The 143544-nt window shown below is 40.6% G+C and overlaps 8 protein-coding genes across 13 annotated transcripts; 6 read left to right on the top strand and 2 right to left on the bottom strand.

Annotated features, from left to right (window-relative positions):
- The first annotated feature begins 37650 nt into the window (after window positions 1-37650).
- LOC311263463 (zona pellucida sperm-binding protein 3-like) lies at window positions 37651-42639 on the top strand. The gene is made up of 9 exons (XM_084363538.1): window positions 37651-37840; window positions 39241-39548; window positions 39797-39915; window positions 40064-40167; window positions 40406-40583; window positions 41246-41363; window positions 41451-41533; window positions 42016-42104; window positions 42518-42639. Exons 1-9 carry the CDS (start codon window positions 37699-37701, stop codon window positions 42577-42579), a joined length of 1203 nt encoding a protein of 400 aa, XP_084219664.1. The 5' UTR covers window positions 37651-37698; the 3' UTR covers window positions 42580-42639.
- A 7469-nt stretch (window positions 42640-50108) lies between these two features.
- Window positions 50109-66802, top strand: LOC311264111 (ceramide kinase-like). 2 transcript variants are annotated; one of them, XM_084364702.1, is made up of 14 exons: window positions 50109-50444; window positions 53447-53485; window positions 55078-55218; window positions 56892-57014; window positions 57105-57230; window positions 57324-57390; window positions 57559-57704; window positions 58925-58999; window positions 59589-59741; window positions 60099-60204; window positions 60540-60619; window positions 61117-61322; window positions 61500-61720; window positions 61804-66802. In XM_084364702.1, the coding sequence occupies exons 1-14, from the start codon at window positions 50309-50311 to the stop codon at window positions 61889-61891; spliced, it is 1707 nt and encodes a 568-aa protein (XP_084220828.1). In that variant the 5' UTR covers window positions 50109-50308; the 3' UTR covers window positions 61892-66802. The 2 variants fall into 2 exon arrangements, with proteins under 2 accessions (XP_084220828.1, XP_084220829.1); XM_084364703.1 differs by lacking the exon at window positions 53447-53485.
- Window positions 66803-68355: 1553 nt separating this feature from the next.
- On the top strand, window positions 68356-71035 carry LOC311264139 (uncharacterized protein). Its single transcript, XM_084364752.1, has 5 exons — window positions 68356-68439; window positions 69258-69364; window positions 69530-69637; window positions 69830-69973; window positions 70915-71035. Exons 2-5 carry the CDS (start codon window positions 69288-69290, stop codon window positions 71003-71005), a joined length of 420 nt encoding a protein of 139 aa, XP_084220878.1. The 5' UTR covers window positions 68356-68439; window positions 69258-69287; the 3' UTR covers window positions 71006-71035.
- Window positions 71036-73201: 2166 nt separating this feature from the next.
- Window positions 73202-86119, top strand: LOC311263227 (cadherin-related family member 5-like; the record flags this gene model as incomplete). Its single annotated transcript, XM_084363150.1, has 14 exons — window positions 73202-73289; window positions 74512-74687; window positions 74806-74859; window positions 75473-75562; window positions 76043-76129; window positions 76229-76339; window positions 77121-77300; window positions 77839-77929; window positions 78050-78147; window positions 79018-79221; window positions 80633-80743; window positions 80832-80898; window positions 84145-84314; window positions 85542-86119. 14 exons carry the CDS (start codon window positions 73202-73204, stop codon window positions 86103-86105), a joined length of 2091 nt encoding a protein of 696 aa, XP_084219276.1. The 3' UTR covers window positions 86106-86119.
- Window positions 86120-88471: 2352 nt separating this feature from the next.
- Window positions 88472-106410, bottom strand: LOC311263691 (GRAM domain-containing protein 4-like). Its single transcript, XM_084363956.1, has 19 exons — window positions 106188-106410; window positions 102837-103083; window positions 101994-102099; window positions 99681-99801; window positions 99501-99574; window positions 99106-99238; window positions 98906-98931; window positions 98529-98620; window positions 98124-98215; window positions 97688-97736; window positions 97425-97496; window positions 97281-97324; window positions 97074-97183; window positions 96729-96883; window positions 94147-94294; window positions 93597-93690; window positions 93216-93306; window positions 92286-92354; window positions 88472-92012 (listed from the first exon to the last, which is right to left on the bottom strand). The coding sequence occupies exons 2-19, from the start codon at window positions 103020-103022 to the stop codon at window positions 91905-91907; spliced, it is 1770 nt and encodes a 589-aa protein (XP_084220082.1). The 5' UTR covers window positions 103023-103083; window positions 106188-106410; the 3' UTR covers window positions 88472-91904.
- A 71-nt stretch (window positions 106411-106481) lies between these two features.
- On the top strand, window positions 106482-110996 carry LOC311263728 (cytosolic 5'-nucleotidase 1A). Of its 2 annotated transcripts, XM_084364000.1 has the most exons (7): window positions 106482-106545; window positions 106628-106698; window positions 107670-107783; window positions 107912-108047; window positions 108195-108317; window positions 108929-109059; window positions 109174-110996. In XM_084364000.1, exons 2-7 carry the CDS (start codon window positions 106663-106665, stop codon window positions 109417-109419), a joined length of 786 nt encoding a protein of 261 aa, XP_084220126.1. In that variant the 5' UTR covers window positions 106482-106545; window positions 106628-106662; the 3' UTR covers window positions 109420-110996. The 2 variants fall into 2 exon arrangements, with proteins under 2 accessions (XP_084220126.1, XP_084220125.1); XM_084363999.1 differs by having other exon boundaries at window positions 106493-106698.
- A 5129-nt stretch (window positions 110997-116125) lies between these two features.
- LOC311263628 (D(4) dopamine receptor-like) lies at window positions 116126-129125 on the top strand. The gene is given in 5 exon segments (XM_084363822.1): window positions 116126-116228; window positions 116231-116490; window positions 123178-123290; window positions 125440-126029; window positions 128674-129125. Coding segments are annotated over 5 exon segments (1227 nt in total). The 5' UTR covers window positions 116126-116182; the 3' UTR covers window positions 128892-129125.
- A 3792-nt stretch (window positions 129126-132917) lies between these two features.
- On the bottom strand, window positions 132918-143231 carry deaf1 (DEAF1 transcription factor). 4 transcript variants are annotated; one of them, XM_084363926.1, is made up of 13 exons: window positions 142781-143231; window positions 141313-141410; window positions 141079-141205; window positions 140067-140216; window positions 139504-139643; window positions 139311-139376; window positions 138547-138591; window positions 138246-138432; window positions 137766-137906; window positions 135733-136022; window positions 135485-135583; window positions 135306-135392; window positions 132918-134314 (listed from the first exon to the last, which is right to left on the bottom strand). In XM_084363926.1, exons 1-13 carry the CDS (start codon window positions 142971-142973, stop codon window positions 134213-134215), a joined length of 1725 nt encoding a protein of 574 aa, XP_084220052.1. In that variant the 5' UTR covers window positions 142974-143231; the 3' UTR covers window positions 132918-134212. The 4 variants fall into 4 exon arrangements, with proteins under 4 accessions (XP_084220052.1, XP_084220051.1, XP_084220053.1 ...); XM_084363925.1 differs by having other exon boundaries at window positions 135306-135395; window positions 142781-143230; XM_084363927.1 differs by having other exon boundaries at window positions 135306-135395; window positions 138309-138432; window positions 142781-143229.
- Window positions 143232-143544: the final 313 nt, after the last annotated feature.

Raw genomic sequence — 143544 nt, 5'->3', positions numbered from 1 at the left:
AGAAATGTGATATTCATATTAAATCACAGCTTGCGACATGACTGTATTACCTGTCTTTTGATTTAAATTTCTTATTTTTGGTCTGCGAGTTATAATTTGTCCTTGAGCTTCTGATATTTTTTTGCTTGATTAATGTGCTAAATGGATGATAATGGTATTACATCATATTCAAAGTCTAGTTCTTCCTCCTCTTCTCTGAACCTGTGAGACTTCACTCAGGGAACATCAATCCAATGATCATCTGACATTGATATTGTGATAAATGTTTTCTTGTATTTTTTAGACATTTCCAGTGTGCTTGAGATCACAAGATCGCTTAAAGCTGAAACTGGACGACCTGCAACAACCTACCTCCTACCTCCGACAGACAAACAAGCTGTCATTGATGTCACGTTTAGCACGAACAGAACCAGATCGGATCTTTATGAGCTCCATCACAGAAAAACAAAGCTATTGACCTGCTGTCACTGACTAATTCCTACATTGCAATACTCACTTCACTGCTGAGAAGTCAACTTTAAGAGCTGAACCTCTACCTCTTCACTGTATTATCTATATGTCTATATATAGCTATCTTCACACATAACACACTCATCAACATTAACACTAAATTTCATTTGCAGTTTGAAAGAGGCTCTGAGTGTCACTTGAATCCATAAGTATGTATATCAGCTGCATTCATTATTTTACAGTAAATCCTCTTGTTCTCCGTCTTCTCTGGAGTGAGATCAGTTTCATCTCTGTGCATCCAGTACAGTGATACGTCCGGGACATATTTAGCCTAGCTTAGCACAAAGACTGGAAGCAGGGGGAAACTGCTAGCCTAGCTCATCGAACGAGAGAAAATACACCTTCCGACAACTATGAAGCTTGTCGTAATCCATCCTGTAGTCAGCTCTTTCAAAGTTTTATGTTTATTGTATAAACTACTAACTAGTATCTACATGTATATGTAAATAATACTTCAGTAAATGTCCAACACAGCAGGAACGTCTTATTCTCTTTCTGTGCAGATGGTGATATTCCTACTGAGACCACAGTCAGTCTGTGAGCCCAGACTGTGAAACAGAACTAAATAATGTTATTTCCTGCTATTTAATGACATTAAATGCCTCCTGGAGCTCAGTTCTGTGTGAATCTGATTTACAGAGCTGTGTGTGCTGAACTGTGCTCTGTCTGAAGGGAAGTGGATTAACTGAATATTAAAGAAAAAGTTTCCTGCAAACTTTCACCCTGAACTCAAAGTGTTCAGATTCCTGCTGTAATAAGATATCAGGATAAATGTCAGTGTGGATTAACTTGTCTCAGTTTGAAACAGAAGGCAAAGTTGACAGTTTATCTTTGTTCTCCGCTCTGTCGAGGTGTTTAATCCCAGGAAGCCTCAGAGCAGAGTGCCTTCGAGCAAGATGCTGACCCCAAAAACTGCTCTGCTCCTGCAGCAGGTGGAGCTGTACTGGTCATCTTCCACTGTGAGCTTAATCCAACAGATTAATAATGAAAATGATGGTTTGTAATAGACCTTTATGTGACGATGCAGCCATTAAATGAACTCTCGTACGTCAACGTTTAAGTGTAATGTTCACATGGAAGCTCAGAGGGTCTCTGTAAAGTCCTGGTTCAATCTGCCTCTCAGGGGCGTCACAAGTAAAAGTTATATCGTCTATGTGACGGCGAGATTTTATTCTGAAAGGATGTTGACATGATCAATATGGGGGCTTGAAGTTTTCAGTAATAAATGAATAAAAAACAAATTATTGCAGATATTTATTGTATTATTTCTCATAGACAATATAAATAAACACTTGAAACTACTTAATACAACCACAAACTTTTTAAATAATCCAATAATTGTTTTAAACCAGATCATTTTCTTAATTACTTCATCCTCTTTCATGTCCCTTTATTCCCTGAAGTCTGTTTCTTTTTCACACCATTTTTCTTGTAATTCAAAATCGCGCCTTTCATCACAAAGTTGTTTTTTTATATATATATATTGCTGGGCAAATCAAACAAAGTTATGTCAAATCAAAAAATAGTTGGACGTGATGTAAAGGAAGGCAGAGAAGTAGAAAAGTAAAATAATTGTAAAGAAGAGAGACGGATGATCAGGAACAAAAAGACTTTCTGACTGAATCAGATTACAGACGAAATATTAAAAGAGTGAAAAATGTTTTGTTTCAAAAATAGAGTGAAGTGACTGTAATGAGTAGATATGAGGATCAGTGCACATCTGCTGCAGACGACTTAAATAGCTCCAGTCTTTAATAAATCTACCATTACATAAAACTGCTGTACATGAAGGAGGCTCTGGATCCAGAAGCATGCAGGTCTATTAAGAGACATAACATCTTTTTTTTTTTAAGTTTCTATCTGACAACATTTTTTAAAAAGTGATATATTTCTCAAAGCAATCGATTAGTTTATAATGTTTTTTAATTTTATGTTGACAATATCAGATATGTTGTATCATTCTTATAAGTCTCAGTAAGAAGAAAAGATTGTTAGTAGGTGATAATCATGTGAACGTTCTGCTTTAATTGTCATAAACAACTTATTCATGTCTGTCGATTATTGTTGGTCCTGTTTAGAACAACTGGAGCGGTGTGGATCAGTACACATCAGTACAATGGTTTGATACTCTTTATTACTAAAAGTCTGCATCAAGTGGAGGGTCAAGTGTACCGTGTGTCAACATTTTTTAAACATGGGACTGAAAAAGTCAGGCAGGAATTTAGTGGATCGACTAATCTTTTATCAATAAAAGATAAAGAAATAGATAGAAATATAGATATAGAAAGAGAATGTATTTCTTTTCAGACCACTTAAGAACTTGTAACATGATTTCTTAGTACCACTGTGTTCAATCAACCTTTAAACCTCCCACATTCATTGCTTGAGAGTCGAAACTCTCCTGAGACTCTTTTTTTAAGAGTTTGAAGAAAAACTGTATACGTGATGGAAACCTGCTGTGTGTCTTTAATGAGCTTCATTTTGAGATCAGTCATGTTTTTTTTTTACTTTCACAATAATGAAAACATTTATAACCATGATAAAGGTGAGTACTGACTTCAGTCTTTACCCGCTCACGCCTTGACTCTGTAAAAACTAAACTTCAGGGTGATCTCATGTTGGCACAGTATCATTGCTAGGCTGTATAACTAGAGTAGAAATGGCTTCAACTACTGTATGCTGGGACAGCTGTCATTGTGTCCACTTCCTGTCTGTATAGATGATCACAGAATACAGGAGATGTCAGTAGTTTATACGCACTTTCTACTGCAAGGTCAGAGAGATGGTAAGTTACACATTATCTTTAACAACAACAACAACAGAAAAACAATGGATTGGATTGGATTGAATGGGAACATTTGGAACTGTAGTGTTTTTCCGCACTCGCACTTAAAGTAACTATAAAACCCTGGAGGCTCAAACTTCTTATAGCACAGCTGTAGTGGATGCAGATTTTTCCTCAAGTATGGAGAATGGACCAAAGACAAATTCTTCTTGTAAGTCAGTTATTTCTGTTCATCAGAGAGAAATCTGAGTGTTTTGTTAACTCAGTGTCTGCACAGCTGTTTTAACATTACTCTGTTGCTTCCTGCAGAGACGTTAAAGGTCTTTTACTTTCACATCTGACTGCTTCACTCTCTCTGGAGTCATTGAGCTAAATATCCAAATTTGTTTAAACATGAGACATGACTCAGGCAATTGACTCGAGGCCATTCAGTTTTTATAGACCAGTTTCATCTGATTACATCACAGAGTGAGAGCTGAGCGTGGTCAATGACATGAAGCTGATGACTGTCGGACGATCTGCATGAAGAGGAGACGACTGTAAGAACAGTCATAAAGAAGTTTTACCCTAGATTAAATTGATTTATCCTTTAAACAGCTTGCTGCTATCAGTAAATCGCTTAATGGCCATGTAACCATTCTATAGTCAACCTATTAAATGTAGCTCAAGTGAGTATGTTTTCTCACTTGTGTTGGCACAATGTTCAGCTCCATTTCAGTTCGCCTACTTGTTGTGCTGAATGAGGCTCTGTTGTATTTTTGGTTTACCGCTCAGTGAACTACATCATCTTGCTCAACACACTTAACCAACACCAATATGGCCTCCAACTCGGCACATAAAGGTCCTAAAAAAAACTGAAAATCACCGTAAATCTGGCCATATTGACAAGTATGTGAATGGAGAGTTTGTCAATTCTGCGAGGAAGCTAATATACAGGAGCACGTAGTTTGTTCCAGTGAGCCAACGAGCAGTGGTTGTAGCCAACCTGCTTTTGTTGTTCATGTCCAACTGATAATATATTTCTCTGAAAACAGTCAGTTTTGCGCCAATCTTCTCAGTTATGATAACATAACCTTTCTACTTACTCTCTGAAAATATCTACATGGTTAGTAAATGAAATATCAGGTTTTTCACTGAAGAACACAGAGAAATATATTATAATAAATGGCTGTAACTTGCTTAGGAAAGGTCAGATGAAGACAAAAATTAATATGGAAGTCTAAAATATCCAGGTACAACTTTTTAAATGATAAAAAAAAACTTCCTAAGATCCTTTCTGAGTTTAGAGTTAAAAAACACAATTTTCCTTCTTTAATTCTAGTAAAGTTATCCATTCTCAGACGAAGCAAATGTAAAATTGGGACTTGAAATGAGCCACCAAGTGTTCAACATCTTTGAGAGTTAAATCACAGTCCAATATGCAAACTCCAACACAAGTTCTGGTTTAATCATGACAAAAAAAACCCAAACAATTAAGAAGTCTGACTGAACCAATCTGAAACAATCTATCAAAAAGTGATCCAGCGATCCTACAGGAGCTTTTTTGCAGGGATATGAATACAGGTGTGCCTTGAGATTTTAGCTCAAGGCACACCTGTATTCATATCCCTGCAAAATATCCCAAGCTAACTATTCAAACTAAATTAGCTCAAATATTTAAGGCAGCAATTGAACTTAGACTTTCAAGTTGAAACAGCCCAAAATGATGCAGTGTATTGTAATATATATTTTTTGGAAAACCCGAGCGTCTATTGTGCAGTGTGTGCATTTGTTGCCATGCTTGTGCCGTACATTTTGGGATATGGTGCATACAAACTGAGGTCTAATGTTAACCAGCAGCACAAATGCCCACTTAAATAATGTTTGATGGTGATCATCCTCAAAATATACTTTCTATGCCAAGTTTCAGGCATATTGATGATGATGAAACATTTTAATACAAATGTGGGATTGTCATCCATCTTAGAAATAATTTTCCTTCATAAATTCAAACTTAAACTGGTATCCAATAGCAATCACAGGATCAAAGCCAGTTCTAGAATGTTGAAATGTTAAAGGGTAGAGGATCTGTCCTTTTCCTTTCAAAATTCAAACATAAGCTGGTATCCAATAGCAACCACAGGATCAAAGCCAGTTTTAGAGTGTTGAAGTGTTATAAGTAGAGGATCTGTCCATTTCCTGCCATTTGTGCTCAAACCCAAGTTTAGTTCAGACACAAAGTTCATTGTTACCATGGAAAGTACACAGAGAAAACAAAGGAGACAGAGGACAAAATACACTGAGTTCCAGGCGAAGACAACTCTGGAAGTCATGGAGAACAAGTCCACCAAGGGTAAACCTTCAACCTTCGCTGTCCGCCTCAGTTCCCTTGAGGAACGCGTAAGGTGTCAGCTGATGGACAGAATGGCGATGCTCAGACCAACTAGAACGGCGGGCAGAGTCAACATTGAAATCCGAGAGGACTCCCTGACTGCTATACTCGATCAGCTCCAAGAAAAGGAGACATCCGACATGTGGAGCGGTGAGAGAGAGCAGATGCAAGGGAAGATATGTTCCCTGAAAGCCCAGCTGGATAAGGCTCAGGCCAATGTCTCGTCATGGAAAGAGATAGAGGATCTGAAATCACAGCTCAAAACCACCTCCGAGACGCTGTGGAAGACTCAGACTAGCCTTCAGCAGCAGACCTCCAGTAGCAAGGACCTTCAACTCCAACTGGAGAAGGCGTATGCAGAGAAGGAGGACCTTCAAAAGGAAGTGGAAGCAATGAGATCAGAAGTCCGTGTGGAAAAGCAGCTGCAGGCTGTGGCTGACGGCAACACTGAGACGTTTGAGGCTCGCAGAAAAGCCGAAGAGCTGGAGCAGGATCTTGTATTTGAGAAGAATCAAGTTTACAGGCTGCAGGACAAACTGAGCAAGATCAACAACGCTCTTGTCAGACAAAAGGAGGACGCTGAGAAGATTCTGGAAAGAACCCAGGCTTCCCATCGTGCTGAGCTGGAGGAACGCAACGCAGAGACCAGGAAGATTTCATCTGCCCTGAAAAATGCAGAGGATCTGCTGGAAACTGAGCGCCTCCGCTGGCAGCAGGAGAGAACCTCCCTGCTGGAAGAAACGGAGAAATCCAGAGCTCTTCACGTGGCTCAGCTTGGCAAGCGAGATCAGGAGAACAACACCCTCCTGGCTGCTCTGAAAAACACACAGCAGCAGTTGGAGAGCCATCGTATCGAGTGGCAGGAGGACAAGTCATCCCTCCTTCAGGCCACTGACGGCCACAAAAAGACTCTCCAGGAAAAGGAGCAGGAGTGGGAGGAGAAAGAGAGCTCCATGAAGTCCAAGCTGGAAGATCTCGAGAGCCAGGTCAACAAGAAGAAAAAGAAGAAGTGGTATAGAAAACTCTTCTAGTGCCCAGATCCAGACTCAGGAACAGAGACTGACTCAAAAACATGCATTTGTTTTTGTATACTTGAGGATTAGTCACACTGGTTTTCTCCGGGTGCTCCGGTTAGCCAACTTTAATTGAAGAAGAAATTCTTCAGTTAAAAAAAAAAAAAAAAAATGACCCTGCTCCTCACAAATATACAAGAACAAATGTGCGTACACACCCAGCCGTCCGTGGAGAGGGGATCTCTCTCTGAATTGCCTTTCCCGAGGTTTCTTCCCGTGCACCTTCATGGGGAGTTTTTCCTCGTCTTCTTAGAGAGCTTGGGCTGGGTGTCTGTTCCTGATCTGAGTCTGCAAGGCCCACCGTAATACCATCAGCCAAAAAAACTGAACAAACAAAATGCATTAAAAATAAAAAACAAAATGCAATGAAAATAAAAGTTGAGAATTTAAACTTTGTTGTAAAGCTTTAATCACACAAAGGCCATTTGACCGCAGAACCTGTGCATTTGCTTTTGATACTTCAAGTACTTTCAGCAGATTGTAAGGTCATGAGATCGTAAGGTTTCACATGCAGGACTTTTGCTTGTCATTAAGTGATACATTGTTGTGTGTGTACCTAAATGAAGGCGCGTGCAGTAGCTCCTTCAAATTTTGATTTGAATCTGTAATTTATTGGAGCAATCAATATATGTTCTGATTTTAATACATGTACATTTGTGTTTAGTGATTTGATAGTGATCTTTTTCTTTCAAGACATTAAAGAGGTCATATTATGCTTTTTGGGTTTTTGCCTTTCCTTTATTGTGTTATGTAACATTTTTGTGCTTATAAAAGGTCCTGCTCCCGCACTGCCTGAAACAGCTGGTTTGGAGTCGAGCCTTTACTTCTGTAACGTATATGTGTCACTATGTAACAGTTGTTCTATAAATATACATTTTTAAACATTTATTATAAAATATATACACTCCAGTCAACAGATATACAGTTTCTACTGCTTTAGTGGTGTTATTTCAGATCACACTACCTTCCTCGGCATGATTGCCCTACCCTGCCTCTGATTGGCTACATCCTGCCTGTTAAGTAACGTGCACGTGCAACTCTCGCCAAAGATCGAACATAGGCGAGATGTCTCACTCCGTAACTAAAACGGAGCGTTCAAGACACAGTGTGAAAAGGGGTGCTGCAGCGAAGCTCCTTATGAAGAAAATAATGTGTTTTTTGAAAATGAAAGGGTGTAAACCTATTCTACTAGGACCCCCAAATAAAAGTACAGTATGAACAAGAAAATTAGCTTTATATGATATATATGAATATATTTAATTGTTGCTAAGAGTGTCACCAAATGAACTATAAATTAGCAGTCAATGGTAAACTAATTAAAGAGCTAAAAAAAATACCCAGTTTATTGTAACAGCCAAAGATTCAGGTGATTATTATCATTAACACTGATGAAACAAAGACTAAGAGTCTGCAGCCACGCAAGCAGCTCTGTTAGGCTGTACTTAGCACTTAGCATCAGCATGCTGACAATGACAATACCGGCATGTTAAGCACGATGTAACTCAGGTTAGAAACAAAGAAATGATTAACCAATAACAACAAAAAAATAAATAGAAATACATAATTAATGTAAACAAACAATTTATGTTAAACGGGGAAGCATATCGCTAGCGTAACAGACAGCTGCTGCTCTTTTCTAGCTATCTTTGGTTGAAGCTAGCTACCGCTAAATAGCTCATGGCTCAGTTAGCTGTGGAGCCAGCAGCACTTGAGTTTGTCTGGATCTGGACCTCAGGTCACAACAGGCGATGGGACCCAGCTCAACTTGATTTAGCTGCCTGACATGGGACTGAACTCAGCTGGGGACCCACTGAGGAAGGAGGAAGTTTGACGACAGGGGAAACAGTACAGAGGTGATTTACAGCAGCTCTGACCAAGACTATGACTTCAAGAATGAGAAGACATGGCAGGTGGGGGCGGGAGAGAAGGGACAAGGTGTTGGGCATCCGCAGCAGAGGAGAACGGCGTGTAGAGCTGGAAAACTTTCACCAACAACACTGCGTTGGTGAGTTTTATTTAGTTCATGTGGAGTTTGTTTTACAATTCGTTATCCAGGTAATTAAGCTCGTCTTAGTTCGGTAGAAGAGAGACATTTGAATTCAGAAGGTGTAGGGTTGTATTTTTCTGTTTAGTAATGCAAAAAAGAAGAAGTAAGAGTATTTTATCTTTTTATATTTTGTGAGTTAATTTTGTTCATTCATTACACTAACAGCTGGCAGATATACTGTTTGCCTATGGGGGCAATCAGACTATCTAATCAGATGCCTCTTGCTGGTGCGAAGTGGTTTTAAGAGACAGAATGGGATGAGGCTAGCTGGTCAGCATGCTAACTTAAGTAGGCATCTCTGCAACACAGTAAATTTCTTCACACTCTGTTTATAATGTCAGCAATTTTTTTCAAGTTTTGAATCAAAGTTATGGCCATATCTTACAAATTGCTTCTTTAAGGATAAAATAAAATTCAGGCATGTGTGTGTGTGTGTGTGTGTGTGTGTGTGTGTGTGTGTGTGTGTGTGTGTGTGTGTGTGTGTTTGATCCATTATTTATCCTTTGAGATTTTGGATTAAAGTGTCCTGCAGCTACATTGATCTCTGGATTCAGAAAAACAGAGAGAAATCCTGGCCACAAGAAAACTTCAAAATAGTAAAAGATCAAGATAACTTTTGAAATTCAGATGAGCCACATGAGGAGATACTTCCAATACTGATAAGCTGTTTTCACCTTAAGTTATTGAATGTACAAGTCTACAGTACATCTGTGATTTCCTGTGTTTTGACACTAAAACACTAAACTTAAACTGGCAGAAATCCCTGAGTAGCAACAGTCTGATGGTCTGACTGCAGCTACACCGACGCTAATGTTAACCAGCAGGAGCTCCACAAATCCATCACTGATACTGACTGATCGGTCTGCCATGTCGCCTCCCGGAGCTCTAAACAGCAGCTTCCAGCAGTCAGATAACAACCGTCATCGTCTCAGCAGCAGCAGAAATAGCAGAGCCATTATCCTGCTGTGTGTTATCAGGATGAGGAGGCAGGATATCAGCTCCTAATCTCCCCCCGCCGCTGTCGCTCACACCGCTGCTGCCACCGCAGCCACAGCACCAGCAGCAAGCCGGGGAAAATGGATTCTTCATGCTCACCGTCAAAACATTCCTCCTCCTTCTCTTCCTCCATCCTCCTCCCGGCCAACAGTTTGGTGAAAAATTAAACCTGGCAGGAGAGAAAGAAGGAGGGGAGCTCTCTGACCACAAACAAAACAATCAGTCTGACTTTTAATTAAAGTTAAGAGAGACAAACTTGCTTCAAGAAGGCGAGGGAAAGTGGGAAATGATGTACAGGACTGTCAAACACACACACACACACACACACACACACACACACACACAAAGAATCAACTACACACGCAGAGGTGTGGAGGTGAGTTTAATATAACCGCTATCTTCCTCTATAGAAGCCAATTTCTGACTTCAGAAATGACTTTAAAATCATGACTTTGTAAAGAGTTTTATGAGAGAACTTGAATCATGAGATACAAGTCTAAATTTACAAAACAAACAATGTGTCTTAAGTCAAATTTATGAGATAAACAGTCAGAATATTCAGTTTTTTTAAAAACAGAGAAACTATATTTCTTTTGTAATTTATTTCCATAAAGCTACTTCAAGGAGTTTTTAACTGGTTATGAAACAGTCTCAGTTTAATACTGAGTCTCTACATGACCTACATAAGCAAACGAGCCCATCAGCAGGAAGATTTACTATTTCTCTTTAGTGTTTACATTGGCACTGGCAAAGTTACAGTGAGTAGTGTGTTAACCCGTTAAAAAGAAGCAGGAGGAGTTTTTTCTTGAAATAATTTTATGGTTTTCATTATATTTAGTGGTTTCAATGGTGGAAACACCACCGCTTGTGTCCAAAGGGGCCTCCAGAATCAATAAAATATCAGAGTTTCTTGTCGTAGCTTTACAAGGATTGCCGATAAAAACTATCTTTTCTATCTGGTCGTTCATGCAGATCAGGATTGAAAGTGGTGCTGGCTAATATCAGTGTGAGTTTCCTCACTCTCAGAGTTGACTGAGCTCCACACTAACTGAACTGAAATACTGAACATGAACTGAAACTGAAAGAAATATCCTGCTTCTAAAAAGTAAGTCTCTTTATAGTATAATATTAATGTGTAGGTCATCATCTTGAGATTTTATATCCTGGCACAAGATGGGCTTCCATGGATATCAAGTATGAATGAAAAAATCATCGGCCCGTGAAATGTTTTGTTATCCTTTAGGTGCACCTTAGCATCATAAATGCTGAAAACTGGAGAAAAGAACTAAATAAAAAGGAGAATGAACACACACAACAGAGACTCTGTGAAGCCGAGGTGAAAAATCCTCCTGAGAGGTTTATAAAAATGTCAAAGAAGTGGAGACGCAGGAGGTGAAGATAACATATAATGACACAGATGGCGGCAGGTTTCTGACCTTTGAACGCCTCACAGAACTTAACAGTGAAGACATGTGAAACTGTGACATGTGAAAGTGTAAGAAGGACGACATCTCCCCTGATACTCGCACTGATGGTTTTTAAAGGCAGAGAGCCTGTGGAGAGCCGGAGCTGTTTCTGTCCCAGTTAGTCAAAAACACCTGCAGGAATTGGACATTGTTCCTCAGTCCAAATCGAACGATGCTGTGGTTGAATCCACTTTAATCAATATATTTTTATTTTTATAAAATATATAAAAAATATTTTTCCAGCTCGTTGTTTGGCTGTTTTTTATTTTCACAGGGTTGATTCTCGGCCGCAGCAGGCAGCTGGTTTCAGAGAAAACAACCTTTCATCTTCCAAGCAGCTGGAGACCGGCTGCCTGCAGCTTCAGCTCAGGATGGGGGACATATCCAAGGCTTTCCACACAGTACAGTTCCTGGAGTGGCCTTACATCTACTGCCAAACAACATCCATAAAACTAGTTTGTTCAGAAAACCACAGCTCTACCTCTGTCTTCTTATATCAGTGACACAGTTAATGGTAGCACTCTCCCGTACCTGACAACATGGAAGCACATCAGGATTAATTGAGAAAGACCGACCCATCTAACGGTTACAAATGCTGCATTCAAGTGCGCATCGAATGGTCCGTGGGAAGTCGATATTCTGACTTCGATGTGTTCATCTGCGTCATGTTTAAATATGTAAGCAACACAGACACCAAAAAGAAGTTGTTTTGCGTTTTATCGCTCTGAGCATTTAAACAACATGTTGATGGCTGTTTCCAGTATTGGAGTGACAAGGAAGAGCAAAGGAAATGATACAATGACCACACAATACATGCCTTTGGTTAAAGTTTCTTACCATCAACCCAGTGTTTAATTTCATCCGCCATGTTTCAGCATCATATTACGTCAACAACTACAGGCGTTATTAAAGTTAACACAGCCGCAGTTTGGGCCGAACAGAGACACCTGTCCACCAGACGCCCTCAGACTCTCACCAATCCTTTTCATCTGTTGACATTCTAAAGTCATCCTCATCTGCTGACAGACCGTCTCTCGTTATCTCACCTGTCCTTCAGTGTATATAATCACCTCGCCAGCACCTAGTCCTAGGGCCCAGACATATCACACCAACATCTAGAACTATGTAAGAACTATTGGTGAAGATGGCTGACTGTTGCGTCGCCTCACGATATCTGTGTCTCCAACTGACCAGTGCAATTGAGAGGAAATACCCCTCCTTACCACCAGGTGACGGTAGTCTGTATTCGTCTTCAAAAGGGGAAGCTGAAAGACTCAGGACTGCAGATATATAAATCAAATCAACCCAACAGCCTGAATAAATGTTAGCCAAGCATGTTTCTTCAAAACCACAGATAAGTTCAAGCTGGACGTTTCTTTCAACTTTCGTCATGGTTTGGCTTAAATACCCCATTTGTAACCACGATCATGAACGGAGATGGTCCGACTTCTGGTTTCGGTCACCACAAAAACACCTAGAAATGTCTCCTGTGGTGTTACTTGAACTCCAGTCCTCCATTTGACAGTTTTGTTGGCTTGTAATGAACCCACCATCTTCCCCTCCACCACCAGTTATGACAGGTGGCTAGTATGCTTATGTGAACCTGATATGCACCTTTGGTACAAATGTCAACCTTGGACATATTTGCGGTTTGCAGAAATGATGAGTGCCAACATTATATCCGGGCAACTGGGCTACAAAAATTAAAAAGAAACTGCGCTAAATTGATTAAATTATGTCTGTTGCACTGATATAAATATTTTAGTAAAAGTAGTAGAAACAGTAATAAAAACAACAAGAAAAAAGTTCAGGGTTCAGTCACAAGTGACGCACTAACAACTCTAAACTATGCAGAAGCCTCCTGTGATAAACTCTGCTGCAGTAACTTCATGTTGTTCCTCTGACTACACTGCTGTTCAATCAACTGTCTGTCACTCACAATCGTTTCTGTCTGCTATTATGAATCATTTGTAACCCGACTGTCAACAGCTGATGTATGAATAAAGATTTAAACCACAGTCGAGTCTTACAGCAATGATTGTGATTCTGTTTACAAAATGAATGAGGGAAATATTAACATAATGCTGCCAAACACATCCAGACAACAGTTTATTTATGAAGCTGGACGCCGCTCTGAATGATTTATTTATGTTTTGAATTTCATTCTCAGTTAATAAATGTTAATCAGTCACAGAGCTCAGATCAGAGTTGCAGGTTCACAAAGGTTATTTATCACAGAGGAGACACACTTCAATTGTATTCACACTTATTAGTGATTGAAGTCATGAAGGATTAAATGTGGAGCATTTTTACAGTAATAATGTTATTGTCAGATCACAATATGCAGTAATTAAACTGTGTCATTATCTTTAAGAGCCGTTGATGAAGGGGATATGACACTATGTCTCACAACTCCACATGAAGACTGCATTTCTCATCAGTCCCATGGCTCTTCATGCAGAGCACCAACTATCACTCACTTTGGTGAAAACTTCTTGTTTTCCAGCCGATACTACTTGCTGGAACCAGCTTTATATAGCGGGAACAGATGACTTTCCAACTTCCCTCATCATGGCATTTCCCTGTGGTATTACTGTTTGAGTCACAGTCACAAAGACAGCATTAGCAACATGGCTACCGCTAGTAGAATGGCAGCTGGCCAAAACAAAAAAAACGACCTTAGAATCCAGATTTTACAGAGAAACCCTGATCTCAGTGCTATGAAAAAGCTAGAGTGCTCAGCCACCCCTATCATGGTAGTCTTGGACTGCCGGGAGGCAGGTGTTTGATCAGAATGGGCACCAGAACCGGAGCTGGTGAGCGGGCGAATGAACTGGGCTCAACATCTTCTACAGACATCATGACAGAGGAGAATCTCAGACTGGCTTGTAATGATTGGCGACAGCTTTGCTGAATAAAAGGCTGCAAACAGACTCCGAGCTGGACTTGTTGCTGTTGAAGGGTGAGTATTAGTTGGCTTGCCAAATTATATGTCCTGCGTAAGCTAAGTTTTTGATCATAAGCCAAGTCAGCCCATTTTGTCAGAGTTTTAGTGGCATGTTACAGCCGGGTGTTATTGTCTCTGATTCATGTTACATTAGCTTAGTGAGCTGTTACTGTTCTCAGTTATGTGCAATGTTTGTGCAAACGTACTTTAACTTTAACGTTTTTAACTTGACGTTGTGATTCGGATTTGTTGTTGTGATTTGCACGCGTCGGCCACCGTAGTGCTGCCAAATTGCACAAAATACCAATTGCTCTAAATAAGACAAAATCTGTGAGACCTGTCTGAAGCAAAAAACTGAAATTTCAATCCATCAGTGTTTCTGAAAACCTGTCAGCGCAAATTTATTTTAGCTTTCCTTCATTCACATCACCTGCATGTGTGTGTGCGTGTGTGTGTGTGTGTGTGTGTGTGTGTGTCTGAGGCCTCTGACTGTTTCCAGCTTTGATGGTTTTATTTATGATATTTTTAGTCAAGAAGAGAAAATGTAGATAAATAGGTCAAAGGTGAGAAAGAGTTCTCCTCCTTCCAGTTTATTGACCTCAGTGTGGTGAACTGATCACAAATTCATCAATACCACACACCTACTCTTCCCCCTCCTACTCCTCCTCTTCCTTCTCCTCCTTCTTCTTCTACTTCTTCGTCTTCTTCTTCTTCTTCTTTTTCTGACCAATACAGTCCAAATAATCTGCAGCCTCAGTCTCTGTTCTCCTCTTCACTCTGTTGATTATAAGCTAAACAGCCTGATACGAAGACGAGTGGTCATGTCTGTCTAACACATGAAGACCGAATCCTCCATCTTTCCTTGTGCCTTGTATCAGTTGATATTTTATTAATCATTTTTTAAATTTAAAATAAAATAATATTTTCAAAGGGGACAAGAGGGAGTTGAAGGTGAGGGGGAGGCAAAGGGAGAAAGTGAGGAGAGGTAGTGCATTCATGTGGAGCTGGAGTAATCAAAAAATGAGTTCCCGACCTGAACAACAACTCAAGTCAGTGAACAACAACAAGTCAGTGAAAATTTTGGTACACGACTTGCCAACTTTGTCATGTCATATCAGCAGAAACAAGGAGGATAAAGGTTTTTGGTTGATGGTTAGAAACTTTTATTAATCGCATGATGGAAGTAAACCCAGAAACGATCAGAAAACAGGAAGGCTTCTTAGAGTATTCTAGTATTACGTATGTATAAGAGAAAACAAAATGTCTCTAACATAAGCCTGTTTCTATTTGCAAAGAGACATTTTTAAACTGAACAGTTCTCACAAGCTGCCAGTACTCTTTTCTGCCCTCTCCATATCACACCAGTGAGGCAGAAGTACCGCGAGGTGCTGCCCACTTCCTTTTGGTGCCCATGTTAAGCAGTTGGGTTGCGCTGCACCCCAGAAGGAGCGTGCCACAAGTGAATCACTTCAGTTCAAGCACCGCTTCATTTAACTAATTGGAGTTTGGTTGCCAACTGCTCAGAGGCAAGTAATAGTCTGCTGCATAAAAGTCATATTGTTATTTTAAGACTTAAGTTTATTAAAGAAACAAGATAAAATGTGTTAATTGAGTGCGCTTTGGAGGTTTTGGTAGGTGAATTTTGTTACCATTAGACAGAGCCAGACCAGCTGTTTACCCCGGTTGTCAATCTTTATGTTAGCCGTCTGTTGGTGGAAGCTTACTGTACTGATATGATTGTGGTATCAATCTTCTCATTTAACCATTTCTTGAACGGTCAAAGTATTCCTTTGAAAACATTTGTGTTTAGGGAGAAGGTGATGCTGACGGTTCAGTTTCGGTGTTACCATCAGATGTTAGTGAAGACTCATTTTTGTGATGGCAGCTTTGAACTGAGCATGTTGTCAGGATCAGTGTGAGCAGCAGTAACAGAGACTGTACAATCAGCAGAGCTTCAAACACACACACACGCACACACACACACACACACACACACACACACACACACACACACACACACACACAGGGAGAGAGTTCAGCTCCTATATTTTTGATGAGTGTTTAATTTTTAACGCTGTGAGTTCTGAGGAAACAGGATCATCCAGCAGCTGCAGCGCTTCACTTCGCTAAACAAAACTTCGCTTATTTCATGGAATCACTGAGAATGAAATCCTCTTCAGGTCGGATCGAGGAGGAGGGACGCTCAACAGTGCCTCGCTGGTTTAAAGACACAGTTCACCAGTAGGTTAAAATCATATCGGTAATACATATAGGTAAACTGTGAAAGGAGGTTATGACTACTCATACTGACATTTGCTGTTAGGCAGTGACCTCGGGCTAGTAGCCATAGGAATTATTACAGTAGCAAAGGAGGAAGTCAGGTAAGGTAGTAGACTTTCAAAATAAATGTTCTGCAGTCAAGATACCTAATGAACAATGTCCGGTTAGACTTTCAAAATAAAGCTTCAGTCTATACGGAGTGTGGACTGGTAGCTGGAGAGGTGCCAGTTCATCTTTTGAGCATTGCCAAGGAGCCTGTGAGCAAGGCACAAACCCCTAACTGCTCCTGGCACCTCATATGAGGCATACTCTGACACCTCGCCATACATCAGTGCATGTATAGGTCCTGTTTGTGCATGTGAGTGTATTTTTGGGCCTGTCTATGTAAAAAAACAACAACTACAGAATGAAAACATGAATTTCTCTGAAAATGGAGTTATGAAGTATGTCCTCTTCTTCTTGTTGACAGTACAAAAAGATCATGACACAAAAAATTTCTGACTGCAGTCAAAACATTTTTTAAATCGCTGAAAACACCCCTGTAAAAGTATTCTCAGTTTTATTTTAGTATACGATGACCTGAGCCTTTAAACTGCGGTCCAGCTCGCTGTGTGCAGACACAACTCGTCCTGTAAGTGAGGAGCCGAGTGTGTTCGGAGCTGAGTGAGAAGTCATCTCTGTGAATAATGACTCGCTGAAGGCGCTCGTGGCCTTCGCCTTATTAGAGCGCTGATGATGACACCTCCAGCAGAGAGAACAGAGAGGAGCTGCGGGGGGGCAGAGGAAGACCAGGATCCAATTACCACCAGCACTGAACGCTCTCTGTGGGCAAGCGGCGGCCTTCTCTCCAGGCGGCAGTAGTAGTGGAAGGTTTTTGTCCTCAAGGTCAGGCGATGGTAAAGAGCTCTGAGACAGTTTTTCAGGTCAGAGACGGAAAAAAAAGTCAGTGTGTTTCATCTCTGTTGGAGGTCAGAACTGACATCCTTGTACTGGATACATACATGTAATCCTTTTAAAAGCACTCCAGCTGCTTGGACCTTTGACCTTGTCTGTCTGTGAGAGATAGACTACAAGAAGAAGAGAGACCACATGCAGAGGTTATCCTGGAGAAATATGACATATTACACCCCTTTTATTAAACTATCATCCTTCAATTAAAGCAGCACAGTCTCTTAAAGCCGCACTTTTTCAAACATACGCTGAATGAATTGTAAATATCTAACCCTACGCCAAACCTGCGTTGCGAGTTCCCACTTTTGATCTCAGAGTTAATTTGTTTTGCTCCTCTACAGTCTCATCAGTGACGTCCCCGGCGTCAGAAACACAGATTACTTTCGAATCTAGCTGCAGTTGGTTTCTGTGTGCGATCTTCTGAGCAGCTGATATGAATCTGATGATTCGGTGTCCTCAGAAAACCAAACACATGTTTTATTCATGAGTCCATTAGTTTCTCCCTCTGAAGACGCAGATTTCTTCAGTAAAGGGACAAAACACAGCTCACTAGCAGAGAAAAACAGACAGAAAATCCAATTCTGCCTCATTCAAGCAGCTCAATTCAGAGTCTACCTCTGTTCCATCTGTTCAAGGAAAGCGACAGTTTCTAATTTCGTTAATAAAACCGCAGGGAGATGAAGTCACTGGGTTAAAACGATGTTTGACCTGACGGAAGATTAAAAAGATGATAATCTAAGATGGATTTTATTCGGTTTAATTGACTGTTATATCGTCCTTCACTGAATGATGATTAAAACCCCTTTTTTAAATTACAGTCAAAGTTTAAAAAGCCCTTATACTGTAGGGTTTGTTTTGTCCTGTATGTTTTATTGTCTCCAATCTGCTCTGAATTACACTGGTGATTAACGCTGCGCTCACATCACGTTGCTCAGACTGTAATTATGAGCTGCTTAGCATAAAAACCTGTTCAAGGCAAACAGAGAAAATAACACTTTTTTTCTTGTTTTCAACTTGAAATGGATAATCTAATGAACAAAAACCAAAAGATAAGTCTTATTTTTGTTTTTATGTTACTTTGCTTTCTACTGTTTTGCTGCTGTGCATCGTGCACTTACCTTACAGGAGGACGCAGATTCATAATACAGTTTGTAAAGCATTTTGAAAAATGTAATTGAAAGTACATTTTAAGTTAAGTCATTTTTGTTTATAGAAAACAGTCAATTCTAATTGAAATAGCCTATTTTGTCAGAAAAGTCATATATTTTCCTCAAATCATTCAGCCTTAGTTTTGTTGTCGAGGTGATTAGGATTCATTCTTGTGTCCTGTTCAGGCCGAATTTTAAAAGTCAAAGCTTAATATCAACACTCAAATGTGACATCTTGCATATAATGAATAGTATACTGCTGATTTATTAGGCTTGTTTATTGTTTGTGGGCCTAGATCTAAGTCGAAATTTCAACTGCATTATTTTTATCTTCCTTTTTGTACAAATTGAATCGTCGTTATTTTATACAAAAACTGTTTTGTTAATATATGTAGACCGTCATTTTTATTTATAAAAAACAGTAAAGATTTTAATCTCAATAGCCTATTTGTCTCATTTTCTTCAAACCATTCAGCCCTACTTGTGTTGTTGGGGTTGAATTAGGTTCATTCTTGTGTCCTGTTAAGCTTCACTGTAGGAAAAAAAAGAAAGTATTCCATGATTAAATGTTGACAAAATAGCAAGAAAACTGTGGGTGCTTTCTCATGCTTTTATCTGTAAAACAACTCTTCATTTCACAGCAAACGCCATTATCCTTCTACACCAGTGATCCTGAGATGACGGCTGTTTGATTGACAGCTCAGTTGAGCAAACTTAACCTTCTATGCCCGCCCTAAAGCCTACAGCAGCAAATGAGCGATCTCGTAGACAAATGACCCAATCTCTCTTCCTCCTCCTCTCTCCTGAGCCACTTACTTCATGCATCATGTAGCCAATGAGATTTCAAATCCAGCGATATATGGTTTATATCAGTTTTTAAAGCCATGAACTCACGAACAAGTTTATGCGTTTTGCTCTTTGAATAGGCTGTTTTTCCACCTAAGCACTTGTTTCTGACTATAATATATGCACAAAGTTAATGTTAATCAGGAAATGAAGAACTATAATGAGGTTTTTCCTCTCAAGCAGGGGTTTTTGAGGTCACAAATGGCTTTTTTTTTTTTGCCAGGCACCTGAAAATTTTCTGAGAAAAACAAGTGTTAAGTGTCTATTTTCAGTGATATTGGACCATGTATGATGTGAACCTATTGTGTTTCCCAGCTAATAGGGGCAGTTACAGATCATCTGCAGGCATTAAAAACTTTAGGCAAGAGAAATAAATAATTCAGTGTGTTCCAACTCCTATAGATTAATGCCAGAAGCACTTACAGAGCTTCTGACTCTTATGGAGGAAAAAAAAAATCTTACAACCTTTCAAAAGAGCCCCAAACCATGCTCCAATGGTTCAATAACAGCTTTGAATTTTCTTTGGGGTAGACTAGGATAGGCGTTTAGGATAATTTAAAATACATTTCCAAGAATGGTAACAGGTTAACATCCTCACACTATGTTTATTTTATGTCCTCAGCGTATCAACTGATTCTGGGTCTGATGTTGTGAACCAGAATCTGTCAGCCTCCCGTCGCCTCGTTCAAACAGCATCAGGCAGACTGTCGTTGAATCGCTGCTGTTAGAAACAAGCTGCTCTCTTCTGTGTTCACTGAAGTCTTGCTTCCACACACGAACGCAGCTCAGCTTGAATATGAAGTAGAGAAGAAGACTCACTGATGTCTTAAAGAGCAGTTTTCTGCCAAAGAGGAAGACGCAGCGGTTTAAGAGAGATGCTCAGTGGGAGGCAGACGACTCTCCGGAGACAGAAAATACCTTCACTTCAGAAACAAAGAGAGGAACTCAGCATATTAAACTCTGGTGTTTAACGCAACGCTGTGAAGTCTGAGCTCATCTGAACAGTTTGAAAAGGCTTCACTGGATGTTTAAGTTACAACAACCAGCACTGGATTTGTCTGATATTCTTTCTTTTGAGTCCTGGTTTTGTCCAATATTTCTTAGTTTTTTAGCCCTGGTTTTGTCTAATAGTCTCTCATGTCTTAGCCTTGGATTTGTTCAATATTCTCTAGTGATTTAGTCCTGGTTTTATTTGATACTGTGTTCCAACCCAGGATTTGTTCAATATTCATTGTTTTGTGGCAGTGATATTGTCTGATATCTTCTGGTGTTTTAGCCCTGAATTTGTCCATTACTCTGTAGAGTTTTATGCCTTGGTTTTGTCCAATATTTGCTAGTGTTCTGGTCCTGGTTTTTTTTCCAATATTCTCTGGTGTTTAAGCCCCGGATTAGTCTGATATTCTCTTATTTTATTAGCCCTGGTTTTTTCTGATAGTGTGGTGTTTTAGCCCTGTATTTGTTATGTATTTTCTTGTGTTTTATCCCTGGTCTTGTCTAATATTCTCTCTTGTTTTATCCTTAGTTTTGTCCAATATTCTCTGATGTTTTAACCCTGGTTTTATATGATACTCTCTGGTGATTTCCCTCTGATTCTGTCCGTTATTTTCCGGTGTTCTAGCCCTGGTTTGTCTGATATTCTCTGTCATTAATTCCTGGTTTTGTCTGACACTCTCTCGTGTTTCAGCCCTGGATGTGTTTGATATTCTCAGTCTTTTATCCCCGGTTGTGTCCAATGTTCTTTTCTCTTTTTTCCCCAACACACACAAAAACACACTCCTCTCCTTCATCTGTCCACAGATCAATATCTCTCTCATGCTCTTCTCTGTGACCCTTCTTCATTTGCAGCACTTGACCTTTGACCTCTGTATGGATCCAGGCCTCCTCGGTTAATTGTATCTACACTGAGAGCCTGTATTGTTCTCTGGCACCAGCAAACATTACAGGTCCAATTCAGACACTCACAGGTCAGAGGTTAATGGGATCAGGAACTGATCAGTAGTATTAGTTTGTCAGATTAACGTGGAGATATTGACTACCGTAGATGTGGTCAGCTTTAAAAATACAGATGGAGAAAAGACAGACACACAGCTGACTGCCTCTGGAGACAAATTCATCTAAAAATGTCAATAACTGCTCTTTTTGTTGTGGATTATCTCTCCCAGTCACTGGGAATAGAAAAACACTTTGTAATTTGTCTCTCATTCACCCATTTACACACACACACACACACACACACACACACAGTTGCCATGCAAGACAACTTAATGTACGACCCGCTGTGCCGCTTGAGCCACAGCCATAAATACACTGTTTATTACGTTATGTTTATAAACTTATGTCCTTATAATATTTTTAATGGAGACGGACGTCCTCACATACTATAAATGTTCAGTCAGTTGCCGTGGTGTCGATGCTGAAGTGTTTCTGTCACTGTGTCTGCTCATCTCTCTCTGCTCGCCTCAGACCGAGCAGCTCTTTCTTTATTTCTCCCAAACTCATCCTCATTAGTGCTTCTTATAGGAGTCCCGTTGGCAAGGTCACCGTTACCCCGGTAACGCTTTGCTAGCAGGACGATGCAGAGAATAATGATGAGGCCTATCAGAGCAACATCAGCAGCATCAGGAGATAAAATCCACTGAGAGAAAGAAAACAACTTTATCAGGAAGATTACAGCCTGAAGGGGAGAGGACGAGCGTCGGTGAGGAGGAGCGGGGTCGGTGTGTTCAGGTCCGGTCTTCTGTCAGGATCAGCAGTTTGTGTCTGAACTTTGTTACATGTCACACAGTGGAGGCAGTGTGATGATATTATAGAGCCTCAGAACCTCTGATGGAGGTGATCAGGGTCAATCAGTGTCGCTTCCTTTCTTCTTCAACAGTCAACAGCGGTTTGTTTCAGTCAAGAGGACGGAGATGATAGTAGATGTGTCTCTTTTATTATGATGTGCTTGGAAACGCAGTCTGTGCTTGTAATACATTTTTTGTGAGTACTTTGTATGAATTCCTTTTTGTATGGTTCATCTCTGCAGCTCCTCTCTCTCTGTCAGACTGTGTGTGTATCTATTGATTAATTATTGATCAGTAAGATTTTGGCAGGTTGCTCTCTGTAAAGTGCTTTGAAACCTAAACCTTAAGACTGCAAAGAGCAAAAAGAAGCTAAAATCCATACTACTTTTTCATTACGCAGTTGTCTGTAAACGTTTTGTGTTTCATTGTGATTAGGGGTTCTGTTTTGTGTCTCTGTAGTCATTTTGTGTCTCTTTGTAGTCATGTTATGTCTCTTTGTAGTCTATTTGTGTCTCCTTGTAGTGATTTTGTGTCTCTTTGTAGTTGTTGTGTGTCTCTGTGGCTGTTTGGCTTCCTTTGTAGTCATTTTGTGTCTCTTTGTTGTTGTTTTCTGTCTCTTCATAGTCATTGTGTCTCTTTATAGTCATTGTCTGTCTCTTTGTGGTTGTTTTGTATCTCCTTGTAGTCATTTTGTGTCTTTTTATGGTTGTTTTGTGTCTCTCTCTAGTCATTTGCATCACTGTAGTCATTTTGCCTCTTTGTGATCAATATGCATGTCAGTGTAGTACGTTTGTGCGTCCTTGTGGACATTTTGTCTCCCTTTGTAGTGCATCTCTTTGCGGTTGATTCCTTCTTTCATTGATATTTTGCAGGTGAAACTCAGAGACCTCTTGAGCTCTTTAGCCCCTTGGCCTGTTTTCCCATTCAGCGATTCATCGATAGCTTTATGGAACAAGTCTGTACATGTTTAAAAGTCTTGAAAGTGAGAACGTTTAGCCTGCAGAAGTCCCTGAATAATATCTGTACATAAACTTTCATGATTACAGAAAATATTCTCCTCACACAGGATCATCTCTTCACTCTGCAAGGTTTTCTGTGTGTAATTAACCATGCCGTCATTCATCATTTATCACACACTGACGATACAGCAGCGCCTGTTTGATGCATAAATTCAGACTCCTCCACTGTAATCTGCCGATCTGCCTGAGTCAATCTGTTAACAGCCTGAACAAGCTCCAACAAACCTCTGAATTATTGATCAGGACCCAGTGTTTCCCCCCCGTCAGCTGTGGTTTCCTCTGATATCAGATCAATACGTTTCAGACCACACAGCAGCAGCAAGAGTGTTCAAACTCAGCAGCTCTGTCTTTTATCACAGGTCTCACCTGTGAAGGTTAAGCAGTTCAGTGAACGTAGCTGTAGTGTGGCAGCCTTCTTCTTCCACAGAATGACCTTCTATCATCCCGTATCAATTTAACATCGTCTATCAGGGAGCAGCTTTTTATAGGAGATCATTTGACAAATTGCATTTTTCCCTCCATCAGTTTTTAATGCTTTTTTCAATATCTGGAAACTCTGAGTTTGAAAAACACTGAAGTTGAAATATCACAAAAAAAGTTTTAATGTTTGGCTAAGGCGCACAAGTTAGTGTAGTCATGAAAATAAATGCAAAATTCTGTTCAAATATGCATATGCAATATTGTGTTAGTAATGTGCGCTTCATATTTCTCCAGAACTTAATTTTATATAAGCAATAAATCGGTAAATGCAGAGATCTCCACACAAAAGTTTATGAACAGCTGGTTTTAAGATTCACGTTACGATATCGAGACTGAACACAAACACTGTATCCCCTCAAATATCAGCTTCTTTTGTTGCGGCTCGTCAGTGTGTCTGACTCAATATTTCATCATCTGCTGTTTGATTCATGCTCTGCAGACAGACAGGAAGTGAAGTGTGTGGCTGGTGGCGGCGGCTCACATCCATTTGCTCGCTGGGGAAGCCCGACGCCCTCGGGGAGACAATGTGTTTGATGTGTGAGGCTGGTTTGTCATGTTGGCGTCTGTGTTTACGCCTGTTAATGTCACGTTAAACATTGATGAGACACAAAGGATGATAGGAGGGGAAACGTCGGGGAAACTGAGCATTCAGAGCTCTGTGGGAAGTGATGAGGCAGCGACGGTGTCTTCACCTGTCACCAGTCAGTCAGGTGATGTTTGACGACAGGTGGATTTAAAAGCATTTACATCTGACACCGACATGACATCACATCCTGTGTCACGTTGTAGACATGTAAACGTCATCAGAAGCTGTGAGCCGCCGTCTGCCACTAACTCAGAGCGTCTCCTGCTGAAAGGTTAACGCCTGCAGGAGCTGCACTCTCCACGCCTCAGCCAATCACAGACATCCCGCTGACAGGTCATCAGCTGTCGTCATGCTGTCAGGCAGCAGGAAGTGCCACCTGCCACAGTGTGTGACATCAGCATGACAGACAGACGTGGAGTCACCTCGGGCAAAGTCACAACCAGAGGACGACATCAGGAGGGGAGGACATGATGATGACATCAGAGCTGAGACAGCTGCAGTGGCTTGATTGGCTGAAACAAAAGCAGCTGTGAGAGAAACAGAGCTGTTGCTCCTTGAATGGATTAAAAAGGTCATTCATACTTATTGATTGATGACCTATGAAGATGAGCTAATACGAAACAATTTGTCCGAGTTAACATTTATTGATTTATTTGTCAAACCTGCAGCGGCTGTTTGTCCCAGCAGGTACTAAAACGCACTACAGCAATGACTGTTTTAAGATGTTCAACAACAGACTGTAAAATCCCACTGTACGAGGGGGGCTGAGATATTCCAGTGACACTTGCTGACGTGATCTCCTCAGTGAGAGCCCTGAGAAGTCTTTTAAGTGGAGGCAGACCACAGTGTTAAAACAACAAAGACTACATTATAAGAGGCTGTATACAAAAACGTTTGCTCTTTTGGAGTCGGATCTATTTCTCTGCATCGCGACCTCACTGGATCCCAGATATAAGGACAACTACTTTGATGAGGATGTGAAACAACAAGCACGAGCAGCACTTGATGTGCAACTGATGGATAGGCCTGCTGGCAGAGATGAGACAGAGATGGGATGCATGTAACAGGACATCTGCTCTGAAGCTTTGTATTTAATATGATGCATTAGTTTATTATTTACAAAAAAAACACAACTTTGTACCAGACTATTTTTTGGCTCTTGGTTGGTGCAAAGTAACCAGAAGAGACTTCAGAAAAGTTCTGCTCCTGTGCAAGAAATAGTTCAACACATAAAACAAAAACTGTTGTGTGGTTGAGGAACTTTTTGACTTGGCTGATGGATTCAAACAGACATCCCAAAAGCAAAGAATTAAAGATGTTCAATATGTTCACATTCTTTTTATAAGCTCTTACAACACAGACAGTGGGTCATTTGTTTGAAATATTTCTCCTCTGACATTAAAGATCAGAGAATCCTGTTTTTTTCAGATGTGTTTGCTGTGACTCAGGTAAAAATCTGTTATTCACAGACTGAGGGAGGTGACTTGGATCAGGTTGGTGGTGGCCCTCTGAGGATGCGATGTAGAGCCTCTCATGAACCCTCCTGAGCTCAATTACATTACAGCCACAGATGTCTGCAGGGTCCGACTGCAGCTGATCGATAAATCATAGTGTGATGGAAGAAGCTCAGTGATGGGTCTGCGTATTGATTCACTGGAGCAACTTTTCTCATCACCTCTCTGTTTTCATGACTTCTCCCAGCATGTCTGAATATAAACCTGTAAGAATGATCAACACCAGAACCGAGGCAGGACTGAAGACCCTGCAGGAGATGATTAAGTCTGCAGCCACGGAGCAGCTCTGTGAGGCTGAACTGAGGCACAGCGCAGCTTTGGGCTGAATAGCTGATTAGACTGGGTTTGTAAAAGATTACACTTGGTTTAGACCTGGATAGACTAGGTTTATGTCAGGGTTGCCCATCTTTTCTATCCAGGTCAGAATGGGTTGAAACTAGGTTAGACTGTCTTTAGACCAGATTAGAATGGATTAAGCCTGGATCAGACTCAATTCAAACCAGGTTAGACTGGGATTAGACCTGGTTAGATTAGGTTAAGGCATTGTTACACTCTTTTAAAGCACAATTAAACTGGAATTAGGCCACATTAGACTGAGTTCAAACCAGGTTACACTCGCAATGGACCAGATTATGCTAGGTTTATGACAGATTACATTGGGTTTAGCCAGATTAGACTCTATTCAAACCAGGTCAGAAGGGGTTGAGATTAGATTAGATTTAGTTCAAACCAGATGAAACTGGGTTTGGATCAGGTTAGACTGTGTGTAGACCTGGTTAGACTATGTTTCGGCCAGTTTGCAGTGGATTAAGAGCAGGTTAAATTGGGTTTAAACTAGGTTAGATTTAGGTTAGGCCAGAGTAGAATGTCTTGAGGCCCAATTAAAGTGGATTTCAGCAAGATTAGATTAGTTCAAACCAGGTTAGACTGCCAATGGACCAGGTTATGCTAGGTTTAAAATAGACTACAATAGGTTAGGCCATTATTAGACTCAGTTCAGTCCCGGTTAGAGTGGGTTTAAACTATGTTATGACTGTCTTCAGACCAGATTGGTCTGAATTAAAACGGGATTAGACTCAATTCACACAATGGCTTCACATCAGTTAATGTTAGACTTGGTTTACACTAGATAACACTGGGTTTAGACCCCTGTGGATATTTTGTTGCTGGAAAACTGATCTTTAAATGATCTGATCAAAATTCTCCACATTCAGTAAAGGGTATAAAAACTGCAGTTTGTCTCTGTGTAGCTGAGGGTCTCAGTTTTTAAAAAGTTCAAGTGAACTTTAAGCAGACAGAAAGAAAGACTTTGAGTTTTACTCGGTGGATGGATCAATATTTATTATACCGAGATCAGATTCTGCTCAAAGTCTGACGGCGAGTCTGTCAACCGGAATGAGTTCAGAGCTTCAGCAGAGTGAGACGTGTAATCACTGTCTGTCTGACTGTCTGACTTCAAACTGTGAGAACACACATACAGCAAGTCCATCCAAATTAAAACTCCAATGCATCGTGGTTTACTTACCAAATATTTTCGCCCACCTGTCCATTAGGGTGGTCTCTCTAACGAAGGAGGTTAGTGGTCTGAATATTAATCATCTCAATAACGACTGAAGACTCATTATATTCTGTGACTTCAGACAACATATTCCTGATTCAGAGAGTTCCTTCACCATCTTATCTTGCAGTCAAATCATGGGTGTGTTGAGGTTTTGTTGACGTGTGTGTGCGAAGCTGCTGTGTGTCAACAAGCACACAGGAGCATCATGGGAAAAGTCAGTTTGAATAATGGAGTCAGGCAGATGGTTTGGGGTTTCGGGGGTTTGCATGCAGCCTGTAACAGCAGTGACATCTCTAAACTGCTTTCAAACATTCATTCACCTGTCTGTTGAAACTGGAGCTAAAAGTTAAGTTTTACCAGGTTTTTATCCACAATGTACAAAAACACAGTTTATTTGCAATCTCTTAAATGATCGTATTGTAGAACCAAACTATAGATGTTCTCAAGGTGTTAAGAAATCAGAAAACATGGTTGTGGAGCTTGCCCCCTCAGCTCTCACACACTGAGCCAGAGACAAAACATTTTTAAAGTGGAAAAGAAACTCTCTGATCCAATAAATCACAGTGTGGATGAACCTGAAGGGTTTCTCATGACGAGAAGGCTTGAAGAAACGTTTGGAGGGCGGAGGTGTTTTATTGCAGGTGCGGGAGGCAGCATCTCCAGGCAGCTCAGACGCCATTGTGAACAGACTCCTGATGGAAGTGTCAACGTTCGTCTCCAGCACTCCACCTTCAATCTGTGTCCGGGCACCACGCCACTGTCAACGCCTCGCATAGGCTGTCCATCACACCTGGCAAGGATATTATTGTTCTGACGCAGGTACAGCGCCGCCACTCTGATGACAGATGAGGCGCACGGCTCAGAGAGGACCATGGGAAAAATATCCAGCCCTGGAGAGATGAGAAACTGGAGTGTGGGTGTCAGAGATGAACAGCCGCCTAGTGTCAGACAACATGAAACATCATCAACAACAGAGAGACTGTCCAACATTAAATCTGATTTCTCCGCAGAGGGTCAGTGTATGTATTTGGTTTCCTGCGAATATCTTACACAAAAAAATCAGATTTTGTGTGGAAATACCTGAACACATCTTCACTGTCCAACACCAGAGCAACCAGCTAACAAACAGGTGTCTCAATCTGACTTTCAGATTGTTTCTCAACAGTTTTGGGACTGAGGGCCCACAGCAGATAATGATGGTTCAAGCTCTTTAATAAGAGGCAGATTTCTAATAAATTAGTGCTAATAGCTCACTATTTATATCAGACTAATGTGGCATAATGAGCTGCGCCTTCAATTACAGCATGTTTCATTATATAATTGATGTTCATCCTCGTTTTATTTCATTCAGAGACAAAGAGAGAGAGCGGAGAGCTCAGCCTGCAGGATGAGAAATGTTTAAAGTTTAAAGAATCGCCTGAAGAAATTAAAGTTTCACAGAGAGAGCGCTCACTCTGCTCAGGTTAATGAAACACCTACACAGCTTTGCTGATATCACTCAGATGGATATGTCATAGCAGCAAATACTCATTAGTGCACCCATGAGTACTTACATATTTTATCAATGTAGGTTTGTGTGTTGTGAGCATTGTGAAATGTGTGTCAAGATGGATGCCTTGTCTTCTACTGCAAACCAAATCTACCTAAGGATACAAATAAAGTGACCTGAACCTGAACACGATCGTATCAGTTTTCTTTGTTGTGAAGTTGCCCAATAGTTTCCTCAGGAACTATCAAACCAAACCCCCTGACTGTAATTTAAATAGGTGAAACTACATGTGTCATATTGTTTTCAGGTATTTAAAAGAATATTTTCACCTTTCATTCTCAGTTTGGTTAGATTTAGGAAATAAAACTACTCAGTCAGGTTTTGGAAAAGATCATTGTCTGGAATTAAATTCATAAATCAGCGTTTGAAACGCTTTTGGTTTCACATGGAACAGGAGCAGCAATGATCACCAAAAATAAAATTCATCCCTGTTTAATGTTACCAGTGACGAGACACCCAATGTGAGCCGATGAGTTCGCATCAGGCACAAAGCGCTCAGTGTGACGCTGGATGTAAGGTGAAGGAACTTTGTTGGTTCTGGCAGCCTCTGGGAACAAAAGTGTCCTCAGGAACCATCAAACCCCTAAACTGTAATTAAAACAGGTTAAACAAGGCTGAAACACTTAGTTGATTAATCAGTTACTTGATTGACAGAAATTAATGTATGTATAAAGTTTTTAGAAAAAAAACATCTTTGAGACTGTCGGGTGGACATCCCAACAAGTATTTTCAACTTTTTTCTGAAATTTTATAGACCGACCAAATACCCAAAGGTTAATTCATAATGAAAGAAATTGTTTGTTTTGTCCCTAATGTTTTAAACTCAGACAGAAAATATCATGTTTTAAATTTCTGTCTGATTTTTGGAACTGGAAGTGCAGCTACAATGCTTCAACCCAGTCACCAGGAAACATTATTGATAGTTTACATTTCTACAAACTAGGATTATGTGAGTAAACGACTGATAGGCACTAACAGTTTTGGAGCTGGTCCAGTAGATCGCTGCGGTGATGCAAGAATATTCTGGCTCTTCATGGTGTTCTCCCCAGAGTCTTACCCTTATCTCACTTTCAATATTTTCACATCAAAGTCACTGAATTAAGGCTCAATCATCATATATTACAGTACGTGTTGATAAAGTACCCATGCTTCAGCTGGAGGAATTTATTCAGATTGAAATATTCCAGACAGACTTCAGCTTTGATCTGCACTAAACCAAAAACACAGCACGGAGGAGTCAAGCCATCTCCTCCGATCGTCTCTTTTTCAATTCAAATCAGCAGTTTCCTCGATGACCGACACATAAACCCACAAGCCACAATCCCTCTGCAGCCGCTCCAAACAAGCAGCTCCAGCGGACTGAGATCAGCTCCGTCAGATCGCCTTCCAGCAGACGGCAGAGATGCCAAGAAGATCAGATGGACAGAGACGCTGGTCTTAGTCCAAACCTGTCTAAACCTCCAAATCTGAAGGTTCAGACACAAAAATCATCACAGACAGGAATCCTGAAATCCAACAAGAACCTCAAACTGCCTCAGCAGACTGATGGTGACAGACTTCAGAAGTCAACCAGACAACAGGAACTCTGTGCAGCATGAATTAATCTCCACTCTGCTCATGGACATAAAAACCCAGCTGTCTTTCTTCACAGTGATGTGATTATCACGCTCATTATCCACAGTTAGCGCTCTGCCAGCTGCAGGTGAACAGAACCATATCACCAACACATACATGAATACAGATGCAGGTTTATTAATGCAGGAGGAGATTTACATAAGGCTGAGACGCCTCATTTAACAGAGAGGCGTGTAGAGACAGATGAAGCCTGGCAGACAACGCTCAGGCGGAATAAAACAAAGTGCCACTATGAAAATGAAACCCTTAATTTTTATCACCTTAAACGTACCATTAATTTAATGAGTCACATCAGCCACAGTTCTCTACTCAAACCTACAGAAAGAATAATGAGCAGTCTAATTCTGAGGATTAAATGATTAAAAATGTTCAGCCTCCAAAGCAGCTCTGAAACCTAATTTCACTTTTTATTCCCTGTTAAATTATCTCATGTAGGAGTTTTATTGAGACTGTCAGTTTCTGTCAGTCTGTAGCGTGACAGATAAACTGCGTCCTTCAGAGAGGGCCGGGTGAGATTCTGGTGCAGAGCCAGACCTCCTGGACGAATAAACACCAGCAGTCTGAATTAAGTCCACACACTAAACGTTGATACGTTTGTTGTTTGGTTGCACCACGGAGACGTAAGGTTCATCTACCAACTTGGACTTGGTCGTAATCAACAAACAAGAAAACATCGAGCACAACCTGCTGCTTGTGTGTTCTTTGTCTGACTTCCTGTAAGCTTTCCAGCAGAAAGTTTCTCATATATCCACCCGAATGTTCTCAAAAGGCACTTTACATGCACATAGACGTGAGTTCGAATAGACAAGAGCACTGTAGAAACATGGTGGTGCAAAATGGTAGGTTTCATTTCATGGTGACAAAAACACAACAACGCTTAGATTCAGCTGTTTACACACTAATGAAAACATAATTATGAATATTCCATTGCATTTTAACTTCATCCCTGTCCTCTGAACACTGTTAGTTTGCTTTTTATTTCTCAGCGTCAGTCCTGTTTCTTCCACACATGAATAATAAAGGTGAGTCGAAACATGTTTGGACTCCTCAGAGGTCCTGAGGCAGCTTCCATCTCTCAGAGTCGATGTTGGAGAGTAAAGAGCTGAGGGCTGCCGAGTCGACAGAGGCTAAACATCACGCTCTTCTTCTTCCTCTCCTCCTGGACTCCCTGTCTCCTTCCATCTGCTCACCCTGAGCTGCTCTCAAGTTTATCCCAGACACGTCAGACTGTCTGTGTTCTGCTCCACCCAGTGCAGCGCTGCAGCAGAGAGGATCTTTCAGCGAGGATCTAATGTAAGAAAGCTCTCAGACACGGGAACGTCTGTCAGCAGGAAGTTTCTAGAGGAGCAGCTCGTGGGGTTTCTGGTTTGATGAGACATCAAGATGGTGATGATGATAATGGGAGTCTTGCAGATGTTAAGCAAGCGTTTCACCCAACAAGAAAATAACAGTTTAAATGTGAGATCAATTTTATAATTTTGCTGGTCGGGTGAGTTCACGGTCATTCTGGGGAAACAAGTTTAATCTCTACATCAGGTTGTAGAGTTTTAAAGGAACAATATGTAAAAATGTCCGTTCACACATGAACTAAAACTGAATTTAAATAAACATAACGTGAAGAAATAACAGTTTGGAAGATGTCTCAGAGAGATCTATTGTGTTGCAGAGATACACAGTATGTCTGATGTTGAATATGTTCGTAGCTGTTGTAAATGCTTCATTATTCATAAAAACCAGACACACAGTGCCGGTCGGTGTAATTATGGGTCAGTGTGACTGTACGACTTGAACGGCAGAGGAGAAAAGAGCAGGGACGTGATTATGGGATGGATTGTCGAGGTCAGAGGTCAAACAGGAAGTGCAGCGCTCAGCAGCTTCCACAACAGCGCTCACTTGTCTTCTGATGAACCCTGACCTCGACTGTCTGGAGCAGCTACCGCCACACACAAACTGTACACACGCAAACACACAGTACAAAGTGTGAAATTTTAGTTTTTAAGTGTCTTTGCAGCTGAAAAATCCAAGTTCAGTCAACAATGGTAGGGCCTGGGTGCAGTTCAGGAGGAAGTGAGCTGAACATGTTTAGTTCTACATCCATGCTAGTAACTCTGTGGGGCTGAACTTAAGCACAGAGGTCATTGAGCTAAATGCCAATGACAGCATGCGAACATGCTCAGGATGATAATGATAAAATTCCGATTTGAAGCAAGTATCAACTCACCCATGAATGTGTTATAGACCTGGATACAAGGGTACCGCTCAGCCTTGCTTTCAGTTTTGCACTGTGGGTTGTATGAACTTTGGTGATCGCCTGACTTCTCAAGTGCCATCATCAGGTCAAAATTTAACTTTGGGTCATGACCAGGTACCTGAAAAACTAATGACACTCCAACAGCCTCAGCTTTACCTTGTCTTTAGTTGTTGGCACGCTGATGCTAAACATCATGGATCTAAGCCGAAAGTCAAGCGTGACTTCCCTGGTATATAATTATCTGGATCTTCCGCATCGTGGGGCCCATAGAGAGTGTGTACTAGAGACTGACCGACCGAGCCGTCTAAGTTCCAGTTTAGCGCCCAGCTAACTTGAATGGGAATAAAATGATTTGATTTTGCGGCTCTTCTAGACTTTCCAAATGTTATCGGACTGAATGGCTCAAGTTTTGGCAACACGTCATTTGATGGGGCTGTGACACTTGAAAAAATGTATCCACCATTTTACAGACGCTTCTTTCGGGGAAAAAAAACCTTTTTTGGCCCCAGTGCATTGGCACAACGAGAGTTGACTTCAAAGTCTGATGCTTTATAACCTGTCCAACCACCCCAAACAACCTGTGACTGGACGTTTCTCATTCTTTTAACTTCTAAACAAGAGGGAAACTTCAAGAAGTGATGTTAGAGGGGTACCTACAGTACAACGTCAGACTTGGCTGCTATATTTGACGAGTAAGGAGTGAGAACAGGCTGTTCATACTTTTACAATATTCATGCACATAAAACTTTTTGAAACTTGTTTTCACCAATACCTTTTCCATGTTTTATCTCAGCCACAGTAATAATTAACTGTCAAATTTATCTCTTTGAGAGATTCTTGCTGCTTTGGTCTTAATGGTTCCTTTTTCATCTGTCTTTTTCTGTATCTTTAAGATTTTTCATAAATAACTAACTTTATACAAAATGTTCTGTAAAGCATTGTTATTGTTATTTTCACAATATCTTCCTTCGCCTGTGACCAGTCCCATCACAGCAGTGTTTTTTCGCCTAAAAACTCTCCGCTCCTTCATCAAGGTCATCCCCGAAACTTGCTGCCATCATCATCATTAACAAACTGCTTCGTTTTCGAGAAACAAAAAACAAAAGAGCCACGTCTGCGTAAAAATAACACGACATTAAACTTAAACGACTGAACCCTTAACACACACACACACGCACGCACACACACACACACACACACACACACACACACACACACCTCTTTCCTCTGGCTGTTAGCAGTTAATAAATAAAGGAAATGAGCAGAGAGAGCTCATTAATATCAGTGAAGGTGAGCAGTTAACAGCCTCAGGAGGCTGTTGCAGTTTATACAGGAAATGAATGGAGGGAGATGGAGCTAACACTAACACTAATGCTAGCACACAAACACACACGCATACACACACAAACATGCTCTGGTATCCTGGTGGTCAAAATAAATTCATAAATCACTGAGAAAAACATGTTCTGTATAAAACTGGAGATATCATAATAGTAACTATATAAAAAATCATCTCATCGTCTTTTGTAGATTTTCAGAATTAATTTATTTATCCTCTGTACACCAGAACACTTTAGGGTTTTGTTGAGCCATTTCATGAAATACTGACACTCTTTAACCATCATAGCATGTACAGTTAAAAAGAAAGCAATGTTTACACATACAACAATGATTACAAAAAAGTTGGGACGCTGCAAAACATAAATAAAAACACAAAGCAATCATTTACATTTACGAAGTGTTCCTGAGCCCATGTAATATTCTTCATACAGTCATGTGTTTCACAAAGTGTTGCCCCATCCTTGCTCCTGAACGACTGAGCCTTTCGAGGATGCTCCTTTCATACCCGATCACGATACGATCACCTGTTACAATGAACCTGCTGAACGTTCCAAACAGGTGTTTTTGGAGCATTCCACAACTTTCTCAGTCTTTTGTTGCTCCTGTTCAAACTTGTTTGAAACATGTTGCTGCCATCAAAATCAGAATAAACATATATTTACAAAAATCAGTGATGTTGATGAGGTAAATGATTAAATATATTGTTTTTGTATGTGTTTTCAATTGATTATATGCCATAAAGCGTAAGCAAATTGTCCTAATCTGTTCTATTTTACAGTGTCCCAAGATTACAAATATCAATGTTTCCAGAACAACGGTTATAGTGAACCAGCCACAGGCGTAGTAGACCTTTGTCATAAGCTCACAGTTTGGTGTAGGAAAACATCATGGTCTGGGTTAAAATAACTACGTTACTTATGTAACTTCAATTACAAACGTACCTGTTATGTATATAACTTAAGTTATGTCATGTATACGACATAACTTTACTACGTCAGTATGAATGGCGGTCCTCTGAATTACAGCCTGCTGCTTGTTTAAAATGACCATCCATCCCTGACCTCCTCTCTAAGCAGACTTTATGCTCTTAATGCAACCTCACCTGACTTCCTCCTTTGCAGCTTCAGTAATTTCTCCAGCCACTAGAGGTCACCGACCCACAAGACATGTAAATATGGGTTGTGATAAGCTGCTTTCACAGTCAACCTGTATGGTTGTTTTTCTGATAAGGATGGGCAGGATAAATATATAGAGCTACATATTATATGTCATGTATATGTTTTGTGTTTTGTATACCGATGACAGACATATAATATTACATATAAAAGTATTAATGTGTTTCATTGTGTATTTTTTATGGGCTCTGTTTTCACTTTCCTCCTCATCTTCATTTTTCTCTGCCATCTCTCTCTCGTCTTTTCTTCCCTCTCAGGACCTCCATCACCAGGAAACCAGTGTGTGTGTGTGTGTGTGTGTGTGTGTGTGTGTGTGTGTGTGTGTGTGTGTGTGTGTGTGTGTGTGTGTGACCTTGGCTGGACTAATTACTTATATGGAGGACACAGGAGGGGTGGGAGCACGTTTTTTCTGCCTCTAATGATTCATAAACAATTTTAACAGGAAGAACTCCATCAGGGTCTTAATTAGTCTGTGACACACACACACACACACACACACGCACTACAAACAAAAATCTATTTCATCGGTAGCTGCAGAAAGATATTTGATTTATGTAGGTCCTGTTATGTCACTCCATACACTAAGGAAGTATGGGTGACGGTCTGGACAAAACTAGTAAGTGTACCTATTATTTTGACAAACATTGGTTAACTAGATTTTAAAACCAGAGCAAAAGCTCTCAAATTCGAATCCCCACACGTCCTCTGTGGTGGTTGACAGAACCACAACTTCTTTGTCTGTTGCAGTGAAAGATTGACAACATCCAGGCAGAATAAAGGGAGGCTGTTGGTCAGCAGGTTAAGAGGGTCCTCTGCTGATCACAGGCTTGGTGATCAGCCCAGTCTCCAGGACGTTATGTCAGCAGTTAACATTTCTGCAAACCACATGAATGTCCAAGCTTGACAAATGTACCAAAAGTGGCATATCATGTTCACATTATATGCTTATTAGCCACCTGTCGCATGAAGAGGTTGAGGAGAAGGTGGTGATGTTACTACAGCCAACAAGGCTGCCAACCGGAGTTCAAGCCCCAGTGGTGACAAAACTGGGTGTCTTTTAAGGGGAACTGCGGACATCTACAGCTGTGTTGTGCCAACCAAAACAGGCATTTAAAGCCAATCAACAATGTTTTCTTAACCCTGACCAAGTGGTTGCTGTGCCTAAACCTAACCAGAGCATAAACACTTTGTTGTGACAGAAGAGAAATTCAACTGAAACAAACATAAAGCTGCAACATAAAGACTCATTCATTTTTAACTTATCCGTGGTTTGGCACAAACCTACTAAGCAAATTTTATTCTGGTGACTGAGTTGTTCGATTCTCATATCTCAGTGTTCTCCAGCAAGACACGGTCACTGAACTGTGGATGTGTTAGATGTAATAAAAATGCAGACTTTCAGGATAAAACTTCATTAAGACGTGGACCAGATATAACGAGACATCACTGATATACTGTGAACCTGCTGCCCTCTGGTATCATTGATAATAAAGTGAGAGAAAATAAACACTAAACAAGCAAAAAGAAGATTCGGACCACCTGTGTGATGTGGACCAGGGAATCCGTCTTAGATACTGAGCCGAGCTGATCCAGGATGAGTCTGGATGGAGCGTCGGTGCCACGGCTTTGATCTGTCTCCCTCCTGTCTGAGAGTGTTTCATGATGGTGATGAGCAGCGTAGACGTGGCTGCAACTTAAAGGTCCAAACAATAGCATCAGCAGTGTTGGTGAGTTAATAAAGAAGCAGAAGAAGAGTTTGATTTATGTATGTATAGATTTTTTTTCTTACAGTAGATCGTTGCCTGTGACTTGGCTAGCATTTTTCTGCTTATTGTGTGAGCCTTTTGTTGCCATTTAGTTTTTGCGAATACAATTGTATGTGTGTGCAAAAAGAAGAAGACAAAGAAGAAGATGTTTGGGCCTCATTTAATCAGATTCTTTTGTTTGAATCTTTGAAAACAGGAAGACCACTTTTCTGTTGATTTGTTATTTTCTAGGTTCAAAAAAATAAATGTAAATAAATATAATCTATAGTTTTCGTATCAGCTTTTATCAGCTACTGTCTGCCTGTTTTTTGTTTTTATGTCTACACCGCTCCATCAAATATAAACTTTCTACCTGTCTGCTGCAACATTTTAGAATAATTACTCCAAAATTCACCCTGACAGATTTGCCATCTTCAGAAACTATCATTTGCAATAAAGTTGTGTGTCTGAATGAGGCTCAGGTGAGTCTGAGCAGGTTGGTGCAGGTGAACGAGCCCCAGCTGGAGAACAATCAGGTCAATCGGACGATGGGCGGAGCCGAGCTTCAGCTCTACAAAACCACCTGCTGCACAGGTGCACTTGTTTCAAAAAGAGGAAACACAGAATACACTGATCAACATGAAGCTGTCTGTCAGGCGCTTGTTCTGTCTGTTCTGTGGAGCTTTAACAGCAGCTCAGGATCCAAACTGGAACTTTCGGCCTGCAGGTAGAACGTTTGGAGACCAGAAACCAGGCCAGCCTGAAGTCCAGGAACCAGCAGGTAGACCTGACCCACAACCACAGGAACACTACAACTCTGACTCTTTTAAGATGTAATGGAAAGTGCTGGATTGTTTTATTAATGTGGTCGACTTAACCCTCAACTTTGATGGAAAATGGTTTGAAATATGACACTGAAACTCAATACAGTCAACATTAATGTTTCAATGCTGAAAAACATTTTTTTTTTAAAGTTTTGTCTGAGTTTCAGCATTGGATCAAGTGAGTGTTTCTCTTTGAGCAACATTTCAGCATCAAACATTCATCCGAAACTCCCCAGACTTTTTCAGCCGCTGTCCTTTCAGTTATTGGCAGAACAGTCTCTCTGCGAGTCCTTTACAGATAATACATATTTTATTCATATATTGAAGTTTCAGAGAGCTGACTCAGTCTACTGATATCTACTTATGGTAGAAGTAGTATTAAACTTTATTTTTTTTTAAAACAACACTGGTTATTCTAATATTGCAATGAAATACAGAATCCATTGATTCTTTGTTTGAAAAAGTTCTAAAATTGTTGAGACGCGCTGTCACAATTACTCAGAGCCTAAAGTGACACATGGCTTTTTTATCTCCAACCAACTGTTAAAATTCAAATGACTGAAATGACTTGACAGCAAAACAGCAAATCTTCACATTTATGAACCTGGAATATAAAAATGATTTACATGAAGAATGACTTCAATGATGATCAATATGGCTGCAAATTAATTTTGTCAATAATCAAGTGTCCTTGCCGCTAAATTCTTTTGAATTAATTTTCCAGCACATGCACATTAATATCCCCGTTTATCCCAGTTCAGAATCCAGGTTACGTACTAACCCTGGTTTTGAAAGCTTGGATAAACTACCTGGGGAACTCCGATAGACACTGTGATACTCTGGCTTGAAAACAACTTATTCAGGATTTTGAATCCTCTCATAGAACTGAGATGGTGAGAAATTAAAGCACCTGCAGGCAGACGATCAGAGATGTACACAGGGATATGAAAAACCAGGTCTATCATGTTCCTTGTAATTGCCATATTGTAAATGTAATCAAATGTGGGATTAAGCTCAACACCAGGAACTAATTCACATAAATGGCCTCATTTATAACTTTGGATGCAAACATCTTAATTTGAAAGTCGGTAGTAACTAAAATGGACAGATAATTGTAGTGCATATCGCCTCTGAACTGTAGCATAATGGGCTCAGCTCTTTAAATGGTACATTTTGACTTTCACAGAGGGGGAAAAACTCAGTGATTAACTGGTTGGTAATGAAAATGATTGAAGCTGAATGTATTAATCAGCAATTGGCAGAGTTTTAAAAATTAACATTCAGACTCAACTTGTGTTGTAGCTTTCATACTCAATTTTTAGTCCAGCTGATGGATAATATGACCCCTCTCTCCCAGATGTCGTGCAGGAAAAGCAGTCTTTCAATGAGCCGTTGTCTTGGAGATATCCAGAGCCACCGGCTGAGGAGGAGCCCCGGTACCCTTCAGACTTTGAGCTGAGGGCTCCAGCAGCAGTCAACAGCGTCAGCGCTGTCTGCGGGGAGAGCACTGTCCGAGTGGAGGCCAAGAAAGACCTGCTGGGGATCGGCAAACCTGTCCAGGCTGCAGATGTCACGCTGGGAGGATGTCCTGCCACAGGGGAAGACGCCGAAGCTCAGGTCCTGGTGTTTGAGTCTGAGCTGCATCGATGTGGCAGCCAGCTGCAGGTGAGGCATTACAGTAACCGCTTGGTTGGCTCAAGAAGTCAGTCAATAAAGGGAAGATGGGATCCTAGTACAATTTTGAATATTAAAAAGACAACAGGTGTTACATTTTGTTCTGTGGCCCACCCTTTAGTTTCAGTGTTGGCCCTCAAAAGGAAACTGTTGGGGCACCCCTGCTTTCCCATAAGTTATAATACATGGCGCTGTGTTTATGGCCTGACACTTACGGTTTCCAGTAAACTGTGTTTCAGATGCTTGAGGACTCGTTCGTCTACTCATTCACACTGATATACACTCCCAGTCCTCTGGGCAACAGTCAAATCGTCCGGACCAGAGACGTCACAGTGAGCATCCAGTGTCACTACCAGAGGTCAGATTTTATACAACTCTAAGTTTCTGTCATTTTGGTGTCTGTCCCTTTTTTTTTTTTTTTTCTTTTTAAGTTTCTTGACATGTAGTTTTTGCTTTTTAGAAAACATCAGTGTTTTTTTTTTTTTTCTTGTTAATGTTGTTTGTAGGAAGCACGATGTGAGCAGCGAGCTCCTGAAGCCGACCTGGACTCCATTCAGTCTCAATAAAGTTTCAGAAGAAAGTCTCTACTTCTCCCTCACACTCATGACTGGTGGGTGTTTGGTCCAACTTCATAATGTACATAAATATACATATCACAGTTCTTCTATAACCAACACCCTGCTCCTTATAATGTTTCATGTCAAATCTGCACAGATTCAAATCAGCAGTGATGGTAAAATACAAATGCAGTGTGAAAATACTCAATTTAAAGTGAAAGATAAAATAAATGAATTTCAAATTAAGTACTCCATAATGTATTGAAAGAAGAGTTTCCCTTTGTCTCTCAGATGATTGGCAGTTCGCTCGTCCGTCTGCTGAGTACCTGCTGGGAGACATGATGAAGTTTGAGGTTTCAGTCAAACAGTTTCATCACGTCCCTCTCAGAGTGACGGTGGACAGCTGCGTGGCCACCGTGGTCCCGAACATCGACACCGTCCCTCGATACGCCTTCCTGGGAAACAGTGGGTCAGTTTGCTGTACTGGAGGTGGCTTAAAGTCCCCTTCCACTAAAATGTATAATTTGTTTTTAACATGGGCTACTTTTACAACTTTGTTGCAAAATGTATCTAGACGGATTTATTTTTTTATTTTACATTTGGCCCTTTTTTAAACATGTATATTTTTATTTATACAATACTGTCCTCCCACACATTGTAATCGTTCTCATATCTTTGAGGTCAGCTGTCAGACAGACTTGGTTGAAACTTGACATTTCTTTACGTTGCAACTTTAAATCTAATCAGTGAACGTTAAATGTAAACACAAAAACCACTTGGTGAGGGTTAGAAAAAGATCATGTTTTGGCTAAAAATACAAGGTTCTGTCATGACAAACATGCCTGCAGATGACATCTCCTTAAAAATATTTGGTGTCACACTTACAAATGTTGAAACGTAGTCTCTTAACTGTGGCTTGGTAGCCTCTTGCCTAGTTGTAACTCCCACCTCTGGACATGAATGTCCGCTAATATACAAGTAATGCGAATATGATGACACGTATTGCAGAAATGTCAAAATGGTACGTATGACTCATACAAATTTGAATGCTTCTGTTCGCAGAAATGTAAAAAGCCAATAGTTTATTCAGGTGACTGAGCTGTTTGTCTGACGCTTCTGTGTTGCGTTCAGGTGCCTGTTTGACAGTCAGCTGACAGGCTCCAGCTCTCAGTTCCTGCCTCGGTCCCAGGACGACAAACTGCGGTTTGAGGTGGAGGCGTTCAGGTTCCAGCAGGAGAACAGCGGCATGGTGAGACTCAAACACAACTCCTGTTTTCAGTGTTTTTTTTTATTTTTTTTTTTTTCTATGACAACAAACTGAAATTTGTGTCTTTAGATTTACATCACCTGCAGCATAAAAGCCACTGGAGCTAGTGCAGCTGCTGACGCCACCAACAAGGCTTGTTCATTCTCCAACGGGTGAGACAAACACTACAACTCCCATCATGCTGCCTGCTGCAAACACTACAAACGGCACAATCATTCTCACTGGGTTTAAATGACTGACATTGTGTTTTTTTTTTTTTTTTTTTTTTAACCTCAAAGCACAGATTTAAGCAAACAAATTGTGCTTGAAGGAGTAAAATGTTCTATTAAATGCATATTAAGAACAACAATATCCTATTTCACACATGGTGGGTAGAAAAACAAAGCTCTGTCTCAAATGTACCTTTTTTTTTTTTTAATACCAAATGTTTACATGGATTATCTGACATGTGTACAGTTTAAATTATGCACCATCTTTGACATTAATCGGTGGGAAATAAATTGAATGTAAACTATTTTTGTTAACCTAAGTGCTTCGCACCAACTACAGGGAATATCAACTGGATGGATGATTGAAATCTCCTGATGAGCTGATGGAAACTGATATCTTGAGTTTTTATGTTTTTGCTCAACAGGTGGAGGGAGGTCGGTGGCAGCCATCAGACCTGTAACTGCTGCGACACAGACTGTGGGACAGGAAACCAGAGTCTCAGAACAGAAACCGGTACGTAGAAGTGAAAGAAGTGCGAAGATCTTATACTGTGTAAAAATACTGTCACAAGTAACTCTGAAAAATTGTATCAATAAAATATACCTACATTGAAGTGCTCATTATGAAGAGTGGCACATTTCAGAGTTATATCATTGGATTATAATTAGTGATGCATTAATGCGTTTATCACTAACGTTGCTGCTGATGATTGTGGAGCGGAGTCCAGTTACTTCTGGGTAACTTTATCAAGAATATATCATAAGTTGGTATCTTTTTTTTTTTTTTATGTGCAAGGTGCATAATGTTGGCTAGTGAAGTTTTTTTTTTTTTTTTTTTTTGAAGTACAATATTTGTTTTTTAGGTAGGATGAGCTCATGTGTAATTCATAAACATTAAGGGGTTGGCATCATGTTTCTGTGTTGCAGGTGCTCAGTGGGAAGAGGAAACAGCTGTTGGACCAATCACAGTGAAGGAGAGGCCACTATAACGAATAAACAAACTAAATAAATTTACATTCACATGAAATTAAAGCTCTTATACACTGAGACCTGCTTTGTGTGGCTTGTTTTGTTTTTGTGCTTAAATCAGATGTTGCCCAAACCAAACTGAGCGTACGACGAAGGTCCAGTACACCTGTCACTGGCACGCTGCAATGGTCATAATATTTTGGGAATGGTGATGTGTGTTCTGGGAGTCACTGGCAATTGACCCATCCAATAATTTAGGTACGAGATTGTGTTGGTATCCAAATAGCTGTTTTTCCAAGTTAGCAAAAAGTATTGGAGTTTTCTACAGATCACTCTGTCCAGTTTACTGGCTGCAAACACATTTAATAGTGACTGACTGCAGGTGTAATTTATGATTTAGATAGTTGGGTGTGACTTTTTTTTTCTTTTTTTTTTTTTAAAGAGTTATTTATTTTCCATTATCCAGAGAAAACTCTGTAGTCTGAGATAGTTAGTTTATAGATCTGTATGTGATCAATAGGAAGTTCCACAATCGGACTCATCTGTTTCAATTATGCCAGTTTTTCTTTGTTTGGTTTTAGATTTTTTTCACTGTGTTGAGCAGATCGGTGACATTATATGGCGTGTAAACTGCAGCTGACGTACAATCGGGTTGTTTCATGCTAATCTCATTTCATTGTTTCACTATAAATGTAGAGACTTAGATTTTGCTAGACAAGCTGAATGGAGCCATCTTATTTTTTTCATTTTGATTTTGCGTTTCTAGCTTCTTTGGTTTAAGAGAATGCTGTAATGTTATTGTGCTATGAAGAATTGTTTTGTGGATTATGAAACTCACCCTGACTTTCCATCAGCATGTAGGTGAGGAGATAATGACTGAATTTTGATTTTTGGCTGAACCGTTCCTTTAAACGTCTCCAATTTCTTTGAGCGGAGTTTACTTTGACTGGGTCGGTCGGTGGTGAGATGCTGCTGTGCTGGGACAGCTGCTCTGCCCCTTCGCCCATCGTCCATTTCAGATGACATCACCTGAGTGGACGCAGCTGGAGGGACTGTCATCATGCATCACAGACAGGGCGGGGCAAAGGGCTCATCATCTATTTTCTATATATAACCCTGACCTACACCCTCCTCCTCCCCATCACCATCCAGCCGCCTTGTTTCCTCGCCGCGGCCTGAGTGTCGGAAGCAGCAGCATCCATCACGGGCCGGAGAGGAGCCTCCTGTCTGACTCATCCATCTCTGCTCTCCATCTCTCGGGGGAGGAGAGGACCACTGCTGGCTGTGTGACCTGAAACTGAGAGGTCACAGGTTCAAACAACCACAACTTCACAATAAAAGTCTTCAATGAAAACTCAGTGCTGAACTTTGTCAATTTTATTTTGTCTGTATTAATTTGATTAGTATGTATTTACATTGGTTTAGGAATTACCCAGACCTTGTACTGATGAAGTACAATACTGAAATGTAGAAATACTATAGTACTTGTCATGCATTTACATTTTTACAAAGTAAAAGTACAAAAGTATTAACATCAAAATATACTGAATGTACCAAAAGTATTTATTATGCAAATTGGCACATCTTAGAATAATGTAATATTATTGAATTATAATTATCGATCCATGATGTGACTCACTTTCATGTGAAGGTAGTTTAACTACTTTATAGTTTTTTTTAGTTGGGTTTTATCTTAATCTGTATTACATCACAATTATTTGATTACATTTAGTGTTGGTGATAACTCAATCTTTAAAATAACTAGCAACTCCAGTTTTCAAATAAATGTAATGGAGTAAAAATACAGTACAATGTTAACCTCTAAACTGTAGTGGATTAGCAGAGAATGGAAATACTCAAGTACCTCAAAACTGTACTTAAATACTTGAGTAGATGAACCTAGTTACTTTCCACTACTGTTTATTTAAAAATTACCTCAAACATCAAATTCAGAGAGCAAAGTTTCCTACAAACAAAATTACCAAATCCAGCCAAGTTAGTTAGCTGCAGATGCTCTGAGGAAAACACTTCCTTGGTGTTTGGTGCCCAGTGTGGGTGAATTATTGTAACAGCAGATGATGCTGTTTGATGAATCTTCATCAACGCTGATTCATGTCTCCCACATCACCACATGGTTCTGCTCAAAGTTTGAACTCGGGCGACTCTAACCAGAGAGACTAGCTGCCGACTTTGAAGAAAGGATTTCAGGTTGAAACTGTACCAGTCGTATATTCTTAAAGGTCTCCTCCACGTTTAATATAATTTTGTAATGATTTTTAAATTTTTAATTATATTTTTTTCAATTATAATTTAACTGAGAGACATTTCAGTCCAAATGATGTCAATGTGTAATTAAAATGTGTATATTAAAAAATAACAAGTTCAAACAACTAGTATTTCTGGTGCTGACTGCTGAGGGTAGCAACATTAAATTGACTAGTCAAATAATCGTGTGCAAGTAACGGTTATAATGCCAAACTTGAGGCTTCAAAATGGTCGTCCACACACTGATGGGTGATGTCACGGTGGGTTTACACTTGATGGTGACGTGACAAAGACATGCTGTTCTTCTACACGTGAGCACAGAGACACTTTCCTCTTTCAGCAGACGATTCTGACGTGTCAAACTCTGCACATGCATCGTTCTGCACAGCTGAAGTTTAAACATCACTGCAAATTATCAATAAGAAAAACTCCATTTTGAGTGGAAGGGGACTTTAATTTTCTGCCATGTAGTCTGGGTATTTTACTCCAAAAGTCATCGTCAGGCGAGACAGTAACCCGTCAGCGTGATCTGTCTTGACCTGGTCCTGGTCTCTGATAATCCTGTGGGAGGAGACACGCTGTAATAATCATCAATAACTGACTGACAGCTCTGATTTTCTGACCTGCTTTCTGATATATTTTTTAAATCAATCATCCTGCCTCAATACATCCATCATCACCTCGTCCAATCAGCCTCAACTGCTCTCCACAGTCTGTCACATGTTCCTTTTCAGAGAAACAAACCTGATCAGCTTCAGGATCCATCAGAGACTCAACAGATGAAAGACAGACAAACAGACTGAATGTCAAGAGTTTTATTTGTCAGTTTTTCATTTACGAGAGAAAATCACATTTCTAATAATGCAGAGACACAAAGAGAGTGTTCTGAGAGTGTGAGGTTAAATTGTTTATTAATTTATTTATTTTTTAAAACAGCTGGTGATGCCACATTACCAACAGTAGCTTTAAAATAAAAACATCCAGCTACTCTTTATGCTGAAACCTGGGTTTTAGGGCTTCATATAAAACTCATCCAGTGGTTTCCCTGCCCTCTGTACATGACAGTAAAAATTAATCAAATGCAACATGAGCCTGAGCCCACGTACTGAATCAGACAATGAAAATAGAGGATTTTAATTTTATTGTGTTGTTGAGTTAAAATTGGACTGGAGGTTAAAACTATTTTGACAGTTTGAAATGTTACTGATTAAAATCAAACTCATCATGTCAGAGAAATATAACTAAAATCTGAAACAGGAAAATTTCTCAGAGAAAGTCCAGTGTGCAGCAGCAGCGCCCCCTGCTGCCCATGAATAAAACTTCATTCAAAATCAAACTGGACTGAAGAGCTGGAAAACATCCTGGATAACTGTCTTTCCATGATGAAACATCCAGGAAAATGTCAATGTAACTTCAATGTATATATACTGTACTTTATTGTAAGGATACAAGACCTGACATACTTTTACTTTTAATAACAGATGGTGTTGTCCATAGTTATAGCAGTCTTACCACATTTTTAGCTTTAGAGTGAAGAGAAAAAAATGCAACAGGTCAACAGAAATTACATTAAATACTTCCATTAGTAAAACTAATCATAAAAATGATAGTGAAGTAAAATGGAGGGAAAAAATTAGGAGAGAAAAAAAATAGTTAGTATGGTGATGTATAATTCATACATACACACAAAGTATCTATATACATATGCATATTAAATATGCATATACAGTAAATTATTTTCAGTGTATGTTATTTTCAGAGAGCTACATGTGTCCACTGCAGTGAGCACATCAACAGTAGAAAAAGTGATACAAATGAAACAAAAACATGGGAACCAGTTTTGGGAACAAAAAAACAAATAGAAAACATGGAGAGAAAAAATATGTTTATTTTTTTAAGTTCCATACTCAAGTCATATTAAATACATTTTATTATAGAGGACCATTGAAGCCAACAAACATCTCTATAGATTTATTTTGCAGGTATTTATCTCTGGAGCTTTTACATGGTTTTATAAATGAATGAATTGAACCTTTGGATGTTCTTTACAAGAAAAGGTAAAAATACATTTGAATAATTAAAACAGAATTGCTTGTTTGTTTGCAAGTTTTTAAAGTCCCATAACTGTTGCTCTGGAAACACAGTTGGATTGAAAGGATTGCCTCACACTACTAAAAATGTAAATCACAAAATGTACTCACTCTGTGCAAAAAAACTAATCTGAGACTTTAGCAGTCTGATTTTTTACAATCAAAATGTTTGTTTTCCAAAGTGAGTCTCTTTGTGTTTCCTTGTTGATGGACAGCAGACAGATAGTAACACAAAGGGGGACTGTTACACTAAAAGGACTTTGAAAGACATCAACTTGATTTGATTAACTGACTGCTGAGGCTGCATATTAACAGAACTTTACACTTCACATCAATCACACACACTGAAAATTCTTTAAGAACCAAGTTTAGACTGGTGAAATAAACAACCAGTAACTGACAATGTCATGTACACATGGGCTTGTCCTTATTGTATGAAAATAAAAATTATATATATATATATATATATATATATATATATATATATATACAGTACAGACCAAAAGTTTGGACACACCTTCTCATTCAAAGAATTTTCTTTATTTTCATGACTATGAAAATTGTAGATTCACACTGAAGGCATCAAAACTATGAATTAACACATGTGGAATTATATACTTAACAAAAAAGTGTGAAACAACTGAAAATATGTCTTATATTCTAGGTTCTTCAAAGTAGCCACCTTTTGCTTTGATTACTGCTTCGCACACTCTTGGCATTCTCTTGATGAGCTTCAAGAGGTAGTCACCTGAAATGGTCTTCCAACAGTCTTGAAGGAGTTCCCAGAGATGCTTAGCACTTGTTGGCCCTTTTGCCTTCACTCTGCAGTCCAGCTCACCCCAAACCATCTCGATTGGGTTCAGGTCCGGTGACTGTGGAGGCCAGGTCATCTGGCGCAGCACCCCATCACTCTCCTTCTTGGTCAAATAGCCCTTACACAGCCTGGAGGTGTGTTTGGGGTCATCGTCCTGTTGAAAAATAAATGATGGTCCAACTAAACGCAAACCGGATGGAATAGCATGCCGCTGCAAGATGCTGTGGTAGCCATGCTGGTTCAGTATGCCTTCAATTTTGAATAAATCCCCAACAGTGTCACCAGCAAAGCACCCCCACACCATCACACCTCCTCCTCCATGCTTCACGGTGGGAACAAGGCATTGAGAGTCCATCCGTTCACCTTTTCTGCGTCGCACAAAGACACGGTGGTTGGAACCAAAGATCTCAAATTTGGACTCATCAGACCAAAGCACAGATTTCCACTGGTCTAATGTCCATTCCTTGTGTTCTTTAGCCCAAACAAGTCTCTTCTGCTTGTTGCCTGTCCTTAGCAGTGGTTTCCTAGCAGCTATTCTACCATGAAGGCCTGATTCACACAGTCTCCTCTTAACAGTTGTTCTAGAGATGTGTCTGCTGCTAGAACTCTGTGTGGCATTGACCTGGTCTCCAATCTGAGCTGCTGTTAACCTGCGATTTCTGAGGCTGGTGACTCGGATGAACTTATCCTCCACAGCAGAGGTGACTCTTGGTCTTCCTTTCCTGGGGCGGTCCTCATGTGAGCCAGTTTCTTTGTAGCGCTTGATGGTTTTTGCGACTGCACTTGGGGACACTTTCAAAGTTTTCCCAATTTTTCGGACTGACTGACCTTCATTTCTTAAAGTAATGATGGCCACTCGTTTTTCTTTACTTAGCTGCTTTTTTCTTGCCATAATACAAATTCTAGCAGTCTATTCAGTAGGACTATCAGCTGTGTATCCACCTGACTTCTGCACAACACAACTGATGGTCCCAACCCCATTTATAAGGCAAGAAATCCCACTTATTAAACCTGGCAGGGCACACCTGTGAAGTGAAAACCACTTCAGGTGACTACCTCTTGAAGCTCATCAAGAGAATGCAGAGTGTGTGCAAAGCAGTAATCAGAGCAAAAGGTGGCTACTTTGAAGAAACTAGAATATAAGGCGTATTTTCAGTTGTTTTACACTTTTTTGTTAAGTACATATTTCCACATGTGTTAATTCATAGTTTTGATGCCTTCAGTGTGAATCTACAATGTCAAAAGTCATGAAAAGAAAGGAAACTCATTGAATGAGAAGGTGTGTCCAAACTTTTGGTCTGTACTGTATATATATATATATATATATATATATATATATATATATATATATATATATATATATATAGAAACAGTAAAACTATCCAATATTTCACGACAAATAAAAGGCTAGAGAAAAGCTACAACAGTAAAATGCGCGTACACACTGATGCGTCAGTAACAACAAACTAGTCTCATTATTATTTCCATACATTATTACCGACTTCAAGATTAAGTTAAGTAACTTGATTAACGTAGCCTACATTAACTGTGGCACCACATTTACTGTATATGATTAATACAATGTTCACAGAATGAATTGTTGCTGCTGTAATAAAACAGGTCTGTGTCCCACTGGATTCATTACAGCACAAGCCTCACAAACATTAAATAATTATATAAAGTGTGTTTGTCTCCAGCAGAGAGGAGCTTTGTTCTTCGTCCGGCGCAGCACCAGTCAGAGGACGTGTCGACGTGATGACGACAAACGCAACAGATTTCTGATGCTTTCAAGTGCTGGGTGAAATGTTGGAATTATGAAACTTCTTTTTGCTCAGTGAAGAAGAGGGGAGGATAAGTCAGGTGATTTTGAAAGATTCTTAGTATGTTTGATTACCTGATGTTAAGGAACAGAAGAACATTTCACACTGAAAGTCAGTCTGTCATTTTGTCTGGATTGATTCCTTGCCTGTATTGATAGTTTTCTTTTGACATGTTGGCTTCACAGAAGCACCCAAGAAATAGATGTGACTTGATCATCTTTTTTATTCACTTCCAAAAAGCAAAACAAAACAAAAACTTGGTTTTGCACAAATGTAATGACTTACATCCCCTAAATTCTACACTTTGAACCTTTGATGACAAACAATTTCTTGGCAAAAATCTCATCATCATAAATAAATATTCACAATAAATCAAAGTATGTAATGCAATTAAATAGCCAGTTTAATTTCCTGTTAAAAGCGTTACTACAAATGTTTGAATAACAGCATGATCCCAGAAAATAGGTGAACTACAAACTTTCAAATAATTCCAGTTTTGTGGCAGCACTTGAACGCAGCACTTGGACAGAGCTCCTCCTACTTCCGGTACAAAACCGCTATCTGTCAGAAAAACATCCCGAGCAGGAATCCGCTACACGGACCCACGTCAATAACACTGCCGCCGCTTTTAGTCTTTATTGTCGGGGTTTGGAGACTCACCGGACACTCAGAGAGAACATGGCCGTGCGTAGGTAACCGTCCCGGGGCTGCCGCTGCCTCCTCAGCCGGCTGAAGGACGGAGCAGGACGGATAGACACAGATGGAGAGGCCGAGCAGGCAGCTACTGCTGTCCGAGCTCCGCGTCAGAAACACCGCGTACGATGTGAGCCTGAGCCGGTCCCTGCTCACCTGGAAGAGACGGATCTCCAGCCCGGTGTACCACCCGTTTAGACCCAGTAAGACCCGCATATCATGTCTGTCTGTGTCATGTGTGCCAATCTTCACCTGTCTGTCTGTCTGTCTCTCTGTCTGCGTGTCTGTCGGCCTTGAACACACCGCGACATCCTGTGTGATAAACAAAGGACAGAGAGGACACAGAGAGGACATGTAGGACACGACTCAGTGTTTGGACCTGTGGATAACACACACCTTAATGTACAGGATATAATGTATGACAGTACATGAGACATAATGTGTCCGGTTATGTAACACACAACATCCAGCCTGACACACAATATGTGGAGGTCACAGTGAGGCTGCAGGCAGGGGGGGCAGTGTAAACCAAACCTCACTCACTCTCTACAGCAGTCTAAACACGGGACTATAGAGGCTATTTCCTTCTGTGTGATAAACAAAAAGATCCTGTTAGTCATTGTAATGAGAGACTTTCTTTACATAATTACATAGTGTCTCAAAGTAATGGATTACAATTACAAAACAATTATGACTTGCTTATCTCAAAACAATGATTAGTATCTCAAAATAATGAGAAACTCTCTCAAAATGATGAGTCAGTATAGCAATAATAACTTTAGTATCTCAAGATAAGGACTTTTTGATTATGTCATAAAGGCATCATGTTAAGATACATAATACAAATCATTATTTTGAGATACTAATTCATAATTTTGACATAATAAGTCATCATTGTCATTGTTTTGAGAAAAGCTTTCTTTATTTTGAGAATCTAAGTCATTATTTTGAAAAAGTTTGACATTATTTTTGGGAGACTAAGTCATTACTTTGTGAAAGTCATTTTTTTTTCTAAAAATATTATAATAATAGATCATTGTTTTGAGATAAGACCCTTTTTTGAAAAGGCTTCTTATTATTTTGACTTAAGTCATCACGTTAAGATACTAAGTCATTGTTTTTGCGATACTTACTCATTATTTTGACATATTAAATCATTACTATAAAATGTTGATTAATTATTTTGAGATAATAATTCATAATCTTTACATACTAAGGCCAATTATTCCTAGAAAGTTTCTCGTTACAATGGCTAACAGGATCTTTTTTTCCATCCAGTTGACTTAAATGGGCTTCCATAGAGAAATATTGAGAAATAGAGGTGGAGATAAAATGTATTTAAAGAACTGCATACTGGACATTTTAACATGCAGAGGAGTATTTCCACATTTTCTTAAAGGATGTGACGACTTCTTGAATCACTGGGAGAAATGTGTGTGCACCCTCTCTCTCTCTATCTCTCCCACTCTCTTCCCCTCTCTCTCTCCCTCTCTCTCTCTCTCTCTCTCTCTCTCTCTCTCTCTCTCTCTCTCTCTTATTAATGTTTGATTGCATCATAACCTTTGAGTTGAGTCAATGAGGGAAATATCAGTGACTCTGGTTCTGCCAACCTCTGAAACCCTCAGGCGTTTTCCAATGAATGCTTTGCATTCCCTTGTGTTTTTTTCTCTCTGGACGCCCACTGTTACTGAATACTGTGAGACCTTAAGGTTTAGCATCCTCAGCAACAAGTGTGTGTAGGCTCACCGTGCTGGAACAGTCCATTAATGTGTAGATCTTATGTAATAATAACTAGATATTATTAATAATCTTTATTTGTAGTGCACGTGATTCTGATCAACATGATCCTCATCAGTAGACCCTCCCTCACCTCATGTGTCCTCAGGAAACAGACTATTTGAATATTCAAATAACAGAAAGGTTTCAGATCAAACTGAGGCCGTCGCAGGGTTAACTGTGACCTGCTGACCGACTGCAGGCTACCACAGGGTTAACTGTGACCTGCTGACCGACTGCAGGCTGCCACAGGGTTCACTGTGACCTGCTGACCGACTGCAGGCTACCACAGGGTTCACTGTGACCTGCTGACCGACTGCAGGCTACCACAGGGTTCACTGTGACCCGTTGACCGACTGCAAGCTGCTTCAACTGAACTGATCCTGAACTGATCCAGAATCAGAAAGTGACCTTTTTTACACTGCTTAATGTTTCCGCAGTCGAAGATTACACCTTCAAGAAAGACAGAATTTTAAGCTCTGTGATTGGATGTTTTTCACTGAAATGCAACTTGGGAGTTGTAGTCAACTTCAGATCGAATCAGATATTTTCTGAGACAGTTGTTCATCTTTAATGAACCAGTAGATTTTCACATCACTGTGCGAACCTGAAATAACTCTGACAGTGTTTCGTGTCGGCAGGTTGAAGCTGCTTTCTGTCTCCTTTCATTCGGTGTTTCAGCTGATCACAGTGCAGCCGTTTCTCATCCACATCCCTTTGTGTTTCTGTCGCCTTGGTGATGACAGAAATACCTGCTGGGTGTGTTAACCTGAAATAGACAGCGGTGTGTGTTTGTGTTGTGTTGTGTTTCAGGTGTGAATCTTTAATGTCTGACCTGCTTTCTGTCTGCTGCTGTTGAAAGATGCTGCTGCTTTTTTCACCAAGTCTGAACTACATATGAATAAGACAGATAGTAGAACAATAGTATAAAGTACAGTACAATAAGTGAAAGGGTCAGACATAACATTTCTATTCTAAGCAAAGAGGGGCGTTTTCAGCGTCAAATCATGGCTGGACTAAAGGTTTCTTTTTTAAAAAAATTCTCTTTTAATTTAGTTACCACATGGTACAAACAACCAATATTATCATTAATCATAACTTAATGTCTTGAACATAAATACTGTAAATCACGACTGTATCAGAAGGTTATACAACTGAGTTAAAATACATCATCCCGAAGCAAATAAGGACCATTAAAGTACAAGTAAAGTACATTTCCCTACAGAATTTGCTAAATAAATAATGCAATATTGCAATTAGCTACTGTCAAAAGAAGGCTGTCTTGTAGTGGTCCTAGAGGACGAGTTGCCGTTTCTAAACCACTTCTCAGGAGGTGAAACAAGGCCAAACACTTGGAGTGGGCTAATGAATACCAGAATTTCATTTACTGATGAATCCAAGTTACAGACAGTGTGTGGTTCTCCTGCAGGGTTTTGTGTTCCTTCGCTCCGTCATCGACCAGACTCAGGTAGGAGATTTTTTCCCCCCACGATGTAGTGGGCCACCTCCACCTGCTGACTGCAGGTGTAGTGACTGTGGTGCTGCTGTTAGAACATGTTTCTGTGTTTGATGGCTGAGCTGTGAGCTCTGTTTGTGTTCCCAGACTGAACCTGCAGTTATGTTCCAAAGTGATGCCGATCCATTTAAAAAGAAAAAAACATTCACACTCATTCAGGAATCTCAAAAATGCATCTTAAACCCTTAAAGGCACTTGACCTACTTTCCAAATTGCACATTAGAGTCAAACTAGTAGAGTACCATTTGTCTTGATTTCATGAAAAATCACATTTTGGAATGCAACTCGTTTTCAGATAGTAGATAGCGTCAGTTTTAGTGCTGTTTTCTATCAACATCAAATCCAGCAGAAACATGCTATCCTCCTCCTCGCTGCTCCTGGTTCAGTGTTCGATGTGTAGTTTGGCTGATTAGTTTCAGTAACTCTGCTGTAGTTGGTTTAGTTTGTACATAGAAGTGCTGCTGCTGCTGCTGCTGCTGCTGCTTTCAGGAACATCTGGTTCAATCAGATGTTCATTAAAGGAATAATTCAACTCTAAAATGTGCTTCCTTTTGTGAGCGTCAGATGTTCAGATGGATACAAATGAGTCTGCACATTAGCTGACGCTTTCAGGAGCTTAAGCTGCCACCATGTGACGTTTCAGACATGAAACAAAAGCAGAGACAAGTACTTGCACCAAGGGATCACCTGACAGGTCATGTGACTGAACCATGGTAGTCACTAGTTTTCAGTCTTGTCTTGTTATTATATTATTGTCATTCAGCGTCGGGGAAGGAAGGAGGGGAAACTAAAGAATGGAGGGCCCTTTTATTGGGTAGTTGATGAATGTCATTGTACAACAATGTCCAGAACTGAGCTTGTTTACTTAGTATGGACATTTTGTTCTGACCGCTGAGAGCTGATGAGTCTGCAGCTGATTAACTTGGGTTTACAGTTCAACACTTTATACTGAAGAGATGAATAATGTAGAACTACTGATCTCCTCTCAAGCCTCTTTATACATCATCCATTTTCCCTGACTGTCTTGTTTAAATGTTTAATATTGCATTATCAAATCTAATAATAATGGTAATAGTTGTAAATGAATACAGAAGGAAGCGGAGAGTGCAAACTCCAGGGTTTGCGGTTTGACTCCTGGCTCCTTCGTGTCCACCTGTCAAGTTAAAGTGTCCCATATTGCTCTTGACATTTACATCAGTACTTTGCATCTGTGTCCATGTGAGTCAGTCAGAGCTCTGCAGGTCTTACAGATGTCAGTGTGATTTTGGATTGAGGTTTCTTTACTTCTGGAAGTTCTGGTTTCACTTCAGTTCTCTGAAACACCCAAGTATAAAGCACTTGAGTAATGACTCTTACTCAATCCAGTCTGATTCTAGAGTGGTTTCTTATTTTCCAGGAGACTGTTGGATTAAATATTATACTAAACTTGCTGCACCACCGTGACAACTATTTGAGTCGCAGTGACCTCATTCCCGCATTCATGTGCTGCTCCGAAATATCTGATGTACAGCTAACAAAGTGTGTGTGTGTTTGTGTGTGGTCAGGTGTGTGTCACAGCGTGTCAGTGTCCGAGATCATCTCTGTCAGAGAGGAAGAGGAGGAGAACAGCAGCAGACGAAGAGACGATGGCAACTGGAAAAAGATCAAAGAGAGAGAAGGAAAGGACTGCAGGCAGGCCTTCACAGGTAAACACACCTGGAATCACATCTGTACACGCAACTGAAAATAGTCACACCTCTCCACACCTTGGAAAGTACCAGAAAAGATACTTAAAATCATACCTGGAAACACAGTTAAAACACCTGGAAATGCACAGTAAATAAACTTGAAATCTGTTACACATCCTTTATGGGCCCGTGTCCACATAATGTTTTTTTCTTTTTGAGGGCCAGTGTTTTTTTTATTGTTCCCAATGAGGAGAAAGCAAATGCGGCAGCGTGCAGCTGCCCAGACAAATCCTCCTGCACCCAGCATCTTCTTTCAGAGAGTCCGAGTGCTTCTAAAGATCTCTGAGCTTTTCAGAAAGGCCTCGATGGGATCACAGTCGCTCTTTTTCAAGCAATCAATAATTTATCAGATCAGGTGGAACTAGGGTTGTCAAAAGTATCGAAATTCAAAAAAGTATTGATACTAAAATGTTGTATCCGGATACGATACTCATTTTCAAAAGAATCGATACCCCCCCCCGTGTGCAAACACTGCTACAAGGCGGTGGCGACCAAGTCAAGTAATACTTCCAACTTCGCGAAAAACATCTTAAGGACCGACACCCTGGCCTTTACAGTGAATTTCGACAAGTTAGTGTCTTTCGTTTCAAACTTATTACTGATGTTATCGTGGCCGGTGGCCCGCATTAATGTTGGCCGTGTTATTATTAGCCATTAGCCGCAGCTAGCGATTAAAGGCTGACGTCACGTTAATGATTATAAACAACGTAAAAAAAAAAAAAATGAGTCGGGCATGCCCATATTACGTTAATAGACACAGTGTCAGTATACTAAGTTTACATAGATGTTGGTGACTGAAAAGTGTTATTTTCTCTGTTAAAGTCCCAGAATGAAGCAGAGAAAAGTCGACCTGCAACCAAACAGCAACACACACAGCCGACTCTACCATCTGTGTTTGACCAACAACGAAAATATGATGCCAAGTCCCCAGAATATTTAACGTGTGGTTCTGTTAATTGTTACATGTTGTAACAGAGGTTATTTTTGCATTTTTTCTCGTTAATAAAAGTATTTTTTTTGGGGTCTTTTTTTATCCTTGTGGTATCGAAAATGGTATCGAGTATCGAATATTTTCCTGAGTATCGGTATCGAGTTGAAAATTTTAGTATCGTGACAACCCTAGGTGGAACCAAGAAAATTGAGCAGAAGCTTGTTCTGGTTGTTTCTGTGTATCCTGAGCTTTATGAGACAGAAACTATCATAACAGAGAAAGTTGAGTCCAGATTAGCACTCAAACCAGTGCTCCCCAGCAGGGTGTCAGTGTTTTCAGCTGGAAAGAAACATTATGTTGACACAGGTCCTAAAACAGTAAACACATCTGGAAACACAGTGAGAAAGTCAGTAAACACACCTGGAAACACTGGAGACACAGCTGCATGTTCACTCTTGGATTGACTCATCAAGTATCTGCATGAAGCAGCATGAGAATGAATTCTGGAAATAACTCTGTGACCAAATCTGTCTCTATAGTCCTTCAAAATAAAAGTAATTCTTTGGCTCACAGGTGAAATGTTTTTAATGTGAAGCAGCTAATCAAAACAATTTCTGATCAGTTGTTTATTCCCTCATGAATCATTAAATGATCAGTTATAAAATGTTTTAAGTGTGTGTGTGTGTCTGTTGTGTTTCAGTGTCGTACGTGGAGAGGTGTCGGCGGCACCGCTGGCGGTGCGCTGAGGTCACCTTCACGTGTCCAGAGGAGGCTCTGTGTCAGCACTGGGTCAGCAGCATCAGAGAGCAGCTCACCGCCAACAGTACGACTTCACACCAACACACACTGACTAACACACCCTGACTAATTGATTGTAGCCATCTGTCAGTAACATTATTGTTGTTGTTTACAGCCAGCAGACCCAAAAACCTGCTGGTCTACATCAATCCGTACGGTGGGAAGCGACAAGGCAAACACATTTACGAGCAAAAGGTCGCGCCATTGTTCGCCCAGGCAGGCGTCTCCACACACGTCATCGGTATGTCCTGTTTACTCACTTCCTGTTGTTGGGCTCCCTGTGTCAGGGATTATACAACTAAAGCATATTTTGTCTGTATGTTTGTTGTCATAGTGACGGAGTATGCCAATCATGCGAGGGATCACCTGAAGACAGAGGCGGAGCTGAAGAAGTTTGATGGGTGAGCATCGTTATTGCAATTGCATCACAAAACAAGAGAGCTCATACAGGGTAACCGCCAAAATAAAAGCACCACAGAGAAGTCACCTGTCAAACACTTTGACTGGCAGTAAAAGCACAGAAATGTTTTACAGTTAAAAGCTAACTTTTGACCTTGACCCCGGCTCAGGGTGGTGTGTGTCGGAGGTGACGGTATGTTCAGCGAGGTGATGCATGGGCTGATCTGGAGGACACAGATCGACAGCAGCGTGGATCCAAACTGTCCTGATGAAACTCTGCTCCCCAGCTCGCTTCGCGTTGGAATCATTCCTGCAGGTCAGAAACACTGAAACCACTCCTGGAATCACAAATACTGATTTTATCTTTTGATTTTTGGTTGAGGTCCTTTCGAGGGTTCCAAAGGTCATCTAGCAGGTTGTGGACGTCCTTGAGGAGTTTAATGAGGTCAATAAGATGCTCCCGTTGGTCCCTGAGAAGGTTCCAGAGGACTGAGAGGAGGTTTTGTAGTCCTGGAGGAAGCTCAATTGTTCCTGAGGAGACTTTAGAGGTTTTTGAAGAGGTTGTTGACGTCCTTGAAGAAGTTCCAGGGATCCTTGAGTGATGTTGCTATGGTTACCAGCAGTTTTCAATACACATATGGCGTTATTTTCAGCACAATCTCAGCTGTAAGTCTGTTTCTAATTTTGTCATTTAAACAATAAAGCTGCTAAAAACACAGAATACAAGAAATCATGATCAAATCATAATAATGTGGAAAGCCTTACTGATAATCATTCATAATGTTATTATAGAGCAGTTTAAGGTTGTAAACAATATATTTTTACTATCTATATGCACAAATAGATCAAAACCTTTTCCAAGCAAGACTATAATACAGTCTATTAACATGTTAAGTGAATTTATGTCATCCAAAGTCCATGGGTGCCTGTAAATCACTGAAAAACTGAAAAATTCACAGCTTTAAAAATTTCTGCCAAAATGTTTCATTATGTACAGACTCAGCTTGTCGCCACATGATGTTTAAATAAAGTTACGTTGCTATTAATAAGTCAGTATATTTGTTCACTGATAAATAGACGGACTGCAGAGTGTAAATATAGCTTGAGCTCAGATTTCTAACAGAAGTTGAAGTGAACTGTGTTTGAGGTGATTTTAATCGTCAGCCAATCAGAGAGCAGGACTCTGTAACTGCAGAGTCTGACTGTGGCCTCATTTCTCAGCCTCTCTTTGCCTTTTGTTTTCTGTTGTTCTGTCTAACTGCTCTATAAATACACTCACACGCACACAGTCATCTGGGAGACATTAATTTTCTCTGCAGCAGTGGATGAGAAGCTGCTCACCTGGTTAATTAATGGCTGCCGTGATTGGTGCAGGTGTGTGTTTGTGGAGCAGCGTTGTTTTTAAAACGTTGTATTCAAACAAGCAACGTTTATAAAAAAATAGGCAGAACGTTAGATGTTGTCAGTACCGTCAGTGAGGGTAACTCGACATGGAAAAGTTGACAGACAATCTGTTTGTTTGTGTGTTTGTTTCAGGTTCAACAGACTGTATCTGCTTCGCCACTGTGGGCACCAACGACCCTGTGACCTCTGCACTACACATCATTGTTGGTCAGTCACATTGTGTCACTACACAGTCACTATAACTTGAATCATTTCAGCACCAGACAGGTTATTTAACAGGTTGTAAACAGGAAACACGTGAGTAAAAATAATAGAGAAAAAGGATTCCCCAGAATACATTGATGTTGTCTGCTCTTCCCAATTTGGTGCAAATCCAGTGGCACCTTTCTCCTTTTATCTCAGGATTAAATTGGTTAGATGTCACTTTATTTTGGATCAATATCCAGTTTGTTCTCCTATGTAGTTGTCCCATATTTAATGAAAATCCAGTGATGCACATAACTTTATTTTCCATGGTCTACTGCTGCCATCTAGTGTGCAAATAGGCTCTGAACATGCCCTTAGTGGACAGTAGGAGGGCCTCTGAGCACGGCCAAACGAACCAACAAACCACCTGTGTGAGCTTAGTGATTCTCTTAGCTTCCATAGTACCTTGGGCAAATGTGCTTTTGAATCGTGGGTAATGAGACCTCAGTGCAGCTGCAGGTTTAGTTTTTAAAAATAAAGATTTAAGTCCAACAAAATGATTCCAGGTTAGTGTTTGATTGTGTGTGTTTATGTGTGTGTGTGTGTTCAGGAGACTCTCAGCCGATGGACGTGTGCTCGGTTCACCACAACAACACTTTCTTGCGATACTCCGTCTCCCTGCTGGGATACGGTTTCTATGGCGATGTTTTAACTGACAGTGAGAGGAAGAGATGGATGGGACCGGCCAGATACGACCTCTCAGGTAGAAATACAACATTTCTTAAGATGTTTTTAGGGGGATTGAAGAAGAACTTTGGTATTGATGTTAAATCATTTTGTCTGCAAGAATATTACAATTACATATTGTCAACTGTAATAATACATTTAAAAAAAATCTTTGCTGAAATAATGTAGAGATTTTTTCAGTCCTGAGCAGCAGCTTTTTACACATGAACATTCATTTTACTGAATGGTTCCTCATTCCAAAAACAAATCAGCTACGAGTGCTGTAATTCAAGTCTGTAGACAGCAGTGAATGAACAGTCCAGTCCAGAAAATTCAGACTGTGAACTGACGATGAGGGTTGAGAGTAAACCCTGGTCTGTCCCCTTCATCGCAGGTGTGAAGATGTTCCTGACTCATCATTACTATGAAGGAACAGTGTCCTACCTGCCGGCCAGAGGCATCGTAGGAACGCCGCGGGACGCTGCTAGGTGTCGATCAGGGTGAGTGAGATGTAAATAATGTGAACGTTGTTTTATAAATAACAAAAGAGGAATAAAATTGCCTGGTTCAAGTTAGTTAACACTTTAATTTAGTATCCAACTCTGTTTTGTTCAGATAAGCTACAAACGTTTCATTGTGGTTGAGTTAAGTTTATTTTCAAAGAGAAAACAGTTTGGTTAAACATTGACAACATTAAAGTTTACCATCTAAAACCATTCTGCTTAGTTCGGCTAATGATGTGGTCCAAGTGATCTAACAGTTGGGGTCTGGTCAGTTTTATGATTATTGTTTTATGTATTTTTTTAAAATGACATCGGTGTCTGTACATTTCCAGCTGTTTGGTTTGTCAGCACAACGGGCAGCTACTTTCAGAGAAAGCCGAGATGTACGAGATGGATGACGCATCAGACAGCCGTGAGTCCAGAAAAATCTTCATTCAGAGCTTTTAAAACACAGTTAATAAGAAAATTACTGAACTGCCTTTGAAGTGGATATCCCGTCACTGTCAGCTTGGTTTCTCAAAAGCTCCTTTGAAACCGTCTGATTTAAATGTTGATTCTTGTTGTGGAAATAAAAGAATGGAGCCCTGGGTCACACCACAGAATAGTCCACAGAAAAGACCCACAGTTCATAAACTGCCTGGTTAAAGGCTGCTCTGGAGTTTTCAGTCTGAACAATCTCATCTAAAGGTCCATTTTGTAGCTGTTCTAGAGGCATCGATCACATTTCCAAGAACAAGAATAAACTTTGACTCTCAACAGTTTAAAGTTATTCTAGTTTGTTGTGTGTTTATATGAAGATGAATTTCTTGACTTCCGTTGCTTAACTTGCTAACAACCTGGATTGATGAAGGCTTGTCAGGAGCAGCAGCCAGAAATGTCAAACCTGTTTTTGGGGGGTTCTGGTTCCAGAGAGTGACGACGAGTGGAGGACAATCCGAGGGAAGTTCCTGGCTATAAACGCTGCCAGTATGAGCTGCGCTTGTCCTCGCAGCCCTAAAGGCCTCTCACCTGCTGCTCACCTGGCGGACGGCACCACGGATCTCATCCTGGTCCGAAAATGTTCCCGCTTCGACTTCCTCAGACACCTCCTCCGACACACCAGCAAAGACGACCAGGTAATAAATCAGTCTAGATTATGGTCTCTCCACAGTATCATAGTAAAAAGAGTGAAACCGCGAGAAAGGTTCAGTTCTCACTGGATGATTGAAAGATTGATCTGATCGAGATCAAGAACTACACCTGCTTTCCTTCCTCACTGTCTCCTTTTTCTTCCCTCGTTCCATTTTGGCCAGTTTGACCTGACCTTCGTTGAAGTTCACCGGGTACGGCGTTTCCGCTTCACACCACGTCACTGCCAGAGTGACTCAGACTTGGAGCTGGACCTGCGGGAGACCGGCAAACGCCAGATCTTCAGCCAGATCTGCCGAGACCACCCGGCTTGTGGCTGTGCCCCCGCCTACAGCAGCTGGAACTGCGACGGCGAGATCCTGACCCACACCGCCATCGACGTCAGGTACAGCGACCTCTGGCAGTTTCTCACTTTGTATTGTCAAAATTTTAACCCAGATTGATAAAAGCCTCTTGTTTTTTTTCCAGAGTGCACTGCCAGTTGATCAAGCTGTTTGCACGAGGGATCGAAGAGCCAACAGTGTTTGAAGATCTCACCAACCCCTGTGCAATATAGACCCACGCCCCCATTATTCCGTCAGACACTGGAGTCGTCACTCTGTCTCCAGCCTCTGTCCACGTTACTGCTGCTGCCGTCACGTGACACTAATCACATCCTTCACCGGGAGACTCCACAGAATTTATGACTCAGCAACGAGTTTTGCTTATACTCGACAAAGACCAGTACAGAGAGAAACAAAACTTTACTTTCTGGGTCTTAAACTCCTGAATTGTTTAAGGAATAATCAGAAAATTACGTCCCAGAGGGTAAAGTTTGACCCTCAGATTTGTTCTGGTTGATTCTGTTGTTGTTTTGATGTGAACAGTTGAATGGTTGCAGGGTGTCTGGCACCTGATTTATTTTTAATATTGAACACTGAAAGTGAGCCCTCATCATGACCTGATGATCTCGTTACCTTGAGGTTACAAATGTTGCCTGTTACAGTAACAAAATGTGAGCTGCTCTAGAGGGAAAACGTCAAAGCTTTTCTGTCTGCCTATAGAATGGACTTTTCTTGACTCAGACTTGTAGGTGCTTGCAGATGGATTCGTCTTGGTTTCATGGGTGTTTTGATGACTTCTCTTGACTCAGACTCATGTAGGTAGCTGCATGTGGACTTGGTCTTGTGGCTGTTCTGACTCTGACTTGTTACACCGTCTTGGGTGTTGTGAATCAGCTTTGTCTCAGTGTCAGCCACCAGTCAGCGGATGTAAACTGTGAGTATAAATCCTGCCATTCAGTCGGGATTCTCCTTCCCTTTCACTAGCTGTGTGTTAGTGTTTTCAAAATCCCTGTCTCGACCGGAAAAGACCTCCAAACTAGCAACCTACACGGGAAATATTATTATTATTCCCCGCTTTGCAAGCTTGACCAAAACAAGCTACAGAAACCGGACAAACATGGCGGCTCGTTTGGAAAATTTCTTATATTACAAAAAATGCTCTACAAAATGTATTTCTGAAGAAATTTTTAGGCGAGAAATAAGCCATGCAGTTACAGAATCTGTCTACATTTTAACTCGACAATGTTTTTACATTGTTTCACAAGTTTCCAGAGGCATCTCATGTATAATCCATTGCGCGGCTTTCTACATAGACGATGACTGGGAAGTGTGAAAACCACAGATCCTGTGGACGCGTACCTTCTGACTCAGTGTTTTGAATCAGACTCATCTCTGATTTTTTTACTTTGACTTTGACTTTTTTTCAAACAGACTGAGAGTTTTCATATTTATTCAGCTTATAAGTAGAGTAGGAATTGTTACATAAATGATAGCTCATTTGCACTTTTTAAATAGCTTTAATTATTTTAAATACTCTACTCTTTTAATGCTTTGGTTTTATCTGTTACATGTTTTAAGGATGCCAGACACCTGCAAGTCATTGCTGTGGTCATGTGATCATTAGGGGTCAGGAGTTGATTCACATTCAAGATAAGTAGAAAGTAAATCCCCTGCACATGGTCAGAGATTTATTTCCCACTAATGACCAGTAATGTGTCTATTCTTCAGCTGTGTGAAGGTTTCTGTTACATTCTGCGTCTCCAACAGGTCCACTAAGTTATCTCCAGTCCTCCATGTTCCCGTCTTTTTTAAGAAAAGCTCAATCTCAACCATGAAATTGTATTTTTGTGTCAGGTCCCAGCAATTTATGAAAAACAACTATGACAAATCTCAAATTTTACTTTAAATCAAGGAAAACGTTGTGTCAGTCAAGCTGGTCATGGCTGAGCAAGCTGAGCAGCGCACACATGAATGTTTTCAAGCTTCCATTTCTGCTCGATATGCAAATGAACTCAAAGACAAACACAAATCAAATCATCTGAGCACTAAAAAGAAGAAATTCTGCTTAAACAGCAGTGTCTCACACTAACTGTGCAGCTATTCTGTCTGCAAAATGAGCTGAAGTTGTAGCCATAACTCCAATTTTCTGTGTGACATGATGTTCTGAAGTCGTCTGTCAGTTTTGTTTCATAAAAACTGAAGTCAATCATCTGAACCTTCCACAAATCAAATAAGATTCACACACAACAACATTAATTGGGATTAATTGTAAAAATGTGACGATCCTCTTGTCATCTAGCGCCATCATCAGGTCAAAATTTTCAGACCAAATGCCCTCAAAACTCACGACATTCCCATCAGCCTCAGCTGCAGCATAGTAACACTAAACTTAGATGGTGAACAGCTCGGGGCTGAAGATAAGCATGTTAGCATTGTCACTGTTAGCATTTAGCTCAAAGCATCACCGCGTCCAAGAACATCCTCACAGATTGAGATTGATGTTGTAATGATTCAAATCAAACAATGTAGACGTATGCAACCCGAGAAGAGGCCTCACAAGTAGACAAGATAAAAAGGCTGAATTACTGCACAGGGCTCTAAGTGCAGATAGTTTCTGATTATTTATCTTGTTCGATACAAAACCTAATTATGGGTTTTATTGTATTAGTGGAAGGTTCCTGTTATTGATTTGAAGTTTTGTGAATGCTGTTTTTTTTAAGGAAGCTGCACTGTGAAGTCCAGAGTTGATATTCAACCATCTGCTCCCGAAAAACAGGTTGACATTAATAGTTTTTAAAAAAAAGTTGGATCGTCGTAGCCAAACTGTCTCTGTAGCCGCTGCTCACTGTGTCCACAGGGTTTGTTTTTTGTTTTTTTTGTCACAAAATACAATCTACATGTAGCACAATCATCTGTGATGTTATTTTCAATATTCTTTACTAATATTATTTAGAGTGAAGTTGCATTTTCTTCACAGTCACAGGATAGTGAGCAGTTTTATCGAAGGATCTGTTTAAAGATTTTAATGACCTCATGACCTTTCACCGAGCACCATCCTCAGGATGAAGTGGTTGTTTTTAGCTCCACTACTAGTCTCTAAATCACCAGGCTATTGCTTGCAAACGCTCCAGCTTCTAGGGAACTTTGTCATTCAAAACATAAACTAAATAGATTTTAAATCATGTGATTGTCTCCATTTTGTTTTGGGAGAATAATTGAACTTTGACCCTGAGATGAACCAGACAGGACAGGAAGTTGAATATCAGCACTGGACTGTCAGACTGTAGATGCTGTTTGTTTGTTTGTTGTTTGTTGTCCAGCAGTTCTGTTTCCTCTCTGCTGACATTGAGCGGGACTCAAACTGACGGAGGAGGGAACCAGTAGCAGCTCACGGTGCTCCAAATCACCAACCAATCAGCTTCCAATCACCAATCCTAATCTGACCAAATACCAGCCGGGGTTTAATGATGTAGCTGTCTGTCTGTCTTTGACAGCTGTTGGTCATCCTAGAGATGTTCACAGGTCCAAACTCTCAGAGACCTCACAGACCTGATTAGACTGACAATAATGTGAACTCGGCCCGACCTGGGTCTCAGGTCCAACCTCAGTTAGAAGGAACCCAGTGGACCTGTGAAGATCTTTAGCTCAGCCGTCTGTCTCATGCTGATTTGTCTCTTAAAGTTATATTGATGTACAATCAGAGTCTTATTGTTTGCTGTAAAATCCCCAAACAACAACAAACCAAATGTGTTAAAAACATGCACACAGAGGTCGACTGATGACATGTGACTGAAGTGGCTTTTTAATTAGGAGAGGATACAAATATTTAATGAGATTTAGCGAGCTGTACATATTAATTAAATGTGTTTGTGCTTTACCTTCTTTATATTTAGTGCCCAGTCAAACGAGAAACTCTCAAATTAATTTGCACGTTTATGGTGAAATAGCCGAAAAAAATTGATTTTATGTTGCAACTTCCTGTTTGTTTAGGTTGAACTTTCTATTTCTCTCTTTCCACAATGCTGTGCTTGTGCTCCCATGAAGTTTAGGCACAAAAAACACAGAGTGAGGTTCAGGAAAACATCATGGTTTGGCTTAAGATGCCTGTTTTGGTCGCCAGGCGCTGTTTTCTCTGTACTGGGCTGTTTACCCTCTGGAGAATTCACACCGTTTATTCAAAAGACATTTTGTACCATCAAATCCTGTCTCACAATTGTCTGTCAACCGTGTCTCTGTTGTGGAGCGGTTAATTAAAACTGGATGGTGAAACACTGCTAACAGGCTAAGCTAAGTCAGCACTGTCACAGCTCACTATTAATCTGTTAGGTCAGCCTGTCCTGGTTCATTCAGAGTCGGGATCTGGAACTATGATACGACACTACGATATCTTATAACAAGTTAAAAGAACTACACAAGTATCCAAAAACATGAGGTTTTCTCATGCTCTCGTGGACAAGCTCTAGTTTGCACTTACTAAGCTAGCTATGTCGCTAAGTGGACACTACACACAGATAACGAAAAGAATCTATTAGTATCATGGACCGCTGGGTGATTTCAGACAACGCTTCATGTCTTTGTGGAGCTATTTTTTAATCACATCATACACGGTGACGCAGCTAAGATATGGTCCTCAATTTTGGACAGTCCAACTCTCCATTCATCAGTGGCACAGATTTGTCAACGTTGAAGTCAAAGCGGAGACTCCTTACAAATTCTTTTTGACGCAAAGATGATGTTGAAATGAACTGATTTTGTCATTAAAAGTTTGCTGATGCGAATGCTGCGGTGACCAAGAGTTTAATGAAATATGTTAAAACCTAGATCAGAACTGAAGAGGCAGAATTACAGATCAAGAGAACATCTGTAGCTTCGTGTTAGGTGCAGTAATCTGCTAACAGCGTGTAGAATGAAAGATTGCTATTTTTATGATCGATTAGTCTTAATTAGCTTCTGATTAGTTCTAAAATGTAAAAGCTCTTTTTCTCAAAGTCCAAAGTGATTCTACGAACTCTTCAGTCAGACTGAATAAATCACAGTTTGATGTAGTGAATCAGTCGACCTCTAGCTGTAATCTGAGCTGTAACTGATCTTTACCTTCTGCTGTAGCTGTTTCATTATCAGGAATTAAAACACTTATTCAACTCTTCTGTGTTCACATTGATTTTATTCCATCAGACCTCTCACTGTTTGTTTCTGCTGCATGTGTTGACAACCAGCTGCGTTATGATAGCTGTTCACATATAAGCCTGTATACTTACCCGTGTTACTGGAGGATACCACTAGATGGCACACCTTAGCTTCTCTTTGAAACTTCCCGCCATTATTGTCCCTGTTGCTGACATCCTTTCTGACTCTGATCCTGGCACAACCCCATACAGGCCCTACACTGCCCCTCCATTCATGTGTATGTTGCATCTTGCAGAAGCATAGCGTTTGTTTCTGAGGACGTGTACAACCGATGCTCCAAACGGAAGCAGGCCACCATCATGCGTACGCAAATTTGTTGTGAAAAGCAAGTTTTTCTCCAGAACCATTACATTATTCAAACAGGAAGAAGAGGTAGGCTGGGCTAGTATCACATCACAGGTGTATGTTCTACTACTATAATACCTGGCTTAGATATTACCACTTTATTACCAAAACACCTGAAAGTGGGGGGACAAAGTCTCAACCCCCTACACCTGAGCAGTGGCTTTGTATTTCCTGCCACCACTCCTTGTTTGGTTCATGAAATCTTTCTGTTGATCCCACTTCACCTCCACGCTGCCAACCTGTTGCCCTTGCAGTGTTTGGGCTGCTGGGATCAAATTCACCACTGATGAAGTCCCAGTTGGACTTTAAGGCAATGAAATGTTTACTTGACCTATCAGCCTTGTTGTCAGACTTAAACATCAGTTAAACATCCTCCATTCTTGCAACCAACCTGGCTCTGTCCAAGGTTAACACCTGTTTTACCCTTTTTACTATTAAAAAAAGTGTGTAAAATGGTCGCCTGATTTGTTGTTTTTACACTTTTTATATGGTTTAAACAATTGACAATTGAGCTTTAAAGGTGCTAGAAGATGGGTTTTATGAATGTGGACATACTGACAATGATGCTAGTTCATTAAGTGGCTTAATATTTCCTCAGGTCATCCTCTCACCTCTCACTAGTAGAAGTCATAGGATCCCATTATCCCATTTAACTTGTGACCGGCTGTGTTTTCACGTAATTCTTTCCCCGAAACATCAAAAAAGGGAGGACATAATTCACACAAGGAATGATGTGACTAGGACTCAGGTGGATAAACCAAGACAACAACAAAAATGTTTGTCATCTAAGTATTACTGAATATAGAAGAGACCCCACAAAAAGATGATAGAGGGAAACTTATGACTCAAGTTCAGAAAGACGTAAAAACCCTCTAACGATGCTCTAAGGTCAAATCCTACTCTGGCAAACAGAGTAATAAAGAGGTATATGTGTGTTGTTGGATCAATACTCTGCATTGACGTGAGGATGATTTCATGTGAACAAACAGCAGGCAGCTCTCACAGGTGATTACGGCTCATTAAGGAAGTCGGATCCGATAATTTCATTAAGATTTCAGCAAACGGAAGTTGGAAAATCTGATTCCTCACTCAACATGTTGACACGGTAAATAATCAAACCAATAAAATCAGAGTGAAGTCTGTGGGAGGGTCGATACCTGCGGGGGTACAAAAGGAGGCAGCCCGGACCCAACAGCCAGTCTGCAGTTCTGATCCGGTCTGATCTGGTCTCTGAGCAGGATCTGTACAGGTGAGTCTCTTCAGACACTGACTTTGTTCTTTCACTGTAAGAAAAGTTTTAATTTAATGTATTAATATCTGCTCTTTTCCGATTTATACGTAGACATGTTTGTGAATGTTGCATATTTGTGTGAACTTTCTGGTTGAGTATCACTCTTTTAATGTTTCTCATTCTGTTGGTAAGGTTTTAAAAAACATGTCGTTGACTCAAATTTTTTTTTTTTTAATTAAGAAATCCATTATTGTTCAGTGATATCTAAATTCTGGAGCCGTGGCCTAAAGCACACAACTCATCAGTGCTAAAATCGATTTAAACCAAATTTATTAATGTTGTATATGCAGCCACATTGCACAAGTGTGTAACATTTCTTATAAGTACACCCTTAGGGGCGCCACAGTTACAATAAAACATGATATTTTCACAATTCTGTTTGCTTTAATAAAATGTACCTTGTTAAACAAGTCAACGAGCATGTGCATGATATATTTCACATGGCACCAATAGCTCTACCTTGTGGCCACTAGCAAAACACCACCAACAAGTACATATTAATTGCCGTATCTATAGTAACCAAATTCAGCAAGGTTGTCCAGATGGCGATGCTGCTGCAGCTGTAGCTAAGCTAAAATTACCATTAATGAATTATGGTTGTTATAAAGTGTTAGCCTCCAATCTTATGGGAATGCATTCCACCTGATTTTGGAGTCTGATTATAGAAATACATCAGTTTAAAAAAAGTGTAATGATCACTGTAGCAGTGATCACTGGATTTCATTCAACGTCTTTGTCTGTTTGTGAGGGTTTGAAAAATCATCTTGTCTCCTCAGGAAATCACCATCCTCATCTTCCTCATCCTCATGATGCCGTCCATCAGTGTGACTCAGGTGTTCTTGTTGTTGGCCCTCCTCCATCTCGCCACATCACTTCCTGTCAGGTAAAGCACGCAGAGAAAAGAATTCAGGAAATGTTTTATCATTTTGCCAGATTTCTTCTGCGTATGTTCTCAAATACACTTTTCAATCTCCTCCCGATAAAAAGAGTTTTATTTGTTCTTTGTATTTGTATAAATGTTGTGTGTCGTCCTGTCTTGTGACCTCAGGGATGAAGATGAGGTGGAGGGTTTCCTGACTCAGATCAGACACCTGAATGCACCGTGGTCTCTGTCGGGGGTGAACTCTGAAGACGCTCTGCTCGAGGCCGGACTCAGGTGAGTTTACACCAAAACAAACACACAAAACCTTTACACTTTTTGGTGCAGGACATGAATCCTGGGGAGCTTGTAACTCCTACAGGTTCAAATTCTGCAGAGTCGAGGTTTAAACTGCCTGTCACTTGATGAATCTGTAGCTCATGTATGTGTAACCTTATTAATGTGATTGTTGATGTGACTGTGTTTCAGGCAGCTGCTATCTGCAGGTCTGGACCGCAGGAGGCAGCTGGGAGACATCGAGTTCTCCAACAGATACGCAGAGTTCCTGAGATCTAAAGCCAAACACAGCTCCATCTGCGCCTTCCTGCGCCGCATGCAGGGCGTCAAGAAGAGGTGCGAGACCTCACGTCTCAGACACGTCTCACACAGCAGCGATACACATTATAACAACATTATAAAACTGTGATACATGTGAAAGCAACTGGGGTAAAACATACAAATACACTCAATACACTCAACTAAGGTTTCAGTTTCATTCCTTCAGTAAAATCTCTCTAAACAGAGTCTTCAGACTTCCAAGCTGCCAAACTCCAGAGGAGAGGATATGAGTTGATAAAAAATATTGATGTGTTCATCCAGGTCTCTTTCAGTGATTACCCCATGCTTTTACTGAGCTCTCCTTCCGCTGTTGAACAGTGGGCTTGCTGGGGTAGTCAGTGTTCCTGCTGTTACATGGTGGTCGGGCACCAACCGATTACATTACTTGCCCACAGCCCACAGTGTCATTTTGCTTTTTTAAAAATCAGGACTTATCACTCAGCCGGATGACGGATGTTACAATTACAAACTGCAGCAGGCATCTGCTCCGTGCAGCAGCGGGGCCTGCAGCAGAGTAGGAGCAGGAGTCACATTTCACTTGTCTTGTTCTGCTGACTGACAAGGCTATTGCGAAATATTTGGTGTCAAAGCGAAAAGCAAAAGCCACTATTTGGTAATATTTTGGATTTAAACCCAATGCAATTAGGGAACCTGGTAACATGAATGATGAAAAAGGAGCTGGAAGTTGGAGGTGTGCATCCTGATGCCTGCTTCATCTAACAGCTGCTTCTTGTTCAATGCTCCAACGGACTGAATAAAAATACTCCCAGACATATTTAAAATGGATCATTTTTTTGTTCTGTAGATGCATTTTTTGATGAATGTTAGCGGTGAGAAATGAGCACATTGCTTGTTGATTGAGAAAAATCAGTTGTCAAAACAGGAAAATGAGTAAAGATGACAGTCCGTCTGTCCTCTGCAGCCGTGTTTAACAGTCACTGTGTTTGTGTCCACAGCACGGTGGGAGGAGACACGGAGAGGGTGAACCTGCTGCTGAGACAGTACATGTGTCCGTCCGTCTACAACAACTGGCCGACCGACATGTAGTGGACACTCAGCAGAGACGGAGAGAGATTAAAGCTGATGTTAGAGGGACAAACATGTTACTGATGATCTGAATAAATTATCATATTTAATGTGGAAACACCTTTGTTATTAAAATATGTTTTAAGAAGTACTTTTGTTGTTAAGTGTGTTTGATGACTGTGGAGAATTTCACATTTACTTTCACCGTTCATACAGTCAGGATGCTGAGCAGATATAAACAAGCACTGTAGTAAAAAGATCTGTTATACTGAGTTATTGATCTCAGTGGCCTTCATATATTATGTAGAACTCGAGTATTTCTATTTTCTGCTACTATATATATCTACTCCCCTACATTTTGAGTATTGTACTCTTTGCCCCACTACATTGAACTGAAGTTACTAGTTACTTTGCAGATCACATGCTGCATGTGAGCCAAGTAACACACTTTTAAATTAATTTATTTTATTGGCAATCTGTTCATTTACACTGTTTTAAAGCCAAAATTTTCACTGTAGCTGCTAAACTAAAAGTGTTAGCGGTCACGCCATCTGAAGTGGGTGCACGAGCTCAACCGCACATCGAGGGTCTAATGAATATCTTTTTAAATCAATTTGAGATCTCTGAGCTTCTGGAGACTTGGATTACTATGGAGCCATTTAATGTTCTTGTTTTTTTACATTTCATAACAAGTGTCCAGCTACTTTAGTAGAATGAAACTACAGAAAGAAACTTCACCTGACTTTCCATCAGTATGGGAGTGAGTAGTTGAGACTGCATTTTAATTTTTTGGGTGAACTTTTTCTTTAATCTTGAGTTAATTGTGAGGTTTTTTTAAGTTCAAGAGAAGGTTTTAACAGAAACTCAGACGTTTCCTTTGATGGACAAATGACTTGCCTGACCATTCCCTAAACATTAGTCCTAAATTGGTTTTTGCATCTCATTCCCAACTCTTCAAACAGCCTACTGACACTTTGGGATGGCAGCTGTCTCGACGAGTTGGCTCAAAAAACAACTTTCTTACAAATTGGACTTTTATTAAAGAATCAGAACATTTCTGAGTGGCTGATAAGCTCTCAGAGAACAGAGAGTGTAACCACACATAGGGGTTTGAATGGAACAAGTTGACATTTCGGATTTAGAGAGCTGAAGTCACGCCCCCTCCAGTGGACCTCATGGGACCTTATTTCAGAAAAAAATCTGTATGGTAGTGAATGAAGTGAGACAAATAATGTTTTGATCCAGTTTGAATCACACGTATGATGTTTGTCAATTAAAAATATAATGTTTCTACCTGAGAAAGTCTCAGTTTGTCATAAAGCTAATGAAATATCAGACTGTGAAAATACGTAATCATTAAGACTACACAGCCAACAGTCGCATTAGTGACGTCGTCATCACCAAATCCTGTAACTTAGACATTGTAGAGCTGCTCCTGTATATTAGCAGCTCACAAGACTGACCAACTCTCCTTTAACATAACTGCAGTTGTCAATATGACCAGATTTATTCTGATTTTCACCTTTTTTAGTACCTTTTCTGTGTCGAGTTGGCGGCCATGTTGGTGTTTGTGTCGTTATCGAGCGAGACGATGTAGTTCACTGAGACTTTTCTGGCTTGGAAAATGATCTTTTAAATTGACATCATATGGCACAATTCAAACTGGGTTGTATAATTATTTCTCTCTATCCATTCACTACCATACAAAGTTTTTCAGAAATAAGGGCCCACGGGGTCCATTGGAAGGGTTGTGACTTTAACAGCAGCAGGTAGTTGGGTTATAAGCGTTCTGGATATAAAACCCATACAAATCTAACCACATTCAATATATTTATGGTGTCTATCTGTTCTCTTCTCTGTAGTTATGTGTTGGATGTTTGTTGTCAACCATAAACAGAAACCAGGAAACACAAACTCTTGATAAGGGGAAGGGTGAGAGGCCGATCATAGAGGACATACTAATATGAGGACATTAGTTGATAGAAAACTTAAATGATGCGATCATTAATTTATGAACTTCTGCAAATATGTGACCATGATGTGTCTCAGGTCAAACCAATAAAAAAAGAGACAATTAGTTTGAAAAAAAAGATCATATATGACTTCTCAGCAAACAGATGCGTGGTATGTTTTTATGACGGGGAAAAGTCCACTGCAGCCATAAAGCCGAGCAGATAAGCAGAAAACAGACAGATGAGGATCAGTTCAGACGGAGACATGGAGGGGATTCATGCACACTTCACTGTGAGGACGTGCTTCAGCTTTCTGCTTCTGATTCTGCTTCAAACGTCCACTGAGGCCCAGAGTGAGTACTAAAATCAGCTTCACGGTTCACCTGAGGCTTGTTCGTTTTTACCTGACTGATGGTGTCACCTCACACAAATAATGGCCTCATTAGCCGTGTGCTGACTGGCACTAAAAGACCATTTCTAACTAAACACAGTGCGAGAATTAAGAAAAATGTCGTACAAGTGGAATAAAACCAGAGGAAGAAGTAGTTTGACATGTACAAACAGCACAGCGCCAGAGAGGTGAAGGGTGGAGACATTTACAATCACTGCTGTCATTAGATTTAGCAATCCAAGCTAAGATTATCCGTCAGTTGATCTATGGGTCACTGTGTTTATTACAAAATTCTCAAAGGGTGGAAGGCAGCAAATCTGATGATAAGTTACAAGGTACAACTGGATTAGCTACCTACAGTAGCAAGAATAACCCAAGCTTTCCAAAATGTTTTATTTGCTGGAGTTGACAGTTAAAGAGAGTGACTTACAGTAAAGTAGTTTTGATTGTCTCCTCCCTTTTTCCTCTTGCACATCGAACAGTTTGGGTTGCTGCAGTTGCCCCTAATGGAGGAGACGAACAGTGGTGGTATTTGAGCTTTATTGTTTGAAGTGTATGAATTAAACATTATGTAACTTTTTAACCTTAAAATAACAGCTTCAAAACCATCTTGATGGTACAGTGTCTTGTCGCTTGTTTCTGCACTATGTAACTTCAGTGAGAAGGTGGTGTTGCACTCACCCACACAATTTCTACGTGATATTGCTTTAATATTTTGGATTTTTCTTTTCAATAGTTAATAAAGATAAAATGAATGATTTGAGTGTGTTTAATATTGATGAATACATAGACACAATCTAAATCCTGCTCCAGTTTCATTCATGTTCTCACATATCCATAGAGCACTGAAGTCACGCATTTTCCAGTGGGACTTTATTTTGGGAATACTTTGTATGGTATTGAACGGAGAGAGAATTTTTGCATGCATCACACATATGATGTTTGTCAATTTAAAAGATAATTTTCCAAGTCAATTTAACATAACTCTAACTAAGTACTCTTATATTTCTGAGTTTGTCTCAGAGCACACTGGGTCTGTACTACCAAAACAATAGATCCTTTGGACACACGGAGATGAAACAGATACACGTTTGCTCATCTGACTTCGGAGAGGAAAGAGAACAAACAGAAAGGTTGGTATTGTGTCTAATTTTGACATCTGCATTTTTCCTCTCTCCCAACAGTCTGTAAAGTCCCTCTTATTGTTCAGTTTGATGAAAACAATGTGGTCGGTGCTGTTGTTGTGAGAATTGACATCCAGCCAGGGGTGACCCTCCAATTCAATCCTCCAGACGTCCCTGACAACCCATTTAAACTTGAAGGACCTGACCTGATAGCTGCAGTGGTGTTGGACTATGAGGTACTGCCTGTCATGTCTAATAGCACCAACCAGATCCAAACCCATGTCAGCTAAGATAATGGTCTGTGAAATCACCTGACTGTTGAGCCTGATTTTCTTTTCTTTTTTTGGTTTTCAGACTCAAACCACTTATGAAGTCAAGATCACCTGCAGTTCACCAGGAGAGAGCGATGTAACTATGTCTTCATACACTAAACCTCTCATTCTGTACTAACTTTACATTTTTCACTTCATGGTGTATTCAAACCTTTTAAATAACAAGTGATTATTTGTTAAGGCAGCATGTAGACAGATTAACTCGATCCATGAGTGTGATGATGTCATATAATAACACGCAATATAAGAGGGAGAAAGAAAGAAGAAGACAAACTGAGGGGTCCTAGTTTCCTGAAGCCTCCTGAAGCTTGACAAGGATTCCCAGGTTCCTGAGGAGATCATTAAGGTTCTTGAAGAGGTTATCGGGACTTCAGGGGGCTGTTAAGTTTCTCACAGAGGTGTAAAGGTAGTTTAGGAACTTCAAGAGGCTGTCCGGGTTCTTGAAGAGGTTATAGGGACTTCAGGAGTCTGTACAACCTTATATCATACGTTACCTTTTCGCAGAGTCAGGCTCTTCATGCAGCTTAAAGATGGATGTCAGAATTCTGTGTATTTATGTCTGATTCTTTTTGTTATTTGATCACATATTAATTACAAGTTGTAGTGAAGATGCAATCAGTAATATACAAGAATATAAATAGCATGGTAAAAAAAAGTATTTTAAACAATGATTGTCTCTTTGTTTCCAGTTATCCCTCGACTTTTTTGTAGCTCTGAACAATGTGAACGATCAACCACCAATCTTTGCAGAGAACCAATACCATGTCAATGTCAATGAGGTAAAAGTCTTAAGAAATACATTCAACTTAACAGGAGTTATTGTTTGTGTTTTTTGTTTATTTGTCACCTTACAGAGGCTTTTTTTTTTTTTCATTGGACAATTGTTGTTTTAATAGATTCAAATTCGTCCAGAGCTAACATCCTTGTCTCCTTAAGCTTATCTAGATCTGGATATGGCTTCTGTAGATAATTACACTCTACAGCCAATATCATGTGAACACAACTAACATTCGTTTTTTTAATGTGGTCTGAAACTTTGTTTCACAGTTTTTGTTTAAATGAAAGAAAATGTAGTGCTTCCATCTTTGTGTCAACAGTTCATTTGTGTTTGGCCCTCTCCTGTTTCAACAACACAATGCTCCACCCCATCCAACACCTTTGGGGTGAACAGAAACGTGTGCTCATTGTGTGACAGCTGATTGCGAAATGATCCATGAATAATTCATTGAAATGCTGAAAACTGTACCATTTTGTCCCAGATGTCTCCGGTGGGCACAAGCGTGGCCCGCATCGCTGCCACAGATAAAGACAGCCCCGACCTCTTCTATACACTGACGTCTGAATCTGTAAGACCTCATCATTATTTTTCCTTTGTCCTAATTTAGATAAATCCTCTTGTTGTTTGTCTTCTGGTCAGGTGACATTTCATTTAATCCCCAATACAGCTTGAGCCGAATCCCTTTAAACTACGGACAACTAACAATCCAGATATCCTTGTTGAGACGCCTCTCGAGTACGACAAAGTCAAAACTGTCGCACTGTTGTTGACTGTTCAGGTGAGTGTTACTCGCTGCAAACGATGATTTTGTTGTTCCAACTCAGGAATAATGTTTAATGTTTAATGTTTCTGCACAAATATGTTCAGCAGGTTATTTAAATAACTTGATGATGGTCTTTTTACCAAAACATTATTTAAAGTTTATTTCTGATTGCAGGTGAGGTGGACGGGAGGTTTGTTCTGGATTTTGTTGATCATTAGGGTTCTACTTACATGTCAATCCACAAGGGTGCAAAAGAAATCCAATATTCAGTCTCTGTTACTTTCAGTTGGCTATCTTTTGTGCTGCTGTCTGACGGAAAAGGTAAAGTTTAGGTCAACGTCAGCAGTCAACCATCAAAATCTTCCCAATATTTAGATGGTTGACTCCTCGATATTCGGAAACAAAATATCACTGTTATCCAATATTTTAGCTTCTATTCTCAAGCTAAACCAAGACAATCAACATTATTTGAGTGAGCAAGTTAGTGAATTCAATTTTCTGAATGATTTGCTGCTCTAGAGAGACCAGAGGTGCTAATGCAAGGTGAGTTTGGAATCATCACTGGATTTACTGAGGAGAGTCTGTTGTATCGCTGCAGAACAGAGGGACATGAACATTGTGTGTGGGTGTAGGCCTTTAAATGTAAAGAAGAGCCTTTTTGTTACTACAGATCAGGTCTCCAAACAGCTGAGCCTTGTCAGACTGGTTTCTGTCCAATTTCTCAGGCCTCTACTGACTATCATATTGTAAGTTCTACTGAGACAATCAGGTTCTGTTTTCCATTTTTTCTTTTCAGGACACAGCACCCGGAGCAGCCGGTCTTTCATTCACTGCCTCCACCACCATCGTGATGACCATCGTAGACGTGGACAACAGACCGCCATGGTTCCAGCCCTGCACGGAGTTTGAGAGTGGGGGGGCTTTGATCTGCCAGAGCTCCGGGTACACCGGCACGGTCAATTTAAACGAACAAGAGGTGCGACACTTAAATTGTGTCAACACTTAATCTGGAGAGGTGTTACTGAACCACCAGGTGACAAATGTTGATTGAGGGAAGCGATGTGATTTTGCCTGAACTGAAGTACTTTGAGGCCAACGAGCAGCTAATCAGTGCCGGATATACCTGAGATAAACTAGTAGGACTGCCGTAGGACCGACCATGTCTAAAGTCAAAGGGCCCTGACGCAATGGCCCTATGCCATTGCTTGTCACCTGTTGGTATGGATTTCCTCTCACGCTGTTGGCCGTCAGCTGTAGTCTTTGTGTGTTCAAGGGCAGCTTTTTTGGCCAAGACACAGGTGACATGAGGCAACGCAACAGTCAGCCTTTGTTGTAACCAGCACTAGTTGGTGTGTCTGGGCCCAAAGAGTTTCTATCTGTTGTAAATATCCAAGAAGGAGGCATGATTGGCCTGCCATCATAGCCTCCTCCTGGCTTCATCCCCCTGATCTCGGTGTCTTTTGCGTTACCGCGATGGCTCACTGGGATAACCACACACACTTTCTCCTCTGCAGACTGGAATACTACCGCTGAAACCAGGACCGCTTTATGCCATCGATGGAGACAATGGAATAAACGAGGGGATAATGTACTCATTCCTAGATGGTAAGCAACCCAGACTCTAATAAACAACAGTGGTTTGTTTTTCAGTCTAACGTCTACATCTGCAGACATGAGTTGTTGATTATTTGCAGGTGGAAGCAGCTCAGTTTGTCTGTGTTTCAGGAGATGCTGGCGGGCTGTTTCAGATCAACTCTGACTCGGGGTCAATCACCATGCTGAAGCCGGCTGACTTGTTGGGGACGATCAGTCTGACAGTGCTGGTAAAGACAACACATTCAACTCCTCTTATCCAGTTCACTCAAATCATGGCCCCTTGTGTCTCTGTTAATACTTCATCTGTGTTGTTGTTTATTACTGCAAAAAACCTGGAAAAAACAGTAACCCAGTTTTAGTGTAGAGCATCTTTTCTACCACTGAGGGCTGTAAAGGTCATGTCCTCATTAATTTTTCTGGAAATTTGAGGGGGTTTTTAATGACATTAAAGGCAATTTACATCATTTTTAAACTAAATCTCTGAAGTCAAACTGAAATTAAATATGTTTTATCTGTTCTGTAAATCCCATCCTGTGTTCTCATTGTGGGGAAAAAAATGTTTCTTACTTTTGATAATAAAGGAAAAAAAACTGCAACTAAGAATTAATTTAATCATCTCTGGTCATTTTCTCGACTAATTGATTAATCGTTTGGTCCATAAAATGCCTTCAGATGACCAAACATTTTCAGGTTGACATTACAGAAGACTAAGAAAACCAGCATATATTAATTCATAAGGCTTGTATCAGTGACCTTTGGGCATTTTAACTTCAAAATGGTTTCCCATGTATTTTGTGATGGTTGACAGATGGTTTAACAGGCCAACTGTTTCAGCTCAATTAACAATACATTTAAAAAAAAATGAAAACCATGTTGACATTATTTTTGAGTACAAAAAGGGACGACTAAATGTGATTTCAATTGGACTTGAAAATAAAGAAGCCCTGAAGGGCAATTGAGAACTATATTTTCTGGTGATCCATTTTCTAAGTTCTAAAAAATCACCAAACCTCTCGAAGACTCTCTGTGGACAGACGTCTGTGTCTGTGTCAGCTTCTGTGTTTAATTCTACCATCAGGTATGTTTTTCTCTCCCAGGCTGCTCAGAAGACGAACAGTTTTCAGTTTGCCACCACCACCGTCTCAATCAGTGTTCAGGTGAAGAGTCTCCACCCTCCAAAGTTTCCGAGCTCAGAGTATAAAGCTGTTGTCACTGGAGTCGGCATCATGGCGTCGGACCTGAACAACAAGGACGTGCCACTGCGGATCCTCGCCACGGATGATGACTACGCTGCCACTGGGGTAAAACACTGATTCTAGACTATATATACTGCGTATGTGAACGTTTGTTTCTGTCCAGCTGTTTTAATGCACATCTGCATAAAAAAACTGAGTGGTCTGTGCAGCCAACATGTACCACTGCTAGCGGTCAGTCGTACAGGTAGCTCTCAAGTCGTTACTGGGGATAGCTGCTCAGATTGGGGACGGTTTTATTTAAATAAGCCTCAAAGAGGCCGAAATCTGAATGGCTGACCTAGGCAGCCCAGAAAAAACTGCCTGGGATGTCTTACTTTACAGTTTGTGCCTTGGTAGTCACTCCAGATACCCAAATGTGTGTGCCCTATCACCGAAAAAGTGAGTTTTTCTTAACATGTCTCCTTTAAACTTTGTTTAGTCTATCAAATAAGTTTGGCTGACCTGGGGGTTATGTCCAGTGGCCATGATGTTTTAGCTTTTTATTTTGGCTCTGAACACATTTGATAATATTTAGCTTTTATGGTTTAAAAATGCACATGTATGCAGATGTCTTTTATAATGGCAGTAAATTTGAGATGTGGGTGGTTATTCAGAGGTCTGGCATCAGACTACTTTGCATTATACAATGTTTTTGGTAAGCCAGCTGAAATACACAGATGGATGACACATCTCCACTTCCTCTCACTGTTAAAAATTAAGCCAAAATATCCCAGATCCAAACGCTGCCATCTTGTGCTGGCGATGTCATTTGAAGCCAGAGCCTGTGCAGTAGTGCTTGGCAAACCCAAGGCTGGTTCTGGGCTGGTGCTCATGCTGGTTTGGACTTGGTTCTTCCTGGCTTTGCATGCCTACTTTGGCATCCAAACATGACTGGTCCTCAGACCACTGATTTGGCTTCCAATCTTTTGTTTATTCTCCTTTGTATAAATCAGAACATGCTACACAAGCAATTGTTTTTAAAAATGGCTGTAGCGGTAACCTTGACCTGACATAAGCAGTTCTTTGTTCTCGACCAGCAAAGTGTTGATGGTGCTCTGGAACCAGTTTTCCTGGCTGAGAGGCAGTTCTTTGGCTATCGAAACACAAAGAACTGGTTCCAGAGTAGGCACTGGCTCCGGACCAGCCCCTGAACAGCCTTGGTTGATAATGGTAATGATGTCACATTTATATAGCATCAAATAACTAATTGAAACCAAACTTATCATAAATATTATATTAAACATACATCCATGAACTCCCTAAACCATCTTGATGTGTACTGTGGGGTTTTAGTCTGGCCCATGCAGCCAGTCACCAGGAAATGTGTTGGCTTCAGTTTGTGTCATCCATATACGATGCAGTGGTAACTTAAAGTGGTGGGCTACTGCTTTGCTGAATTTTCATCCCATCGTTTTTGTGTTTGATGACTAACATTAACACACTAACAACACTAACCTTTTCATTTCTGTTCAAACAGGGTTTAAATCCCCACATCACTTACCAAGTTACAGGTAGCAGTGATTTCTCCATTGTTGATGGCTATTTATTCATGACCACGGATCTCCCAGAGGAAACATTATCTCTACAAGTGAGCTTACAAATTTAGTCAAACTTAAAGTGACTATTTGAAAGATCATTTTCTTTTTAAAGACTCGACTTGCTCTTTGTACTTTCAGGTGGTGGCAACGGACACAACTAACGACCAAACAGCTACAGCTCAGCTGTCAGTGCAGGTGACAGCAGGTAGGAAAAAAACCTTAACTGATGGCTCGATTAATGATTGAAAGGTCAACAACAGACTTTACTCAAAAATCTAGCTAGTGACCCCTCCAGACCAAAAGATCCTTTCCTTTTGGTTTTACTCAATTTAAGATTCACAGCTGGACAGTTTCCAGCACAAAACATCTCCAGGAAGAAGAAGTTACCTACAGTTTAACCAGAGGAACAGGGTGTGAATTCATTACCTGGGTAGTCTCGTTCAGACTGACAGACTGAGACGGACTCTGCCCTGGCAACTGCATTTAGTCCTGTTTAATTGTGTCACATATCGGCTACTGCACAGTCCTGTGGTTGGTCTCCTCTGATGTCACCAAAAGAAACAAGTTTGTTTGGACGTGAGCAAAGTATTTAATTGCAACAGTGTTTGATTGGCCGCCTTAACCAGACTGAGTTTGCTTAAACTGCACCAGTTCAGGTGTGAAAGCTCTTTTAGATGTGTGTGAGTAAACAAAGAGTGTAAAGTAGCGGATGCAATGTGACCCAATGCTGGTTTGCTCCGGGTGGTGTCAATAGACGTGAACATCTCTCAATATGGTAAAGATATGTGCATACCTGAAGCTGTATGATTCCACTTCCTGAACGTGTGCAGACAGGACAAGGAAGTAGAAAAACTAAAGGGAACTCATTTATTAGACCCCTGTTTGCTCAGTTTTGAGTGCTGAGGTTTCCACATAAAGCATGTCATCTATTAATTTCACTACTGAACATGTTTATGCAGAAACCCCTCGAGGTAGAAGAGGAGAATTACTACAACCAAGCACATAAAAAGCTCTCTGGATCCACAAGGACGACTAGCTGAAAAAGACTGCCTTGTCCTGTGGCCCTTTTTTGTGGGCGGTGTCCATAGATTTTAAACAGAAGTAGATAGTGAACCCAAAGATGGCGCCCATTCAGTCCAATAAAAATTACTCGACTGGCTCACACACAAACACAAAAAAATTCCTGCCCTCACGGTTTACTTCCTGGTTATTCGACCCACTGAATATGCACAGTAGAGTTCAGAGACTACTACTAGATTTTACATTGTGATGTCATCACAGATTTTAAAATCACGTTTCTTGCCTCAAAGAAAATTTTATGAATATTAAACTTCCATGGATCAAAAACTCATAATTGACTCGTAATTGATTGCAGTTAAAAGTGTCCTGTCAACGGTTTTACAGACATTTCTTCTATAATGGTGGTTTATGGATGAAAATGATTTTGGGCTGCAGGAGAATTTCTCACTGCAATATCCTGAGTGGCCACTGGACAAAATAGGAAGCAGGGCTGAGCGGCGCTCGAGTATCTAGGTCTATAATACATTCATGGCTACGCCACTACCTGTATGAGTAGCGAATGGGCAAGTGCGTCCACCATCTCAGACTGCTACATACAAACCATGGATGTAATAAGAGAAATTTGGATACAGCATCAGGAATAGAGGCCTGTTCACTATGAAAGCTGCTCAGTGATGCATGAAGACAAAAACGTTTGACTTCCTCCATGTAAAATTACCTGGTTTCCGCATTGTGCCTGTAGTGTGTACGCACTCGAGACTTCCGGTTTAGCCTTCCACAAATCTGAATGGGAATAAAATAATCAGTCATATGACATTCAAAAAAGTATTTCCCATTTTGCTTCTTTCATGCTTCTTTCACATTGTTAGCCTATGGGAAAAAGTCTTTTTTGGGTGTACATCATGTGACGTTTTAATTACACCGTTTGGCCACAATGTCAAATGCTGTGCTCTTCCTGGGAGCTTGATGGCAACACCACGTGGACAAACCAGAACTATTGCAGAACTATAGTGAAACTACAAATTTGTTAAGTAAGTTTATGATTATAATTACATTTGCTAATGATTACTTTGGACAGCGGTGCATGGTTTCCTGTTGTAGCGTAGCATATTTTTGTCCATGTCCATATTGCTATTATTATTACTGTCCAATAATTTGGAGAAATATTACGTTTATGCTTTGGCAATACTGTTTTCTATGTCAATAAAGCCCCTTTGAATTGAATTGAACTGAAAAATATGCTTGGCAACTATGCACCGTCGTCTGGGGGAAAATATGAGCAAATCATAAACTAACTCAACAAACTAACAGCTCTCTTGCTGTTCTGAGTATGCTTTGTCCAAGATGGCGGACAAACTCTTGGATGCACTACTCAGATCTGCCAGTGACAGGCTGCAGTCATTCTGTGGCAATTGCTTTTAGATTTTGACGTCATATCATTTCTTCTATGTGACTGTAAAATAAATAATGGTAAAAATCCACCTTGCGTCCAGTTTGAAAATAGGGCCATGAAAGTGTGCTCTCCTCCCAGGTCTCACCACCACCAGTTTGCCTCAGACCACAGACAGTGTGGCCACGACGGCCGTAGACGAATCCACCACCAACGGCAAGACCACCAACCCAACCACAGTTTCAACCACAGGAACCAGTGGCAGCACAGCTCCCCCAGGTGGTTTCCTTTTGGTAGACTAAGTTATATAAAATATTTTCTCGTTCATGGAAGTTAATCTAAGGTGAGAGCGACCCTCACCTGGTTAACAAAGACACCACTTATTAATAAAACAAACTTTTGTACTTTGACCAGAAAAGGTGACTTGTTGACATTCAAAGCGACCAACCACAGAGTCTCTGCTTTGTCGTGCAGTGACAGCAGTCAGGTCTAAAAAGGTGCTACCAGACTTAAACAGACTTACCTGAAACTCGAACTTGAGCTCAATGCTGAGCAAACTATCCTCAAAAAACAAAAGGTTGGCAGAAAAACCTCTGCTGACAAAATAGCAACTCACCGTGTAAGATCTCAACTTTGCACGCCCTTAATGATTTAAATTTCTAATAACATACTGTCAAACAATGCCGTGGCATCGCTGGCACATATTCTGTTTTCTTCACTTGATAAGACAATACATTTAAAAGTTTAATGATGAAGTAATTCTTCAAGATCTAATGGTTGTAGACCATAAGCTTTGACATGTGCTACTATATTAGCTTCAGTTTTAGACTATTTAGCAGCTGAACTGTTAGCTTTGTTAGCTCAACTGTATTTTTTTTAGACTACACTGTTAGCTTTGACTTAAACTAGCTAATATTTAATCTTAACTGTCTAGCTATGAGATTAGCTTGGATTTCGTTGAGATGAACTTTTAGTTTCAATTTTAGTTAGCAACTAGAAGATTCTGAGTTAGCTGCTTATGTGTGACCTTCGTTCTTGCAGTGATCGTACCATCAGGTGGATATGGAACGGTGGAAATGGCAGCAGTCGGTGCAACCCTGGGTGTCCTGCTGTTCATTTGTCTGGTGGTCATCGGGGTGCTTGTCTTCCGTATTCATAGGGAGAAAGCAGACTGGAGAAAAATCCACGAAGCCAGCATGTTCCAAAGCTCTGTAAGTTAAAAGTTCAAGAGGTTGTTAAAGTGTCTGGAGTAATGGCTAGGACAGGAAATAGAATCTTCTTCTACCCACTCAGACTCATTCCTGCTCCTGCTTATCGCTAAAGTGGCACAGACGCTGAAATTTCATCACAGCTCTTTGAAATCTGTCTGTCCGTACAACGCTCCCTACGATGACCAGTCAGATTTCCATGAGCGTTGGCTCCCAGAATGCTGCTTTATCATCTGCCTTTCCTTTAGGACCATCTTGAGGAAAAAAATTAATAGGATCCGTGCTCCCCAGAGGATGAACCTTTAAATTTAAATCCCATTTTTAGCTTCAGTGCTGGCAAGGCTATAAGAATAACTTTGTAAATGATCTGTATTTATGCTGCACCCTTGAAAGAGCTTCACAACCAGAGAACCTTGAGTTGACATTGTTTTGTCAACATCAGTATAGGTTTGACTTCGGTTAGCTGAAGTGTAACCTTTCATTTTAGTTATCTACCAGGTTGTTAACTTTGATTCGGTTTAGCTTTAAAACTTTTTCAAGGATGAGAACTACCGGTTGGTTTGGCAAATCCCTAAACTTTGTCTCAAGGCTGGGAACTGTTAGCTTTCCCAACTAAGACTCCTAACTATAAGCTATAACTTGGGTAAGCTTCTAGACTGGTGACTTTGACTTAGATGAGCAACTAGACCTTTTGTCGACTCTGGGTGGCTTTGAGATTGGGAAGTTCTTCTTGGGTCCCCAGACTCTAGATTTGTGAGATCCCATGACCACGGGATCATGCAAGTCCAGCGGCCTCACAAGGTAATAATGTTGCAGGAACTCAGTTTGTTCTGGACAAAATTGTCCACCAAATAAATGTTATGCCTACACCTATGGGGAACTTTTTGTCCTCTGAATTTATCCTTGAATTCAGTGACTCCTTTCAAGCAACAGAAGTATCTGTAAGCCTCTGGGAATGGAGCCAAGTTATTTTAGCCGACAGTCCCGATTATCGCTTGACACACACTGGCCCGAAAAGCATTTTCTCTTGCACGATCACTGGAAAAACAAGCAGCTGGTGAAACCTAAATTTTTTGACTACCACAACCCTCCCCCAGGAATGGGTCTTTATTATTAGAATTGATCCCTTTGGTCCAATAACATTTTGAAAGTCTAAAGGTCAAACAGGAAGCCACAATACTGCAATAAAGCTCTGTTTTCTTCTCTCCCTGAATGTGTTGTCGCCTGCAGCTGCGTAAAGGTTCAGTCGCTCAGAAGGAAGGTATCCAGTACACCAATGATGCCTTCCAGAACAATGAAGATGGAGACAGCACTGGCTCCAGCACTCCTATGAGGGGAAGTGTAATGGTTAGTGAAGAGCCACGAAAAGCAACAGGGGTCCTTCCTGTCAATGAGGCCATTGTGAAGTCTTCGCTGGCGCTGCATGCCCTCCTGCGTGATGACACCAGCGAGGCAGGGTCGGACAAGACCGACAGTGATAAGGAGGTGAAACCCATCCTGACCAAGGAAAGACGCATGGATGAGGGATACAAGTCAGTCTGGTTTAAGGAGGACATCGATCCCAACGCAAAGGAGGAGGTAGTCATTATTCCAGACAGCAGAGGGCATGACAGCGAAGATGAAGACGATGAGCAGCCATCCAGCAGCAGGGAAGAAGACGAAGACGACAACCCGTCGATAAAAACCCCAAGAGTCGTCTTTAATGAGGCAGATCTGGACAGTGGACTCGGGGTGAAGATGGAGGATCCAGCAGAGAGCTCAGAGGATGACGACGTAGTTAACGTTGAACTTTGAGTGGAAGGATGACGACATGACAGGTCAACACCCTAGAAATCATTGTCATTCCTGCAACACTTAGTGTTAGCAGTCTATTACAGATGACCAGTGGCACAGATCCATAAATGAACACACCTAATGGAAACATTTTAATAAGTCGTTTATCAATGTATATGAATTTACAAGCCTCGCTCTGTGTGAAGGTTTAGATTTTGAGTAAATTTAACCTTTTACAACTTTTATTCTTTAATACTTGATACCTGATTTAAGATAATATGTCCATGTATCATGTACTGTAGCTGCTGTCGAGATCAGTGAGGTGTAAATGCAGGAAGAGAGTGCCACAATAATAAGTCTTAAAACCTGGAAATAAGCATGTTTGCACTTCTGGTTCTCCCTCAAGTCAATTTGTTTTAATCTCAACAGGTTTAAATAATAAATAAGGTTTGTCGTTAACAAAGGATTAAGACATTTCAGATTTTGTCCCATGAAATAAAATATGTCAGTTAAATACCAAACGTTTGAAATAAAAAAGCGTACGCCTTTTAAAAAAGTGGTATTCATTTGTGAAGATTATCTTGATGAGCAAAACCTGTGAGTATCATAAACTTCTGTTTGCCACAGAGCTTATTTTCTGCAATAATCCAAAATCCTGTTGATGAGAAAAATCTCATAGGCTGTGTTGAGGGAACCAGGGTGATGCCAGTTTCCATGTTAAGCTTGATTTATGCTTGTGTATTAAGCATAGCCTCTGCGTATGTACTTGCCCTACGCCATAGCCTAATGTGCACCCCAGAAATGTAACAGCACACTGCAGCCACACGAACCACAACTACTTATTTTGTCCGCTTGGTAGCATCGTTTTTCCGGCTTCCCCTCATGTGCTTAGCAGCAGTGGTTATACAGACGATTATGACCTGTAGTTTCCCCAGTAAACACACTGCTCTCTTTGGCTGTTGCGGTCCCTCCTGACTGGCCAGCTGCAGCTCCTCTTGAATTATACTGCCCCTCCAGAGCCGCTTTTCACTGCCAGATTGTCTCAGCGCTAGACAGAGCAGACATGCGCTGGATGTCTGAAGGGCGGTCAGAGGCAAATGCCGCCTTGCCGAAAACTCAGTCGTTGCTCACTACTGCGTAGGCCACTTATTTAGGTTGCGGTATCTAAGTAGAGCTCTATAGAAATGAACGTTTTTGTGGACCCCTAGTGGTCCTCGCTAGTATCAGAGGGGGTCCATGGAAGATTTTTAAAATAAATGTGTATGAATGGATTTATGCTCACTAAAATTAGACTCTTATTTTAAACCTACTTTTCATTATTATATTGCAAAATTTGTCAAGACAAGGCATAGCGGGGCCAAGCTTGACACACGATACACCAGATGTTTAGAGAAAAATGTTAGAGAAAAATTAGAAATAATATTTTTTTTTGTATAAATCACTGTTTGTGCTGTTGTACTTTTGTGAGGTAAAAATGCCCTTTAAGTATGTCAAGTTAGGGTTATTTGAGCATTGTGGGCATTGAGTGACACAGGAATGCAGACTATTAAGGGAACTTTGGATCCTAGTACCATTTTGTAGTTTACCAATAAAATGTAAAACAAGAGGTCTTTGTTTTTGTTCATGGCACACCAATAAGTTTCTGTTTTGCCCATGCAATAAAAATGTGGGCACCCCTGTAGATATGATAAGGTAACAGCAGCAGGAATTTGCTCTCTTTCTCTTAAATAATGACATTTCTGTCACTAGCTTAGACTTTGTAGTAGAGCAACCAGTATCAATGGTTTTAAATTGTATTAGAAAATGTCAGATGGAAAAACAGACTCAGTCACTATACTTCCTGGTATTTGGGGTTTATTATTGTTCTTAATAACTGACACACCGAGAGAAACAGCAGCTGATAAGACGGCTGTTCCTGTATGTGATCATAAAACCCTCCCTGCCGATACTGAAGACTGTAAAACATTATGACTGAAACAAACTCTGAACTTCCATTAAATAATCCACAGCAGTTATCAGACATGTTTGTCAGCAGTTTTGTGTTAAACTGCAGAAAGCTGATGTAAATAAGTCTGCTGAAGTTGTAATAAACCCTTAAACCTGGGAAATAAGGTGATTGTTGAAAGTCATCAACTTTCATTTAAACATTAAAGTAGGAATGTTAATAATTACTATGACAAATGTTTGACATTAAAGATATTACTGTTTGAATATGTGGTTCATACAGCAAATCTGTCTCCTTATTTAATAATCAAAATATGTTGGTGTTTGCACGACAGAAAACATAAGCCGTCCGTCTGAAACGGTCAGAAAAATCTAACTTTTCGGTGGTGACACCAGCAGGCTGAAGCAGGTACTACACAGAAACAACCACAACAACAGGAGTATTAGTGTTTAACATTTGATTTTACTTAAATAAAAAATGTACATCACATTTAACAACAGAAATCCTTTCAGTTAAAAAATTACACCAGTTTGTACAATGACACGATTTTATAAAACCATTAAATCTGAAAAGACTCAATACACGGACAGATATACTCGCAGCGCTAAAGAAACAGGACAGAAACAAACTTGAGAAACCACAAAAACAAACTGAGAAAGATTGAAGTCAAGCATGAAACAAGAAGTCTGAATGAGGCAACGTGGCATTAACAACTGGCATCAAAATTGCAAAAACTTTTTTTTACTAAGAAAAAAGATTTGGCAACGAAAGAGCTGTGTGAGGCCCGATCAGACTAGTGAGATGAATTAATCAAGACTTTGTATTTGAGCAAACATTGATATAATGTGTTTGTAACTTAAATAAAATGCTTCCTTTATGCTTTATGTTTTAAGTGCAGGTAAGAACAAAAAATATTATTTTACATTTACTTACTTAAAGGATAGGCTCCTCCAGACTGTTTTAGGTCAAATTAACAACATAATTATCAAAATTAAGTTCATTTGATGAAGTGATAAATGCTGGTGTGACAGTCTTTAGACTGACAGTTACAGACCAGTGGTGATCAGCAGGAACAGAAACACTATTTAAAAATCTACAGAGCTGCTATCAAACTGCCAAAACCATTGACCTCATTTGGTGTCAAACTTAAAGAAAGTACAGATAAGTGTATCACCGTATCTTCAAAATTAAAACTTTTAAGTCCAAGCTCACGTGAATCAGACTGATAGCAATTTGAAAGCACTAATCGTTCATTTGAGAGCGACAATTAGTTGTTTGTGTGAACAAATTAGTTGGATTTATTCTGCGACACCCACAGGCTCTGTACAAAGTGCAAAAGAGAAGCTAAACTGAACAGAAGAAACAGCATTTCCTTTTGTTGTTGTTACTGTTTAGCTTAGCCTCTTAGCTAGGGTTAGAAAATTGTTAAACAACAAAAGCTAAACAAATAAATGCCAGTGTTTCAGCTTTTTACCCTTGTTGTTTGTAGGCTATAAAAGAAAGCTATATCTAAAAGATGATAGAGCTGTGATTTAGAAAAAAAACTTTCATTTTAGGTCATTGTGTTGTTTACTGTTGTTTAGCTTTAGCCTGAGCTGAAAAGAGCTGAAGTTAAACAAAAGATAAACAAAATATGCCAGTTTCTCAGCTAATTTACCCTCATTGTCTGTAGTTTATGAATGAAAGCTAAACTTTAAAAAAATCTTTCATTTTGTTTTTAGTCGTCTAACTTTTTTTAAAAAAAAAGCTTTTTATGTTACTGCTTGTAAAAGGAAGCTTGCCAAAACATGAAAGATTAAAAAAAAGCAAAAAAACTGAGGTTAATTTCGTGTTCTACATTAAATGTTGCACAGAAATGAGTTATTAACATTCATATAGGATACAAACAGTCTCTTACCACCACATAAAAAACAGCATACTGTCACGGACTGTAAGGCTTAGCTGCTACAATACAGAGTCATATAATGAAGGTTTTACAATTCCCTGAAGACACCAATGTGAATTCAAATAAGGTTTAAACAGGTTTATCTGCTAATAACACTGTAAAAACATCTGATTTAAATCCAAAAAAATCCTTTTTTCTTCTTCAGATGTAGGTGGAATATGTTCAGAAAAGTGAGAAACAGATTGTGTATTAAACGTTACAGTGTAATATATATCGGCGGTGTAAGGACAAGACGCTGTGCTCTGCAGTAATGAAAGTAAAGATTTGCAGTTTTTCTCAGTCTTATATCATCCTAAACAGAACATTTTGGGGTTCTGAACTTTTTGCCAGAGAAAACAAAATAATTGATAGCATTTGTGATTATTTTCTAACTGTTTTTGGAGACCAAATGATGAACTGAGAAAATAACAATGAAAGTAATCACGAGTTGCGACCTCTCTTTAAAGATCAGTTTTACTGTGTTTGTTGACTACAGAGGCAAATGTCCCGTTCTGATACGACCACTCGCAGCCGCTAGAAGAAGACGTTCTTTTATTGTTTGATAAAAGTGTCTTCTGTGTTCTTTCATGTTTTTTCTTTTCATATTTTTGTCTCTTAATTTACTTATTCACTTCAGACCGACAGCCATCACAATCAAAAGTCAGAAAACAGTAAAAAAATGTCCATCAAACTTCAAAAGAGTCCACAGTGACATCTTGTTTTGTCCTACTAGCAGTCCAAAATTCCCGGTAATCAGTTTACAATGATGTATAAAACAGGGAGAAAAATGCAAATCCTCACTGGAAAATGATTGGAGTTACTGATAAATAGCTTAAACAATTAATCGATTGTCAAAGTTGTTAATTTTCTGTTAATCGAGGAATCATTTCAGAACTAACACATTGGGCCCTACAGTTCCTGCTCTAACATATAGTCAGTGGAAGATTTTTTAACAGTTTCCCTACAAATGCTTCAAAGTATAACCCTTTCAAGTAAGGGAAGGATTGTGCCCTTGGAAGGCTTTTAATGTGAAGTATCTGTACAGGAAGTTTTGAGCTCAACAGTATTAGTGTTAAAGAAGAAGCGTTAGAGAAGCAGCGGGGTGAGTATGACATGTATGTACATTTAACGGAATTTATCAGGTGAAACATTATAGAAGAGGTAACCTCACACTCCTCAATGTCTTCACCTGGCCTTTATTTGTTAAATGCAGGCGATTATTTGCGACTCCATTTAGAAGCCATTCTTAAAGGTGTAATTTTATAAGAAATGGCCAGAATTCTTAAGGTAGTTCAGAAAAACTGCTAACTGCTGCTCACTACTATAGCAACTAGTTAGTTGTGAAGCTAAGAGGCCCTATTAGTTGACTGAAGTCTGCCTGGATCGTGACCTCTGGATACAGAGGTGATTTACAGCGGCTATCACCAAGACCATGACTCTACGGGCGAAAAAAGACATGTAAGGTGAGGACAGGAGACGCATGAAGCGGAAGAGTATTGTGAGTTGGGCGTCAGCAACAGGCTTCTTGTAGTATGAGACAGGTTGGGACGAGCTGGAGGCCCATTGAAGTCTTTCACATAAAGTCAACATTGTTTCTTAAAAAAAAAAAAAAAAAAAATTCTGTCCATTTCTTACATAAAAACCAGCCATTACCTTGAGAATTTATGGTAAATTGACCCTCAGGAGTGGCATAAAGTTGTTAGTTTTGTGAGAACTTTCAGTTAACTATTTAAGAACAGTGATTGGTGTTGGTTTGATTCGGAAGTGAAGTCAGTGATCTGTTGGTATCAGCTGACATAATATAGATTTAATGCCACAGAATCACTTAGTTTTGATGAGTGAAGCGGGAACCATAATCATATGAAAGCAGCTCAAACTGAAGTCAGCGGCTGTTTGATGATGTCACTGGTGAATAAAGTGAATCAGTTCCAGTGTTTGTGTGAGGGTGTCACTATGTCTCCGGGTTGGTGGCCGTCGCCATGGTGTTGATTTTCATGTATTGAGTGTTGATGGCTTCAAAGGCCTCGTCTCTGTGGATCATTGCACCGAACACCATCGGCTGCAACAGAGCAGAGGAACAATGTAGTGCATTTACTCAAGTAATGATCTTAAAGGGACAGTTCACCCCAAAATGAAAATTCCGTCATTATCTGCTCCAATGCCGATGGAAAGGTTGATGAAGTTTATTTTTTATTTTATTTTTTACAGCCGTTTTAAAACAAGTCCCCATTTATATCGTTTTTTGGACTATGAAACTTCAGAATGAGTAGAATGAGTAGTTAATGATAGGATTTTCATTTTTGGGTGAACTTAACCTTTAACAAGCTCTTACCTTTTGAGTGGATGGTGTCGCTATGGAGATCCCCATCCCAGATCCAGGAAGCACAGACAAAACTTTGTACTGTGAGGGACAGAGAGGAAAATACATCTAAGTCCAGGTGTAAACTTTATTTTCAAGAATCAGCACCAGTTACTGTTGCAATAGAAGGTTTATGACACAGCGTAAAAGACAATATGTAAACAAAACAAGAGAACAGAACTGGGCATCGTGAAAAAACTAAACATGGAATGAGTCAGGATGATGGCATTTCTTTTTAACAAGTTGTTAACCAGCACTATGTATGTGTATTAACAGAACTGCTTGGAGAGATGTCTCCGCACACGATATGTGATTTCACAAACTGTCTCATTTATCATCGGAGACTTTGGAGCCCTCTCACTAGGGACTGACTGATTGGCCTGGCCGATTATCGAGGCCGATATTTAGTATTTTTCAGATTATCAGTATCAGTATTTTTTGTGTCCAATTGCCAATAAAATAAATGAATGTAAAAATGTGCTACTTTATGGTTTCACTCAATGTTTTGCCCACAGCACTATCTGATTGTTTACATGTCACAAGTCATAGCCTATCAACACTGAATAATCTAAATCTGCAAAGTACCTAGTAACCAAAGGTAATAAATAAATGTTGAAAGTGTGGGAGTGGAAGCATAGTAAAGCAGCAGAAAATGGAAACCTCTAAATTGTACTTAAGCAGAGTACTCAAGTAAATTGTACTAAGTTACATCCCCTCACTGGATATTCTGAATATTTAGACCAAGATTTTCATTTTTGCTGCAAATGTACATCTATCCCATTACTAATAATCGGTATCTGTATCTGCCCTGAGAAAGACATATCAGCTGCTACCTCATGTCTCCCTGCACTCACACATTTAAAGCAGGGAGGACATTGGGACAGACCCAGAGACTCTACATACCTTCTGGATGTCGGTAATATCCGTGAGTTTGATGACTTTGTTCCTCTTGGAGGATCCAGACCTGGAGCTCGAGCTCTCGAAACACAGATGACTGTGGAGACAGAGCAGAGTCAGTTAAAGTTAAGCTCGGTAAGCTATTTTAGAAGTATTTTTTGTTACATCTGTAGAAAATATCTCAACATCCCAATAACAAATGCTCTGAGAAAGAAGAAAGAAAAAGTCTGGTGCCTGTCGCAGGCCTCCAATAAGCCCATGCAATCAATTAATTCCTAAATCAAATGATTGAATGACTCATTAAACATTGATTTAGATATACCAAGCTGATCTCTGTTGTGCAGCGTCTGTAAAATAAACTGAGCTGACAGGAAGTGGAGGACTTACTTCTCAGTGACGTACAGGTATCCGTTGCGGATGTAGTCTGTAGGTGTCTTCCGGTCTCTGTTGATGAGGCAGCAGCGCCAGCCGTTCTCGCACACTGAGACAACAAAAGGCAACAAAAAGAAAGTCGGTCAAGCAAAAGTTTACATCTCCTGCTGACCTCGGAGCCTTTACATAACACCTGGTGGTTTATGGACTGATTCCAGTGTTTTTAGACTCAGTACTTTCAATATAAAGGCCAAAAATAAAGAAAGAATTCATTATTTCCCATCAAAGTTCAATTCCTGACTCTGTGAAGAAGAAAAAGCATTTAGACCTTCATGTTTGTGGGTAAAACTTTTACTGAATTAATACTGCATTGGAGGACTTAATTTGACTTAAATCTGCTGTTGTCTAAACATACAAAAAATTCAATTACAGTTAGTGAAAAAAGTCTGCACCTAAAGTCTGAAATAACTTCTACAGTTTGAAGTCTTTCGGTCTGAATCTGAAGCCAAAATAATTTTTGAGGATTATTTCTATCTGGACTCCTCTTTGTGCAGTTCCTCCCCACCTGTCAGAGGGTGCTCGCTCTCCGGCAGGTTGAAGACATCGTGGAAAGCTCCTCTCTTAGTGCTGTACGATCGTCTGTCATCATCATCCCGGCTGACACCCAGAGGAGCAGCAGCCCCGAAGCTGCCTCGACCCACCGCAGCAGGAACCTGAACAGGTGGACAGAAGGTGGGAGGGCAGCGCAGATACTGGATTAGCAAATCACAGTCAGACAGTGGAGCTGCGGGCAGAGCCAAGAGTCGACAATAAAAACTCACCTGTACAGGTGTGTCCGTCTGTTTGACAGATTAGGTCAGATCACCTTCATTTTCACTCACTTTCTTTGTTAAAATGCGCCTAAAATCTTGCTGCAGTTCTTATTCTAAGGTTTAACAAACATTAAGCAAACAATATCATTCATATTTAGCAATTCTTACCAGAGGGTGGCGCTGGAGGAAAGAACCGACACAAACATTAATGTTAAAAATCCTCAGAAAGTTAATAAAATCTGACTAAAAATTGGGTAAGATCTAATCTCAGTTTGTCCTGTAGGTGGCACTAGAGGAAAGGGGTCATTAAATTTAAAGGGGACAAAATCCTGCCGATGCATCAACAAGTTAACTCTTGTAAAAAAGAAATGTAATCTTAAGTAATTGTGCAAAATTAGCATTTTTTAACTAATAAAAATGGCCAGATGTGTTTTTTTCTTATTCTTTCTTCATCTTTCTATCTCTTCTTTTTATTCTTCATGGTGTGCACTGCCGCTTTTAGCTTAGTAGCTACAGTGCAGATTTCAGTTTTAAAAAATGACAAATAATTTGTGATCTTGCGGCTTCTGGAGACTTTTTTACCCCATTTTATGTTTTCTTCTTCCGTTCTCAAGAAATGTTTTGTGGACTACGAAACTTCATCTAACTTTCCATCAACATGAGGTTCAGTAGATAAGTAGTATAAAATGTTGCCTATCTGTCTCAACTCTCCAGAGTTTCTAAAACACAAAATTTAAGGTATTGCAAGAGTTCAGGAGCAAAAAAAAAGATGGGAAAAAAAAAATCAAACAAAAGACCTTGGATAAGACCAAACCCAATTCAGATTAGTGTAAAAAAAAGGATACAAGCCTAAAAATTCAGGCATGAACTTCAAAATTTGGGTAAAACCCTGAAACGTGAGTTTTTCCTGAGGGAGGCTCTAGAGAAGCAGGATGGGGTCATTAACATCTAAAGGAATCAACTGGAATGAGACATTCACTGACAATCTGACCAGTAGCTTTTGGGACATCTCAGTTTTAGACAGACAAGCTAGCACGAGTCGTCAGCAGAATAGCAGCAGCTGACTGATGTCTGTTCTAATGACTCTACATCTTTAACTACATTACACACTACTGACCTCTACACGGTAACGGTGACTGTAAATACACACACACATCAGGATCCTACCTGTTCACACTCAGACAGCTGAGAGAGAAAAACAACAACAGAAAGCTGAAACCAGACAGACCAGAGACCACTTACTGGGACCAGTCAGAACCAGCAACAGTCTGATCTATTTTGTGCTGATCATAGACTGTTCAAAACACGGATGTAGTCTTCGTGACGTCACACGTAGGTTTTGTGAGGAGCCATTTTTGAAGCTCGGTGTGGCGGTTCCAGTAGCCACCATCTTGGTTGTGACTGACATCGACTTACTCCCAGCTAATCCAGAAATGATCGCAGAGGTAGCGTGGGTGGAGCTGAGGCGGCTGAATGAAAAAACCCCTGGTTGCTGACAGCTACGTAGACAGCAAGCCCACGGCTGTTATTATGGATAATTTTAAGCTTTAATATAATTTAAACAAGTGAGTTTTAAAAAAATTCACCCCCTGTACAGTTGTCATGAAAGCTACAGAGACTGAAAACTGTTTTTTGTACCAGGCTGTAAATATGTTTATTTCTGCTGTAAAGATGGACATTTTAACATGGACTCTTAATTAACTATTTATTGTTCAGAGGACAGTACGTAGAGATCCACTTTGTGATCCTGAAACCAAGACGTCTCTGAGCCGACGTTTCTTCTGCAGATCTCAGATGTTTCAGTTATGTCAGAAAATGAGTCTGACCTTAACTTTGTCTTCAAATTACCTCTAGGTTCAAGTTTGCATGATTATCTTAATTGAGGAGATTATCTTGGAACAAAACTGATGAATAATGTATTATGAAAAACCCACTGCAGAACTTGATGAGTTCATGTTGTGGCTCACACTGTAACTTGAGACCTCTTCATAATATTAGACTCTTTAATTTGAAAGTAAAATATCAGTATCTTTTTGTTGACATTTATGAGATTTAATCAATATTCTGTATGTTAACGTCTGAAACAGATTCATTGTCTAAAAAATGCTTTTCATAGCAACTCAGGATCATAATCCAACTGTGCTTCCATCTAGTGGTGAATACATGCTATTTCCACTCTGCGTAGCACTTTTTAAACCCATTAAAGCATTTGGGGGGCTTACTTATAGATCTGCCAGTCCACCGAAAAGAGACATGAGAGACAGATGTCGACTGACAGACGAGTGTTGCAGTCTGTGAGCTGTAATTCTGAATGTTTCAGAGAGTTTGTACTGACCCGTCTGCTCAGCGTGGTGTTGCTGCGCTCCTTCAGCTGCAGGTCGGTGGGTAAATTGGTCCAGACGATGAAGGGGGTGTCGAAGCGTTGCCTCAGCTTGGGACAACTCTTAAAGATGAAGTCGATGATGAAGAACTTTATACCTGCGTACACACCTGGGGAGGGGGGAGACGCTAATCAGAGACGATCTGAATCTCACTCCTGTACTCAGCGAGATGTAAAACAGACACCAGATATAGATTGTGTATCGTGATATAGCCTAAAAATAACGTGAAATTATGAGTGATATGATGGAAAAAGTATAATGGTGACAGCGTGTGAGTGTATACACTTCATATGACGTACCTATAATGAATCCCAGCAGTTTGTACGGCAGCAGGCAGGAGGAGATGAAGGCCACCCAAAGTCCAACATACAGCTTCTGGGTCAACTCCGGCTGAACCCATATGAACAGACTGCGCGCGCACACACACACACACACACACAGTATTAAAGAGGTATGTGGAGCGTAATTTCTCCCCGACATGGAACAAACCGTGCAGATAAACTCACTTCTTTATTTTCTCCAGGATGTTCGACATCTTCCCAAATAGATTCTGTGAGTACGAAACAAAAAGACAAACAAATTTACTGTGAAATCTGTGCAGATGTCGGTCGGCCGTGACGTAGACCCTCCGATTGTCAGTAACGTCTCACCTGAGCTTTCTGAGCGACGTCCAGAACCAGCTGGAACTTCTCTGACACAGTCAGGTCTTCTTTAGGAGGCTCCTGGAAAACAGAGGAGACAAACACTGATACTTACTCCTCTATTTTACAGTACATGTATATCATCCGGATCACCTGTCCAGGTGAGCTGTACATTCTATATGCATCTTCATGTTAAAAGGTTGATGTTAAAATAAAAAAAACAAACAGTGGATACAGCAAAGTGTCTGCAGTTGTGAAGAGAGATTTCTCACCACGGGCTCCGAGACTTCAGGTACGATGCTCCACTGGATCCTCCAGCCTCTGAGAGCAGTGCATCATGGGAACATACAGGTGCATATGAGGTCATTTCAAACTTAGTACATAATTTAGATCCAAACTGATCAGAATCATCAGGTGGTTTTAAAACCCAGTAAAGGCTTCCTGTGTAAAAAGTCATCAGTGTGTCAGGAATTAAATAAAAAATGTGTAATAGATCATTTGTAACTGAAACAAGAAAAAAATGATATGTAATTGATCCATTTTCAAAATCAGTGAGGCTCCGTTTAACCTTTTAAACTACAAATTCCCATCTTCCACTTCCTCTTCAGCCATTATAAAGACAGATCTAGACTGGCAGGTAGTTTTAGCAGGGTCAGAGTTCCCTTACGCAACCCAACCCAAAATCTTGCTGTGTGATTGGCTGCTGACCTGGCGATGAGGTAATTCAAGGAGAGGCGGAGGATGGCGAGGAACAGGAACATTGGGATGACCCAGCCTTGCCAAGCTGCATACATGTAGACCTGTGGAGAACATACAGACATGCATCAACACACGAACATGAGGTCAATATTTTTTAAGGCAAATAACAAAAATGTTGGGGAATCATTTAGTTGAAATACCAAAAATAATAAGGTCTGCAGCCTGAGGATATAGAAAAAAAGTGTGGAAGTAAAAAGTGCACATATTGTACTTAATTCTCTTAAAATAATTCATGAAGCAGATTCATTATAAAAACATATTTCTTAAAAAAAAGTAAAATTAACGATGTATTGTTTCTGCTCCGGCCACTGAACATCAGTAACCTTCTGACTGTCTCTGTGTGTGTTGACTCACAATGAAGGCGATGGCTGATGTGTAGACGGAGTACCAGCTGGATAAGGCAGAAAGGTTCCTCATGAAGTTGGTCACAGGTTTGAATCCTCGTTCTGGAGACACAACAACAGACCAATCACAGACTGACAACAGAGAAATCTAACCTCTCTGTCTCGTGTATGTTTTAAATAAACTTTTGATAAAGCATCTAAAGTGCTTTCCACAAGAACACCGTGTGGCTAAAAGTATGTGGACACCCCTGGTTTTGTATATGTGTGTATGTGTATATATGAGATGAGAGATGAGATGAGATGTGATGTATTAGAGCTGTGAATGTGATGCGTTGTGTTAAGTCAAAGTCCCACAGCTTTGAAGTTCAATCAGATATCAATACTCACTGAGCCGTCTCATGTTTTCAGTCAACCTGTGAGTAAGAAACCAGATATTTATTTAGATTTAAGACAAATGCAGCTTTAACACAATAAAAGATATATGTTTCAGTTTTCTTTAAATCACCATGTTTTAAAAGTAAGAAATTACTTCCAAAGAAAGTGAACATGTCCTGAATGGATAGTCTGTGGATTTTTTTCCTCCTCACCTCTTGGCACTCAGCGGCTCCTCTGTCTCCACTGTCTGCTCCTCCGGTTGGAAGCGAAAGTCCTCGATATAAACGCCAAAACGATTATAAAGCCATTTCAGGAAGCTGTCGGACAGAGTGTCTTTCTGTTTCTCTGAGGACAGAAAGAGAAAAGAGCCTGATGGGGGCAACCAACACTTTCTTTATCAATAACAGAGGGGATAAAACACATTTTAGAAACACCTTTCAATATAATGCTGTCCAGTACAAAACCAGCAGTAACTACAAGCTCAGTAATAAACATATAGTCGGATTAACACAATTTTATTTTTTCCTTTTGCAACAATTCCTCTTGAACATGGAGCACAGATTAACTCAGAAAATCTACTAAACATGAGCGAGATTCTGCAGCTCACCTGTACTGCTGACTGCAGGTGGAGGTGGTTGTGTGGGCGGGACTTTAGGCGTCTGAGAAGGTGAGTCTTCAAGGCTGTGAAGTGACCAACAGAACGAACCAGTCAGCGAAGGCTTTAAACCACAGGAACAAGCTGCTGTCAAACCAGTTCATTAAATAAGGTTTTAATCAAAATAACCACCTGGATCTCAAGATGTCGTTGATCTTCTGCTCCAGCTCGCTGTTTCTGCTGCGCTCCCTCTCCAGCTCCTGTCTCAGTGAATCCACGTTGGACTCCTCTTTAAGTTTCCTCAGCTCCTCCTCTGAAACAGATGTATGGTCACAAGAACAGATCAATGAAGACAAAACAGTACTGGAGCAACATCAGCTTCAAAGCTTGACGATCATGTCTGGGCCAATAAACAACATTTACAATATTAGCTGACAAACGTGCAGAGGTGGCAAAAGTCCACACTTCTTTACTCCAGTAGAAGTTCAGATACTTGTATAAAAAAAGACTCTGGTAAAAGTAGAAGTACTGATTCAACTTCTTTACTCAAGTAAAAGTAATAAAATACAGGCTCTGAAATGTACTTAAAGTATCAAAGTAATAAGTATCCCTCTGAAGGACATTTTTACTGGCCATTTCTGTGCAAAGCTAACTGAAGCTCACTATTAGACTAAAAGGTAGAATCAGTAGGATTTGTCCCAGCTGTTCCTAAACACACCACAAAGACAGTTGATTGTTGAGTCTCATTCCCAGGATGTCAAATAGTCACATTTTGGGTTGGTAAAGCGTCCCGAGCAGCACGTCTGCCGTGTGTGATATGCACTGATAGGTTGAAATCAGTCTTGTGATGTTGGGAAGAAGGCGTGCAATGACGCGAAATAATCCATAATTCCCCTCAAATGCATTCAAACTAAAGGAACAAGCCTGTTTTGAAAATGTGAGGAGGAGAAAGTCCAGATACCTGTGTTCAAATGTAGGGAGGAAAAATCAAAAGTTGTCAGAAAAATAAATAATAGTGTACACATACCTGAAAAATCAAGTTTTCAGCTGCACTTTATTTAGCGCTCTATTTAGCTGTGTGATGAGATTATAGTAGGAGGACAGCAGCAGTCTGTGTCGCACGGTACAGAACAAATGAGGTAACTACAGGCAGGTAGTTACATTCTGCTGCCGGCCACTCAGAATGTAGAACATCGCTGTCACTGGACAGCAGACAGTCTAAAAGCACCTTCACACATCACTTACATTAGAATTTCATTATGAGAGGATATTTAAATGGCCAGTATTGGGACAAATGCCAATTACAGCAACCAAAACTCGCTTTAAGACAGACTTGAAAATTGTGAACTTGTCCTTTATTTAGCTGTAGAGCTCATGAATTTAAAAGGCAGCTCCTGACACCTCATCTTGAGTTGAGAGAAAACTTACCTCCTCCTCTCACTGATACTCTTTAGTCTCATCACTACTTACAGAACTCTACTACCTGTTTCATAACGTCTAACAGCGAACAAATAGAGCGCGACACTAGACACTAAGTTGGCACTCTCGTTTGTGTGTGTGTGTGTGTGTGTGTGTGTGTGTGTGTGTGTGTGTGGGTGTGGGTGGGAGGGGGGTTGTCTGATCAGGTCAGCATGGTTATTAATAGCTGTGTGTGTGTTACGTAAAGCAGATGGCAGATATTGATGGATTACCCAGCATGCTGTTGTGCTGTGGGGAAGTTTGATTCCAAACTGATGAGAGAAGCCACAATGACCCAACAGCCAATCAACACATGGTTCTCCTACACTTCACTTTTTCTTCAACTTTCACGTTGTTTCTGAACTTGCAAGCAGATAAACAGTAGTCTGACCAAGAGATCTTAACTCAAGGTGCGTTTACTCGCTTTACCTCGGCCAAAACATCAGTACAGTAGGTCGTTTCCATCAGAGACATTATAGAGGAGACAAATCACTTTAAGCAGTTTAAACGGAAAGTCTGTAATGCCAAAGATGGTGGTTGTATGACACATATCCACACTGGAACGATATCAGCCAATGGCTTTTGCATTGATGAGAGCACACAGTTGAGATTCACAACAGTTTCAACCGATTTGGTGCAGCTACAGACGGCCTTCTAATAAGCATGGAAAAGAAGGATATCACACTATTACCAAGAAAGGTTAGGTTTTTCAAACATTAAACATTAAACTAGCGTTTGTTCGAGTGCTCTGGTGGAAAGAGCTGACAGTCACGTGAAACCGTGGGCATGTGCAGTAAAAGGACAACCTGTGGGGAAAGCGCCATTTTAACCCTTATTTTGGGGCAAAGTCACCAAACTTTTCAAGCGTTTTTTTATCAGATTTAACTGGTGATTCTTTACATGCAGTTTTTATGTCCTGGCGACTGTAACATTCTTTTAAAATAATATTCACTCAGATTCCCTTATTTGATTCTGAATTATGGAGATTAAATTAAAATCCACAAAGAACCAGGTGATGCTTAAAGACATTTAAGTCAGAATACTCACGTAAGAAGTGTTTCTCTAACAAGGCGATTTCTAGGTGACCTTTGACCTCGTTGAGATCCGTCCTCGAGTCATCTTGGAGAGCTGCAGAAAATGAACCTGGACCAGCCTGAGAGACAAACACAGAGACAGAAATATGAAACAAACAGGCAGCATAGGCCACATTAAACAATGACGGTGAAATAAAATCAGTTAGGACAAACAAAAAAATCTATCATAAAGTACTTTACACTTCGTAAATCCTAAGACTGAGCAACAAAATCAAATAACACAATATTTTTGACCAAATTCCTCGTGATCGATATTGCAACGATACTGTAGGGATGACTGTTGGTACTTTCACTGAATATAAACATAGTCTCATGTCTCGATAACGATATAATATCGATATACTGCCCAACCCTTGACTATTCAATCAGACAGCAGCAGTTTATCAATGTCAACACAAACTATAAAACAAGAATGATAACAAAGCTCCATCTCTGATTTCCATCAGTTCTGGTAACATTTTATTCAACAGCTTCATCACAGGTCAGTTTTAAAAGACAAACAGGTCGGTTTAAAGGCTGCCTCGGAGGACACTTACAGAAACGGTTCAAATTAGAGTCCTACAACATGAGCCTTCAGACAGCAGGCAAATTGGTAATGGACCTGCAGTTTAACCAAATTATCGATAATCTAATCTGATGAAATCGGGCCAAACAGTGTTCTGGCTTGGTCAATCAAGAATCATCAAGAGTAATTTACAACCGAATTTTGTTGATATCAATGATCAGGATCAGGTTTCTGTTTAAACTCCTGGTTGATAAACAGTAATCCTCAGAACCAACAGGTGTGTTTGTGTACCTGAGCGTCACTCTGCTGCTCTCCCTCAGCCTCCCTCAGCTCCTCTGAATCTCTGAGTGAGACTCGAGGTTTGATCAACATCTCCTCAGTGCATTCTGTGTCTGACGTGTTGGGAGACTCGGCCAGATCCTGGAACTCGTCCCGTCTCTGGCCCCGGAACCGGATCCTGTCCAGATGCTTCCGCATGGTGGGCGCTTCGGAGCCGATCTCTACCTGAACATGACTGACGACGACAGCACTGCAGAGACTGGAAGAGAAAAGGACCACTGAGAAATGATTCAAAAACAGCCAATGATAAACTGATAACGGACGTGTTTTCACATGTTGTATCAGTCAGATTAGCCAAGACAATGTTAATCTGACCAAAATACCTCAACTGTTGGATGGATTCCTGTGAGGTTTTGTACAGATATTGATGGTTCCCAGACGATGTTCCCTGACATTTCAATCAAACAACAAACGTGAACCACATTATGGGACTAGAGGAAATGTCAGGCGACCTCAAGTCAGTAGGATTAAACTTTTGTGAACCAGGAATGTATGTACATATTTTGGGAGGATCCTTCCAACAGTTCCAACAAGGAAAACATCAGTTCTAACACTTGACTTAACTTACAGCTGCTGTTCATTTAAATCCTGTCAGACATCTCAACACATTAACAGTGAGGGAACAGATCCACTGAACCTAAAACTGGAGCAGAAACAACAAACATGTCTGAAAATGGACACACATCTTCTGACTGTCATGAATATGAGGCTCCTTCAACACTTAGAGGTCATCAGCTTTATTTAGACAGGAAGAGTCAGTACTCAACACTCCAGCCAACTCCCATAAAGACTTATACAAACAGCCAATCAGACGATCCACTGGGACATCATCATGTTGTTTGTTCAGGGTGGAGGAAATGTTTTATTGTCTGCTTAATGTTCCCCATGTTCATGTTTCAACCTCTGCTCTCCAGACTGACACAGGGACCATTACAAGCCTGCTCATCTAAAACCTGGACTCTGGGTTTATTACTCGCCACCATCACTGTCAGACTGTGGATCTCATTTGGTCATAGACGCTGAAGAGGGACAAGAAAACTGTGTTTGTCAACACAAAGAGGAGTCATTAAAGGAATAGTTCCACATTTTGGAAATACATATCACCCATCTGAAGAGGGATCAACTCCACTCTGATATCGGTCTGCTAAATAGCGTAGCTTAGCATGAAGACCAGAAACTGGGGAAAACAGCTAGCCAAATTTACGTTGTTCCATTTCAGTTTTAGTACAGATTAAACAAATGAGGCATAATGTTTTGATTAATTAGTGAGCTTCAGGGGTGCTGGAAGGTGGGAACCGTTACATTTATAGCCCTGACACACCAAACTGAAATCAAAGAACTAGCTGCGTCAAGGCCTCACATCTCCGGTGTCTCAGCCAAAAAGCTGCACTTGAACACACCACAGAGACTTCAGCTAGTGGCCAAGAAGCTTGTACATTCTGTGCCTGCAAGAAAGGAAAAATCTCTCCTCCAATATACAAACTGTTGTCATGATTAAGTTGCATTTTGAACACCACACAGCCACTTTTAATCTGGAATATGTCTGATAAAACGTTTGCAAAGAGCACTAGCGAAAAGGCAGAGGAGAAACCTCTCTGAATGGGTGAAATCAGTGATAGCAACAGGCTTAAGGGGCTTTCAATTTCTTTTTCCGTTTGATTATTCTGCCGTTTAATCTCGATTTAATCTTCTCAATTAATTGTTCAATTTATAAAGTGTCAATTGTGACAAATTGTGAGAAATGCTCATTACAATTTCCCAGAGCCCAAAGTGACCACTTCAAATTGCCTCTCTTGTCCAACCAACAGCCCCAAACCCAAAGACTCTTCATTTACAGTCATAAATGACAAAGAAAAGAAGCAAAGCTTTGACAATTTTTGCATGAAAAATGACTGAATTGATTAGTCGATTATTGTAAGCAGTTAATTTTCTTCTGTGCAATATGTAAAAATTGGCTTAAGAACAAAGCAAGGACACTCCAAAGTAATAGGGCACAGCATATCACTAGAGTAAGCGGTAACTGCTGCTAGCTAGCTAGCTCAGTTAGCCGTGCAGCTAGGGGTTCAGACAGCTAGCAGTCCAAACAGGGAGGTCGAAGTGGTATTACAGGACGGGCTGAGGCTAGCTGGTTAGCATGCTACATTATCACATTCTGTTGATAATTTTAGTTCTTTTTCAATTATTTTAAACCAAAATTCTCACATATTGCACCCTTAAACGAATAATCATTGGACGACTCATATCGCAACCAGATGATATATAAGAGGACATCCCTGCCAAGATGGATCAGAGTGGTTACAGTCGATCATGGTTGCAATGTCGACATAAATAATTAACCACCTTAAAACTGCTTTCAGAAAGACCAAAGATGAAATGAATGGAGTGACTTCACCGCAGCGCCTGTTTGGTCTAAATGAGGCCTCACTGTGTGAGAGTGAAGATGTGAAGATGACTGAGCTGTCTGACTGGTCCGACTGCTTCTAAAGACAAAAGGTCTGATTCTGTATCTGCAGGACTTCAACACCGTCTGTGCATGTACTGACTGCCTACTGTTTAAACAACATCACTACTGACTGACAGACAAAGGGACTGACTAGTCTGGAGCTGCTAGTTGTGGGGCTGGTTAGTTGTCAACTAGTCAATTAATCAACACTTATTTTGATAATCCATTAATCAGTTTGAGTAAGTAAGAGAAAACAAAAAAGATGAAATTCTCTGATTCCAGCTTCTTAAATGTGAATATTGTCTGGTCCTTTCCCTCCTCTATGACAGTAAACTGAATGTTTTGGGGTTGTGGCAAAGACAAGACATTTGAGGACGTCATCATGAACATTTGTCAACATATTCTTACATTTTACAGCCCAAACAACTAATCTAGAAAGCGTGACAATAATCTAGAGATTGACGGATGGAAATAATAATTAGCTGCAGCTCTAGGCTGGTCTGACAGCTTCTAATGATTACCTGTTCATTCTCTACCTGCACATACTCCAGCACTGTACAGGTGAGACTGACAGCCTACAGACTGACGTGTGGTGAGAGACTGAATTCACATTGACTGACTGACAGAAACAGACAGAAAACTGACTGACTGGGTCTCTGACCACAGAAAATACTCTCTTTTTGCCTCTGTTTGCCACCTGAACCGGTAACAACCAACCAGCTGTCGTTTCTGCGGGCCTCAAGGATGATTTACAAGAACCCGACCGGGGTCCAGCCCACCTGGACACCCCTGAGGAACAAGAAGGAGAGGGTAGGAAGTGAGGAAGGAAGGAAAGAGGGGACAGGGAATCAGCTTCTCACCGTGAACCGAAGCTGAAGAAGCAAACTTTCCCCTTTTCTTTCTTTCCCGGCGGTTCGAACCCGCTCCAGACCGGGTCAAATCCGCTCCGAACCGGCCCAGGTTCCTCTCAGACCCGCTTAAGACCTGTGGGAGGCTGTGTCCCGGCAGTAAGTTCAGAAAATGGGGCTTCTGGGGTCAAAGCCGGACCGTGTTTCTCTACCTGACACAATAATCTGCGCTGTGGGCGTGGTGGCCAGCGGCAAACAAACCAGGAAGTGACGACATCACGCTGCGCTCTTAAATCGAGCGTCCGGGTTGAGGCCAGGCAGGCGGAACCCAAACACACAGTTCTGTGTTTCTAGGGGAACATCGAAATAAGTAAGTAAGTTTGACAGCCAGTTCATTGATAATTACTGTGTCGTGACAGTGAACAGGCCCAGAGATTTATCTGTTAAGGCAGTTTATAACGCGCAGAGTTTCAGCTGAGAGGCGGACATGGTCTCCACGATCCAGAACACCGACGTGAAGCAGGTAAGACTCACCTGAGGCAACTTATCTAGCGCTCTGTCACCCCTAAAGACAGTGAGACAGGTGAGATCACATACCTGCAGAACCACTGCCATCCGGCCCTGACAAACATTAGAAAAATCGCACTAAATTGTGTGCAATAACTCAAAGTTGTCTACCAGATTACATTTAAATAATCACGTATTTTATTGTCACCTTACTCATTTCCAATAGAACATCGGCTAAATCTTATAACTCGAGACTTCAGGGCCTTCTGTTAAATTCGGCTCATTTTTGATTACCATGCAGCCCACTATTGCACTAAATTTTTAACTCGTTTGGCTCACAAACGTCCCGTTGGAGTGGGAGAAAATTGAAAGTGGCACATGTATTTTAAAAGTTACATAGTCATTCAAAAAACTGCTGTATCTGGTATGTAATGTATGCCGAATTGACGAGCGGGACCTAGTAAGTTAAAGTACAGCATAAGTCAGTTTTTATCTATGACATATATTGGCTCGTCATTGACGCAATGCTAAAAATGCACATTTAGTAATAGGTGTTTGGACTGCAAAATATGAGGCTAAAATGTGGGCGTTGTCTGCGAAGGTGCATCAAAAGCTTGCTGCACAGCATCAGAAAAGATATTCTAAAGGACGATGAGACAATGTTCATTAGCATGTTTTTTTTTCTCACACGCAAAAATCTGTGTAAAACACTTAAGTTTAAATGTGTATTGGTTAAAGACCAGGTTTCACTTCAGATTCATGTACTTTAATCAAACTATAAGTAGTGTTCCGTGCTGGTTCTGTATCAGGTCTTGTGGTGATTGCCTACAGGCTGTGTATTGTTTTCCTGTTGGTTCGGTGCTGGTTCTGTGTGTGTTGTACTGTTTGGACTCTCTCCAGACCAGATCTCCACAGACCATCCTGTCTGATTTAAAGGGGAGATAAATAAGTTCAGATGAAGTTCCAGGTTCTGTGTCTCCTCTGCAGAAGGATGCTGATCGTGCAGTGGTCGTCGCAGTAACGTGTCGTGCAGTGTTTGAATCTGGTGCTGATGATGGAGATGACATATACGGCGGGGGCGTGGCTTTCCCACTGCTGCAGGTCAGAATCAAACACATCAACTAAAAACTTTTCACATCAGTTGTTTTTTGTGTGTCACAAAAATATAGAATAACACCAGTCTGAAAGGAAGATTTCAGATAATCTTAATTCATAGTTTTACTCTTCAGGCGCTGCAGAGAGTGAATGAACGGCTGTTGGAGGAAAGTCCTGCTGAGTCGCTGCTGTTTGATGTCATCCTGATCACCACCGACAGCCAACAGCAGCAGCAGAGCTCCCGCATCACCAGCAGCACCAGACATTACGGTAATTTAATATTAATTACCAGCAGGAACACCAAACATTATAGTTATATAAGACAAACCTTCAGCAGACAGATTACAGTCAGCCACTGATCAGTGTTGGAGTTTGTAGTTGACTTCCTGTCATGATGTCATCATCTTTCTCTCGTAGGTCTCGAAGTCAGCAGGTTCTGTTTTTCCAGCCAGGAAGATTTCACTGAGAGTTTACTGAAAAATAATGTGCAGATCTTCCTGACGACAGACAGAGATGAGGTGCTACTGGCATCACAAAACGGTCAGAATGTTTCTTCCTCTGTCATTTATTACAGCTGTGTGATGTGTGATGGATATTGACTCCCAAACGTTTTGAGGATCTGAGGAGGTTTTACTGCTGATTACAGTCTGTGTCGTATCTTGGAACCTGAAAATTCTGACATATTCCTGAGGAAAGGAGATAAAACATCATATCAGAGATAAACATTATACATTTTTGAGACTGAACTTAAAAACAAAACCATTTTTTTCCTGCAAAAATAAATATGAGAGCTGGCCGGAAGGGTTCACGTGACACAAAACCTATTGCAGTTGCATCTTAGTTAAGCTTGATAGCATGCTAACGTTTGCTTTGTAGTGGGAAAAATAAAGTACATTTGAGGCTGATGTATTTAGTTTTGCAGGTATTTGGTCATAAATCAAATAAAAATCTTCATTAAAATTATTACAAATCATCCAGAGGAAACATAAATGTGTGATCCAAATCCAATCCAGAGTCATGATGTTGAAATTGATCTAACATTATTAGGGACGTCTGTTGCTTTTCTCTTAAAAGCTTACAGTTATGATTGATTTACGTATTGATTGACGTCCAGGTGAGTGTGTGAATAATCTTTCCTGTCATTGGTCCAGGTGTTCTCTCAGCGCTGCTGGATCAGCAGTTATCTTTATGTCCATCAGAGCAGCTCAGAGTAATGATCAGTGGAGACGCCGTCATCCGGCCTGACGCTGACCCGATGCCGGCAGGCCAACAGGCTGCTCAGGTACTCACACCAACATCCTGCTGATACAACATGCAGAAGATTGTTTAAAGCTGACGCAAAAAGATCTGAGACATCTGAGATTATTCTAGGATAACTCACGTTCTTCCTCTGCAGAGTTTCTCGGCTCAGCTTGGCCAGATGCGGCAGAAGTTCGGCGTCTTGGACAGCCCTCTCAGTATCGTCCTGGTGACGTTGCATGGCGGCAGGGAGAGCTGTGGCGACGCCTTGCGGACGTTGCGTTCCCGTGGAGTGAGTGTGGACGAGGCTTACTGCCTGGCCGGGGCCCCACGAGGCCCCATCCTGTCCGTGCTCCGATCTCACTTCCTGCTCAGTGACGGCATCAGCGGCCTGGAGGAGTGATGACATCATGACAGGAGGTGGTGTCACATGACCTCATTAAAAACTTCACTGTGTCTTTGAAACAAGCTGCCAAACCCTCATACTGAACTCAGACCTGTTCAGCTCATTGAGCCTTAAAGAACCAGTCAGTGTTGCTGATTTAAAATTTGTGAAGCTCCGCCCCCCCCCCACCAAAAATCAAACCACCGGATTGGACGCTGTTACAGTGAAGTGTAGCCATATTTTGTGTTGACAATCATGTTTTTTTTTTTTTTTTATCCTGAACAAATCTTAATTTTTTAAAATTGTAAATCAATTTGAGGGATTAACATTTATGTATGTAACTCCGTTACAGTCCAGCAGAGGGAGTCTAACTCTGATACTTCACAGAAATCTGATCATGTTTGCCTCTGTCCATTACTTTTTATCTACTTTCAGCTGTATGTTTGCTTATTGTCTGTATTTAAACACACTGTAAAGAGTTTTTGCTTCCAAAACAAACGCCTGCACTAGCCAGATCAAGAGCCTTACCACACAAGACGATGGTGGTAATACCGCTTTGCCCACAGGGGCCGCCACAATCAACCAAAAATTCAAGTCTGTTGTAGCAGCTTTAAGTCTGTCCATCATCTGTTGCTCCAGAATGAAGTTAAACGGGCTCTGTCAGGGTTTTAATGCGCCATGTCCACTGGATGTGTTCCCGTCTTGTGTATGTCGTGATTCAAATGTAAAAATGGCGGTGTTTCAGTCTTCAGACATATTTCTGTATTGCTCAGAATTGTTTTAAAGACCTTTTTGTTGTACAGACTGAAAACGGCAGCTCATTTGTAATTGTTTCCTAATACGCAGTACCTCACCTGAGCTTTATTTTCTCAAGCACTATATGTTAGTAAGATATTATGGAGCCCCCAAAGTCCATAAAGGTAGTGTTTATGTGCACAAGACAAGAAAAATCTCATTTAAGTGGCCAAACCCAGTCCCAGTACCTTAGCTTTGATCTTTATGTATGCATTTGGAAGACTTTCACGTGTAAAATACTAGAAAAAGAAAAAGGGGAATGTATTATAGTCATTGTGTGGTGTTTTTGTCACTGTGATGTCTAAAGATGACCAGCGGGTGGCAGCAGAGAATTTCAGTCAGTAAAAGCAGGGATGTTTGAGAAGACTAGCAGTCTATGGGGATATTCCAGTAGTTCTTAAAAAGGCTGCAGGAGGTCTTGAAATGGCTCCAGTTATCCTTGAGGAGGTTCAAGGGTTTTTGTAGAGGCTAGAGCAGTAAAGCTTGGATTAATGAGGTCATAGGGGTGTATGAGAAGGTTCCAGGGGTCCATTAGGAGGCTCTTTAAAGGACTAGTAATTCTTAGGGACGCTCTCCTCGTCCTTGGGAAGGTTCCAGGGGTTGCTCGGGATGTTGTAGGGTGTCTGAAGTCCCACAATGCAACTCGCAGCAACCAGAGAAGCCAAATGTTGGTGAAACTGAAACAGTTTGGGAAATGAATTTATTGATGACAAGAATAAATATAGCTACAGACAATAACTTCATGTGCTTTAAACGTGTATGTTCATCAAAATAAAAGTCAATTTTTGTCCATTATTTTACCTCTGTTTTAAGGTTGTGGACGTTTATGACAGGAAGCACCTTTTATTTATTTCCTGTATTCGATGTTGTTAAGCATATTTCCACTCTATCCTGCAGAGTTTTTTGGCTCATGAACGCTTTTTTGTTTCATTAAAGTCTGTGTGTTTTGTTTTTAATGACTGGAATAATGGTCCTTGAGTAGGTTACAGGTGTGCTTGGGGTTTTTCTGAGAGTCCTAAGAGGTTATAGTGAATCCTTTTAGAGGTCTTGTGTCCTTTAGAGGTTTCTAAGGTCTAAGAGATTCAAGGGGCCTTCAGATCATTTACTGGATTTTATAGATAGTGAATACAATCAGCGCAACAGCCTGAGACAGAGTATATCCAGCAGGTTGATGTGATCAGAGGATGTAAAACAGACGGAGGCTGAGCTGATGTCATCAGGAGCTAACGTCTCATCTCTGCTGCCACAAATTAAACCGTGTTTATTGAAATGAAACAGCTCAATGCGGCGGTGTGTTTCTGACAGCCTCATATCGTCTAAATGATCTGGAGCAGAAAACACTTTGTTTTCATTACGCTGAGTGAAGTGTCTGATGAACGCTGCGTATCATCAGCTCCTGCTCTGCTCCACCTGCTGAACACAAACACATCTTCAATTTTAAAAATGGAGCTGCGTGCAGGACGTCTCTGTCCAAAACTTCAAGAACTAATTCAGTGAATTAATGAACAATTTTCCTTCAAGAAGAGTTTGTGTAGCACTTCAGGATATCAGGGTAACTCAATTGCTGATTTTCACCTCTTCTCTGCGAGTATGAGTATATTTAGCAGTTCTGAAGGTGGTCGTAGTGGATCCATTAGTCCAAGAGAGGCTATGAGAGCCCTTGAACAGATGCTGTGGTCCTAGAGAAGTTCTGTGGCTCTGTGATGTCGTTCCTTTGGTCTATGAGATGGTTGTAGTTATCTTTAAAGAAGATTGCAGTGGTCCTTGAGAGGGCTAACTTCTACTGAAAGTGGTTCCAATGGTCCCTGAGTAGGTCTCATGCTGGATATGGATCCAGTGCTCTGACAAGCGGTACCAGTGGTTCCTATAGAGGTTCTTTGGGTCCTTGGGGAGGTTGTAAGTGTCCTTTAATGCAGAAGGCAGGTTCACAGACAAGGTAATGTATAAAAGTTTGCTGACTTCTTCCTCACACTTTGATCATCTACACGTTATAGCGACAGGCGAACAAATAAAATGCTCCATTACCTTGAATAAAAAATAGTATTTCTCTGGGTTTGAACACTGTTGGAAACATTTGGGTTAATGTTAGTTCACAACTCGATAGATCATCGTTGTTTTTAAATATTTTTGCGCAGAAACATCTTTAAGCGTCTAGTGACTAAATTATGTATGGAGTTATATTTCTGAAGCAGCTCCATAGACTGACAGGAGGTGTAGCCAACGTCACCCTGATGTCCCTGGAGTTTCGGATGACATCACAGCTCAGCTGATCCATCATCACTGCAGACAACAAGGCCTCAAAATTAAAAACTCATGGCCCAGCTTGTGACCTAAAGACCAGAGTCAGATGATGAGAGAGTCCTGACCGTCATGAGTAATTGTTTTAAATTAAAAACATCTAACCAGATTATATTAAAAAAAGAGGGATCACAATGCAGCAGAGGAGCAAACTGAAAACTATGAGGGGATCTGAACACCGACCAGTTTGTGGCGGACTCAGCAGGGACCTGGATTCAGAGTAAACCTGATAGAAAATCAATACCATCATCAGCTCCGCTTCTTCCACTACCGACTTCCCTCTCCTTCCAAACAGAACATTAAAATGACATCCTGCTGTCACCTCTCTGATGACGTACAACTGAAATGTGTCAAATAAAGTGGAAACACAGAAAGAACCTCGCTCCAAAGGCTCATCGAAGTTCAGGATCTGGGAAGGAATATGAAATAGTGGGTTAGTGAGTTACTGCAGTGGAGCTAAAAAAAAAAAAAAAAAAGAGGGCTAAAATTGAATAATGAGGCTCACATTGCAGCGGCTAAAATGTGGATTTTGGTAAACAGGAAGTATATCATAAGACTAATGATCCTCCCTCTTCTTTTCTTTTCTCTGCTCCTTCTGCTATCAGCCACAGGCAGAGAGGTCAGGGTGGAGGAATGTGATGGAGGAGGAGGAGGATGTTGAAGCATCTGTTGGATCCTGAAGCAAACTGGAGGGCGGCGGCAGCAGGGAAATGACAGTCCGAAAATACTGACTGAGACTGAGGAGACTAACCAGATTCAGTTTTTTACAAACACAAACTGTGGAGGGAAAAATGTGGCTCATTTACCTCTCCTGACACCGATGTGTGTCAGAAAAATGTGGCATTTATGGCTATTTCATCATGTTTTTACTGGAGGCTTCAGCAGGCGAGGTGTTCAACAATGTGGAGTGTCGGGTCAGGACACGGAGACTGACCTTGAAGCGTGCATGTGTGGATCTGTGCCCTAAAACAAGAGATTAATACTCATTATGGTTAAATAAGAAATACGCTTAAATTGGTGATGAGGAAAATAAAGATAAAGGATAGAGCAGGCCTGTTCGGTCTCTTAATACTACTTTGTACCGGCAAAATAGCCCCGGGAGTATCTCCCAGCTGTCAGTGTAACAAAATTAACAAAATTAACTTAAAAAATGCCAAGAAACGAATACTACTGCTTCCATTTTCTTTACACAGCAGAAAAATACAACCGCACACCGCCTGCATTCAAGTTTCTCTCTTCTACCGAAATAAGAAGAGGTGTGACCTGAGGTCCCAGTCCAGGAAAACTCTAGGGCCACTGGCTCCACGGCTAATTGAGCTAATGGTAGCTAGCTAGAGCCAAGGATAGCTAGCAGAGCAGGAGTTGTCAGTACTATGGTGATATGCTTCATTCATTTATCAATTTATCACATTCATTTATCAATCAGATGGCACTTAAATTCTGTGAAGTGTGTATAATAATGTAGAGTTAAAAATGATCTCTGCATCTAGACAGTGATAACAAAGTATAATAAAAACACTGGTCTGAAAACCGTGTCACCTGGAAGCAGGTGTGGTCATGCGAGAGCTTCATGTCATTTGATCTCAGCTCGTGTTTTGTGAGAGGCAGACTGATGTTCAGATGTTCAGTCTGACCGGCGGCGGTGATTTCTGACCGCCTGAGTGAAAACAGCAGCTGAGCTCTGACGTCCTGACAAACACTCTGGATCTGAATCATACTGACTCGTTCAGACCCGTTCATATGACTGATTAACATAAAACACAGAGAGGAGAAGGCCGGCAGCCTGTCTGCCTGATCGGTGCAGTTTCCCTGAGGGACTCAGTACGGCCTCCCTCACTCCGAGGGCTATTTTTATCCTCCTGCAAGACAACTGGAGGACACTTTATTTGTTTTCTGAAGGAACTGCCAAATATGTGAAGCTTCACATTGATTACTTTTAGTTAATATTGTTTGCAGTGAACCATCTCCACCTCTTTCTGGACACCCAAGCAAATGTTAACAGCCACCCGGCAACACCTGGCCATCTCGCAACGAGGGGCAAATGACAGAAGGGTCGTCCGAGCTGCTCAAAAAAAAGCCAATACTGCAGTTCCTTGAATGAGCACTTAAGGCACAACAGAGATGCAGCATTCTCCTAAACACCTGAAGTAGCTGGGGACTTGATTTAAAATGTAAAAAAAAAAAAAAGATTTGCTGTGAAGATCCCGACTTTCCATCTGCATTGGGGTGAAGAGATAATGACTGAATTTTCTTTTTTTTTTTTTACTCATCCTTTACAGTGATGCTCACACATGAATGCATCAATACTTATAATACTTGCTATGCAGGACTTTACTTTAACCGAAGAAAATTGTGTTTAATTGCACTCTGGTCCTGATCTGCCTCCTCTGATGTGAGTCTGTCCCTTTTGATTTAAATGAATCCAGATGTTGAGGCTAAACAGCAGCAGAGGATTCCTGCAGTTTACTGTCTGAGGAGGTGGGGGGGATTCCTCCTCTCTGCCTTCTGGCCCTGCAGCTCTCTGCTCAGTTCAGTCCTTCACTCTACACTGCAAGAAATGTCCCACCAACGTGTTTCAGCCTCTGACTCTCACCTGAAACTGACCTGTTTAATCCCACAAAACTTTTAAATTAATCACAAAGTTTCCAAAAGATAACAAACCTATGGAGCTCCATATCCTATTAAGTAGATTTTAAAGGTCATATGACTTTACCCTTCCTTTACACATTTATTGTGGCTGCTAACACAAACAGGAAAATGAATTTATCTCAGTTGTCTGCCTCTGCAGGAGTTTATCTTGTAACAGTGCTCCTACTTTGTTGTTAAACTACTTTTACCAAAATATCTGAGACTATTGGAAGAGACCATAGGGCCTACTTCATGTCTAATGTGAAAAATCTTTAAATGGTGTAGATAAACCCTTCATGGTGGCAAAATCCATAACAAAATCACATTAAAATACCTGAATTAACGTGAAATAAATACATCTCAAGATAAATAAAAAGAGCATTCTGGTATCACAAATAAATCTATTTTTTTGCTCGCGGCGCTGCTCTGTGACATATTTACTGCTCTTTAATTTAGATTAACTGTTAAATAAAGTTGTGGATATTTTTTGCAGCGGTCGCTCCACTCCTCACACACACACACACACACACACACACGGACAGATGAACAGACAGACAGACAGATGAACAAACCGTGTCTCCTGCTGGAGCTCAAGGACTGAAGGACACCGTAAAGCGCAGCTGATAAGCGGCTTTAATCGGCTAATTTGGCCCCGGTGGCCTTCAGCAGGCTGCAGGTGAACACACACTGGAGCTGCTAAAAACACCCGCAGTCCGACACACCGGGTGGTCTTCACTCTCTCCAGCCTGAAACGGATTTCCTCCTCAACTTTCTCATGATTTGAGGATTTTGACGCGCTTTTGATCAACTCCACCTGTTTTATTTTCATCTTCACGACACAAAATGTTCTTTCTCAAGAGGAAATACGGAACTTTTTGAGTATTTATTACAATAATTATGAGTTAACGTGTTGTATTGTGTGAATTAGTCCACGCACCACCTGTTCCATTCGGTTTTACGCGGAGTTTCTTTTGCGTAAAGTGCGCACCGGAGCGCTCTGGAGTCTCCGTGACACCACGATGACACCACAGTGCGGGGACCAGAGTCCGGCCAGGCCTTCATGAAAGCCCGCTGGCCGCACTGCTGCGGCTGGGACCGGGACGGAGCGGAGGAGCCGCGGCGGAGATGGTAGCCAACCTGAGCGCGGCGGTGGAGAACCCGGGGGAGGCGGCGAGGGGACACAACCTGCCCGCCCTGCTGATCGGGGTGCTGCTGATCGTGGTGATCATCTGCGGGAACCTGCTGGTGTGTCTGAGCGTGTTCACGGAGAAGGCGCTGAAGACCACCACCAACTACTTCATCGTCAGTTTGGCGGTGGCGGATCTGATGCTGGCGGTGCTCGTACTGCCGCTCTTCGTCTATTCCGAGGTGAGATTGACTGAAACACACTCGTTAGAGACAGTGCACTTTACTTTGACTACAGGTGGGATACTTCTTACTTTATATGTTTTCCTCATGGCTGCATCCACAGCTCCAGGAGCCCCCCTCATGTTTCAGGGGCCCCTGAGAGCCTGTGGTGGTTTATATTAGGAGTCTTCAAAGTCCAGATGCAGCTCTGTGGCGTCTCTGCACACCAGGTTATATGGATCCACTTTTTACACATTCTCCTGTCAAATCTGTTCTGATTAATTAATTAATTTATTTTTTAAATCCCTAAAATACCTTTGAAACCTTATATTAGTCTTGAAAATCTAAAATGAGGTGAGGACGCAGGCCTAAGTAAGTAAAACGTTTGTTTATTTCAGCCAAGCAGGGCTGCAATTTTCCATTATTTTCATTATCGATTAATCATTTAGTCTATAAAATGTTAAAACTTGTGATATGTGCTCATAACAACTTCACAGAGCCCAAAGACATTTTCAAGTTCAGCTACTTCTTTTTTCCAACCAACAGTCCAAAACTCAGAACTCTTCATTTCATGACACTAATGGCAAAGAAAAGCTGCAAATCTTCAAATTTAAGGGTTAGGGGGTTAGGGTTAGTGTAAGAAACACTTACTCGATTATCATCTCTACATAGACCAGGTTACAAAGTGCTTCACATCAACATCAGTACAGAGAAAGAAAACACAAACACAAAGAAAGTCTAAAATAGTTACAACCACAACACACATGAACACAAAAGGCATCCAGAAACCAGCCACAACCCAGAAATGATGGTTTGTCCAACCTAAAGAGGTGTTCCTTAAAATGTTGTTTGAGTCAACAGTCAACAGCTGATCTCATGGGCGGAGGGGGTTGTACCAAAGCCTGGGTGCCAGGACAGCAAAAGAGCAGTTTTTGGCATGCGGTCAGCTACAGTCAACAGGTTTCGATTGGATGACCGATGTGACCGCTCACTGGTGTAAGGGCTAAGTAGCTCTGACATGTAGACAGCAGCTAAGCCATGTAGTGATTAAAAGAATCTTAAAATCGATCCTCGACTTCACTGGCAACCAGTGCAGCGAGGCTAAAATAGGAGTGATGTGAGATCTATGGCCAGTTTGAGTTTAGAGCTGAGTCGCTGCTTTTTGGACAAGCTGAAGTCGTGTGGGGGCAGGTTGGATGAGGCAGGTGAAAAGGGAAATTGCAGAAGTCGAGACAGAAAAATTAAGGTGTGAACGACACAAAATGAGAAGCTGATAGTGGTGGTATGAGTTTTGCAATGTTTCTGAGTTGATGAAAACAGGATCTATCCAATTTGTTGACACTGGAGGGTCAAACACAGCACCAGGATTCCTCCAGTGGAGTTTGGTTTGACATAAGTGTGCTAGTCTGCCAGTAAGTACACTGAAAAATGACATTCATTGTATTCGGGGTCGGGGCCCATTAGAAGCTCATTTTGTCAAAATTTAGTTTGAGAAAATCAACAGACATCCAGTCTAGTTTTACAGAAAAATTTGGTTGAGTGTCGTCTGCGTAACAGTGACAGAATATACAACCAAAGCAACTAATCATCTGTCCGGAGGGCAGAGTTTGACATAATAGCAACAGTTGTCAAATCAAAGACAAAGTTAGAGTTTGTAAAGTTGCAGCTTTAAGTTTCTTAGGTCCAGTGTTCTATTTCTCTCATTTCACTAAGCTGTGCTTATACTCTGGTTAGGTTTAGGCACAAAAACTACTTGGTTAGGGTTAGGAAAACATAATGGTTTGAATTAAAATACCTGTTTTGTTCGCCACCAACACAGCTGGATATCATCCTGAGGGCTCCTTAAAAATATCCAGTGTTTTCACGCTGACAAATACTTAAATGCAGACTCGAACTACTGGCTTGGCAGCTTTGTCTCCTGTAACTCCTCCACTCCTCTTAGTCTCACGATATGAAAGTCAAGTTATAAATGTAATGTGAACATGGTATATAGCCAATGACATGTATGTATGGACGTATCTGTTGTTTGTAGAGACGTTAACTGCTGTCATTTTATCCTGGCGTGGGCACTGAGGTCAACGTTTGAAAATCCAAATAACAGGATGTGATCAGATCATTTAGGATAAAGGTTAAGTTTGACAGAGGCTGAGCACTGAAGAGAGCTAATTAAAGTGGAGTGATGGATTGCACAGACTGCTGCTGTACTGTCGGCTGTGGTTGAGTGAACAGTTCTGTTGCCTAAAGTTAGTGATGACAGGAATCAGTGTGACCGGTTTAATAGATGGAAAACAGTTTGCAGTCTGGACTGCAGACAACATTAAACACTCCTGTTCAGTAAAGCTGAAAGATTTACACAGTATACAAAAACAGGAACACAGGAAGGTATTGATAAAAATGAACTGACCTGTCCAGAGTACGGAGTCCAACTATTCACCTGAACAGTTTATGGTGTTCTGTATGGTATCACTGCAATCCTTGAGCATCAAAACAGTAGAGAGTAGACGTGACCTTTTCTGTGTTTTCATGTTTGGTTCAGGAGATATGATGCAAAGTACATAATTTAGTTACAGTGGAAGCAGAGATGGCCGCCATTCCAGCATCAGTGTCATGTTGTGAGCCAGCACAATTTAGAAAAAGCAATATAATCAAACCCCTTGAAAACACCATTTGTTTGACTTTTCCCATACTTCATTTTATGAATTTGAAATATTTGACAAATTGATTATGTGACAGATTGTCAAGAGGCAAAAGTCCTCAAAAAAATTTAAACACGACTTTCCCTTAATTTACATATTAATTAGCTGCTGATGGGAACATAAGACTGATGTTACCTCTGTTCTCTGTCTTCTACACACCAAATCCATTAAATCCATTAAGGGTGCTGGTGTTGCTTATAATCCAATAAGGCTCAATTAATGGATTACAATTTATTAAGGGAAGGTGGTTTGATTAATTACAGTATCTGCTTGATTTAAAGGGTGTTTAAGGGCTAAAACCCCTTTAAAATACAGCAAAAGGTCATCACAAAATTAGCATGTTAATTAGAAATACTTTAGGGGGATAAATTAATCAATGTCTGTCACATTTTTGCCATGTGTTGGTAAGAGGTTTAACCACTGGAAAAAATAAACTTAAAATATAAATGGAAAAAAAACAATGAATACAAGGTGTTTCTTACTTGTACAAAAAATCAAACAAAAACAAGTTCCATTTACCTCATTGAAATGCTGCTTTCAAGGTAACTGTGACTTTTATGAATGGTGATGAGACATTTTGATGAGCACTTAGACAAATACACTTGGTAAAATATTGTGATATATCAATAGCCATCTCTTTATTCATTAATTATCCCCTTAAAATCCCATTAGAAGCACCTTAATTACATAATTATTTATCTGTATGGATAAAGTAATGGAATTTTAAGGTCAAAGATTAACAGAGAAACAGCTGGTGCATTTTCCCTCGAGATCTCTCTCTTTTGTCCTCACAGTTCAGTTCAGGTTGTTATTGTGTCACAAAAGGGAGCATAAAACTAGAAACATTGACAATAAAATGTTATTAAAGTGCTGATTAAAACAGCAAAAATAAGTGGAGGAATGAGAGAAAGTGCTGAGATGAGTAGAGATGGGTTATCGTGCATTAAAAGCGCTCTTATTGCACATTCAGAACACTTTATCTCTCAAATACCTTAAAGGGGGGATAGTCCGCTGGTCACTGCGATGGATTTGTGTTTCTAAAAATGTGATTAAACATTAAAAAACATGTAAACACAGCAGAACACAAATAAAATATATCAAAACAATAAATAACAATGTGGTTACATGAGTAACAGAACAATCAGCACAGTGTACAAATACTTTCAGAATAGTATATATTACTGTATTGTTATTATTGATGTAATAATGTGTTAATAACTTTAAAGAGCTAATTTTATTACCTAACATATGTTTACTGTAGTTTGTAGATTTGTAATATCTTACCTTAAAGGGACAATTCACCAAAAAAAAAATCAATAATCCATATTTGTCCATATTTGAGATAATGGAATATATAATATAATGGAACTTGATGGCATTTTTACTTGTCGTGCTCAAAGCGTAAAAAAAACAACACACATTTGAAAAGCAGCAATGTCTTTCCAGAAATAATGACCTGGTTACTCAAGATAATCCACAGACCTTGTGAGCAGTTTCATGTTGGGACTATTTTCTGTCCGTATCACTGTACAGAACGAAGTGTGCATCTACTCATGGACAAGAGGCTAACTAAGCTAGCTAACATTATAGCTCAGTCGAAAAGGACACCATTAATGTTTACATTACATTGTATCAACCTCTTGTTCATGAGTGGATGCACGTTTCCTCCTGCGTGGTGATACGGTTCTTAATTTCTGGAAAGTGACATTGCTGTTGAGTTTCTCAAATGTGTTTTTTGCCTCTTTGAGCACCACAAACTGAGTGCCAATTCCATTACATAACCGAGAGCAGGCAGAAATCTCGACAGCCGATATCTCCAAAACTCTGCAACTGACACTAAAAAAATCTAGATGGACAAATAGCACTACAGGCAAGAAGAAAAATATGTATTTTTGATTTTGGGGTGAACTGTTCCTTTAACCTATAATAATACATCATATATCATAAAATAGAAATGTCAGGATCAACTTCTAAATCAACATGTTAGAAGTCATTAGATCATATTTTTGTATCTGAATCTAATAAGATTTAATATGTCTATCAGTGTTTAAACTCCCGTCTGTGATCCCGCAGGGAACCAACACGTCAGTGCGATCTGGTCTTTACATTCAGTGAACTGTCCCTTTAACGGTCAACTCTCACCTCCAGCTGACCTCTGATGAAGCCCCGCCCCCTCCTGTGACATCAATGATCAGACTGAACAGTCTTGAACGTCTCTTTTACCTGTTTGATTTTACTCTCACTGATTAATTTCACTTTTTCAAATCTTTTTCTTTGTGAGCTGGTGGATATGAAACTCTTTTTCCCAGCGATGACAATCTGATGGAGGCAGGAAAATCTCTTTTCATCCATAAAATCTCATTAAATTAAGCGGAGGACTCATCCTGGTACAGGCCGTCTTTGTCTATGAGCGCTCAGAGAACAATTGCAGTCTGTACATTCCCCCTGACGTCCGCTCTGTTCCAGGGTGTGCAGGTCAAACCAGGGGGCCCCACAACAACAATGGGTTTTTAGCAAATCGATGAAAATAATAAGAACCATGAGTCCATGTCAGTCAGTTCTCACTCTTTTGTCCTCTCCCTCTCATCTTCTTTGTGTTTGTTTATCGGATTGTGCTTGCAGTTTAATCCTCACAGCTCCTCTTTGTGTGTTTAGTAATCTAAACTGTTTTTGTTGTTATCGTTTCAAAACTAAAGTAATTAAAGAGCTGATTCATATTTCAGCCTCAGGCTCCTTCTGCACTGTGCTGGAAGAAGCATATTTAAGGTCTTTTACTTTAGAAAAAGTCATAATGCCACAATGTCAAAATGCTTTATTACAAGTAAATCAATTTACAGATTAAAGGACTGCTGGTTTGACTTGGATTAAGGTTAGTGTGTTTTCAGGGATAAATTAAGGGTATTTTAAGTGAACAGTAAGTAATACATTTAGCAAAAAAAACTTTTAGAGCTTTTCTTGAAAGGGTTGTTTTGTATTTTTTTATTTGTTTATTTGTATTAATGTCTTTTCAGAAGGATTACACAAACATTTATGAACAGATTTCCACATAACTCGGATAAAGGATGGGTCTTGGCCCAAAATAAACCTCATTAACTTTTGGTGCTGATACAGGATTTTTTTCTCCCTTTCTGTATCATTGCAAGATTGATGTGGATCCAAAGTAAAAATCTGGATTTAGTGGATTTAAATATGGTTGTTTTTTTTGATACATGATTAGGTTTGATTGAATTTAAGAGGACTGTTGTGCCTTGGCGGAGGTATGCTCTGTGCTTTGTGTCATTTTTACCTTTATTAAATTTAGATTTATTAGATTCTTTATCAAAAAGTATCTACAAAATGTATTTTAGGTAAAAGCACTGGTAAAACAAACCTGGGCTTTCCCTCTTGAAAAGAAATATGTACAACAGTACACAACAGTTTAGCAACATACATAACCACTGAAATAATCCATGGGCCAGAATGAGGTGGCAAGAGGGCCGCCAGTGGAACAGATTTGATCTACAGGTTCTGTGTGTGGAGACAAATTTTAAATAGTTTTCATGACTCTCAGCACATTGATCATTTGTGCCTGCAGCACGTATCTTTGACTGAATGAAACACTACATTTATAGGCGACGGTGGAAACACAGGGAGGTGGACATAGTGGACGGTGGATGTACAAAGTTCAGGACTGCCATGCCAGAGTCCAAGGTTCACATCCAGCCTGGTTGTGTTTAGGCAACAAAAGCACTTTGGTTAATGTTAGAGAAAGATATATTCAGTCTGTGAAACAGTCGTGAAATTTAATCTGTAATCTGTTAATAAAAACCACTGTGAAGTAATGATTCAAACTTTAAGAATTATGCACATGGACACCAATTTTTCCATTTAAAACTTGTCACGTGCTGTGTCACAAAAAAAGGACAATTCATGCCCATGAACACTACAGATTAAATTTCGTCACTATCTCATGAACTGCTGTGATTCTGTGTTGGGTGTGAGTGAACGCACTGAGCACGTGTCTGTGTTTCAGTTCCAGGACGGCGTGTGGACCCTCAGCACCACCATCTGTGACGGTCTGATGACCATGGATGTGATGCTGTGCACCGCCTCCATCTTCAACCTCTGTGCCATCAGCATCGACAGGTCAGTGCTCGAGTTTTAAAGGAGCAGGTTACCCAAAAATGAAAATTCAGTCATTATCTACTCACCCTCATGCTGATGGAAAGTCAGGTGAAGTTTCGTAGTCCACAAAACATTTTTGGAGCTTCACAGAAAAAACAGCATTGCAGCATTCTCCTAAACAACTGAAGCAGATGTGGAAATATACACAGCGGCTCCATACAGATATCCAAGTAATCCAAGTCCCTGGAAGCCCTGAGAAGACGTTACTTACACCCTCGAAACAAGGTCGAGCTTGTGCATCCACCTCAGACAGGGAAGATTTTGGGAAGATTTCAGAGTGAATTCTTCACCAAAGCTGGTTTTTCATCATGGTGAAGAGGATGATACAGATGATTCTGGTGCAGGTCTACAGCCAAACCAACCCTGAAACTCCTGCAGGACTATGTGCAGTGGATTAAAAGAAGGAGGTCAAAGTTGAGCCATAACTCACAGACTCTGTGTCATAACCAGAGCTCTAATCGGCCTTGTGCCAGGGTCATTCAGCACAAGCAGCTAATTAATCAGACCACAACTGTGAGCGGTCTGTCAGGACCACACAGGACACCTTGGCAAGAGTTTCATCTTTCCATCTGAAGGTCGTCAGGGTCAGACAGTCACACCATGGTTCACTCTGATGTGGAAATATGACGATGACCTTTTGTCTGTTTCCTGTAAAAGCTCCAAAAGATGAAACATTAGAGCAGACAGAACGATTTAAAGCCCCAAATGAAGGATGCATCTGCAGTGATGAAGTGCCAGTTTCGTTCTGCGCTCGTTAGTTTGACTCAATGAGATTATCTGATCTCTCGGCTGATGTTGAAGGATGAAAATCTGAGCTGAAAACCGGGGCTGCTCCTAAAATCTGATGTCCCAACTCCAGAAATGTGATTACATCAGAGACTGATGTGGCCAACGAGGCTAACGTGGACTGATGGTGATGATCTGAAGCTTTTTGAAGCAGCCGGCAGCAGTTAGAGGTTTAACTGGATGGCAGTCTGAATAATTCAACAGACTGAGCAGGAAACTGATCCTGAAGGTCTGCAGAGTCCACCTGCTGTTGCTGTCCACAGGCTGAAGGAGGAAATCTTCTAGACTCTCTGCAGGTTTGATGGTTTCAACGTAGACTGACTGCTGACCTGCTGTCATTCATGGATGGATTACTGAGCAGCACCAGGGGCCCGAGGGCTGAGGGGCCCCTGAGCCGGAAGAGCCTCTGAATGAAGTTCCTTGTTTTTTATATTTCTGGTTGGAAAGTCAAAGAGATCAAACTTTTGTTCCCATCACATGTTTAACTCCTGATCATGATCTAGTCCTTGAAGTCCTGAAGGAATATTTTTGGAAATATGTTTACTTGCTGTCTTGCAGAGACTTTTTATTTTTATTTTGATCATTGCTGTCCATGTACCGTGTGAAACCAAGTTGACTTATTATTTAAATCCAAACCATGATCTTTTGTTGACTAGAGCTAACCAAACTGACTGAGAACTAAAAATATTGAGATAAGGAGACCTAACGCCGCATCCAAGACGACAACGGGCAATTTGACAAGCGGGAATACATTACCAAGTTGGTTTTCTTGCCGGGTTTAGCTCCTGGCAAACCAGCATTAGTCAGCTAGTAGGACTGCTAACATTAGCTGCATTAATAAACGAGCAAGCGGTAACTGCCTAACAGCATCTCAACTCTGTAAACCACCTTGGCACTGGATTCCCTGTTGTCAAACTGGCCGTAGTTGATCTTGGAGTTTGTGTTCAGTCCCGTTCACATCAGATAGCCACTTTTAGCAGTTACTTTAACATCAAGTAAAGCCATCTGTTCATCAGGAAACACTGTAAATCAGCAAGGGTGATGACATGATATGATTTGTTGAAATTGGATAGTACAAACTGACATAAGCACACATGACATTTTGTTTTACAGGAAAAAGACGAGACTGGATTCTGATATAAAAATACAAAGAAAAGCAAAATTAATTTGTATCGTATTGTATGGTAACGTAACGTAACGTAAAGTAACGTAAAGTAACGTAACGTGATTGTAATGTAACGTAATGTGGCAACTCTTACTTTGTTCAGGTAGTTAATGTCATTTCAGGTGCACCAGATTGTAAAATGTTTCTCTCTTTTTTTAGGTTCATTGCCGTGTTAATCCCTTTGAACTACAACAGGAAGCACGTGGACATGCGGCAGATAGTGTTGCTGTCAGCCACGTGGATCCTGGCCCTGGCCGTGGCCTCTCCCGTCATGTTTGGCATCAACAACGTGCCAGGTCGAGACCCCACTGAGTGCAAACTAGAGAACGACGACTATGTCCTGTACTCGTCCGTGTGCTCCTTCTTCATCCCCTGTCCCATCATGCTGCTGCTATACTGCGGCATGTTCCGCGGCCTGAGGCGCTGGGAGGAGGCGCGCAAAGCCAAGCTGAGGAACAGCATCCAGGCCTGCCGCAAGCTGCAGGAAGCCGCCGCATCACTGCCGCCACTGGCCTCACTGCCGCCGCCACTGCCGCCCATCATAGAGAGGGAGCCAACGGATACTCAGGATGAGCCATCCACCATTCCGTCCCCAGACAGAGCCTTTCCCTCAGGAAAGTACAAAGATGGTCCAGTGCCGACGGTCAGCTTTGCAGAGATCAAGTTCAACCCCGATCCTCGCAGGAGGAAGACGGCCAAGATCAACAGCCGGGAGAGGAAGGCCATGAAGGTGCTTCCTGTCGTTGTGGGTGAGTTCACTTCCTGTTTGGTAGCATCAGCGTGAATGAATCCCCTGCTTGTCATTGCAAGACCCGCCCTTCTCTGCTTCTGATTGGCTTCCCCTGATATTCCTTAACTTAACCCTGACCAATCTCACTCCTCACACCTAAACCTAACCACCGAAGGCAACCAATCAGAAGATGAATAGGGCAGGTCTTGCCAAGAGTAGCAGAGGGATCCATAATAACACGTCTACTGACAAACTGAGCAAGTAATGAGCAGATTAAAGGATCCATAAAGTAGTATTGAGAGGAATTTTCGCATGAGCCTTACGTATGCCATGAGCTTAATCTCAGCTTTGAGTTCTGGGCATGGGACAGTAATTCTCACTTTTAATCACAACTGATTAAATGAGTTATTACAGACATTCTTTAAAGTTATAAACAATCTAGTAATACGTTATCCATCCATCCACCTGTCTACCTCTATCAAAAGTGATATAATGGGCATTGGCCTCACCTCCACCTCTGATGTCTGTTCAGAGGCCCTCACACATCGTTAAGAAAAGGTCGGCCTATTAATAACAGCCAGTGTTGGTCCTAATGCGAAGAAGTGCTTCCCTTTAGCACACAGCAGTTAATCCTGCAGCTCCTTAATCTGAAATCCTATTATTACGTAAGCTTGGTGTGCAGGTAGTTCTCATGAATCTCTGTTTGAATAGAGCACTGGCTGTAACAGGTCAACGGTATAAAGAACATAATTGCAAAATGTCTGACCAATAATGTATTTTGTATGACCTGAACTCCAGGCCTGTATTGGTGATCTTTACAGCATTCAGCAATGAAAAGGTATGATCTGACCTAATTATCTTGCAGCTACCTGCTGCTAAGTGTGTGAAACTGATGGGATCACCTACATTAGGTCACCACTGTTCGTTGTTAAATAAGATGTTAAAATCCATCTATGTCAAACTGGAACGGCTGTCTTAAAACAGAGGAGGTGGCCTACGACATTACTTATCACTCACCTACGATGCAGTACTCACTGCATTCAAGGCTCACCTAGCCTTAGCGACCCACATGAAGGCCGGTTGGGTCAGCGACCCACAAGTGGCCCTAATGACTCTGAAACTCAGAGCTCACACGTGTCCTTAATGACTCTGTAAGGACACTCCCACACAGAGTTTAAAAGCCTGCCAACTCCCCTCCAGTTAGTTAGAACTGAAGAAGCCTCTTGGATGAGAAGTGACACGTCCTCAAGAAACTGAACCACGTCCAGTTACCTATGATACAGCACTTAGAACTACCATGACCTGGATGACTGAGAACTTCATCAACAATAAGATGTTAGGTTTGTAAGGAAGTTGCCGAGGTGATAGACAGAGAGCTAGGGAGATGTCTACTCTCGGATAAGAATAGATCCAGAGAAACGGACAGATGCAGGAATTTTTCTCACTTTCTTTGACACTTGAGATAAGGCGACATTTTCATTAAAAAGCTGCTGTAAGCATTGTCATAGTTTTAGTTAACTTCCTCCCTCCCCTCCCTCCTCTCTACGACATTTTGAGTTAGATTAGTGGAATAAATAAGTAGTCCATTGGAGTATTCTGAGCTGAATGGTCAGTTAATAGTAGTTACTAATTAATCATTAATCATTTACAATAAATAAATAATGAAAATAAGTGCAGGAATTATCTATTTATTTACTGCAGAACCCTAAAAAAAGACAAATCCAGCCTGGTTGCAGACGGATTAGCATAGTGTAGGCGAGTCATTTTCAAAACCTAGTCCACATAATCAAAATCAAATTAAATTGGTGAGATGTCAAAGTTTGAATCTGATCCAAATCTTACCCTATTATTATCCTCGTGATTATTTCATGGATAAACCTAGTAAAGCCTCATAATCCAGCTCCCTTCAAGGACCCTTAATTCTCATTACTGGAGGTAAGATGTAAGATGTAGCAGGCTGACAAATCAAAGGAAAAAACAGTGTCTTGACAAGGTGTTGGGCCACCACATGACACTAGAACAGCTTTAATGCACCCTGGGATTGATTCTATATCACCGCTGGAGGGACGAATCAACATTCTTCCAAAAGATATTCCCTCATTTGGTGTTTGATGATGGTGATAAAAAGCACTGTCAGACATGTTGGTCCAGAGTCTTTACCACCTTTCAGTGAGTGCTTTGCATTGTTATAATGAAGGAGATCAGTCCCATCAGAATAGAAATGCTTCATCATTGGACAAAGGTTATCACTCAGAACATCTTTGTGATGATTTGCAGTGGACAAACAACAATGCCAGCAGCACTTTTATGCCTCTGCGGCAGCCGTCGCTGGAGGCACTGTGTTTTCAGGTTGTCCATCCAACTGTACATCCCATTTTTGTGAATGCCACATCTCAGGAACGTCTTGAGGTAATGTCTTAAAAATGTGGAACAGATGTCAACTTGGACTCAAGGATGACCTGATTACATTTTGGTGGTCAAAGGTCACTGTGACTTCGTAAAACACATTTTTTTCACTCAAGAGTGAATACAATAACTTAAAGCAGGAAGGGAGGGATGTCCTACATCTCAAAACCATTCTCTGTGGTGCTGGTAAGTCAAACAGAGGTGTTATTGGTGTTTCTGTCTGAGAAAAACTCTCTCTTCATCATTTCCTCGTGCAGGTGCCTTCCTGTTCTGCTGGACTCCGTTCTTTGTCCTCCACACGATGCGAGCTCGCTGTCAGGGCTGCCATGTCCCCCCGGCCCTGATGAGCGTGGTGACGTGGCTCGGCTACGTCAACAGCGCTCTCAACCCCGTCATCTACACCGTCTTCAACACAGAGTTCAGGAACTTTTTCAAAAAGTTCCTGCATCGCTGCTGCTCCAAGAGTGCCGGATGAGGACGCTGCTGCTGCATGGACTGTTTTTAAATGCACAACAGCTGAAAGAGACGCTCCTCACTGCTGATTTAGTGTCTGTGTTTGTGCTGCCATTGCTTCCTTCCTCTGTGAGGTTTTATTTTTCTACATGTGCCGACAGCAAAGTTTGTTTGAGCTTCGTGTATCCTGTGAAGAAGCTTCAGTCTGAGACACAAACTGTTTAGAGGATCAGCAACACATCTACATCACACAGTCGACGAGAACTGATTTTATATGTTGAAATTCATCTTTTCAGAATAAAAGTTTTCAATAAAAAGCTGCTTGTTAAGACCTGTGTGTTTGTGGAGGGGTACAGACAGAACAGCTGTGTTCTGTGGCTGAATTTACAGAGGTCAGTTTGGGTTTCAGAAACACGTGTTCACCCACAAAGAAAAAATCAGTTGTTACCTACTCAAATTTTTATAGTCCACAAAACATTTCTGGAGCTTCACAACAAAACAGTGCTGCAGCATTCTCCTAAACATCAGAAGCAGATGGGGAATTGTTTTAAAATGTTAAAAAAACAACTGAAAGAAATAGCTTCATACACTTCATCCAGCATAATCTAAGTCTCCACAAGCCTCAAAGATCTCGAATTGATTTGAACAGACGTTATTTACACCCTTCATGTGCGGTTGGGCTCGTGTACCCACTTCAGACAAGGGTGTGTGCCAACTCTGAGGTTGCTTCTGGCTGCTTGTTGAATAGATCGGGTCTATATTTGACTCCATGTAGGAGTATTCACCATGTATATACACCTACCCAATTATACAGTGTCTGTCCTAGAAAGGCTGCAGCCAATCATGTCCCCATCTATCCATATAATCTGGGTAGTATGCTGAACATGGGACTTTTGGTTGGTTTGTCAGCAGAATTACACAAAAACTACTGAACATTTTCTCCCCCCATTAACTTTTGGTGTGGATCCAGACAAAGGAACGTAACCAGGATTTTTTTCTCACTTCTTTTTAACATTGCGAAACATTTTTTCCACATTAATGTTAATTTATCAGGTCAGGCTAAAAGAGTCTTCATCAGGGCATGACATACACCATGGACTTTCTTTTTAGTAAGCTAGATAGTTACTACTTTTTCATTTTTTACTTGTACTCAACGTTTGTTCTCATCCTTGAAGAACACCTGATTTTTTTACATCAGCATGACTCCATTTAATCCTGACACGTTGAAGTGTCCTGTTTTATTTGATATTGGATTAGGCTTGATTGTGGGCATTGACTGAGGTATGAGCTCTACTGTGCCCCATACTAGTATTTAAGCAATGCTAAAAAAAAAAAATGCACCACAACTGTGGAAGGACTGCTGTCTGAAGGATAAATTCAAACAACTAAAGTCTCTTCAGTTTCTGTGCCAAACTTCATGGACTTCAATCAACGAGGAGCTAACTGTCCACACACGAGCATGAAACAAATACAACTGAGCTCGAACTACGTAGCTTCCACTACGTCAGAGCTGCTCAGCATGTTCCAGAAAGAGTCCAGATCGTGCAGATTGTCCCTGCAGGATCTGGACCTCCACAAAGCCTCAAAGTCATCTGAAGATCATGAAAGTTTGACGATAGTACTTTAGAGACAACAAACAGATGTGAAGCTTTAAAAGCTTCTCAGCAGATTTCATCAGTCAAAAGAGCTGAGAGCTCCGAGCAGCCTGACAGCAACACGCACACACACACACACACACACTGTACACCACACTCCTGATGCCTATTTTCCTCTTTCTTTCTATTCTTGTAAAAGTGAAAAGTATCCATCTGAAGGACATTTCTACCGCAGAATAAAAATAATCCACAATTCCCCTCAAATGCATTCAAACTAAAGTAACAAGCCTGTTTTGAAATTGTAAGGAGCAGAAAGTACAGATCTTTGTGTTCAAATGTGGGGAGGCAAAGCCAAAACTTGTCAGAAACAAAAAATACTCAAGTAAAGTACAGATAACTGAAGAATCAACATAAATACAGTAACAAAGTATTTGCACTTCGTTACCTCCCGGCGTGTCGTGCAGGGGGGTGGGAGATGTTCATGATGCTAACCAACATGGACAGCATCCTCTTCTCCATCACCGCCTCCAGAGAGTCCGGCTCAGCTCCTCCTGCCTTCACTGAGCCGCCCTTTCTAATCACCTGTTAAGCTTGTTATCTCTCAACCTCACGCTCCGTTGCACCACACGGCAGCATCAAAGGCAGTGCCGGTCACCACAGACTGGTAGATCATCTGTAGAATCCTGATGGAGACGATGAGGGCCTCTGATCAGCTCAGGCCCCTCTTGTAGAGGGTTAGTGCTCTCAGCCTGTCATCCAGGAGCACTCTGAACTATTTAAAGGAGTGAACAAGGTGGACGTCCTCCCGCTGGATGGATCCAGGGGCCAAAGCAATGTATTCTCAAGTTTATCTGAACTTCAGCATTTTGAGTTACAAAAAGAGATAATTTCACACTAAAAGACGTGCATGTTAGCAGAGCGGCAGCTGCTTCAGTCCTCCATTAGTCAACACACAAGAAGTAATCAGGCATTGATTGAGATGTAGACCTGCAGTTTGTTTCAAGCAAAAAAAAATTTAAATTAAAGCCAAATATTGGCTTGTTCCAGCTTCTTAAATGTGAGGATGCTTTTGCTCGTCACTGAAAAAACTAATTAACGTTGAGTCCATGGGTTTTGGACTGTTGTTTGGACAAAAGAAGCTATTTGAAGTCTCAGAAATTGTACTGAGCATTTTTCACAATTTTATTGTTTTGCTCTTAACGTTATTTACATTCTCGATGCGCAGTCTTGTGCACCCACTTCACAGAGGGTGGACTTGCACTTCTAGCTTTTAGATTAGCAGCTACAGTGACGATCTCAGCTTAAAATAGGGTGAAAATAACGTCTTTTCAAATCGATTTTGGATGCCCCCAGCTACTTCAGCTGTTTAGGACAATGCTGCAATGCTGTTTTAATGTGAAACTGTTTTGTTTACTATGAAACTTTACCTGACTTTCCATCAGCAGGGGGGTGAGAAGATCGTGACTGAATTTTGACTTTTGGGTAAACTTTTGAATGTATATTTGAAGAAGGGAAGAGAAAGGAAGAGATCTCCTCTCAGCCAGTATGAGCAAGCAGAATGATCACAACAAGCAAAACCTGTTTTATCGTTCATTTGAGCACCTGACTCATATTCTGAGATAGACCTGAAAAATTGTGAATCTATCTTTTAAAAGAGACGTTAGAAGACGCTGCAGCTTCCTCTGTTAAAGTTTCTTACATTTACAGTTGGCTGTTAATGTAGGAAATGTCTGGTCCTGCGGGGGTCCACTTCACTGTCATTGAGCAGCAGCAGACACCTGAGCGCCACTGGGACTGAGACACAGCAGAATCAAATGTCATCATGTCTGAGGTGATTCATCAAGAGACGCTCCGACAGATCACCTGACTGGTGACCGTCAGAAATATAAAACAGCTAAACTCCTCAGCTGCTAAACACAACCTAACTGAATATAAAAGCTGGTACATGTTGAACAGAACACACACATCTGTCTGCTGGAGTCCTGCAGGAGGAGTGACGCTGAGTTTTCCCTCCGAGACCCGAGTTGGATAAAAATAAACCTGAAATTTGTATTTCATTAATAAATCAACTTATTAAATAAACATCTGAGGAGATGAATGAAGACAGAGAGACACAAGTCTCTTCTGAATCCTGCTGACGGCAGAAAGGGCGACCTCAACACAAAAATAAAGAGAGAGAAAACAAGGTTGATTTAAGGTCCAGTTTGTAATAATTATAGATCAGTGAGGAAGCTGATTTATGATCCTAAGAATGTGGTGACACACTTCAATACTATTTATTTATCATGTGCAAGTGAGGATTAAAATTTAAATCAGATTTAATCAATCAGATAAAGTTAATGGCCAAAAGTATGCGGACAGCCAAACTTTCCGACATTATATGCCCCACAGAGGGCGCTGATTTACAGTATTTCATCCTTATCGGATGCAGTTTAAACAGAAAATAAACAAAATTAATGAAACATGCCAATTTAATTCATTTAAACAATAAAATATTAAATGCCAACTTTAGTGGCAACTAACGAAAATAATTTAAACTGTGGAATAACATGTGCAAACTGGACTTTAAAATATGAATTCTGTCCTGAATTTGGTTCATTTCTAAATAAAGTAAAATAGAAATATCCTTCTTCCTTTCAGGAATCCCCTGAAATCTGTCAAAGTCAAACATCAAATCCAGTAAGTGAGATACACGATCTGATTGGCTGAAACGCACCAATCACTGAACACCATTCAGCTGCTCTGGTTTCTGGCGGGGTTGACACACATCATGCACCATGTACTCACAAACAGAACATTAAATTTTAGTTATCTAATTTAACTATCTAGTTTTGGTTCCTGTCTGTCTGAGCTTCTAAGATTGAATCACAAGTAAAAACAGAAAATTACGGAGCTTCAAAGTCCGGAAAGCTGGAAACCCTTCAAAATCGGAGTACTTTTGATTCAGACAACAAAACCAGCTAACAATTCTTCAAGACTCACAATAATAATAAAAAAAAAACATAATACCACTTAAAAACAGACAAAAAAATCATTTATAAGTCATCTGTAAGTACTGAACAGGGCGGGGAGGGTTTAATTTAATAACATGTTTTAGTTTATTGATGTGTTTGACCTTTATTTATCCAGGCCGGTGTCTGGAGGTTTAAATCTGTTTTTGGAGTTAAAATGGCAGCAAAATAATGTTTCATAAAACAGCAGAGAGATAACAGTCCCTGAAAGACAGTATAAAATATAAATCATAATTACAGTGACTGATCTTATTAGTAAATTAATTGAGAGAATCATAAACATAATGGATAGTTGCAGCCCTAAACCTTTCACCATCATATAATCTTGTAAACATAATGACATACTGGTGGTGAATTACTGCTGATTATTACTGAAATATCGATTCAGTTCAGATCACCTTAATGTGCAGTTCAGTGTGTGACGATGACGTGTGCAGAGCTGCAGTTCCTCTCATGTCCACTAGATACTGCTGCGATGGAAGTTGAAGTGGATGAGTAAAACATGATATGAATATGAAGTCAGTTTTTATAAAACAAGTTCAGCTCTCATGAGTTCAGAGACTCTTCATCTCTTCACTCTTCATGTCCATCTGAGGGGAACCTTTCACAATAAAAGTCCCAAAAGGAAGCTTTTAAGTCTTCAGCACAGACATGATTACTGTAGAACAAGGACTTCCTGTTTGATGACCTCAAGGCTCCTGTCTTCATGCAGACTGTGGGCGGGGCTTGCTGCACCTTCATTTCACTTTGTCCATGTCCATGGCTGTGATTGGCTCCTCCTCTTGAACAGCCACGCCTCCTGCTGACTGACAGCAGGTGTGCTGATGATCCTTCCAGTCCTGCAGTAAAAGAAACAAACTGATCTGAGATGCTGTTCACAGATTTTTATTTACAGATCGTTTAAAGTCATACATTTTTTTATACTGTCATCGTGATGAAGTATCAGAAAGAAAATGCATTTGTTGAGCATCTCACAGCAGGAAATCAGTTCTAACTGGCCCAAAACTCAGAGTGACACATTTTGGTTCTACTGTTATTTCAGCTAATATTCAGGACAACTCCAAAGGTGTCTGAACTGACACTCGACACTGTCGAAGTGCGGGCAGGGATAGTCTATGAAAAGAGAAAACTGGTGACCTCATTTTGAGCGAATAAACTCATTTATTCATCAGAAGTTAGTGGTACATGACACATGGCTTCAATAGACAGACAAGAAGGCATGGCTCCCGACTCTGAGCAAGATGTAGAGAACACATGCTGTTTATGCAAAAAAAAAAAAAAAATGACCTCACACCCTTACACTTTTTGTAAAACCTAAAATGCAGCTTTGTCACTGCAGTGCACAATATGTATATTGTAAAGTTATGTGACAGGATGGGGCCAATAGGAGTGAAAGTCCCTATATGCGACTACAAGACATTATTTATTTTTTCATAAATAGATATGCCAATGTTTACTTAAAGTCTATCATGGAAATTGTGTATTAGTAAATATTGTTATGAGATTAAGTTATTTATGAATTTTGGCATCATATTTTTATAAAATAAAAGTAAGATAAAACAAAAGTTTTTCCTATTTACATAAAACCTATTTTGTGAATTCCACAAAGCTAACTCTGTTAATTATAAATAAAGCTAGTGTAGTTTTTGCATGTGAAAGAAAACACAGCTTGTTTTTAATTAACATACCTTTAACTACATCTCCCATTTGTTCCCATGAGAGTTCACGGTCAGATTGGAGATTTTAGAATCACACTTGTGTTCATGTATTATGTTTCAATTAAAAGAAAAGCCTGAGTTTACTCCAGAGGATCGTTCAGGTGAGTCTTACCTTCCTCTGACAGAAGGTGGAGCAGTAGTTGACCTTGTGACAGCCCGTACACTCACTCATGGCCACACGACCACAGTTCACACACATCTGCTGCAGAACAGGAGAACACAATTTGAAGACTTTTCCAGGCATTAAAGAATATTTTTAGGGTGGTGGGTGCGTGTGTGTGTGTCCCCTACATTAATGATGATCTCGGTGATTTCAGAGTTCCTCTTGGCCTCCGAGTCCTCCGCCTGCTGAAACGAGATCTGGTTCTGAAAAGACTGATTGAGACCACACTGACACACACACACACACACACACAATAATCAGTTAATTACTTTTAAGTTTAATCATGTGTTACAATGTACTTGCTGGTTAATACTGCGGCTCTAAATCTGACACTATGTATGTCAGTGTGTGTGTGCGTGTCTTGGTGTGGTCTTACCTCCTTCCTGCTTCCTTGACCTTTGACCCCAGCCGTGTCCCCTGGGGAGTTTTTGGCCTGTTCGATCAGAGCCTTCAGCTGCTGGACGTTGCTCAGCAGCGTGTTGGCCAGCTCCTCAAGGTACAGCCACGTGTTCTTCTGCCCCTCACTAACCACTGGCACAGCACCCCCTACAGACGAGACCTCCAGGCCGCTCACCAGCCCCGCAGACGGGGACGCTGCTGCTGACACGGTCATCTTGGCCTGAACCGGCTGAGGAACCACGGCCAGCGCTGGTAGTGCTGTCAGGACTGAGAGAGAGGAAGCAACATGTAGAGGGGTTATTTTGTGCCTGAAAAGATTTAGCATGTCAGATATGGCCAGGAATTGATGGTAGCTCCATTAGAAAACCTGTTCTACATGTTTCTGAGGTTTACGTCAGTCCTTCAGATATTTAATGTAGAAGTGAAGTATGTAGAATTGAACCGAGCAGGTGGTCTGCACAGATCCAGGTCACTGTGTCTGTGCGTCCCTCATACGTTTACTCCTGACCTACATACACAATATATTCCTGCGGTGGTGGAGTCACTGACAGCTCGGAGCTCCGCTGAGAACAGACGAGTCCGAAAATAACTGCACATCCATCTCAGACTGCTTTCACATGTCCTGGGGAAAAGGTGTGTGTGCTCTCACAGGTAAACGGAGGCATGCTGATCTCATCAGTGTTCAGATAATATTCAATCTTACTGGACCCTTACTTTCCCACTAATCTGCTGGAATATTTCACAGTAATTTTCTAAAAAGAAGCTGCTATGTGACTGCGGAAGAATTCTGTCATTTTGTAGAATTATGATAACGTTTATGGTTAGTATAAAGGGCGTAATCTTCACTGTTTTAGGTTGATTTTCTCACTAAAATCTCTCTCAACATTCCTTTGCTGTCCTGCCACTGTAAGGCCTTCAGTAGCCTTTATACTGTACGACTAATCAGTGCTAACAAGTGTTTCTTGTTAACAAGCTTTTTGCCCTGGGTTTTGTCTCTCAGGCTACAGGCTGTCCTGCCTTACTGTTGGGGTTCAAATGACTTTTCAGCAAAAAGTACGTTTTTGGAGCGTTTTCTGGTAAAAAAAAATAATAAATAAACAGCTTTAAATGTGTTTTTATTTACTTTTACATTTAATATTCCCCCTAAAAAGACGCTACAATCGCACATCTGTCAAAAACAACTCGAACTGTGTCGCCATTGATTCCAGAATTGATTTGATTATGAATAACAAGATCTCAATTCAATTTCTGTTTCAAAGCAACTGAAATTCAATTAGGGATAATTCAGTTAAAATACCAATTCTGCCTGAATATAAAAGAGATTGTGAGATAACTAATGCTGTAAATTGCACAAATAATCCTCTAACCTAATGTATCATTAAAAATTTAACTGCTTAAATAAAGATTTGAAATAAATGGTTTGTGGTTAAAACTTGGATATGGATAAATGAACGGGACATTTTAGAGATTTTATACATCTAATTATTAAAAACGCTGTAGTCAAAGAACAAGAAAGTGATAAAAAGGTGTATGCCTATGTTTTTCAACAAGTGAAAATTAGAAAAATACAGAGACTTTCCTGTTTAAAACAACCTTCATGGCTATTCCACTACAGACTTCATCTGCATGCACCATCAAGTCCCCGTGCTTTGTTCTTTCCCCTCCTTCTGTAAAGTGCAGGTAATCTGATAATAAACCAGTTACACATTAAGTTTTTCTTGGATTCTCTTTATATCGAGTCCCCAGGTCGTCCTAAAGAATGTATGCAGTTCTTTCTCTTCTGGATATTAATGCTGCTTATTCATTAACTCCACCAACCAGTGCTGCATGTTTCTGTCCTGAGTCAAAGTGTCTCATCTGTCCAAACAGTCTGTCTGCTGGGTTTAATAAATGATATTGTGACTGTTCTGGACTTTACTGCCCCCTACTGTTCTTCTGCTGATCCAACAGCTTCATCTTTTGTTTATTTTAAAATCTGATGGACAGTATGATAACTGTGAAGGATGATACCTGCTGTGCTGGCGAACACCTCGCTCTGAGCTGAGCCTTCTGAGATTATGGCAGCCGCGGTGGCGGCGGCATCGCCCGACTGAGACCGGTCAAAGGTCAACGTGCCAGAGGTGGTAAACTGTCCTGATGGAGACACTGTGACTGTTGGTGGAAGACAGACATGTTAGACATGTTTGGACATGAAGTCAGCGTTTAAATGTTTACACTACAGATCTGAGGGAAACTCCAGGACTTGGATAGCTTTCAATGACTGATCATGTCTCATAGAGATGAGCACCAACTACTGAATGGACAATATGTTTAACAATTAATCGACATTTAATCTAGAAGTACTGTAAAGGATGATGTCACTATAATTTTAGGGTCATTTTCAGGTGGTCAAAGGTCAAGTACATAAAACCTTTTAATCTGATAAATGGAGGATAATTTTGCACAATACAAATAAATATACAACTTTTGAAATAAAATGATTTATCATACACAAACTATCTTTCTCTTCGCTGCTCCTCCAATCACACATCAGACTGAGGTCACCTGACGTACATGTGGTCCCTGGAGCCAGTGTGATGTTTTTGGTGGCAGGAAGTTCCTTTTTGGGGGGAGTGACAGGGGGCTCGGTGTCCTTCTTTCGTCTCTTGTATGGGACAAAGAGGCGGACCGGACCAGTCTGAACCGAGCAGAGAGGAGACAGAGTGATGAAATCCCTTATTTATACCAGGTGATGAATCCAAAAATAGCTCACAGGTTAAAACCAAAAATGTAAATAAATAAATAAATTTACCATATTGATGTTTTCTGCTACCAGAGCCTCTGTGTCTTTTGGACACTGAGGACAGAGAAGAAGAGAATAAGATAAACACAAAATGACTAACAAACAGCATCAGATCATAACAACACACAGAAGAACAGAAAATCCTCACAGAAACAGTGATGTGTTATCAGATTGAACCGACACCAATAATTTAATCAGAGCTTCAATTCCATCTAATTATGATAAAAAAAGAAGCTTAATTCTTTCATTTGGATTTCAGGATGAGGCCAAAAATGGTCTCAATGGCCTGTGGCTTCTTCCATCACTGCTGGGAAGGAAGAAAATTGTATGATTTGGCTCCTCAGAGCTTTCCTGTAATGCTCTGTGGCTGTGTGAAAGAAGAAAAACTAAACATTTGGTTAAGATGCACCTCCGGTCTTCATCAGGCGAAACCCTAAATCCTAAATTACAATCATAAAAACACAACAACGCCAACAAGTGTTTTGACTTGAAAACTTTTATCATGGAGCTTGTGACTTTGACTTTGTAACGAAATTCTAATTTAAATGAGAAAAAAGTTTCACAAAAGTTTCAATAAATTGAGATTTTTTTCACTCATCAGTCATCATGTGTCACTAGATGTTGAGTCCACTGAACTCAGGCCACAGACTGCGAGCTGATGGTCGATCCATTAGAATGTGTATTATAACTTTTATTCACAGGAAACTATGCAAAACAATTTTTAATCCCCCAGTTAAGTAAAAGACCGAACTCGACTGTCCCTGCTGACTCACCCCTGTCAGGTCATCACAGCAGGCTGCACAGGTACAGGAGGCAGCATGGGGGTTCAGGATACGCTCCTACGCAGACACACAAAACAATGTTAAACTTCAGTTCATGCAGACTGAAGGAGCACTTTGTATGCATAATAAGTGTAATACTACAGTAGTGCAGTGTAGTAGTACAGAAGTATGAGCGCAGTAGTACCTGTATGAGGCAGAGCAGAGGTCTGCCAGCGTATCTGATGCTCCTCTTCCAGTCTTTGCTGCTCGCTCTTCCTGCCAGACCCTCAAACTCTGTGGGAGTGAACCACTGCTGGTTGTGTCGGATGCAGCGACCTTTACCTCCTGAACACAACACAACACAGTCAGTGTGGCTAATAACAAGAAAAATAACTCAAGATAGAAAGAAAGTACAATAGAGTAGCTAAGTGACTGAATCATTGAAGCTCTTCACGTCTTTGAAGGACATAAAAGTCTCCCGATTTAATCATCAGAACTAAAGATGAAGTTTGCAGAAATACCTGGTTCTTTGCAAAAAAAAATTAAAACATTCACAATGTGGACCTAAAAACTGAAGGACAGAAGTCAATTATGATTACAAAGTTAGATTTCAGTAAGAAACATCCAATCATAGGGCTTACAATTCTGCTAAGATTACCTTTTCAATGAAACAGATTTACAATCTGCATTTTAATTAGTTCATTTTCTGATTGTGGATCAGACTACAAAAGGAGTTCAGTAACAATGGTGACAGGTCTAGGTGTTCACCTGATCCTAGTCGGTTCTTGTAGAGGACTCCACTAGTGTTCCTGCAGCGGACCGGCAGCTCGTTGTTGTAGACCGACGGGTCCCAGTTGTACTTGGAACAGGAGTCTTTGTCCTGAGGCGGAGTCAGCGGGGTGGGCGGGGTCTGTCGGCCTGAGGAGGTGAAACAAACAGACACCGATCAGTCTGAGGGACTGATGGACCTCATTGTCCTTTAAGTCCAGGTTTTTATTTTTGTTTTTTAATAACCTGGTCCCTGTTCTTCAATTGTGGCTGAACTAATTCAGGCTAACATGCTGTTATCAGGCTAAAATGATCCTGTTTTTCTCAATCCAGCAAATTCAGCTGTCTGAAACAAGTTACAGAATTGATTTGTCCTGAATTAAGTTATCTTGAATAAGAGTGCGCTCTTATTTTAAAATAAAGACAAATGAGTTGAGAATAAAAACCACGATGAGCTGCTTTAACTGGCCGATTGCTGATTATGTGATTAACCCTCCAAGCATGGACTGGGGCAATAAATTCACAGACCTTATTTTATGTGAATTCCTGCAATGTTTCAGGACTTATTTTGTTCTACATTGTGCTCGATGATGTTTTCACTTTGCAATGAACATGCAAGAGAATTTTCAGTGATAATCATATCACAATCCATCAGAATCACAACTACTATTAAAGTGAAACCTTACTTAAATCGCTTTTATAGTAAACAAACTTGTATGTTATTGTGTATTTCATTTAGGTACAAGTAACTCTTTGTTATGATTACGAAATGATCTAGTGATCTAATGATCTAACTAACTTTCAATAAGCCTACATTTCTGGAGGTTTGGACTTGAGGACAACAGTTCCAGATGGATTTTAAACCACTCTAAAAGAACGAATAAATCCAGACTTGTGTCAAATCATCAACATATGGAGATAAAAAAAAACAGGGCCCCAGTTCAATATGGACGCTTCAGACACACCAATACGATCTCGGGACTGTAACACTCATACAAACACACACACACACCTGATGCGATGGCAGTAGCAGACTTGAGGCCGGCAGCCTCCACGATGCTGCCGTCAGTGTGAACCACGATCAAAGTGGCCTTCTGGGTACTGAGACCTTCACTCAGCTGAAGGGTTGTCCTCCCACTCTGTGACACACACACAATAAATACAATTAAAGAGATGACGCAGTACAGGAGAACGCTGAGTTGTCTCTGTCTGCCAGCAGACAGCAGTGTGTTTGGATCTACTGTACCAGCATGTGTTCGGGTAGACTTCCTGACGTGGCAACAGTAGTGGTAAAAACATTGTCCTCTGCATGTTGAACGTCTCCCACCGTCACAGCCGTCACCTCTGAACGAAAACAAGAGATTCAAATATTTTATTACATCTTAACGTCAGAACTTGTACTGTACTATAGCTACTACAGTTCTCCTGTAATGTAAAGATACAATGTCATAGCTAAGATCACAAAAAACACAAATATGCTGCTCCTTTATATCTTATATATTTAAATTACGTGCTACATAAGTGTAGTCATCTTATTTGGTTTAAACATAGTTTAAGTGGGTTCTGATCTTTCCATTGTCCTTAGTGGTTTTGTTCAACTAGTTATATTAAACTGCAAATTGTTCCTAAAAATTCAATGAAAATCAGATGGAGACTCTGACTCAATTTTAATCCTAAAAAATGAAGGGATATGCATAAAGGTTATCTAATCAATTAATTTGTGAGTGGGCACTTTTCTCAAATAACCACACTTCAGTTCAGCATATGGTTCTGATATCATATATTTGATATGATTACAGATTTACAACATGGTTATTCTTTTCCAGTCAGCTATCTTCACCCACCAGTTAAAACACTGTACTGGGCTTAGGGCTAGCAGTGAAAAGCAACTCTGAAAGTTGACATTTTAAGGTTGGGTTGGTGCTTTATGATGTCATGTCCATCATGCATCTTACTGGCACCATCACTGCTGCACCTTCATTCAATCAATCAATCAGTACACTTAGATCACTTTTTTTTCTGATGTCGTGCCTTTTGCTTTATTGCTATTTATATTTTGTTTATGCTTACTGTGCACAAACAACAACACGACTCTGTTGCCTTTGCATTCTGTAATTATATTTGAGTTTACATGTACAGATGGACGTATACACATGCACCTTATCCCTGCTGTCCTATATTTGTATTCTGTATAGAATTTGTGCATGTTCTCTTTCTTTCTTTCTTCATCATTATTATTATTATTATTGTTTTATTGTAAACACTGTATTGACTATTACCTATTTCTGTATTTAACAGTGTAATTGTACAACAGAAGTGACAATAAACATGTTGCATTTTGAATCAATCATTGCCGAATTTGATAACAGGTGCTAATTTAGTAAGATGAATACAAACGCTGTATATATGTGAGGTTTATGCTGTGAAGAGGCTAAAAGTCTTTAAAATGCACAATAATTAAGCGGAGTTTGGCACAAGGATTATTGTTGTGTACCACCAACGATGACTGATTTACTTATTGAGGAGCTGTGCACTTTCATATGAAAATCGTTACTGATCCACGTTCATCGATCAGAAGTAACAGATTAACCAGGCGCCTGTTACAACATGGAGTGAAGCTCCCTAACTGACATTAACATCACACTCCATGTTTGAGCGCCGCCCCGCTCAGCTCAGCTCAGCAGCGGCCTGCTGCTAGCTGCAGCCCGCCTTGCCTGCGAATGCCGCCTCGGCCTCGTCTGGGTTCGGCAAGGACTCGGCTCCCATGTCGATGTTTCCCGGTTCGGCCATCACGGCCATCGTGGTGACTTCGGCCTCCGACTCGGTATCCGAGCCGTCAACCGTCTGCATGCCGATGGGCGGTTCATCCAGCCCGAGTGCCTTCGTGGCCGAGTCCGCCTCGTCCATTCTTCCGCCGAACGACAAGAGCCGAATGTAAACGAGCAGCCGCGGGGCAGAGCGGGGTCCGAGACCAGCCGAGCTCGACACGAACCGCAGGAGAACTGCAAACACGGAACCCGCTCACGATACCCGCTCAAATCGACGGTGTTTTCTACGAAACTAAAGCAAACGCAACGAACTGTAGGCGAGCTAATCCGGAGAGAGGATGGCCGCTCGGCTGTTTGTTTTCATGAAGTCTCAGGAAAGAGATGCGGCGGAGACTACCGACAAAACACGAGCGGACCCGAAGCGACACACTGTGGCCAAAGCACACACATACAGAAAACAATACGATAGGAGTCAATATGATTTCACGTTAATTCCTGAGAGGGATGACTGAATACAAACATATGTAGCCTAAATGATTTATTTGTGAGGATTTATTCATTTATTTATCGGTTTATTTGACAGGGTTGGTCCATGTAGGTATTGTTCTAATCAAAATGCAACCAAGGAATAAAACGAATAAAAAAAGACCTTGAATTTCCCTCGGGATCAATAAAGTGTCTATCTATCTATCTATCTATCTATCTATCTA

The sequence above is a fragment of the Pagrus pagrus genome (assembly GCF_965226575.1).
Source record: "Pagrus pagrus genome assembly, chromosome: 10".
In the NCBI taxonomy this organism is placed as follows: Eukaryota; Metazoa; Chordata; class Actinopteri; order Spariformes; family Sparidae; genus Pagrus; species Pagrus pagrus.
This window is presented reverse-complemented; position numbering and strand designations above follow the sequence as displayed.

Excerpts from the sequence above, each read along its gene's own strand:
- LOC311263728 (XM_084364000.1), top strand. The coding sequence starts at position 106,663 with ATGGTCTCCACGATCCAGAACACCGACGTGAAGCAG. Across the intron at positions 107,784-107,911 it reads TGGCTTTCCCACTGCTGCAG|GCGCTGCAGAGAGTGAATGA; the intron begins GTCAGAATCAAA and ends TTTACTCTTCAG. Across the intron at positions 109,060-109,173 it reads CAGGCCAACAGGCTGCTCAG|AGTTTCTCGGCTCAGCTTGG; the intron begins GTACTCACACCA and ends CTTCCTCTGCAG.
- LOC311264139 (XM_084364752.1), top strand. The coding sequence starts at position 69,288 with ATGATGCCGTCCATCAGTGTGACTCAGGTGTTCTTGTTGTTGGCCCTC. Across the intron at positions 69,638-69,829 it reads CTGCTCGAGGCCGGACTCAG|GCAGCTGCTATCTGCAGGTC; the intron begins GTGAGTTTACAC and ends ACTGTGTTTCAG. Across the intron at positions 69,974-70,914 it reads ATGCAGGGCGTCAAGAAGAG|CACGGTGGGAGGAGACACGG; the intron begins GTGCGAGACCTC and ends TTGTGTCCACAG.
- LOC311264111 (XM_084364702.1), top strand. The coding sequence starts at position 50,309 with ATGGAGAGGCCGAGCAGGCAGCTACTGCTGTCCGAGCTCCGCGTCAGA. Across the intron at positions 57,015-57,104 it reads AGAGCAGCTCACCGCCAACA|CCAGCAGACCCAAAAACCTG; the intron begins GTACGACTTCAC and ends TGTTGTTTACAG. Across the intron at positions 61,721-61,803 it reads CACACCGCCATCGACGTCAG|AGTGCACTGCCAGTTGATCA; the intron begins GTACAGCGACCT and ends TTTTTTTTCCAG.
- deaf1 (XM_084363925.1), bottom strand. The coding sequence starts at position 142,973 with ATGGACGAGGCGGACTCGGCCACGAAGGCACTCGGGCTGGATGAACCG. Across the intron at positions 139,377-139,503 it reads CTCTGCTCTGCCTCATACAG|GAGCGTATCCTGAACCCCCA; the intron begins GTACTACTGCGC and ends GTGTCTGCGTAG. Across the intron at positions 137,907-138,245 it reads CGAAGAGAAAGATAGTTTGT|TCACAGTGTCTCCATCAGGA; the intron begins GTATGATAAATC and ends TTCCACCAACAG.
- LOC311263691 (XM_084363956.1), bottom strand. The coding sequence starts at position 103,022 with ATGCGGAAGCATCTGGACAGGATCCGGTTCCGGGGCCAGAGACGGGAC. Across the intron at positions 98,932-99,105 it reads GAGCCGCTGAGTGCCAAGAG|GTTGACTGAAAACATGAGAC; the intron begins GTGAGGAGGAAA and ends TCTTACTCACAG. Across the intron at positions 97,737-98,123 it reads TTGAATTACCTCATCGCCAG|AGGCTGGAGGATCCAGTGGA; the intron begins GTCAGCAGCCAA and ends CACTGCTCTCAG.
- LOC311263463 (XM_084363538.1), top strand. The coding sequence starts at position 37,699 with ATGAAGCTGTCTGTCAGGCGCTTGTTCTGTCTGTTCTGTGGAGCTTTA. Across the intron at positions 39,549-39,796 it reads GATGTGGCAGCCAGCTGCAG|ATGCTTGAGGACTCGTTCGT; the intron begins GTGAGGCATTAC and ends ACTGTGTTTCAG. Across the intron at positions 39,916-40,063 it reads ATCCAGTGTCACTACCAGAG|GAAGCACGATGTGAGCAGCG; the intron begins GTCAGATTTTAT and ends TGTTGTTTGTAG.